This window comes from Dromaius novaehollandiae, chromosome 9 (genome assembly GCF_036370855.1).
Source record: "Dromaius novaehollandiae isolate bDroNov1 chromosome 9, bDroNov1.hap1, whole genome shotgun sequence".
Classification (NCBI taxonomy): domain Eukaryota; kingdom Metazoa; phylum Chordata; class Aves; order Casuariiformes; family Dromaiidae; genus Dromaius; species Dromaius novaehollandiae.
The window spans coordinates 24,918,891-25,051,120 of NC_088106.1; the positions used below are offsets into that span (position 1 = coordinate 24,918,891).

Sequence of the window (132,230 nt, forward strand, 5' to 3'; positions counted from 1 at the left end):
ACTAATAAAATCAGAAGAAATACAAAATAGGCTTTTCTTTCTCATATACTTAGTTTATTTTGTTCCTATATTTAGCTGCTCTGGCAGTTTGTAATTTCAACATTAGGAAAATGTGAGAGTATTTGAGTAAAGTGATACGCTGAAGTCAAGGGGCTCTCCGCCAGCAGAGGAGAACTGAGGACTGCTTGTTCAGAGGAGGCTGCTGAGGTGGTTTGGCCTGGGCTTAACCCCATGCTCACACCTCAGTCAAGTTCTAATTTGATCCAAATACATTTGACCCCTCAGTTTTTTCAGCCTAAGGATTTTACCAGCTGCTGTAGCTCCAACTGCTGATCGATGACCAGTGTGAGCTTGTGGCCATGCCCTTGGAAGGCAGGGGAGCAATGGGCCCATCCGGAGGACATCACAGACACCCTTGCAAAAGCCCTTGACAACATGACAACAACCCATGATAACAACCCAACAATCCAGGACAGCTATTGCCCTTCTTAAATCTCCTCTAAGGGGAGGTAGGTTGTGTCCTTCACTGGGGGAAAGGTCCAACTGGCTTCTTAGGTATCTTGCAACAGTGCAAAACCAGTGGTAGTTTGAGGACGCATGAACTGCTTTTACACTGAGTTTTGGTTTTGTACAAGATGCTGCCATTTGTACACACATTTTCTCCTTTGGACAGCGTTCAACATATCAGCCGCATTGCCTAAGGCCCACAGTAAGATAATGATTGTATCTTCTGTTATGAGAAAATGCTCATGTCACAGTTGACTTCTTTGAGGCCATATCCTTATTACTCAGGCTCACTGGGAAATTTTAACAAAGTGATTCCCTGGCCTTTCACTCCCTGAGGAAATGCAAAGTTATAGGAAGAACTTCATTTTTTTAATTTTGAAGACTTATAGTATGTCAAAATATTGTTTGCCATCCAGGAGGAGAAAAAATCTTGGCTGTGCTGAGTTTTGTGGATAACACAAATGTATAGGAGGAGTATCACCAATTGGCCATTTTTAGCAGCATGAGAAACAATACCAGACACAGGGGATGAGCCTGCATCTCTTTAATTTCTGTGACTGAGCAATATGAATGGTCAAGAACTGATTCTGATCAGGTTGCAAGATCAGATCTTGCAACTGTTGCTGGGTTAGTTCAATCACACCGGCTGCGTCATGCATGGTTTCCCTAGTTATGAAGCAAAGGAAGCAGTGAGACAATAGCTACAGTGGTAGGAAGCTCTCTCGCCTCACCCCTGCTTCCTCTCTGCTCTAGGGGTATTACCTGCTGGTTTGCCTCTCTCCGCTAGGTTCACCTTCCTATAATCCTGGGCTTTGGCAGCCCTGGTTTGGAGAGAAGGAGTCATGTTCCCGGTCCTGCAGAGAAGGGATTGCTCTCAAGGTAGGTTCTTGCCAGTGCACCGCTGCAGGCTCTGCAGGAACTGATGCAGCGTTGCAGCAGCTCTTCTGCTGCCGCGTGAAAGGAGGAGAGCACTCAAATCTAGTAAATCAGCAGAAGCTGAAGCAGTCTCTGCCTTCTCTGTTACAGTGCACATCAACAGGGACTTGGTGAAGCATTTTTTTTTTCACTGCTTAGCAGCTGGCATTTCGGCACAGCCTGTAACACTGCATTAGGAAAGTGGAATGTTGCTAAATCTGTATTGCAGATTTGAGATGAGGATAAAATCTGGAGAGATGCAACGTGCGCATTGAATGTTTTCCAGAGGGGCTGGGGCTGAGGAAGTCCAGCACAATGAAGCTGGAGCTGTCTTGAAACTGCAGGCTGCTGATGGAGGGAGATAGAGCACGTATCAGCTTTGAAATGGAAGGGAAAACTGTAGAAATTCGTAACTGCTTCTCCAAACCCCGCTTGACTGTGGGATCACAGATACCACAGTAAGACACTGAAACAATGTTTTTGATTTTTTTGCAGCTACTCTCCAAATACGTTATTCCTCAATTTTGTCTCCGTCAGTGATGGAGACTGGCCCTCTGTCTATTCACCTCAGCAGGAAGCCTTCGCCATTGCAGATGCTATTTTTAGGGAAGCCTGGCTTCTGCTGCTGAGGTCTGGAGGGGCCATGACACAGTGCTGCCTTGCCACAGTCACATTACTTCATATTAGCAATAATCTCTCCCCGTTCTTCTGTCCCAACTGTTTTCTGTTAGATCCCTTCTCACCTATTAGTGGGGTCTCTGCAGTCACCACCACAGATGGTCTTCTGTTGTAGGTGTCAGGGCCCTGAGGCCCCAACGGCCCTGACCAGCCTCACCTGGGGCCCCCACCCAGCCCCTGCCCATTGGCCTAGGAGCTCATTTAAGCTCAGCCTGGAGCTATCATTCCTCACCTGAGTTGCATCATAGGCATATGGGTCTCTAGCTCAGCCTTCAGCAATGTCTGTGCCTGGCCACAGACCCTGTTAATCTGGACTCTGACCTGCAGGCTGACTTCCTGGGCTGACCTGGGACCTGCCTTGTCACTGCGGACCTGCCTGGTGATTGCTGGGCTGTGTCTGACCCTGGTTAACCTTATCAGACCTGATACTGACCTGTGGATTGACTTCTCAGCTTGACCTCAGATCTGCCTCCACACCACCAACTTGCTGCTGATCCAGGTTCTTGGTTGAACCTAGCTACCATCCCTTGGCCTGCCCGGCTGGTCTCGCTCAGGTACGGTGGGGCTGGGCCCTGGCTGGGTTATCACCCAGCTCCCCATCCCTTAGGGAGCAGCTGGCTCTCGCTGCACCGTGATGGTGGGAAGGAGGCTGTTGTTCTTTTCAAATGAAATGTCCAGCCCTCTGCCTTGTGAATGTGGCCTTGAGTAACAGTGCGACTTGCCAGCTGTGGAGCAGCGCATCTTATCTGAAGCCCTCCAAGGGCAGCGCTTTGCTGGAGTGGCGAGGTGTGAGCTGCTGGCTGCCTTGTGGTGTGGGAGACGAGCCCTGGGAGATGGGCCTGCTGTTTGGCCTCCCCCCATTCCTGTGAAGGAAAAAGTGAATCATGTCTGGGGGCAAAGACAACCGTCTGTGTAAGGTCTGAAGGCTCCTTGCCGGTGGATTTGTGCAGGGTCAGTGTATTCTAGAAGGTAGAGAGGAATTACAGAGACAAAAAGGTTAAAAAAAAAAAAAAAAAGTTCTCCTCCTCCCCCTCTGTTGTCCAACACTTGTCCTAGGTTAGTTTATCTGAATGTTGCCTCCCCTGTCCAGGCTCCTGCCTCGACTCTGCCCTCTCTCTTTGAAGAGCAGCATCAGCTTTCAGGCCTCCCTTGCTGCTTCTTCAGTCACCTGTGCTTTGCTGGGAGTGTTTTCTGCTTCCAGCAGAGGCTGCTAGGCCTGCGTGTACGGTTACAGGCTCCCAGGGAGGTGCACGGGTGTTTCCCTTTCTCTCCTTACAAAAGGTCCTCAGACTTTCTGCTCTGGGAGAAGCTGGCTCAAGCATCTCGGACAAGGCGGCAGCCCCCCACGGCTCCCACTGCCGTTTAGCCTGGCCGTTTCCCGGTGCTCCCCTGCGCCGTGGCCGAGCTGCACGGGATGCGTTGCTCCCCTCTGAAGTCCACTCCCACCCTGTCCACTTTCCCTTCACACAGAGCTTTGGGAAAACGGGCCGTGGGTGCCCAGCGATGCTGGCAGACGGACCGCGGTGAGCCCGGCGCCTTACCTGGCGTCTTAAGGTAAAGGCGGCTGAAGGGAGATTGGGCCAGGAGAGGCCACAGGACCCGTGGGTGCAAACACAGGTGCAGCGAGGCAGGCTTGGGATGTTACTGGAGCCTGACATACTGTAAGGATGAAGCTTAATGTCTGTCTTGGGGTTGGTTTTTTTTATGTAGGGATGGGATAGGTCGTTGTTGACCTTGATTTATGGTAGCAGAAATTTTCTACCCCAGACATGAGGAATTCCCTTTTCTGCTAGGCGCGGCGGTCTGGCACTGAGCGCTGGCACGCAGCGTGCACGTCGGTGCAGGGGCCAGCGAGCCGCAGGACAGAGCCTTGGGCTGCCCGGGGCCGTCATTGCCGTGGGCTGCTGCTAATCCCCGCCGGAGTGGTCACCTGGCTGCTGAATCCCGGCGCGCCTGCGTGGGTGTTGCAGAGAGTCGGGCTCTGCTGCAGGGGCAGTGGCCGGGGGCCCGGCGCAGGGCCGGCTGCAATCAAGGCTGGGCCCTGGTGCTGCCCGGAGCCGCTGGGCAGCAACCCCCCACCCCGGCATCCTTCAACGTGTCGTTGGGTGGTGTCAGCAGGCGCGAGGGAGGCGGGTGCTGGGCTCCTGGGCCTGGCCGTACCCCGCGCTGCAGGTGCACCCTGGGCAGGGGTGCAGGTGCGCCCCGAGGGCTTGCCCACCCGCTGCTGTGGAGCGAAAATTTCTGCTCGGTCTTTTATTGAGGGGAAATCGAGTGCGAACCTGCAGCACTCGCGATTTACTTCCCCCAGGTGGGTAACGCGATGTTTGTCCTCTGCTCAAGTCCTTGCGCCTTCTGCCACGTCCTCCAAGGGGCTTTGAAAGGTCGTTTACAAATCCGTAACTGAGCGTTTTCTGCCCTTGCCCCAAGCAGAATCAGACCAGCTTGTAAAATACACATGCCCTCCTTTCTGGATACGGCAGGAGGCTCGGCTCAGCTCAGCTCAACCCTGTGGCAGTGACTTCTATAGGCCAATCCTACGCTGTGTGGAAAGGGATTTTTACCATTTAAAACATTCCCTTCTAAACTGTAAGAAGTCTCCTTGGTCTTGTATTATTGAAAGAGGGCAACTAGTTAACTACCATCACTGAACTCCTTCCCTTCTAAATATTTTTATCTTGGCCCTTCTTACACACTTGTGATCAGTGCCGTTCTTTCTGACCTCTTTCCACAGGAGAGTTCTCCATTTACTGAAGGCCGTATTTGAGTGTCTGAAGGGAACAAGCAAGAAGGCAGCGGCGAGATGTGCTGCTTTCACCGCCCAGTGCTGACCCCAGTAAGTTAAACCGTGTGTTTTAGTGTCAGCCCCAAAATGCGTTAAGCACAAACATGACTTGTGTGAATATTCCCTCATGTTCATGTCCAGTCTTTCTCTAAACCCTTGTTATGTTTCTGGCTTCAATGACTTTTGATAACGAACTTTGTAGCTTAATTGCACATTGTGTGAAAAAGTATTTCCTTTCCTTAGATTTGAATTTTCCACCCTCTTAATTGCCCTTAATATCTTTGTGCTTTTATAGCAAGACAGGAACTTGGTTCTTTCCTATCTGCTCTATCTGCCCGGTTCATTCGCAGGCATGCTTCTGTCAGGCCTCTTACTCACGTCTTCTCTGCACTGGGAAGTCCCAGTCTCTGGCTCTGTTCGGGTTTTCCCAGGCCCTGTGTCGCCGGTGTCTTTGCCGCGACGCAGTAGCCGACGGCTTGGGGCTGGCGTTTCACCCTGCAGCCGGCAGGGCTGCGGTCGCCCAGCTGCCCCCGTGCCCCTTAGCATGGCTCGTGCCTTTTTTCCCCATTTGATGGAAGAGTAGTTGGACATTTTCAAGTATACCACAGCTATATTCAGCACTGAACGGTGCTCAAATACCTCAGTTCCTACAGAAAAATTGTCATACTTAAGGTTTTTCACTGTCCCATACTTAAGCATCCAGGCATCCTGTTGGCTTTTTTGACCATAGCTGTGCCCCTCCTGTGGAGTCTTTCCTGAGCTGTTTGCAGTAATACCCAGGTGACTTTTGCATTAATAACATGAACTGTGAGCAGCAATATCTGAAAGTAACTATAGTTCATTCGAGTAACCAGACATGGTCATTTTTTTCTTAAAGGGGGGGGGGGGGCAGCTAGCCTTTACTTTATCCCCTGTAATTGTAATTTGGCTTGAAATGTTTGTTAGTACAGTCAGTAAATAAGGACAAAAAACAATTCCTCACCAAGAACTTATTCACCCATTGCCCAGCAATGTCTCAAATGATTTATTTGATGGCTGTTATTTGGCCATGGACAAGATGGGGTGAACAGTGGAAATGATATTTATTAGGATAGACTGGATCACTGATGGAAAAGCAGATACAAGCTGCTCTCATCTTTGGAGAGTGCACAGGAGTCAACTGTATTTCAGAATGAAATGCATGTTTCCTTAAGGATTAGTAGGGTAAAGCAAAATATGCGTCTTCAAGCAAGCTGGCATGTGGATTTTGTTATCCTTATTTAAGGTTATCCCGACAGGCCAACTCAGACTTTACTGAATTTTGCTTATGTAATGGCTGGGATTTTTCTCTCCAGATTTTTTCAGAGGAAGCAGGGAGTGGCTGTCTGTGAATTCCCAGTCACCTACATCTTGCTCTGAGTGTGTGGCCAGGGCATACGAAAATAAGATAGCATTTCTCGTTAGTGGAAGTGGCGAAATCTGGCCCATAGGTATCACCACTGTTTTTCTGCTTATATAGAGTGTCGGTCAGGTGCCAATAGAAAAAGCTGCCAACTAAAGAATTTAAGAAAGAAAACACTGTCTGAAGCCTAGCAACAAATGTTTTTCTTTCTTTGCCCTGAAATATGTGCAGAACATATGTAAAAAAGACATGGAGAAGTGTCTGACAAGGTTTAACGTTCTGTAGTTGTATGGATGGATTTGTTAACATTTTCTACGCTTTGTTCTTTAATAGATGAGGCTTTAAATTCATACTGTACAGTTAAGAAAACAGTAATTGAACACTGAAAGCACTGAATAATGTAATGCAGTTGGACAAAACCATTAAAAGGCAATAGTATAACACTAAAATGAAAACACCGTGAAATCTTTATTAGTTTAAATTTACTTTGCTGTTCTGCCGCTTTTTTTGTTTCTTTATGACGCCGTTTCTTCTTTCAGAGGAAAGTAAGGGGTGAGCACGAGCACTGAACCTGCAGAGGAGCTGTCTCCCACGACGTGTAGCCGTCGCTTCCAAAACCAGCGTTACAGCAGCAGTGGGAGCCCACGTGGCCGATTGTTTTGCAGACATAATGCTGGCGTATTTATGTATCTCTAACTTGTTTTTCAGGATCTGTGGCTGTATCATGAAGCTTGCTGCTTAACAACAGAAATAAAGCACTTGTCAGGCAGAAGCAATGCGTCAGTGCAAAACGCAATTCTCGAGACTAAAGTTTACACGAGGCAACAACACAATCCACTGTGCCATTCTGTGGGGCAACAAAGGTAACTTGTTATGCAGCATAATGAGGACTTGTGTGTGATGGATGGGCCGTGGCTTTCGGTTGCAGGGCATTGGCATCAACAAGCGCATGCAGTGCACAGATAAGAGAATTGCTATACATAGCAGAGAATTCAAAAGCATAGATTGTTATTACTTTTTTTTCAGTTAAAAATAACAGAATAAATATACTGGGATTAGTACTACAGTCCTTCATGGTCTGGGCAGGACCTTCCTTGTTTCCTTTTGGGCTGGTTTCTGTCTTAGACTTGACTGTCAGCCTGGGGAGGCAACAAAAGGTTGTGGCTCACAAGCGTCACACATTTCATGTGGCTCTGACACATTTGGCAAGTCTCCTGCCAGCCCACAGGATGGCAAGTGAAGAGGGAGAGTAGGGAGGGAAAGGAAATACACTCATAACAGTTTCTCCATGGCCTGGGATACACATCAAAGACTGATGTCTAGTCCTGCCTCTTCCACTGGCTCCTGTTAGCATATGCACTCCTAAAAGCGAGTTATCCTTCCTGTAGGGAGCTGATGGTCATTTGTCTATTTGGCAGAAAAACTGCCAGCACCTGGGCCTCGTGCAGAGCTGTGGATGGAAGCTGTGGCTTTTAAAATGATGCAGTTTATCTGCTTCGTGGTGCCTTTTGAAACAAATCTACCTGCCAGTGTGGCTGGCCTCTTGCCCGTGATCACTTAGGCTGCTCTCTGCCCCCAGAGCTGGGGTTAGACCCAAAGATCCCGTTTGCTGGTGTTCCTGGGCTGTCTGAGGCTTGTGTAGCTTGCCGTGGAGTAGGTGTCCTGGCCCACACCACGTGCTGCTCCTGTAGCTCAGCTGGGAGGGGGAGCCTGGGAGCTCTCCTCCCGGGAGCTACGAGGGAGAGGGCCTGGCCGCAAGCTGCACTGTGAATCCAGGTGGGAAAAGTAAGAATTGAAGACTGTCCCACTGCACACTGTTTTTTACACACAGTATTCTGGAATACTTGTAATCACACAAACAGTTTTATCCTGTGACCACTGTGTTAATCTCCAGTTAACATGTTTTGTGGCCCAAACCGCAGTCAGGCCTGGCTGGCCAGACCACAGCGCGGAGAGCAGCTCCTTTGAGCAGGTCCTGCCGGAGAGCTGGGGACTCCCGTTCCCTTTCGGTTTGTGCCTTAAGCGTTGCTCCCGGGGCAGGATGTTGGCGTTGTTTTCATGACTGTGCCAGTGAGTCAGTAAGGGCCCGATCTGTTTACTCTTAGTCAAGTGTGTGCCTAGCACAGTTGTGACAGCAGTGCAGTTAAAGGCGCACCACCGAACCGGCCACTACCTGGGCCAAGCTATTCAGCCTGGTAGTGGCTTGAGTTACATGGGAGCATCATCATGATGAGCTTCCTCTCCAGTGTTTGAAGATTTAACCAGCCAGCAGCTGTAGAGCAGGTTGAAATTGCTGAAGAAAACCTGTGGAACAACTGCTGTGCTGACCGCTGGTGCAAGCTTGGGCATGGCACTCAGGCCAAGGGTTTCAAACTGGTATCTGATCTAGAACAGCTCTGCTCTTGGGTCCCCAGACAGCCCCTGCACTTCGCTTCCAGAGATGCTGAGCACCTGTCAGTCATCAGTGGCTTCCTTGCACTTGGGGTTGTCTGGCCCTCTTTTTCTTGTGTATTTTCTTTACAGCATCTTGAAAAATAGGGATCTAGTCCTAATGGAGGTGCTTTAGGAGCCTTCATGATGATACTGTTTTTTTTTTTAATTTAAGCAAGGCTAATTTAATTACCAGCTTATGTAATTAAATGAAGCATAACCAAATTAATATTACATCATAAGAAGCAATAAGATTCCATGCTGTGAGGATAAGAAGCAAACAAACCCACCATGCTTTTCACACCGAAGATGCTATCTGGCATTTGCATAGATATTGTATATGTAATTAAAGCCATCCTTCATGCGCAATGCTGTTATTACAGCTCTTGCTATTTTATAACAGTTGGTAGACCTTATAATGAAGTAGAAAAATATCCCAGGGACTCTAGAAAGCATTGTGCAGACGATGACTGCCTTAAAATAAACCCACGGGTGTCCCTGCTTTTTCACAGGGGAAAAGCACTTTGTCAGCATCCGTCAGGATGAATGCCGTTTTGCATCCCGAAAATGCTGATGGTGAAACTGTCTCGATGCTGCACGCAGAAGGCTTCCAGGTGAGTAAGCCCACCGGCTCTTTCTGCAGCACGCGTACGGCGCGGCTTCAAGCTCTCAGTGCTGCTCGGCTGAGCCTGGGGGTTGCGGGGCGGTGAGCCGGTGTGCGAGACAGCCGCGCGCGAGCCGCCCTCCCCGCGGGCCACGCTTGGCTGCCCGGCGCGTGGGATTAGCAGCAGCCGGCGATGCCCTGTTGGACTGCTGGGGGTTGTCTTTCCGCTCGAGCGCGGCGACTTGCAGGCGCTGGGCCGCGCAGCTCCTCTGCGGCCCGGCTCGCGGGGCCGTTTCGAGGTCAAGGCTGTTTACGGGGCTGTGAGTGCAGCGCTTCCTCTTCGACTCTGAGGTCTGCGGTTCGGGGGTGTTTACTTACTACGTGCTTGTGCGGTATCTGGTGCACTGAAACGTCGTTCTCCTCAGCACTCGCAACCTGCCTAGGAGCCGTGCGGTCCTCGTGCTTTTCACACACCTGCCAGCCCTGCAGCCTGTCCCGCGGGTCCCTGGCCAGGCAGCTCGGGGACAGGGCAAGCGCGGGAGGCTGGCGGCAGTTCTGCCCGCAGCGCGCCTGGGGACGCTTCCCTGTGGAGCCCTGGCCTGGGGGCTCGTGCCTGGTCCTGTCCCCAGGCAGCAGCTGGAGGGCTTGGTGCTGGGAATGGAGTCCAGCCTCCGGGGCTCCCTGAGCCACCCCTTCCCTGAGCCACCCCTTCCCTTTCACCCGGGCAGCAAGCACGCAAGCACCCGCCTTCCAGCAGCGCCCGCACCCCAAAGCACTGCTTGCAGCCTTAGCCCTCCCCCAGGTCTCCCAGTCAACAGCTCCGTCTCTCACTTCTTGTTCCTCCCTCTGCTCCCTCCGTGACGCGGAGGATGCCTCGCTGCTTTCCCAGCCGCGCTTGCCCCTTCTGCGGAGTTTATTCCCCTCGCAACGCTATTTGAGTGGGGCGCAGTGAGATGAAGAAGCAGCTTGATAATGCTGAGTTTAAGTGTCTCACACAGAGGTGCGCACACAGCTCAAATCATTTCCATCAGCAGCTTACCAGAATATTGGTTAGTACAAGTGTTCAAAAACCAAATTAAGGGATTTTTACATGAGAGCATTTGGACTGTGATGTGGTACAGCTGCAGATGTGGTACATCTGGAGTCCCGTGTTTTAGGCCTGTGCTTTACACTCTTCACGGTAGTGCAGGAGTGTCAAGCTCCTTTGGGGCAAGATGATGGACTTTGCTCCTTGACAGGGAGCTTGCTCTCCACTTGCTCTCTGTGCTGGTATATTTTTTCATGCAAATGATTTTGTATATATATATTGCTGCTGTAGAGTCAGTGTTGTGTCCAGACAGGACCTAGGTAAGCCTTTTCAAAATTCAGGAAATGTGTCCAGAGCAGGATTTAATTTTGATGGTTAGAAGAAGCCTGGATGAATAGATATTCCTTTAAACTGCTTGTAACAGAAGCTGGGAGGCCTGCACCGTGTGAACATCACAGACCGTCCCCGCATGAGTGGGACTGCCAAGCACTTTGTATCTTTAATTGACTAGTGTTGTAGTTTTAATACTATAATATAAACTGATCTTCAAAGCAGGTATGTTAGAGGCATTTACAAAATGCTAGGGCTCGGTAAGTGCTGTTAGTAAGATGAAACTTTGAATTAGGCACTTTGAAAGTAAGAACAGGTTGGGTATCTAATGAAAAACTAAAGAATGAGATTAGTGTGAACTGGATGGTCCCCCTGCCCTGAGCAATAACGCGTTTGCTGGGAGTGAGGGTAGGAGCTCTCGGTGGCATTGCCACGCACTACTGCTTTGTCACCCCTTCTGCGAGACCCTGGGGGGGTTGGGGGGGGGGTCTGTTTTTAAGTTTCCTTAGGCAGTTCCAGACTTTGAAGTTATGTGAATGAAAGAACATGTCAACCTTAAATATTTAAGAAATTATAATCTTTAACTTTAAATTATTTTATAAAAATATTATAAAATATCTTTGCCTTAAAGGTTGCCTGAAAAAACTTAAATGAGATTTGGCTATAATCTAACAGTTCAGGCAGAAATTAACTCGTAATGAATATGAAAGTCATACCTGTAAAGCCATTTGCCTGATTTTAAAATGTTGGTGTTGGCAATATTGTCTCTAAAGTGTCTAAGTTCAAGAGTACAATACTGCTTTTCCCCCAAATAATATTGTAACAATATGTTTAATACTGTTACATGATTAGAATCTGGCAAGTACAGACAAACAAGAGATAGGGAGCAGCACAAAGCCAACTCCTCATGGACTTTACAGGGCTGTCAAGATATTCTCATTTCTTATTGGCAAATACGTAAATAGCTCCTTTACTTGGTCAGATAATGAAGCAAGATCTGCTTTTTCGATGAGCCTTCTTCCAGGAAAATCACCCTCCTGAAGGTATCTATAATGAAGGAGGACACTACAAAGAAGGAAGAGGAACAAAAGGCAGTGCTAGATAGTGACCAGAATACAAAAGACACTTGGAAGCGGTGGGAGAGAGACGTAAGGCTGTCAGGATCTGAGGAATGCTAAATACGCTGATAAAACAGTGACACGCAGGTGAGATGACAACGTGGCCAGGAGTGTAAACGCCAGGCAGGCAGACAGGCTGTCTGCAGGCAGAGGGATCCCGCGGTGTTAGTGCACTGTTGATAAAGGTTCCTTCGCAGCTCTAAGGGCAAGAAACGGAGCAAGCATGACTTGTCTTCACAGTAGCTTAGTATTTAGTTTTACTCTTACAGCAGAAGCTTAGGTGTCCCAACTGTGTTGGATGCATGGGGAGCAATCCATGCTCAGTGTCATCTGCTCCAGGACGGCTGATGGAGGGTGGAAGAGATGAAGCATTAGTCATGGTATAGGGGGAAATCAGAAGTTTGGATAAAGCAGCTTTCTTGGGGACGCTGAGCTGGCAGCTAGAGGCAGCCTCCTGAAGTGCCTCAGCTACTGGTTCTTCCCTGGCTTTTTTAATTTTGCACTTTAGCTGCCTTGGTGTAGGTGGGATTACTCTGATCCATAGCAGGGTGCTGAAGGGAAGCGGAGTCCTTTCAGAGCATGGCTTGACCTACAGATACTGCAACAGCTGCTGGCAAAGTGTTGTCAGAAGACAGGGAGAGCTACCTCGCTCAGAATCTGTGAATTTTGGTATGGCTGTAGACTCAAAAGGCCCTGCGGTCTGTGAGGAGAGTGACTGGTGGAAATTGTTTCATAAGGTCCTGAACCAAATTATGTTTCTTCTTGTTGCTTCTTAGCTCCTATAGTGGCTTCATCATGTCTGCTTTTGACTTATACGGGTGTTAGAGTAGGTGCCTGAGTCAGACTTGGGAAGGACTGCTTCCAGGTACAGAAGCGAGTACTGGCACTTCAGTGCTGGAAGCAACCAACAGCATACCTTCTTCTGCCTTCGAGCAGGTGTTTGTTAAGGGGAGGTCACAAGCACATCTGAAGCAGCAGCAAGAAGCTCAGTTTTAGCCTGGATTAGTTCCTCCATCCCCTTCGTCCTGTGACCGAGCAGCTCGTAAGGGTGGCAAGGAGGGGGCGATGCAGAGAGCAGGACGCCTGGCACGGGGACGGCAATTTTGCCTTACGGCAGTGGTGTGAATTTATGCCGGTTAAAAGTTTTGACTTAACTCTGGCTTTGTGCTTTCTATGACTCCAGATGGCATCTGCGTAGATGGAGTGGGCTGAACCCCTTCTCCTTATGGAGTGGGCTGAACCCCTTCTCCTTATGGAGTGGGCTGAACCCCTTCTCCTTATGGAGTGGTTACAGTGCAGTATAGTAAATTTCACTGGGAGACAGGAGTGTTTGCTCACGGGGAGGGAGACCAGCAGGCTGTGAGAAGTGGCAAGGAAGCTGCTGTGAGTCGAATTTTGCCTGTCTGCGGGGAGGGAGAGGAAGGGGGGAGGGAAGAGCTCTGGCTCTGAGGAGCCTTAAACCCAACCCCGAGCGTCTGCCGTGCCCTGCGGCAGAGCCTGGAAGGGGAGCTCCTGGGGAAGGAAGCTCACAGTCTCTCTCCTGAAAATACCTGCTGGCTTCGCTGCCCCTTTCAGACCCGGCTTTACGACGAGCACGGCTGCTGGAGGTGCTCTGCGGTTGCTGCTGTTCACTGCATGCTATTACCCATACCAAGCACTAAAACCAAGTAATGCAGGGCTTCAAAAATGCAGTGTTGCTGCATTTTAGCACAGTTTCCAGCATTGCATCTTTGAAAATGCTCACTAAACCTTTCCTCTGATTCTGCAAGTACTAAAATAGTACAGGAGTTCCTCACCACCCATGACAGCAGCCCAGGCCAGGAATACAAAGTGTGACTTGCCCCGGGGTGCTTCCCCAAATTTCAGGAGCAGCTGTAATGCTGTGAGCAGAGGCAGACGGATGGTCCGATGCTTTTCCATGCCTGTGGCCAAAAGAGTAGTGTTTCCGGGGCGGGGGGCAGCTCCTATTTGCTTAAACTTCTTACTAGCCTGCTTCTTCCGTGCTGCTGGGCGTGTGTGCTGTGCCCTGGTTCCCTCCCTCTGGCAGCTCTGGTGCCGTCTCACCTCGCGAGGAGCTGCTGTCGCCTTTGGTGGGTGCTGGTGGGGGGGTTCCCCCTCCTTCAGGGAGGTGCCTCCTGGGCCAGGAACATTCCCCTCCTGGGCGAGGAAAATTCCCCTCCCGGGAGGCGCTCCTGGGTCCCCAGACGGCTTTTCTGGGAGGGCGAGGGGGGATGAGAGGGGAAGGTGAGACTAAATAAGATGAGACGTGCTGCATCACAAAGACATCAGAAACCCCCCAGCGCTGGGGGAGCCGCGAGGCTAGCTTGCCAGGCGGTGGTGGGAGCAGGGCCGCCAGCAGGGAAGCTGCTAAAGCTCCTGGCCGCCGCCGGGAGCGGGGACGCGTGGCTGGCGGTGCGGCTGGGGCTGGCGCCTTCCGCCTGCCAGCGTGTGTCAAACCATTTACGGTGTTAATGAGAAGAACTTAGCAATTAAACAGCGTTTCATCTTTTTTTCCTTAGATATTTTCCGCGTGTGCTGTCCTGGACTGTAGCCCTGCGTTCTTTAGCGACGCGGAGCGTTCACGGGTGCCGCCTGCCGCAGCGAGGTGTTTTCCCTGGCCGTGATTAATCACCACGTTTTTCCATCCCGTTCAGCTGCTCCCGTGGAGCACTGAGTCGATCAGCGTCTCGTACAAGCCGGTGCCAGGACTGCCGGTGAGTTTGTCCCCGCAGTGGGATTCCCTGTGGGCCGGGGGTGCTTTCGGCTTGGGGCTGGTGTGTTTTACCGGCAGTTGTAGCGTGCTGGAGGCTACTCGAGCCGGCGACCTGTTGGAGCGTGAGCGGGCTGCGAGGGGTCTGGTGACGGGAGCCCTGAGTGTCCATGGGCGCGCGGGTTTGCTTCTCGCAGACGTTTTTGTCACCGCTTCCAGCAGAAATTTTTGAGTTTTGAGTAATTGTGACTGGCAGTTTTAACTCAGCCGCAGACTGGCCTCCCCGGCGGGACGGTGCCTGCCCCGCTGCTTCAGTCTCCTGCGCCGGTGATCTCGCCGCGGCGGCGCGGGAGATGTGCTCGGGCTGGCGAGTCTGAGCGCGGCGGCACCGCTCCAGGAGGGCAGCCCTTCCAAAAAAGGTGCCTGCTTTTGTTGAAAGACAAGCAAAAGGTAGTAGATCTTGTGTTTTAGTTTTTGTTGATGTTTCAAGAAATAAAATACTCGGCAGAGTGAGTGCTTTCTGTAGAAAGCTTTTTTTTCCCTCTCTCTCCTGGTCAAAGCTGCAGTTTCCAGTAGAAAAACATCCTGAAGGCAGTTTTCCGAGCAGCGCCGGGCCGGAGCCGTTCGGATCCAAGGCTAACAGAGGGATGAGATGAATACAGTTGGTCTTGTTTGCTCGTCGCCTCAACAGCATGCAGGAGTGAAACTCTTACTGCCACGTCACGCTGGTGTGGTGCTTTCTGCCGCGGGAGCAGGAGGCCAGCGTAAATCTGCACGCGTCGCTCCAGAAGACTGCGTGGCGTGTGTAGTAGTGCTGACCCCCTTCATGCCTTCGTCACGTTGTACTGTTTGTGCACTCGCTGCCCAGGTCTTAGGCTGACAGAGCAGTGAGGATCCGGATTTATTTTCCGTGCTTTTGAGGCATATATGAAACTTAAGACCTGGGAGTTCTGCTGAGACATTAAGTGCTGTACCGAGTGCTGTTTTCAGGGACAAATTTCATGAGCAGCTTCTAAACTTTATGACCTTGGCTGCCGCGCTCCTAACAGCAGATCTTTTCTGCTTTATATAATATTTCTCTAATTCGGTGGTGGATTTTAAGAAAACTTTTCAGGTCTGTCCAGCAGGAATTGTATTTAAACTTGTTAAACAGCAGTGTGGCTGGGAACCTTCCTCTGCAACATCTGGGTATGAGCAGTGCTGGAAACAGGATACTTGGCTAAAATCAACCTCGTCTCTGAACTATTGTGTTTTTTCTAATGAGATCAGTTTGACACCTGCCTCTCCCTGGGGTGTGACTTTATTTTAAAGATATTGTAAATGTGTAACCCTCTGACCTTCCTCACTTCCATCTTTTGCTCTGTTCTCCATTTCCTCCTCTTCCTCCCCGTCCTCTCTCACAGCCCCCTGGCCTGGCAGACGTTCCTCATTGCCGTCTTGGGACGCGCTGCCTCCTGGCCATCGTCCACGGGTGCCTCGGCCGGCGGCAGGAGAGCCGGCCTGCTGGCTCTGAGGCCACCCTACGTGTCGCACCCGCTCAGCTCCGCTTTTCCAAAGGCATCGTGGTACCAGAGCGCTCACGGCTCCCTTTGACCCCGAGGATCTGTGGGGGCTCAGCAGAGCTCCGGCTCAGAAAACCCGCGTGCATAAATCGAAATCAGGTTATCCGTTTTGTAAACAGCACGGACTCGAATTCAGGATTGTGAGTGGCGAGACTGTAGCTCCCCAGTGACGCTGTGGCCCGGGAACTCAATTGCCCTTGTCAGGGTAACGCTACGAGAGGGAGGCTTCTTGTTGCTTTTCATGGAAGTGTCTCCAGATATAAGGTGTTTGTGTTCAAGGCCTGAATACTTGGGATTATATTTTTAACTTACTGAAACAGTCAAAACACCGTTGGCATTGAAACTTATGTAGGAAGGTTGTTTGGGAGCTATTAATTATTTTCAGTCTGCTTGGCATAGTGTGAAGGATGATTAACATAACCAGTCTTGCAAGTGGTGATAAACTCAACAAGCATTGCTTCTCCTCCTTAAAGAGGTTGGTTTTTGTTATTATTAATCTTTCGCATGGAAGCTCTTTTCCAGCTGGCACAAAGACCTTTTAGAGCTGACCTAAAGCTTGTATTTTGCCAAGATTCAGGAAGACCGTTTGTTTAAAATCCAATTTTCTCAACTTAGCCACCAAAACCAGGGCTTTCATTCTGTGTTGCAGAAAGCAGGGTATTATGACATTATCTCAGTACTGCAAAGTTGCTTTACATTTAAATCCTGTGTCTTACCAGCCATCTTAAGGGGAAGAACATACCTGTTAAACCACAGGGTAACTTTTGTCTTCTGCTTCAGTTAACACCTTCTCTCGCTTATATGTCCAGGAAGACGTTTTTTTCACGTTGGTCCTACGTATGTGCTTCCAGCACAGCGCGTAGCAGCCTGAGCCTCAGAGGCCTGAGAATGGAAGTAATGTTGGGGCAGAGGTTATGTATGTTTTGGACCATCCTACACTTCTCAGCTACCCGAAACCTCCTGTGTCAGCTTACTCGCAGCTCTGGCATAATACTCTTGGTGTACGTGTGAGCATTAACTTGCGTTTGTAGCTTTGATGGACATCTGTTTTGGAGACTATATTTTAGTTGCTTGCTGGAAGCAGTACCGGGGTGAAATGAGACCAGCTCTGTGACCTTGTTCCTCACGCTGCCTCCAGCGCGAGCGCTCGGGCCAGTGCCAAGCGTGTGCCGGTTACGTGGTACCGCGTTATACTGCCTGCTGGAGTGTCCTATGGCTCCGTGTCTTTTGAAGACAGATCAATAAAGCTTAAATACATGAAAAAATGACATGATCATGTGAATACCCATCTATTGTATCAACTAAAGATATCTGTGAGAAAAGTTCCCCCTCTAATAAATAGTCTAAAGAGAGGGCTGCTAACACATCTGTAGGGAAGAAAAAAGTCACCCCCCAAATGTCCCAGGTTTGTAGCCCTTGACACTTTTTCCTTAAACTCCTCCTCTCCCTTCCATTCTTGTCTCTCAACTACCTTACCAGTAGCCAATGTTATCTTTATTAGTAGTAAATGTCTGTCTTTATCTTTTTCTGAGGTGAGAAGGTGTAGTGGTGGTGTGTCTGTGGTTAAAGCAAATTCATCTGTTCTTGGTTTAGTTTCTCGCTTACTTGTGGGCATCAGATGAGAGGAGGATGCTTCATATGGTTAGAAATACTGGAATTGTTCTATAGTGGGAGCACTACTGCTCTGACGGAAACCTGCCTTTCGGCTTCGCACCCTCACTCACCCTCTTTCAGTGACTTACTGAACTTTCTCTAGCCTAAATACAGCTTTAGGAGGGCCTATTTTGTCAGATGCTCTCGCTGTAGACATGACTTTATTTTAGTTCCACTGAATTCTACTCCCTGTTGCTGTCTTAATACAGAGGCATTTGTATAGCTTGAAATAAGCTGTCATGGAAATGGTATTTTTTCCAAACTGAACTTAAGCGGCGAATCCAGTGCGTGCCCTACAAACAGTGCTGATGCGTCTCAACTCCATGTCCCTCATTCTTTTTCTTTCCAATTAGAAACATAGAAATGTGAACCAATGTAGATGACCACTTATATCTGTTTCTTTTCCATATGTATACCCAATTAAAGTCCTGCAAATGAGCAGATTTTAAATAGGAATATATTTCTTGTCTTGACTTTTAAACGAAGGACATTTCAATTGCAAAGAGATTGCTGTCTTGCCGTTCATTGTATGCCCCTTGGTTGACCTGTGGTCTCAGCGAGTAATGGTTGTGTAAGCTGCATTTAAAAATACCAATTATGCAGAAGAAAGAGATTACAGAGAGAAGCCGGTGTTGTCAGTAGATACTATTGCAGGACTCCTTCAGGAGTCTAGATTATGTCAGAAATCATCAAAGTGTCCTCTCAATTTTGTTTCCTAAAATACCTGTTCAAGTGAATTTCCTTTGCCCTGTAACTGAGCTTTCCAGATGATGGTGGCTTCCTTAGAAGGGCTCAAACCTTAATGCTTTGGTGAACTTTCTTGTGAATGCCCTAAATGACTTCTATAGTCCTTCTTTTAGCTTTTTTACTTGCCTGTTTTTGCATATTTTTCAGCTGCATGTTTGACATACAGTATCTGTGCTCTGTCTTTGCTTAAAGGCATGGGAACACGGAAATCCCATTTTTTCACGTTCCCCAGCTGCGCAGTGTATTATCGTCCCACCTGTGCTGGCAGGGGTTTCCTGTTTTAGAAGATTAATTTTGTTGAGTAACTCTGAGTTCCTCTAAAAGAAACGATTTTCCTTTCCTGTATGGCAAGGCCAATTGCAATCTTCTGAGGCTGTAAACTTGTTTATACTTACCAATAAAGCAGTCGATACCATTTGAGAGCTGCCTAACGCTCTGGGTTGAATTCTGTTGCATGGATGTGAATGCAAGTAGCCGCAGTGACTGCCTTTACCTCTCTTGGAGGTTATTGTCCTGTTTTCCTTGTAGCCAGAAGTTTTTTTTTCCAGCTAGAAGCTTGCCTCTTGCTCTCTTTATCTCTTCTTTCAAAGTCATAAAAGTTGCTCTTGGTATTTTACTGGCTCTCACAAAGCAGCTGCCCAGGATGACTGCAATCCCACAGAAGTGGTTTCCAGCACAGCCGCCGAGTTTCGGTGGCTCTGAGTGTTTGTGTGGAAGCAGTTCTCGCTCCCGTCGGTGCTTTCCCCGCGCAGCTCGCGGAGCAGCTCGCGCTTTTGCCTCGCCCATTAGCTTACTCTGGTCTTGATCCAGCAGGCAGAGGGTGAGGAAATGGCTTTTTTCCGAGGGAATTTTGCCTCTGGCTGTTTTTCTCATTTGTCTGCTGCATTTGACACATTTCTTACCGTGTTATGAAGCGCGTTTGAACACAGCTTGCTTAGGAGAGCTAGATTCATCTTCAGACTCATCTCGGCTTGTGAGTGAGTTATTTGCCCGTCTCCTGCGCCGCGCTGCTTGGTTTGCCCGTGGGCACGCGGGGCACGCTCGCCGTTCGCCCTCGCAGCCCGGAGGTGCTGCCGGTACCGTGACGGCGCTGCCATTGCCGGGACAGCGCGCGGGGACGCAGGGCCTGCGCGAGGCTGGTGGCTTCGGGGCACGGGTCTGCTTTGGATGCACCCCGAGCAGGCAGCCTGGTCTCTCGGGCTCTCTGGCACAGTTGTGCGTGCTAATTGCTATGGTTTGTGGGTGCTTCCTGGAGCTAAAATGTTGAAATTAATCTTAGACTCTTCAAGCTGCACCTGTTACTGGCTTCTGAGAAGAGTCAGGAGAGATAACCCCATAATTTAAAGCAGTCTTGGTATGGTTTTCTTGTGCGTGCTTGCTATTAATGTCTTGTTTGGGGGAGGGGAGAAAGGGAAGGTCTCCTCCCAGCTGCAGGTTGCCCGAATGCACTCGGCACATCGCGCTTCCGAGTCCGAGGCCTGTGTTCTGCCTGCTGTCCTTCAGTACTGTGGTCATAAGTGAACGTGAAATCAAGAAGCAATACGGGAAGAGTGCAGGGGCAAGAGACAAGAAGGGGTAAGAAGAAAAAAATTAAAGAACACGGTCTAAGTATTATCCAAAATGAATAAGATAACACGGTAAGAAAGGAGTTGGTGAGGGACATTGATGTTTTTAATCTAGTTTCTAATTTAAGCACAAACTATAGAAATATATGTATTCATGTATCTCTCATATGACTTGCTTTCAAGGCTATTAAGGTTTTCCATGAATAAAACTGTATTCCTCCTGGACCTGTCATACTCAATCTTTCAAAATAGTTATGGTTTAGCAGCAGCTGTAAGAAGATATTTGAACTGGACTCCTGATTCCACCCTCGCATCCAGGATCAACATACCAATCGGTGATTAATAAAAGCTGTAAGAAGTAAGCATCCGCATGTGCCATGAGCACGTGACTTGCTGGAGATGTCGGGGCAGCAGCAGGAGATACTGTCCCTTAGCAGTTTCAGTGCAGCTCACCAAGCCCAGATCTAGTATTGTAGCTTTGAGACCACTTTGATTAAGGAGGGGAAAAAAAAAACATACCTAACGAAGAGCTGGGAAATACCAGTGAAGAGATCTGATGTTTTCCCCCTGCTGTACGGTGTCTAGGTGGAACGCTGGCCGTGAACCAGAGCCAGGTGTGTTCTCCATGGTGTGCGTGGTTTGTCTCGTGCCCTTTTAAGGGGTTAGGCTAAAGGATGTCACCTCAGCTAGAGGGTATTTTTGATATGATGTAACAAAAATCATTTGATACCAGCTTTAAAACCAACACCAACAAGAATTGAAAAAGTAACTTGACAAATGACAGGCTTCTGCCAAATACCTTTGAAAAGGTCACCCTTGGCCAGCCAGCTTGGAGAAATGCTGTGGAAAGAGACCGAGTTAAGTTAGTTCTTCAATAAAAGTCCCCTTAATATCATTACAATGTACAGCAGATAGGAAAAACTGAAAGGAAAAAGGATGAGTTCGAAACCTTGGAAAATTATAGTCAACTACATGGAAAGGGTATGAACAGATGGAATGAATTGGAAAAGGGCAAAATGTACAGAGGCTGCTGTGCACTGAGCACGTATCGGTTTGGAAAGACCACTGAGCTCGGGAGCACTGCTCCCGGGGAGGGGACCTGGACCTGGTCCTTGCAGACCCAGGGTGAGAGGCAGCTTGTGTTTATTCTGTGCATTAAAAAGGCAGGCTGCTGATTGAGATATTCAGCATCCAAAATATTTATCTGTCAAAGAAATTGAATTAAGTGACCGCTACAGTAATGCAAAATGGCAATAAACTTGTTATATGGGCATTTGTTCTTAGTCACCTGATTTTAGTAGCCTTAGATCTCGTCCTCCTGTGTTTGTGATAGCATCTGCTGACTGCAAAGCACTTTGCTGATAGGCAAATCAGTTGCTTGCTGCTGAGTGAATCAGTCAAGTGTATCGGCTGCCACAGCCTGTTGTTCCCAGCAGCACAAAACACAGGTAGGGAAAGAATTAGAGTTTGTTCTTGGTGTGAAGCCTGGGAGGAGCAGCATTATGGTAGCTGGGGCTCTGCCAGTCTGCAGGTAATGCTGCAGGTGTGCCTAGCATGCAGTCAAACTCGCACACGCGTCCTGACATATGTTATGTCAAGAGTTATGTGACGTGGGTGTGATTTATTCAGAGTATGTCCAGAGGGCTTATTTTGAAATGTTTTATTTCAGGTGAGATGTGCAGAGCAGGACACCAGTTTGTCCTTTTAAACTACACTACAAAAGCACCTTTCAGGTGTACCTTAGCAGGGCATGGCAGAACCGTATTACGCTACTGCGATATTCTGCGTGGTTACAGTGCTGGAAAGGGGTAGGGCCCTAGAGGACTTACTACTGCCTGTGGTGGGAAGCACAGAGCATCTCTTGTTGAGTCTCTCTACATTATTATTCTAATTTAGGGCTTACACAGTGCAACAGCCCCACTTCTTTATTAGATGCTAATTAGGGTCTTTTCATATTTTTTCATCTGCTTTTGAGGGAGGTTATCACCTGATCTTTAACAACTTGAAATAATCAGTTTTTTAATAGAGTTCATGTGGCCAACCCACTCCAGAGCTGCATGTCTATTCCCTGGGCTGTCACTGTGAGCGAAGGAGAGAAAACAACAGAAGAAAACCTAGGTCAGCTTTGCAGGATATGTTCATGGTAAGCGATACTTTGGCAGAGCATCAGTCAATTTTTGGGTTTGTGTAGAATGACTAAGCGACAAAGTATAATATATTATCTGAGAGAAAATCCTATAACAGTGCCTTGCTTTTCATATAAATGCATGTTTCTTTTTCAGTTCAGAAATATCTGTGAAAAATGGTGGTTTGAGATATTAATAGATTATAAGAGATGGCAGTACACACAATGCTGTCTAAAAATTTCAAATGAAATTTTTGAAAATAAATACTGCTTTAACAGCATGTATGGTAACGTTACACCAAAGGTATATGCTTTACTCAAGTATTTTTTCTCAAAGGTATATTTTGCATTAAATTCAAGATTTAAAGCTTAACTTTATGTTAAATTATTAGAGGAAAGCAAGAATGTTAAATCCTAGTAGAGTTTTAAGAGATGATTTGAATTTGTTACATGAGCAAATAGGTATAGGATATTTTTGTTAGTGTACAGGAATTATTTGGCAAATGGAAAGATAGATTTTGCATTACAAAGTGGAAGAGATCTTCTATATTGTGGCTGGTCTAGGTGCTGGATCCATTCACTGTTAAAGGTGCTGGAGGACAAGGGCAGCGTTTTTAAGGTACCTGAGAGCTGATACTTGATACCTTTTGGCCATTTGGAAACTTCTTTCCCATGCACGTTGCAGTTGTTGGGCCCTAACTGGAAGTTGTACTCCTCAGAAGAATTTTTAAATGTAGTTTAATAACAAGGTAAGGGAGTGTTTGAAGCTTCAGTTTAAATGATCCTGTGTTTATACCAGCTGTATGGTGGTATTGGAAATGCTGTTAGATTCCCGTGGAGTAGTTAAAGGCGGTGTGTTCCCTTTTAATGGGATTACGTCACTGCTTTGCTTTAGCAGCTCAGTGTAGTTTAAGATACGGATCACTGCAGCTGAAATAGGCTTGCCAAAGTCCTCTCTGCTCTAAGCTCTGTGCATGAGCGCGCGGTAAGGATCCAGATCTGTGGATAGGCAGGTATGTAAACACTTCCCCACGCCAAACGGGCTGTCGTTGCCGTCTGGGCTTGGCCTCCTCTAGTGTCGTTATCTAGCAGGTAGCGAGTGTGCCCGCAGCTCCCCGGCCGCGCGGCGTGCAGCACTCGCACCAGCAGCGCTGCTGCGTGGCGTCAGCGTCGTCCTGTCTGCCGTAGTCGCTGCTCGGTAACGACCGGTGACGGTGAACGTCAGGCTGGGCTCCGTCATTTCTTGCAGGTCTTGAGGAGGGTGCGAGTGCCTTTCTTTTGCTGTCGTCACCCTCCTCCCTGCCTGGGGAGTTTATAGACTTGACCTCTGGTGCCCTCGATACCCTGACAAAAGCCTGGAAGCCACAGGTCTTTCTGAGAGGCCGTTTGGCCCTGGCAGTTAAAGGTCTTTGAGATCTGGAAGTCAGAAGTTTGATCATTCTTTTGCCAAAAGAGGTCATTTGACAGTGTCAAGACGAATTAAGAATGCAGCGAGTTAGTCATTCTTTGGAAAACAGCGGTGGCTAGTCAGAGCTTTCTCCAAAGGTGTCTGCAGATGCTTTGGCCTTTCTAACAGTTCCTTTTCTAAGGAGGAACTGAAAGCCGTGGGGAAGTAGCAAAGACCTTTCTTCAAAACACCCCTTACGGAGCCCCAGGAGGTGGAAGGAAGGGGAGGTGTGCCATTCCTGTGATAGCAGTAGTGCAGTCATTGATTCATTTCGTTGCTGGAAATGATTTGCTGAGCAGCACAGGCTCATTCTGCCATGGTTTTGCTTGGTGCCTGTCCTGATCGGTTCATATATAAAGATAGGCACATCAGTTACTGGGCTGTGTACGACAGTTGTTGTGATCTGATTTTGCCCTGATAGCAGCGATTTCTCTTTCTCTACGCTTTATTTTCTTTAAACAATTATTGCTACGGTGCTGCAGTTAGTGTACAAAGGTAGGAAGCCTGCTAAGGGCTGTTGGCCTTGGGGTTGGGAGCTGTGATACTGAGTACCACAAACCCGTTGCTTATCGTCCAAATGTGGGAGCACGGGTGAAAAAAGCTGCTGCTGTAAGCACAGAGGGAAGAGAGGGCTTGAAGGGGGTTGTCCTCTGGTATTTCTGCTTTATGTATATCACCCAAACAGGAGTACTTTTTGTATTACTTGCAGTTTATCTCTGCCTCTGGCGACAGTCTTGTTGCAACTCAGTAGTGAAGCCTAGGGAGATTAATTTTACTTTCAGACAGTCTTTCAGAAAGCTGTATCAGAGCCAAATCACCTTTTCAGAAAACAGCAAAATGGATGTTCTCCTGTCCATAATATGCCTTGCTATGCCAGAAGACTCCATGTGCGCTGCTGCTTATGAGCCCCTATGAAGAACACATTAAAACCCAGCATTAGTGTTTGCCATGCTTTTGCTCGGAAGATCAGCTGAGTTTTTTTCTCTCCGAGCATCTTGGTGTATCAAGCAAGGTTCAGCAGGATCAGTGAGACCCTTGGTTCTAGGTAATGCTTAGTGGTGGCAGTGTCGTGTCCTTGGTGCGGTTTGGGCCATAAGATTGATTTCCACGGAAACTGTTCATTTATGCAAAAGAACAGTCCAACTCACCCCGCAGCTGTCAACCCTGTGTGACTAACAGACATTAAAAGAAGTAATCTATACTTGGAAAATGTCATAGAGAATGCATGACTTTGAACAGAGCTGTTGAGTATGAAAGTGAAGTTTTTAGCCAAACACTTCTCAGAGTGGAACGTGGTATCGAGTCCTGGGAGATCCTCCGAGAGCTGACCCTGGGTTGGTCTCTCCTGCAGAAAACCCTTTGGGAAAGTACAAATTCCAGTGGAAAATCCCAGAAATTTCCTTGGGCAGTTCTCCTTTGGGACTAATGGATTTCCGCCTCACGGAGGTGATTCGAGAGCCCATCTTCATCCCGGGGATGTTTTTGCCTTTCTGCGGCCAGCTCCCTTCTGGTTAGTTCTCTGCGAGCTGCGTCTGTCCCTGCTGCACAGTGCTGCAGACGCTCCGCAGCAGACGGAGGAGGAGGCATTACTGGTGGGCACAGTGCAAACAGTTCGTATGCGTGCCTGAAGCGATGCCGAAGTCCAAGGGGATTTCCTCCACCAGTCAGAAGAGGGCTGTGGCTTTCCAACACTATGTTCTCACACCCCAGCTTATAAATATGTGAAAATACATTGACTCAACCTTGAAAAACAAAAAAATTGGACAATTCATGATGGGAAGCCAGAGGTTCCTATAAAACATCTGTGGCAGGACGAGAAGAGTGCTGCATGCTGCAGCCTGGGGTTTGTCATTTGTCCTTGAATGCATTCTCAGAAGCCCAATTTTGCGCAGAATGAACTTAGACTGTAAGGCCAACCAGCAACTTTTAGAAAAGAACATCTCTGAGTAAAGCTTCATTAGGTAAGTTTTCAAGGGTTTTAAAATCTATATTGGGAGATAGGGAAGGAGGAAGATTCCAGCTGGGGATTGGTAAGGAATGCTTCATTAATATTAAGCTTTGGGTGCAGAAGGACTGAGGAAACTATTTCTCCCACTATCGCAGAGGGAAGTAATACCAGTTAAGCCAAGACTGCAGGAGAAACACTTACTGGAAATGTTTACACGTTACTTAATATCTTGACATGCATTATTCAACTTGCGTAATGTCAGCTGGGGTGGAGCAGGGAGGAATGGCTTTGCACAACTTGCTTCCTCCCCATGGAATGTTTTCCTGAACATAGCTACCATTTGGGGCAATCAGATACATTCCAGGAAGAAAGAAAAAAGATGCATTTTTATGAAGTGCTGGAATGTCTTCTCTTGCAAAGGGACATAACCTTACCCTGAAAGGCAGCACTTCTCTGAGCCAGTCTGCCTTCAGCGTAGAGCAGAATTTTAACAAAAGACCTCTGTGAACCCGCTCCAAGCAGGAGAGCTACGCAGTAAATGGTGGAGCCATTTAAATGGATGTGGTTTTCTCATTGGAAATGAAACCCCACTTTCCCTCTCAGAGCCTTACTAAGCTTTCTCTCCTGAGCAAACCACTTAAGCGTGTGCTTCAGCCTTCCTGATGTGAGCATCTAAAGGGCTTCCTGAACTGGAGCCAAATGGGTTGTGTGTTGAGAAAAAGATGGAACAGTTCGTCAGCTCACATTAGCGATGTCACAGCAATACAGAGAAGGGGATGTGGAGGAGAAATAGATTGGGAAGCGTGAAGTTAAGCTGGCGTCTCTCTGCTTGTCTCTGTGTTTATTTAGCATCCAAACAGTCATTTCATGATTCACCTGCTGCATAATGTTTCACGGACAAAGCTGTGATAAATAGAGAGTTGGCATCATTTGCATAGTTGTTTAATCTAAACGGGTATGAATCGCATAAATGAGGTTTGTTGTGATAGATTGCCAGACAGAGTGGGTGAAAGAGACAGGTGCTTTAGTTTGGTTGACCAATACCTGGGAGTATTGTTGTAAAAACAGATTTAACACAAGGCATGGAATTTTTGAAGTCCTAAGGCCGGTGTGATTTGTTAGTTCAAAAAAAAAAAAGTAATAGTACATGTTTCCCCTTAAGCTGCAAAAAGATCTTTTCCTAATGGCATCTAGTCAGATTTAGTAATGTTGGCCATTTAGCTACATATGTAGCTCAGAGACACTGTTCAAAATGTAATTCTTAGAAATAGCATGAGTCTTCCTGATTCAGGATGACTCGATCGTCTAGCAGCAGAAGTTAGTGTGGAGGAGTGTTTGGAAATGTGTGCTGGCATTTGAGGAGTATTCCCAGAATCTCTGCTGTGCTGTTTGTGCAGGGACCGTTAATAACATTGTGGACGCTGCTCTGAAATGTATTAGAATGATGGTTTTTCTGAGGGTAGGATTCATGGCTTCTGATCGCGAGGAGTTAAATTAACAAACCATGAAGGGAAAGGGTATGCGTTTGTTCCGGCAGAGCACTGAACGTTCGTGGGTCTCGCTGAATTTGGAGGGTCTTGGTGACTCTTTGCCCTGACCTTAGTGTGGAAGACCAGTTCTATAGCTGAAGAAACACTGATATGAATAGATACTCCTAAGTTAGTATTAGAGAGTTTTCTAGACCCCTGAAACATCCTTACAAGAAATCTATAAATACCTTGTGAATGTCTAACTGCTAGTTATAGGTATTTCCGATAGTCCTTTTACAAATACAAACTCATCGGTAGCATTAAAATTGTGACACATTCACAAAGGCGAAGTTCAAATCTGAGATTTTAAATGGAAGTTCAAAATAGCAGTCCCTTTGTAGCTAAGAACTGGTATTTTTAGAGAAACAATGTTGCATGTGATATTTGTTATTTTTCTTGTGCTTATTGATGTTAGTTTCATAAACTTTTGGTTTGCCATGATATATAGGTATAGATAGACAGAGATACACCAGCTTTCTAGTAGTATGTCATGATCAGTGAGATTAAAGAGATCATGTTTTCCCATGGGGCTAGAGAAATGTTAATGTGGTACCTGTGTTTCATGGTAACAGTAGTATGTCAAAGTTGCTTTTATCTCTTCCTTGGGTTTGCATATGACATAAAACTTGAGAGAGAAAGATTTGTTTTTGAGAAAGTCTTTGGTGATTCATAAATGATGCATGACTGAATTCAGAAGTGATGTTCACTGCGTACTGCAGGTCAGTAGGTGCCTTTGCTTCTAAGGGAAGCTCTATTTGCATAATTTAAGGGCTAAAGTCTGCATTTTCTCTCTTACTGCACTTCTGCACAAAATGAAGCTTTGTTAACTCTCACTTACAACCCTGACATAAGGGACTGGACACTGAGCTTCTGGAAGCACACTTGATGAAACTTCAGCTGAAAGTTTTATGCAAGCCAAATTCAGAAATAAGCCTATTGTAGCATATTTCATATCTGATTTCCATAGTCACTAAACAGTGTGATACACTCAGTAGTATTAGTGATCGTGACTCCATTCATTTCTACAGTTTTATCCTTTCTGTGATCAGAATGGCCCTAACAAGAAGACCAGCTAGGATATAAGTATCTAAAGAAGATTGGAGAAATATGAGTTTCTTTAAACCATTTAAGTTGTGCTCTAGTTCCCTTAATTAATCTGTTGCCTAGTCTTTGCTTCTGGCTGAGAATAGTAATGTACTGTTAACCTGAGAGATTGAAAACAGGCTGTGTGCTGTGCTTGGGAGGGTGTCAGAAACTCCTCCTGCAAGAACAAGAAACCATTCTGTTACCTTTTCCGTTGTTGGGCAGTCTAATCCTAGGGAGCAAAACATAACTACTAAAGTCATTCTGAAGACTGATGTTTGATTTTCCTAATCAGCATGTTGCAAAGATGATGAGCTTGACACTGGTAATATAACTGTATGAAGGCAGGTATGGCAGCTGTTACTTGGAGCACTAACACATTAAAACCTGCTGGACATTGGAGCCTATTTTTAGTAAAAGAATAAATAAGCTGGTTGTGCCCTACTTTCTGTCAAAATGTGTCATGGGATCTTTATATTTGATTAGAAAAGTCAGCAGAAATAACACAAGAGTAGTCAGTGTCTCATCTAAAAAGTGGCAATTCTAACAATCCCGTGCTGCTGCTTATTGTAAAGAAATGTTAATCTTGGGTATGAGGTCAGACCCATAAAGTAGGCAGGCACAATAACAGCTGGTGGGAAACTTGTGCCTGTGATGTGTCAGGTTATATGTAGACAAAAGCCTTGACTGTATTAGGCACTAGCTATTCAAGATGCTTTTAATGCAAGATGTTATTTTGTATGGATGAATGGAACTATTTTTGCAAAATCTGTGTTAGGAAGCTGGAAAAAAAATAGGTAGAGATATATTTATATATAAATAGACAAGGTAGCAGCAAAGTCAGACTGCCACTTCAGGATGCTGTTACCTGTGTAAAGATCTTACTCTTTGTGATTCGTGAGCAATTTTTTTAATCTCACTGAAATTGAGGCAGGAAGTTGTGCCTGGGCTCCCACACCGTGGGCTAGTTTCCATGGCTCGTACCTCTGACAAAGTGTTAGAACAGCGCAGGGCTAACGTATTAACAGTGATCTTCAAGACCTGAATTTGCTGGCAGGTAGGTGGGATGAGATTAAGCATAAGAGCTCTTCAGAGTTTGAAAGAAGAGTTAACTTTAGGCAAGAAATGATAGTTGTCTCTGGCCACAGGCTCTAAAAGGAACCAGCTGCAGAGCATTTTGATTTTTCTACAGTCTGGGTATTCCAAAGCACCTTGCAACTCCTGCACCTGCTGCCAGGAGATCTTGTTCTCAGCTTATTTTTATTAATTGTTCTAAATATTTAATTACAGTGGTAGCCATGGTCCTCATCTATGTGCCGGGATGTTTTCTCCCACTTATTATGAGTTATATATATTTTTTTTAATCTAACATATGGTCTGGTTTCTGACAGGGGTGTCTGGTCTTCTGTGGTCTTCTGATCTTGATCCTTGGGTGATATATTGAGATGAGAGGTGCAACCAAAATGGCAATATTAAAAGGCACTGTCAATAATCCATGCGTATGAGACCCATCTGAACTACTACTTTGTTAGTGGAATCTATGTCCTCTTCAAGACACCGTCTCCTGATACTGCAGAATCAGTAGCAATATTTTAAGAAGTTACTGCCCTTCCTTTTCATTGTCCCTCCTGTCTTTTCCCACTAGCATTATCTTATCAGTTTTCCACTCTGGGTTCCCACCTTTGATGCTGGGACACAGCAGTGCTTCTGAGGGGCAGGATGAGGAGTATCTAGCGATGAGCGCTGCTGGCTGCTCGGCCTGCTGCATTAGCTGGTTTGCCGCTCTGGCTCCTCTGCGTGTGCCGTGCATCCGCAGAGAACTTTTCCACTGAAGTTTACACATGTGAAATAACTCAGTAGAGCAAAGCACTGTTAAAAGTTGCTTGTTCTTGCAGCGGGCAGGCCGTAGCTTCACTAGCCAAATTCAGCATCTGTTCTGTCCGACATCTGCATTTGCAGCCTGGTACCGCTCCCCGCCTGCCACGTCGCTGCCGTGCCATTTGCAAGCTGCTGCAGCGCCGTGCTGGGCTGCGGTACTTTCTGTAGGTGATATCACGCGTTAGGTCATGCAGTACCCGTCCTCCTCGCACACCGCATTCCTCAGGTGTCTCTTGGTGTTTCCTTTCTGGATTATTAAATATAGATTTTGGCAGTTATTCCTGATTCTTCTGATTTAATTTTTCTAAACACAGTGCCTGAAACTGTCACACCAAAATGCTTTGCTTGCTATTAACAGGTTTTAAATTTCAGTGACTAACAGAAATTCTTTTCCACAAATGGTAACAACTTATCAGCTTAGGCAACAGGCGATTTTTTTTCTAGTATAGATGAAGGAGGGGCTTAAAATGAGGATCCGAAGTTTTGTAAATTCCAGAAAAGCTATTTTTGAAGGTTGCAATCCAAACTGGCTTTCCTCTAGTTACCGGTTAGGAGACTGTCATGTTATTTTTTGTGTGCAAGGTGTTGTGAAGCCCTTTATTTGGATGACAGTGGGCAGTGCGCGGACAAAGGGACGCCTGTGCAGTACAGAGTGGCCATTATACTCTGCCATTGCTCACGCAGTTTTCAATAGAACTGCTTTTTTCAAGAAAAGAAATACTCGGAGAGCATTTCACCGAGATTCTGCTGTTCCTCTGTATTTGCCAGGAAAAGTCCTTGTGCATCAACTACCCAAAGCTGCTTGCGTTTTGTAGGTGTTGCTATTGCATCATGTTATAAGACACTAGGAAGCTGCTGTCAGCATTGAAGTTTTGTAATAAATGCTTTCTAAGCATCTCCCCTATCCACTGTTCAGCTGCCTTTCGGATCATGGTCCTTCAGACTCGCTACGCTGCACTTTTTTTGAGAATTCTTTTCTACTTTAGGCCAAACATCCTTCACGCTGTGTTTCCATTTGCATTTCTTTCTCAGTTTCCAGGGTCTGCTTCTGCGTTTTGTGCTGTCTGCAGATGTGCAGGCGGCTTGCGCGTTACTTCCTTTATTCCGATCGTGGCGGTTACACAAGGCGAAAATAATGTAAAGCCAGAATGCTGAAGCTGACACATTTTCCTAGTGACCAAGAATGTGCCCTAGGTGTACAGCTGTTTCACATGCAAAGACATGACTCAGATACAGACTTTTTAGACAAAAACCTTTTGTTATACTGAGAACATATGTAACAATAGCCTGGGGGGGGGAGAATAATAGGATATTTGTTGTTTTGTGGAGGGATGTGGGAAGAGAATCTGAAGATAAGGAAATTGAAAATTAAAATTTTATTTAAAACCTCTGTTTTTTCACTGCTATGCAGCATATAGAAATATGTATTTAAGATGCTTCACACAAATTTCTTATCCATATTGCACGCGCTGCCCGTAACTTGATGATGAGAACACAAGTATCCTAGCAAGCTGATCAACTGTAATCTGAAATATGGGGCTAACTACTGACTGAGCTCTCATCACTCCCATTACTAAATACTGATGTTACAGTTGGAGGCATTAAAACACAAAGTGAAAAGAAATTTGAAGTTGGAGATTACAACCTGCAGGGAAAAAAAAAATCTCTGCAGTCAGATTTCACTGAAGTCTATTCATAGATATAGCGGAAATTGTCTGTACAAGATAGTTCTTAAGTGCTTAAGGCTTTGTGCGTGACAGGTACTTCAGGGCACCATTATTCGGTTCCAAAGATGGCAGCGCAGTAAACGCGTGCGAGTTCCTGGCTTGTTGCCCTCCGCTCGGTCTAGTAAATCAGTTGACTTGCACTTTACAAAGCCTGCACAGGCGCCTGTGGATCAGCAGCACCAGGTTGCAAAATCCAGAGTAAACAACACTTCTAATTTAGAAAAAGCGCCTTTCCGAGAATAGTCAAAGGCACAAAACCGTTCGTAATCAATGCATGCAACTAACAAGCCAAGGGCTGAATACCTAGGCCAAGACGATCTGGAATATTTACTATCAAAACTGCAAGTAATAGAATAGTTTGCAAAGTTACATATCTGCATCTTTTTATGTGATTGGATTTCATTAATAGCTTATTTTCCAGAAATATATGTTAGTAGCAATATAAACTTTAAACAAAAGAAGGATGCAACTGGCCCGCTCAATGGGATGAGCTAAACTTTTTTTGTCCAAGTTGTGACCCGAAGAGATGATGCTCTCTCTGTATGAGCTGTACTTCTGCCTGATAAGCCAATTATTTTCATTCGAAATCCAGGGGCATGTTTTTTTCCCCAGGAAGCAGGAGGTCGAGCGCAGGTGCCACGTTCGGAGCAGCGGGACCTTGAGACGGTGCTGAGCAGCCCAGAGGAGCTGGCTAAAAGCAGGCGCAGGAGAGACCCACCGGCAGCGGCCGCGGACAGGCCGTGACGGCACCCCAGGTACGGCGGGCAGGGCGTCCCCTGCCTTCTGCCCTGCCCCGGGGATTTGCCTAGGTGGTGTTTCCTCCCCACCTTTCCTGTGAAAACTGGCTTTGCTGGAGTAAGCGGGGCGCGCGCTGCCCTTCCCCAGATTTGCAGGCAGGCCCCGAAACGCTGCCTCGGCACCGCTTGCTTGAAATCAGCCCACCAGCAAACGTCCCCCAGGTGTAATCCCAATGAAATGATTTTTTTAGTGCCTTCAGAAGTGTTCAGTGAAGTTGACGGGGGGAGAATTCACCTATGTTTTTATTTCCGAAGCTGGAGGACAAAGTGAAGGGAGAGGAACAGCAGCAGCTTTATGCGCTGCCTTACCGCCCTGCGTGCTGCTGCGAATAGGGAAAGCGGGCTGAGAGTGCCCAAAACGGGGAAAAACAGACGCTCGCAAGCGACCAGGGCGGCTGCTGCGGTCCCGGGGTGCCCGGCAGCCGGGTTTCTCCCCCGCGGCTCGGGGGGGCCGGGGCCGCCGGTACCGGGCCGGGCGGCTCCCCCTCCGCGGCGTCGCCGCCAGCTCCGGCCCCCAGGGGAAAATGGACCCGGGCGCGCCCAGCGGGGGCGGAGCCGCGCTGCGGGATTGGCCGCCGCCGGCCGTTTGATATTGAAAGCCGCGCGCGGATTGGCCGGCCGCGCCGAGGGGGGCGGGGCGGGACTCGAGGGCGAAGCTATCGCCTAGGTAGCGCCCCCCGTCTCCTTCCCCCGCGCGGTGGAGGCAGCGGCGCGGCCGTTACCGGTCGCGGGCCGGAGCGAGCAGGTCCCCGCTGGCGCCAGCCGCCGCCGCGCTGGCTGGGAGGCGGCGCAGGAAACGGCGGCGGCCGCTGCCCGCGCAGGTGGGTGTACCGGGCGGCGGGGTCCCCCTCCGCGCCGTCCTTTCCCCCCGGCTGGCTGCGGTGCCGGCGCGCTCCGCAGGAAAAGGGCGCTGCTCGGCTGCGGCTCCTTGCGACACGCGGGTTGCTCAACCGAGCGCCGGCACCGGGGCGGCTTGGGCTGGCGGCGGCCGTTGGCCCGCGGGGGGGGCGGTCCCCGCCGGGGCCCCGGGGCTTTGTCCGGCAGCGAGTGGGGGAGCCGCCCGGGAAGCCGGTGCCGCGTTCCCCCCCCCCGCCCGGGCGCGGCCTGGGGCGCCGAGCGGCGTCGCAGGAGGCTCCGCAGCCGCTGGGTGCGCGGCGCCCTCGCCGCTCGGGTCTTTCCGGGTGTCCTGGGCTCCGCTGCACCCCCCCCCCCCCCCCACACACACACCTGAGAACTTTTAGTGGTTGGTTGGTGACTTTTAAATAGCGCTCGGGTTATTCGATTTTCTGGGCTGTTTCCGGCTGGGTTTTCCTCCTGGACCGCAGGAGTTCGCGCGGGAAAGCGGTGCTCGGTGCTCGGTGCCCCGTGTGAGCCGGCCGCGGCAGCTGGGCGCTGGCTGCCGGCGCGGGCGGGCGCCGTCCCCGCCTCAGCGCCCGGGAGCCCCCGAGAGGGCAGGGGAGCCTCGCACGGCGGAGCCCCCCGTCTGCCCAGCGCCAAAGCAGAAGTGCGTGCAGTCTGATGCTGGACACTTCCCAATATCAAGAAAAGACACTTCTTTTGCTTACAGAAATTTCTGCGTTTGCAGAGTTTTTGTCGCCAGATGTTTTGGCGAGTTCTGTTCATCAGGCGTCGCCACGGTGGAGGTTGCATGCGCTCCCCGTGAGCCACTGGTCAGTTGCGCTTCTGATGCTGAGCTTAATTCAGGCTTAGGAAGTTCTCGAGGCGGGGAGTTCCTAGAAACCTGAGTAACACGGTGTGTGTGCTTTCAGGGCTGTTGGATAGGGCTGGAAGCTGCACAAATGTATGAAAATGTCGTAGGGAGAGCTTTGATCTTTCTGTGGTTCCTAGTACTAGTTAGACTCCTGCAACTGTAGGTCTTCAGAGGTTAATTAAAAGGTGAGAAGAACTTTTTAATACATTTACTGCTTTTAAAGAATGCATAGGCATAAATATTGCATATCCGCACTCTGGGCAAAGTCTTCTGAAGTCTAGTAGAGTGCACTAAGGCATTTAGGGAATCAGTCACCAGGTCACCTCGAAATTTTGCTCTCAAATCTTCCGTTCAGACTGGTGATAGCTTTCCAGGCTTTGGGATTTTCGTGCCAGCAAGCAGGGCTTTTCAGAGGGTGAGAGCAACAAAAGTATGCTTGAACAAAAATCCTCTAATAACTGCTTTTTTGGCCTTTCCTAAAGAAAATTAGGAACATGATGAGTATTTTGTTGTTTGACTTGGAAATGTGTTTTTGCAGGCAGGATTTTAGCCTGTAATTATTTTTTTTAATTAAAAAAAAAAAGTTCTTCCACATATGGTCTTAAAGTATTTTTGTTAACATCTATTTAAATATCTGGGGTTTTTTTTGAAGAAGAAGAACAATCACTTCCGTTAAGCCAGGTTTCACTTCCTTGGAATATCTGATGTCATAAATTTGCTAGTTCTCCAATTGTCTACAGAGTTTTGGCAGAGCTTCAAATCCTAGTGTAGGAAAGCCTTCCTTAAAAAAAAAAAAGTGCTTTTTTTCTTCTTTATGATGTAGTAAGGAGGGAATGTATCCTCCCTCTTCTCCCCGATCCCACTACTCCTTTACCTCTCTTGCAAGTTGTACTTAAAGTCAGTAGGCATGTGAAGTGTTGCAACATTTCTTTAAAGTATGCATGTGTCTGCAATATGCTCTAACTAGGCAGATATGAAATTTAAAAACAAATTCCAGTAAAGATACAAGCTGTCAGAACACAGTACGTGCTAGGAGGGTGTAGGAAAAAAGTATCCATTTTTATTTTTGAAGATAGGTGGAAACTTATGCTAGTGTGTGTGTGTTTAGCTAAAAAGCTGGTATCATAACTGGTTAAAAAAGAATATTAATTTAGGCGAAAGTGTTTCAGTGACCAGGGGCACAGAATAAAGTAGTTAAAATGCTTTTTCATGGATCTAGAGATACACATGGAAGCTTTGCTCTAGGTTCTCTAGAAGTTGCCTCTGGTTAACTTATCTGAAGATAGGTACCTGTCTGCATGGGGTTTTGGGCTGTGGAATTTGGCACTATATTTTATGCAAAGTCTATGGGGCTGCCTAGGTTTAAAATGGACTTTCTGACTCTCTGCACTTGGTAGCAGCTGAATGGAAGTTACTAAATTGACTCTTTCTTGCAACTGGCAGTTCCTGCAAAAGCAGTCTAGGAGAGAGAAATCTGAAATAGGCATTATTTGTACTGTTACATAAAGTCTTGAGGTTTTTTTTGATAAACATCTATTTGTTTGTTATTGACACTCAGATTACATGGTGCATCTCAAATCTCAGTTCACCTGCCCCAAAATGTGAGTGCCTGGAATCATTGACAGCTTAAAAAAAAATTGGTGTTAGCATCTGAGTGCATTAAACAGTTTGTTTTGAGGCAGCGCTGTTAGTCCGCACAGACTCACTCACCACGTGAAAGTCTTATGGTTAATGTGTTCTGTTTTAATAATTGAAACGGATCTGGTGGCAAAAATCATTTTACATTAGAAACTCACTAGTTTTTAAATTTGTTTGTTTATTTAGGATATGCTGATAATAACTTGTAAACATGCGGTTTTGCTTTGAATTAGTAAGCTGCATATACTTGTAATTCAGAATAAACAGCAAGTACCAAATAGAGGTTTCTGGCGACTACCACAAATCGGAGATTCTGCAGAATTGATAAGATTAAGGTTACACATATTTGTATAAGGCTTGAAGTGTCAATTGGTTTATGCACAACACTGTAAAACAGATTGATCAATCTAACAAGTTTACATGGGTAAATCTTTTTATCTCAAGCTTCAGTGGAAATACGTTCAAGAATGTGGTTTTATTTATACAAGCTACAGTTGCAGAGTGAGGCCCTGATATGAAAATGCTTGTGAATATGTAGCTAACGAAATAGTTGAATTTGCATAATAGTTTCAGAAGATTAAGGAAATAAATAGTAAAGTTCATATGTCAAAAAAAAAGCTTCTTTTAATAAGCATTAAGATTGGAGCAATGATAGTGTCTCCCATTCATTGAGGGGTGTGTGGGGGGTCAGTTTTAGGTGGCCAAAGTTTAATTGCCAGAGTGCTACATGATGTGGCCTTTCTTAAAACCAGCTGTATGCAAGTGGAGACTCGGGTTGTCCTTAGGTGCTTTACCTGTTCCCCTTCCTGGCTTTGCCTGTTGGCCTTAAGGGGGAAAATATGCCCCAAAGGGTTTTAAGGTGCATTAAAAGGGATGGGGAGGAGGGGGGGAAGGTGCAGCTGTGCTAACTTCAGTCACCCAGTCTTTTATCTTAAATACTCATGACTTACAATTGTGAGTTAACCGGACTCAGGATTAATTTTGTCATTTGGGCCAAATGTGTAGAAACATTTTCTTTCTATTCATTTTAAAAAGAACATAAAAACTGTGAGTACTATAATAATTCTCTTGATACAAAATGAACTAAATGTAAACTTTGCTATTCACAGCTTTCTTCTTATGTTTCTTTCAGAATTGTCAAGCTTGCATACTTTTAATGAGTAAGGTCACATTAAATGTACACTATGTAACTAAATTGTAGAGGGTGCTTTTCTGCTTCCATTCATGGTGTTATTTCCAAAAGTTATTCTGATACGCAAAATAATTTTCTGTATTTTGTGCCAGAAAATATCTTAATAAACTCCATCATAGATGTCAGTGTGTAGTTTTATGCTCGCATAACTTACTCTATGTGTTGCTGTAATGCTGAGCAGTTTAACTCTTGTTGCTAATTTGAAAAATTATCCCCAGATTTTCTTCCTTTTTTTTTTTTTTTTGGCAGAAACTTTTGAACAAGTAGGGTATAGTTCCTTGAGGCAGGGGTGGAGTGAGTTGACGTGATGGGATAGAGCCTTCTCTGAAAATAAAACAACTTCTAAGAGTTCATGCTGAACTGTGACTAGTGCATGTAAAATAGCTGTGTAAATATACTTTTCTGCAGAAACTGTGACGACTGAATGGGAAAGATAGGTCCTGTAATGGAAAAAATATTTATATCTTGGGGGTTAATTTTTTGTGCACATATATGTTAGTATCTTTCTTCCTTGCATGAGTTCACTTGGAAGAGCCTCTTCTTTCTTTTAGTGTCTTTGTGAGAACTAATAAGTGCATTTATGTTGTCACCTTTTAGCAATGCAAAGCTCTGGAGAATAGCACCAGTAAAGGTTCCAAATTTCTTTTCACCACGCTCCCCTGAGGCTTGTTTCTCGTTTCTGGTATCCAGTGCAGACAGCAGAGGGTTCTGTTCATGCATTGATCTGGAACTGATGGAAATAAGTGGTGTGGACCCCGTTAGGAGACTTTCCTCTCACTTTGGGTCATTGCTGCCCTCTCCTTGCCCCCAGACACCATAGATCCACTGGATTTAAAGGACTATGAATAGGTTCAAAAATGAGTTAATACATACTGATAGAAGTTTTGGGTTTGTATCGAATGGCAGCATGTGCAAAATAAGTTGTTGGGATAGTCAAGGTAGATTAATATTGAAGTCAGTGGGAGTGTTTCCACTTATGGAAGTTGTCACTTAAATAAGAATATTAGCATGTTTTTGGTTTTATGATACTGAGTTGTATTTAGTATTTTTATGAAGCATTTGTTATTTTTCAGTGTTTTTTCCATGTCCTTTCTGTGTCTCTTTGAATGTACAGAAGGTATCTTTAAACAAAGGAATGCAATACTTATTTCAAAAATCTGCGTAAGAATTGTCAGATGCTTGTTAGAGCTTCTGTCTGGCCCATGCGGTGGTTGGTGTTCTGCAGGATGGGCCTGAGACTGTAAGAAGCTTGCAGGCCTGCTGTCAAACGTTTGTGACAGATTTAATATAGAAGACATGCCCTCTTTTTTGACGAGTTGTGCTTGTATGAATAGAGTACTAGACGCAGTTGAAAAATCAGAGTAGGTAGAAAGCTTTATAGAATATTGTAAACATCTCTAGAAGTCTCTAGAAAATAGTTGGAAACATTGCTAGTGCACCATACTCTTGGGGTGGCTATTTATTGAACAATGCCTGTTTAACATCTTTTTCTAAATAAAAGCAGTGCTTGCGAGAGGTGGATTTTGATATTGTTGTGCCATCTTATTTCCCAAGAAAAATGCTAGTTCAAAATGTACTATATTATCTTCATTTAACAATTTAGATGTTCAGGGCTACAGGATCCATTATTAACAGCACACCTGATTTTAAAACAAAGTTACTACATTTGCAACCCCGAATGAGACTGCTTTCGGATTTCAACACGATGAGTAGGTTTTCTGTTGTCACAAGACGTTGTGTCACGTATGTGACACAGTGATGTCGGTATCACCGCTCTGTATTGCACCTTGCAAGGGGCTGGAGGGTAGCCTGCCGTTCATTTTCTTTACGTGCACACGCCCACATATGTTTTTGCAGCATCCACCTTTCAATATTTCTTATTTTTTCTTGTAGTCTATTGTTTAACTTACTACTCTTGGCTAATTCTTCCTCCCCAAATCCCCCATTATTTCCCTCCCCTCCCCCAAAAGAAAATAAGGACCTGTGTGTTAACCATGTGCGAGCGTCTTGTTCACTCTGTGTCTTGTCCGCTTGCTACAGTGCCTGTTGCCATGGGGTCCTGTCACAAGGATGATATAAATAATTTACGCTTTGCAAAGTGTAATGTTTTGTAAAATGAAATCTGCAAAAGAAAGGACTGTTTGGTGACTGCTGTGGGAGGGAAGGAAACCAGTAGTCATGGGGTCCAGGCTAGGAAATGAGTAATTGGGCTGCTGTAGTAAGGGCTCAGCAGTCTGGGACTAGAGGTATACTGGAGGGACTTAGAGGTTGGTGGTAGAAATCATGATGCTGGGAGGCCTGCTCTTGGATCCGGTAGTTGTCAATGCTCGAAGATGGCTGGGGATGTTCTTGGCTCTCTCCTGATGATGATTTTTTTCCAGCTCCCTTCTGGACCTACATGGATGGTGGTAAGGGAAGCAAGGCCTTTGGGGGCCCTCTGTTGTGTTCTGCTGAAAACTGTGTGGGCTTGGAGTATTTGTGGAGTACCTGCATTTCTAGCCACACGTGCTGAGCGTCTTCCTTAGGTGCGCCTCTGCATCCGTTGAAACCGTTGTCCCTTCCTCCTCCTCCGCTTCATGGCTGCTCGGTGTGTCTGTGGCTTGTGGCTGTCAGACCAGTACTGGTGCGTTATGGGCTGTCATTTGGCCTTTGAGGATGCTGTTGCAGCATACTAAGAGTAGGGCTGTTATTCCTGGGTGCAAAATAACCTGGGCAGCTTGGGCCGGCCTTTCAGCAGGATGCCCTATAGGTTTTCATGTCTGGCATTGCCCTTTGTATTCTCCCAGATACCTGCTGCAGGGGAGCAATTCCTGCATCCTGGTGTCTAGGTAGCGAGAAGATGTTAGGAATGATATTTGTTCATGTCTGTCTTAAAAGGAAGCCTGGCTGAAGCATTTTGCTCACACAGTATGCTTCAGAGATAAGCTCAGTCGGACTTTGAGAAAGCTCCAGAAAAGGAAGCAAAAATAACTATATGAGTAGAAGTAGTGGACTAGATTAAAATTTTGAGAAAGGTAGAAGTCACACAGTAGAACTTGATACATGTGTTAGAAAAGTAAGCTTACTGCCAGTAATTTTGAATTTTACTGTCCAGGTGTCTACATGCCTTGCTGTAAGCAGCAATTCAAGATATCAGTAAAGTAAGCTATTTAAGAAAGAGTGGCTGAGTTATAACCAAGGGTCCTGTAGGTAAAGAAGAGCCAGTACCTGACATACAGAAAGCAGTAGAGCAACTGCAGGCAGTGCGTATATGTGTTTGCAGTCTGCACAGGCAGGCGAAATAGCCAAGTGTCGATGAGACAAAGTAGAAGGCAAGTCCTGTAATTAATTTATTGAAATCTCTAACAAAAAATAACAAAAGTGAGTCCAAACATAGCAGGAAATAAAACTTTAAATGTAGCTTTTTTCTTTCAGTTTTCCTGTATCAATTTTGAATGGAAGTTTCATGTGTGTTTTATGTGCACCATGACATCAGGATTGAGCCATAACATTGGGAGGTGAAGACTACTTGGCTGCATCTGCTAAAGTGTTATGAATTGTTTATTCTTAGTAATGATTTAAGCGTCAAGGGGTGTATGTGGAGAACAGCTGTCTTATTTTCCTTTTCATGTAAGGAGAATGTTTAGGAATCTGAACTGTTCCTGTTGTGTGATAAATGCTGACTGGAAAGTGAGTAGTAATTTCTGAACACTCTTGACTTGAATGAAGAAAAGCATCATTAGTCTGGCAGATTGTCAGCTGCAAATGACACATTAATCTTTGGCACAATGCTCTTGCTAGCAAAAAAGAGGCTTTCCTTTCTGGTATTAATAATAAAAAGGAGGGCGGAGAGGGGACTCATCAGTCCTCAGCAAGCTGCTTTGAAATAATGATGCAAGAGAGACATTATGCCTGTGATAAGTCCTTTAATCTTTTTATTCAATAAAAAAACCCAAACCTTTTCCTAATATTTCCTAATATGCAGATAATCTGCATTCATCCACATAACTAACTTTTCTTCTAACAATAACTTTTGTGTGATTATAGAGTTTCAAATAAAACTTTGTAACAATTGCAAAATTTTGTAGGTTATTTTAAAGATGAAGAAACAGCATTACTAAGATGTGCATTAAATTGTACAGTATGTGGTAAGTCTTCATCCTAGGCCAGTTTTAATTCCCTAGCACTTTGGAAATAATGTTTTTCCTAGTTTTTTTTCTCCTAATTAATTACAATCTCATATTAGTGGCAGTCATGTACTAGAGTCATATTTTTTATTAAAAATGTTTTTTTACACTTTAGTTGGGTGACAAATAAGTATATGGATAATACTACTAAACTCGAGAGAGAGATCTGACTTTATTTGTTACTTAAATAAGAGCATTTTTTTCTGAATTTGTGGTTCAAGTTTAAGATACCATTTTTTAAGTACTAGATTATTGGAGTTCAGATAATAGTACATAAAAAATAATTTGTTTTCATACAGTAATCTTTGTATTGGTATCTGTCATAATTATCCATTCCTGTGGGGGCTATAAAATAAATCTAGTGTACTAAGAGCTAGAGTGATTAAATAGCTGAAAGATATATCACAAAAGGGAAGGATTGTCTAGTAGGCATGTGAGTTCTTCAGTAAGAACAAGATACAGATTTACAGGAATGTGAAGACATAACTAAAAAAGTTAGAAGAGTTACTAAGGCCATAATCAAGGCTTGTTCTCATCATTTTTCCTCTGAATTCTTCAATAGTTTCATCAAGATTTGCAGCAGCTTTAAGTCTTTTGAAAGCACCCAATAGGTGTATTCAAATTCATTACTTCTGTCACTGCAAATACACTGGATTACAAATCACCTTATATTCAGTTTGTTATTCACCATAATATGATAAAAGTCTTTATCTGTTTCCACTTTTTAAGTAAGGAACTTCTGTCTCTGTAATTTTTCCTTTACTCCATTTTGTTTAACTTGAAAACGTCAATGTTAATTTTCTTGGGTGAGAAATACTGTGGGTAAAGCACTGGCTAGGGAATAAGGATAATTAGGTTCTGTTTCCAACTGTGTCACACAGCTGCTAGATGAGTTTGGAGAAATTCAGTTATTGTTGAGTGTTCTCAGTTGTGCACTGGGGATGAGGGGACTTCTTTTTCTTTTTTGCTTGATTAAAATTTACTTTTATGTCTGTGAACATGCACAGTGTCTACTAAACAGACCTTAAATATTTGAGCTGCTACTTTAAGACACATGCAAACACTTAGCTGAAAAAGCTTCTTTGTAGCAGCTGTGGTAGTTGAAATGAACAGCAAGTGGTTGTGTGTTTTAAATTAGGATGCAGAAACTGTGAATGATTTTTTTTTCAAGTGGCTCCATTTAAAACATAAGATAACACATCCCTGCTGATACACATCTTAACTCTGTGTAGGTGCTGTGAAAGTGCTTTCAGTGAATGAATATCTACTTTCTTGGGGGGGAGGAGAAGGAGAGAAAAGCATAAATTATCCCTAAACTGTAAGCAGACTGTAGTACAGCAGCTAAAGTATTTTTAAAGCATCATATTAAAAAATTAGAATCTTTAGTGTACTATTTCCATGAGAATAGAAATTGGAGTGATTAACCCCCTTCTATTTATAGCAGTTTTCCCTGGGTTAATGTGCCTGTTCCAGTTAATTTCTAGGTAAATTTTATGAGAAGGCAGAGGAATTCTTCCCTTAGTGTCCTAAGTTGCATTCTTAATGTGAGTTTCACAAATTAAGTTGCTGTATTTTCAGTTTTATTTATACTTTGATGACTGATTAACTTGCATTGCAAGCAAGCACAAGATTTGAAAAGTCCTTCAGCATTTGGTGGCTCTTTTTGTTTTCCCATCACTGTTTGCTGATCTTAAAATACTGGTACATCACTGCTTGGGGTTATTGGCTGGCATGAGTGAAAGATGCTGCCTATGTGTGCCAGACTGATGAAGCTCCAAAGACAAGGCTATTAGTCTGTGGGTTAATGAAATGAAAGAAGGTAAAAGTCTCAGAGCCAGGCCTACTATAAACCAATTATTGTTAAAATTTTTCACCTTCTTGATGACAAAAGGTAATTCTTCATTGCTAGTTGGTCATGGCTTTGTTGGTCAGGAAAGTAGCACGCTACTTTTCATGTTTGTGTGTGGGGGGGTTTAAACTGTATTTGTGGAGTAATAAAGAATTCCATAATGACAGTTTTCTTGAAAGATTGGAAGTAGGGTTGTTTAGACTCCTTGTGTAAGGAGGAGTCTTCAGAAATGGCAGCATATCTGAGACTTTCAGCCCAAGCTCCTGTATTTCAGTGTTTAACAGATCTGGATGAAGAAAGATTTCTTTTGGAATGCAGTGGCAAAGGAAATGGCCTGAGCGTTGTCTAATTTTCTGTTCTGCGATGTGCTTTCTTGTGAGAAGTAGAATAGGATATCAAGGGACTTTGTTTTCTTTTTGACTTACGATGGGGGAGAACTTGAAAGGCATTAAGGGAATTACTGTTTGAGTCTTTCCTCAAGGTTTGCACCCTGTGGTAAATAAGCTTTTACTGTCAAGTTTAGTGTGAAATTTTAATCATGGCCAAACAACTTTTGTATGAAAACTGAGAAGCCTTTGCTTTCTTTTGCAAAAGTCATTTTTCTTTGATTACTGAATTTACTGCACATTTTAAGAACTGCTTTCTCTAGCTATGCATGCTGCTGCTCCCGTGCTCTTCTGTGCTCACAGATTGACATCCCTGCGCACCATTATTTTGCTGGTACTTAGAAGCGCAGCAACATGTTGTAGCGGGGAAAGTTGCTCTGAAGGAGGAGGGTGCAAAGATGGAGGATGGGAAACCAGTAGTGGAGTGATGGTTGTCAGAAGAAGGGCTCTCCAGGGGTCTGCTCTGGAAGAAGGAGCTCCTCCTCACTCACGAGAGCTACAGGTGCCTATTGCCAGAAGCCCATCTAAATACCCATCTTGTAATCCAGAGGCAGAAGGAGGCTGCAGATGTTTGCTGGAGTGCATCTGCTGCCTCCTCTCCTCAGTCCTTCTACACTTTGCCTGTCAAAAAGGCTCAGTGCGTGAAGGTGGTTTTCAGTCCAGCTTTCCTTGGGGTCCTCTTTTAGTCTCGTGGTATTTTTAGAGATATTACACAGAAAGTTAAGGTTGTATTTTATTCTTCCTGTGTTATTGTTCATGGCTCATCTCGGTATCAAGAGTTGCATCACAAGTTGACCATATTGTAGCATTCTTTGCTCTGGTTAGAGCTGCTCTAATCAACATCGCATCTGAAACACTAATGGTGAGAAGTCATTCACCTGTGCTAGGGCTCTGCCAAGAAGATTGCTCTTTATGTAAAGGAAGAGTATTCCCACGCGCTCAGTGCTGTACCAGCGTTTCCATCACACAGGGTCTTGGTTGCTGCTACTCTTTTTGCAGACAGTAGGGTTTAACAGAGCAATAAATACGGCAGGGCTCCAAAGAAGGTGTTTGGAGCAAGGTGTAGCTCTACTACAGTTGTTCGTGCTTGGAATGTAGAAGTAAATTTCTCCTCTGGAATGTTCCTGGGACACCACAAAACGTTTTCACTTCTGTCAGAAATGATACTGTAGAAAAACATTGTTCTTTAATTTATTGCAACTTTTTCATTAATAAAGGAAGCTGAAAAGTGCCATACAGTCTAAATTGCTATGCTGATCATTGCAACTGTTAAAGTAAAAAGGAAGAAGGTGTTTCTTTTATCAAGTGTTCTAAAATTCTCAGTGATATATCTAAGAGCAGTGGAAAAGCTATGAACAGCTTTGAAATGTGACTTTCTGATCCAAATCTAGATTTGAACTCTTGATTTGACAAGAGCAGGGTTGGTTTTGTTTTGAAACCAAGCACTCCACCTGCTTCTAGCCTGAGAGTAGTTCGAGTTTTGTGGCTCTTAGGTTGGGTAATGTTATGAGTTGTCATGGCGAAGTGTTTGGCACTTCAGAATTTTTTTTTTTTTCATGAAATAATCTAAAAAAGCCTTTGTATGACCAGGGCCTTTACATATGTACTTGTTGAGCTATTCTTTCTATGTTTGATGCTTAACTTTCAGAAGGAAACCTGCTCAATTATGTTTATTAATTTGGGAGGGGATGGGGGACTAGTTTAAGGAGGGAAAAAAAAAATTCCTAGCATCACCAACAAGGCCTTATCTGTTCTTTTCTAAGAAGACAATCTCTAATAGCCACACACTTTTCTTTTTTTGTTAAATAATGGATGTACTAGTTGATTGAGAGGGTTGTAGATCTTTTATGGAAAGAGACATTAGGGGAAACAGTCTACCAATATATACTGCATTGCAGCTTTTATAGAAGGGAAAAAAATATTTAAGAAAAGGGATAAAAGCATCTTCCTGTAAAACAAAGCCATGGGTAAAAAGGATTATGTTGAGACCTGGGAATGTGATTGCCTTCATTTTTGGTAGGAAACTGAGTCTCAAAATCACTCCCAGATACATATCGTATCATAAATTGTGCACTGATTACCTCCTAGTCAACAGTACTGCCAATCTTTAGTTTGTACATGAAGAATAGAAGGAATAGTGAGATTACAAAGCTGTCATCGTTACCGTGTTTCAGAGAAAGTGGAAGAAGCCCAAAACTGTGTTGAGGCTTGCTATTAGCTTTCTGTTCGGTTTTGCTGATTTTTCTCTGCCCCTTCAAATGCCTAAGAGGTTCTCTGTTGAATGGCGAACGTGATAGGAGCGTGGCTCTCTTTCTTCAAACCCCGCTGATCTCGGTTCCAGGTTCCTCTCAGTGATATCCCTTTCTGCTTCGTAGCACGGTTGAGGTTCTTGAAGGTCTGCACATGCACCCCGTGAATTTGTACGTTCTGGCATGTAAGATGTATAACTCCGTTGAGAGCCTGATTTTTCAGCACCAGAGTGGGAGGCAATAGAAGTCTCACGACATGAAAGAAGGGGGAGATTTGCTTTTGAATGCTGGATATAGCGTTTGTTAAAGGTGAACTGCATTTGTTAAATGCCTGAATTTTTCTTTCCTGATCACAACAAATATTAGTAATTGCTTTTAATTTCAGATAATATTCACTACGTACATATGAATGATTAAATACTATTGATATTTATCCTGTTGTAATATTTGGGATTAAGCAGTAGGTTGGATTGTAGCAACAAGCATCTTTGAAGCAGAAGTTGATCAGACATTACTGTGTTAGTTCAAAATCTGTTTTAATCAGTGTTTTGGAGGTTGTTTTGTTTGTAAAAGAAAAAAAACCCCTTAAAACTGATATCTGGAGCAAAGTTGGAAGTAGTTTCACAAAAAGCTCATAACAGTTTATTACTGAAGTAAATTATTTAGCCTTGCTATTGACTCTACTAATGTGTGCTTAATTATGAAAAAATTAAACATGCACACAACAGAGCATATTTTGGGAACTACACAGAAGTAAATTCACACAGTTTCACCATATTGGTTTTTTAACAGAACATAATTGGCAAAGTGAAACATCAGCATGTGAAAGCACTGAAGAATGTAGACTATGTAGAAGAGATCACAAAAAGCAAGAGTAGTCATTAATGTTTTCAAGTGACTAATTGTGATAAGATCTTTGCAGAGTCATGATGAAAGCTCACTGTTTTGTTTCTGTGCTTAAAATGCAAATATTTGTTGTAAATTTTGGATGGGATCAATGGAAGGTTTTTTTCCCCTTCTCAGCGTTTTTTGCATCTATAACACAGTAGTCAGAAAAAATACATTAACGATTAAGGGCCATACTCTAAAACTCTTAAGGAAACACCTAGCTGATGAGAGTTACACACCCTAAAAGTCTTTCAGGGTGTTTAAGATATTCAGAAGGAAATAATGGAGGAGGACTTTATGAAATTTAGGCTGTCTGAAAATGGCCTGGAGTTTAATAAAGTAATATAAGATTTCTTTGTCAAAAAGAGGGATGGGCAGGTAACTTTGTTCCTTAACAATTCTAACTGACCTTACATTCTTTTCTGCCAAATAATTAACTTGCTTTCAAAAATAGGTTTCAAAACAAAGCCAAAAAACATTATGGGACATAATTGTGGTTTGATATAGGACCGTGAGGTGCAGTGCTTCACTTAAAGCTCACAGATACAGGATTTGCCCCACTGCTGGCACCTGCTGAGATTTCTGTGTCTAAACAGTCTGTGACTTTCTGCATGTTCTCAAATACTGACTTAAATGTAGTGAAAATCCGTGTGGAATCAACTCTTTATCATATTTAATCTGTTTTAGTATTCAGAAAGATGGACTTTGAACTGTGTGACTGCTGAGGGGTCTACAATGATAGCAGAGCAGATAGCAGATTGGCAGTTCATTGACTATTGCAAACATCTGTGTAGATGTTGCAAGGGCTTGTGCAGGGTGGTGATTTTTTGCACCTGCCTAAATTACTCCTCAGTGGTTCAGTTAGCTGAGCCTTGAGCTTCGTGCCCTGTGTGTATGTGCCCGCATGCACACGTGCAGGTATGGGTGTCCTGGAGGAGCGTTATTCCCGGTGTGACTGCAGTGAGCGTGCCTTCTAATTCTTCCCTTTCACATGCTAGATGTAGGGAACTGGAGCGAAGCTGCAGCACTGGCCTGGGGATGCAAGTGATGTGTGGGCTCTGACGGGACATGGGGGAACTTAAGTCTTTGCACAGACGAGTCTGTTCAGTCTGAACTGTTTGGTTTTTTTTTGTTGTTTTGGTTTTTTTTTTTGTGAGCAGCTTTGTTGCTGCTGAGCCAGTCATGTAATCGCTTGTGCCCTAGACTGGGTTAGAGCTGGAAGTGAGCTGGAAAATATTACTAGGTTGACTCGCTACTTATGAATCAATAAAAAGCAAATCTAAGGATTTGTGAGTCATGAGGAGTTGTAAAAGCAGTGCCCTTTTTATAAAACCGTTATGTGTAGCCTAGAACTTTGTGGTGGTTGAACGGTGAACTCCCTGCAGGTCTGGCATGTTCTCTGTCCCAGGATCTCACCCAGGATGTTGTGGTAATCTGGGGGGGGGGGGGGGGGGGGCGTTATTTAAAGTATCAGCCCAGGCAACCCTTTCTTACACTGAACACATCTTCTGCAGGCTCTCCTGCACTTCTCACAGAGACTTTGCTAACCTTGATTTCAGCGCCCTGCTGTCTGGTTCACCGAATGGTTGGTTGGCTGATGGAACAAGAGAGGAAAATTTTGCAGTCTAACAGTCTTATAGCTTTATTATCAGTGATTTGTGCCTCTTCTCTGCCTGGGGCACTTTTCAAGGTGGAACAACAGAAGAAAAACAGTTGGATCATTCTGAAGAAACAATCTTTTTCATTTCTTTGTTTTTGTTTAGAAATCCTAAATCGTGCAGGTGATGCCTTGTCAACTGAAAGTTTCCAGCATTTGCTCCTTGAGGTCCTTTGCTATGCGGTGACAGCAAGAACCGCAAGTGCTTTCTTCTTCGACTTCATTGTAAGGACAAAAGATTGCCATCTGCCCCTCCACTCTGTGGAGTTCTCAGTAGCAGTGGGTAGGAGGATTACAGTGGGACTTAACCCTTATTGCCATCAGGATATATCACTGTGATAGAAAAAACCCCCAGGAAATTAAATAAAAAGTTCACTAACTGACACCTTGGTAGAAATCAGTATTTTCAAAATAAATAGTTAATGAAAACCTGCAAGATCTTTTTAGTATTGCCTTACAGTTCTAAACTGAAAGGAATTCTTCATCAGAGAGTGTGACCCAGTAAAAAACCCGCTTTGCGGTGAAGCACGTTAGTAGGGTACCTGTGTGTGAGTACAAACTTCTCTTAAACAGATGTCAGACACTAAAGGGGTTTTCAAAGACGTGAGCCACAGCTTAGTGAGGTTAGCTCTCTAGGTAGGGTGAGCGTGGCTTCTTTGGAGGGTGATTCATAGTGGGGTGAGTACAGAGCTCCTGCTCTGAATCATGCACCGGAGTACGGTAATTATGCTATGACATTCTTTTTAATGAAGAAATGTAACTGAATTAGCTTCAAATCACATTTCTAGCTGTTATCCATTTAGCTTTAGAATATGTGGGGCAATGTTCTTCAAGACATTCATCAAAATGCTTTGTGGTCTTTGTTTTGTCCATCTTAAGAAGAAAGATCAGGGCTGTAAACTGACTTGTAGTTCTGACTTAGCTCTCCTTTATGCAACTCATTTGGCTTAGAGCTTGGTAATCTGCAGTTTCTGTCTCTACTTGTGTTTTTTTACTTTCTGTGGGTATTTTTATGTGAAGAGAGCTTGTGGCTATATGCCTGTTTTGTTTTGGTTAAAGAGATTTTGTATGAGATAAATGGGTTGCACAGAGCGACTGTGTTCTGGATTTTTAAGTGAGACACTTCAGAAAAGGCTGAGGCTTGTTTGTTTGTTTTTTGGTTTTTTTGCCCCCCCCCCTTCTTCTCTCCAGGATATTATTGTCTTTGAACACCCCTAAACACCTATGAGTGTAGAACACCAGGAATAACATTGCTGTGTATACAACAGTACACTGTTCATTATTGATAAAATATTGTGTCTTGATAGTAGTGCAGAAATAAAGGTGCCCCCTTTAAAAGGTCAAACCTGGCTAGTCCTGTTGAAGTGACCATGGGCACTACATAATTAGGAGGATGATCAGGTGCAGCTCTGTTGTTTTGGTCACCTTGCATGCAATACTGTGCAATATGTAGGAATTCGTTTTTTCAAAGTTCAAGCTTTATTTGGTATTTTCAATGCTCACACTAAAATGTGCGGTATCTGGAAGTGTGAGGTGGCTGTGATTTAACCAGATGTGTACTGTGGGGAGCTCTTCTTTTTCTTACTGTTTTAATTCCTGGACTTTAGTTATAATAGCTTAATTACTTAGAGTAAAAGTTCTGGAAGACCTTTGTGCCTGTTACTGCTGAAACTTAGGACTGAGGAAGCAAAGAAAAAACATACTGCTGTGTTTTCCTCAGCATTTGTATCTTGTTAATTTGGAAGTATTTGGTGTTTTTGTCTGATTAATCCTTTTCTTGTCTCAGACTCGGTAAAATAGTGAGTTTCATCACAGCTGCTTGGATGCTACAGCAGCTAATTCAGCTTGACGTGCACTTGTCCAGTCTTCAGTGCTATTGAGGGCATGAAATGCATGAGACAGCTTTGAGGTAGCTGAAGATGTGAACCAAAAGCTATAAAATACCCTTGCTGTATGCTTCTCTGTGTGTAGCTGTCCAAAATATCTGCTAATGCTCTCAGCCCTGAGCCTGATGCCTCCCTCAGTGGCAGTGAGAGTGGGAAATGGATTTGCAAAGAGAAAGATGGTCAAGAAACTGCTGTATCGTCTGATTCAGCCCACTCACGGTTCCTTAACCTGCTGCAGACCTGAAGCAGTTGCTCTTACAAACAGTTTCTCTGCAGGTTCTGGCAGAATTTGTAGGGGAGCCTGCCTGATAGGTCTAGAAATTGGTATAGTGGAGAAGGCGGCCACAGGGCCAGAAACTGAGCCCGGTAATTGCTCTACAGCATCTTACATATTTCTAAAGGTGTGTGTGTGGCCTGCTTGCCTGGCTTGTGATCGTTTTTGGTTTAGGTTAGATGCCATGCAGGAGTTTTAGGCAATGGTTCATTGCACGTTTTTCTCTTTCCTCCCTTGCATGCCATTTTTTTGTCATACACTTATCGGTGTTTCTGTGGACGTAAAGAAAAGTACAGAGGGGAGATTCAAAGAGCTCAAGCTCTAGAAAATTTTACAGTATTGTTACAAAAATTTTGATTACCATCACATAGTTATCTGATTCTTGAATTATTTCATGAGACTGCAAGGCTTTTTCTAAAACAAAACAAAAAACCAGAACAAACAAAAAACCCACCCGAACCCAACAACAAGAACCTTTTATGGTTAGGATAAAAGCCGCATCTGTGTAATAAAGGCATAATAAAAGGATTCATTAAAAAGATTGTTTTGCAGGCTGTCTTGTGATTCGCAAGTAGCAAGTGGCTACGGAATAGAATTTCTGCTCCGTCTCCGGTGCTGTCTGTAGAAGTGGTGTGGGTGTCGACCGAAGGGCGAGCGCCCGAGCTGGGGTGGTTTTGTGTTTTTGGCTAAGCCCATGATGGAGACCCCCAGTGAAAAAGTCCAAATGGCAGTTTTATTTTTTCCACGTTCCCCAGGGTGATGCGGTGGGGAAGAGGTGTGTGCACCTCAGAGAGCCTAGCTTGTGTTCGCTGCTTGAAGCAGATGCTAAAATCTTATTAATAGTCTTTCTGATCCTTTCTCTGTTCTTGGGAGGTTATGCATGAATGCTTCTTACGTAGCTGGGGTTCTTGCTAGCTGTTTAGGTTAATTAATAGCGCAACAGAGTTTGTACTTCGGTCTGTTAGATAAACATATAGTCGCCACCTTTGAAAAACTTTCCACTTGTGCTTTGAAGATAGAAAGGGTAGTGGTATTTGAAAGGCTGACCATGATGTGATCTGCCGTTACACTGATAACCATCTCTTGTAACTTCTGTTCTACTGGTCTGAAAAATGAGAAAGGATGGTAAGCTAGAAAAAGAAAGCTGCACTGTCATCCCAAGATGAAGGCAGGAGTCTGTCTGTAACACTCGAAAGTAGTAGTGAATGGTTTGTTTGCATACGTCATACATGTTTTGAGGTCCAGAGGGCTAGCCGTTCTCCTGGCCAGCGTCAGCAGGCAGCTGGTTGCAGAGGGTCAGCAGGAAGCATATTGTTGATACCAGGTCTGAAATGTAGCAGAGATGGATGAAATTCCCCAAACTACTATGAGAGTAGAAGGACAGAGGACAGTGAGCAGCTGGCACTGGAGGGAAATGGGCAGAAATCTAGCAAGCTGTAGACTGTGGGGAAGATAAGAATTGATAAACTTTGACAGGCTGGGTTGCTAAATGTGAGCAATTTATGGACCCTGGTTATTTCTCAGACTTTATGCATATGCTAGCCCTCAAGTTGGCTACCAGTGCCTTGACTGCTGTGCAAAAACAGTTAAGTTTTTTATTTCTGTCCGAGTTCTGAATAAGACACGAGAAATACTAGCTCCTCTTGCCTTCCTGGTGTGTTGCAGATAAAGACAGTGCAAAAGGTTGACTTTGGTTGGGAATGATTTGGAACATGATAGGAGCCAAGCAGCGCGCTCTCATTTCAGGTCATGATCTGGACTATGTAGTGTGAAGAGAAAGGAAAGAACAAGACAGGAGAAGGCTGAGAGCAGAAATTACAACGCTAGTACTGCTGCCTGCTTTCTCTTCTGAGTGCATTTTATTTTACTTAGTGCGTTGGTTTTCTTTGTTCTCAGCAAATCTGACAACACATCTGTGTTACACATTGTTCCCATTTACGAACTTAGTATAATGGGAAGGTTGTATAATATAGGGAAGAAATAAGGTCATGGTTTATTCAAGCATATCAAAGCTAATATTAGAAAACTGGTATTGTGCGTTTTGCCAGTGATTCCCACGTTGCGTTTGGGAGCCTTCTCTGTGGTTTGCCAAGCTCTACAGAGACAGGAGTTGTTTTTAGGATAAATAATGTTATATATGCTGGCAGTAGCACATGTGCAATTTTGAAACACTGTGGGTCATGTAGCTTAGTTTTCTTCAATGTCTATGAGGCAAAAATAGTTGCTGTGCACCCACATAAATCTGAGAAAAATTAAGTTGTTTCACAGTTGCTTTCTAGAAAGGTTCTGCTCTGTGTGGCACAGGGGCATGACCACCCACTAGCCCTTTCCACTGCCTCATTCCTGATTTCTGTGCTGTATGTGGGTTCCTACAAGATCAATGTGGGCTATTTAGCGCGTTTTAGGAAGAGGTGTTAATGGGGGGAGGAAGGTAGTTACATGTCTTGTGTTTTGTGGCTTGCCCCAAAAACATGCAGATGATACCAGTGCAAACTAGTAGCACTACTTTGTTCTCAAGGGGGTTTTCATTTGCTTTCATTTTGCTGAGAATTTGGTTTGCAAAGTAGAGCTAAATGGAGAATGTCTTGGCTCAGTGGAGATCCCTTTCCTGTACATCTGCAGGAGGCTGCAAAAAATAGACCTATTGAACCATTCTCCTGCAGTTTTGCAGGTTGAAATGTGAATAGGAACATGGGATCAATGGTGTCATCAGGTCCAGTTTTCCACAGTTCACAAACCTATGTATGACATTACACTCTTCTAACTCGATCAGCTTACAGACAAGAGTAAAAGCACAAAAGCAACTCTGTATTCCTCTTCTGTTGTCTTTAATTGCAATAGATGTTTGTTGATTTAATCCAAATTGATTATACAGAAATTAAAAACTGTTTATAGCAGCTAACAAATGTTTCTGTTCTTAACTTTGACTATTTGGGTGCACTTCTTCATGTCTGCAATAACTACTTTGTTAGAAGAAATGGCATCTTCTCCATATTTTTCCTTTTTTCTTCCTTTCTGATGACCTGTTACAGTTTGAGGCTGTAGGATTTGTTTAATCATTAGATTGTGATGTGAATATGGTACTGTAGTACTCAAAGAGAATGAAAATGTGTGGTTAATCAGATACTTCTGCACAAAAAAGTTCACGGAGTTAGTAAGCCAACTATGAATGGGTTAATTTCTCATTTGGTTAATAACATCACATTGTGTTTGCTTTTTTTAGGTCACATTTGGGTCATCTTGTGGAGCCTTCCAAGAAAACAAGAGTAGTAGTAAGAAAAAGATGTTTAATGCAAGTAACTTCACTAAACAGTCAGACTGACACAGGAGCAGGTTCTCTGGAGTAAGTATTAAAGTTTGTTTATTTATTTATTCCTTATGAAGTAACTAGGCTACTGACTGGATAGTATTTAATTTTGTTACGGTTAAATTAAAAAAATCAAAATTGCATTTCAGTCAGTCAGTTGGTAAAGGATGCTCTTTTGGAGTCTTTACGAGGCATCTGCCACTTTGGTAGTAGCTGTATGTTGGGAAGGGTAGGTAGGCTCTGGGTTCTTCTCTGGGCACCTCTGTATTGTGGGTACACTTTTGAGCTGGGAGTGACCTAGTGTAGACATGATTACATGTAACCCCAGAGTTGCTGGTAAATGTTGAAGCCTTGCTTGCATCTTCCAAGGAATTTGAGACTGAGATTGTTTTTCAGCTGTAACTTTGCACTTCTGACACTTCCTGCGTCGTGTTCACCGATACTATAGTTATTGGTATTCTAAATACAGGGTAATTATTGTGTCCTTTTTGAGAGGTTACATTGTTCAGCAGGAGTAAACAAAAATTCCATATTTTGTGCAACTGGATCTGTTTTTCTGGATGAAAAAATGCACAAGAAAATCTACTAGATTTTGCAATGTTTGAACTAAAAATGTGTGAACTACTAAGCCTCAGAATGGCGATTAAATATCCAAATCTTTTCCTTTTTCCATTAGCTGCCTTGATCACTGGGCTAGGACTATTTTCTCTTGTTGCTTATCAGCCCAAGGAACCTTGTATTCTACTTTGCAAACCGATACAGCTTGAATGGGGAGGAGGCAGGGTCCTTCCACCCTAGAATAGCCTCTAACTTGGCAAGTAGAATGTACTCTTGGAAAAAGGAGGTTAGAAATGGGGAAAAATCTGCATGATTTTCTGTCTGACTCTGATTTTACTTCTGCTATGTGATATGTGAATGTTATTCCACAGCAGTCATTGGGAATATACTTGAACACACAGTTAGGAATGAAAAAATCTGGCTATTAGAACTAAAAGGGGGTGGGGGGAAATGATTGTAGTTTGAGAAGAGTGTTTTGACTTATTGCTTTTATTGCCAGTAGGAACTGACTCTTCTCGGCGGTTCCTTAAAAAAGAGATGTACATGCTGTCATAATTTGGGTAGGAGAATGTCTGTGAAAGCTGGTCCGACCAGCTAAACTTTTCCTACTTGGAAAATTTTGTGAAGTATTTCTAACTGCCAGAATAACACATCTTACTCTGACTGATTACTTTGGTTTTAAAGGCAGGAAATAAATTACATTTAAAATTCAATTAAATATAGATTTAGAGTTTGATATGTGTTAGTTCCCTTTTTCTAAGCAATGCTACTATTTTACATCAGCACATACAAATTTATATCAGTTACTGATCTGTGCCATATGTCAAGTGGTCAGTAAACATAATCTTGAAAGTTTCTCATGTTATCTGGTATTTGAATTCTGACTTCTGAAGTTTTCAATGACTCTTTCGTATGAAACTCTTTGTCTTTCACTAACTTAATAGACAATGTAAGATAAATATAGGTAGCTGTCTCAATGTCTGCATGAAATGATATCTATTTGCCATTTATACACTTATTTGACAAGTTACTTCTTGTCAAAATCGATCCAGTTTGTCTGTTTCGTAAAAACATTTTTGAAAGCTGTTTTTTAAACTTTGTTTAGAGATTTCTATATGCTCGTACAGATTTCAATCAATAGACAAAGTTAGTTTTTTGTAATTGCAAGGTGATGTTCTCATGAAGTCTCAAAGCCAGATGCTGAGTCTCGCACCTGGGGCAGAATAACCCTGTGCAATAGCCAGGGCTGGGGACTGCCTGCTGAGGCAGCAGCTTTTCTGGGAGTCAGGGGATTGAGCAGGAGTCAGCCATGCACTGTTGAGGTAATGAAGGCTGACTACGGCCTGGACCACCTCAGCAGGAGTGTAGCCAGCAGGCGAAGGAAATGATTGTTCCCCTCTGCTTGGCACTTCTGGAGCTGTATCTGGAACACCCTGTCCTGTTCCGGGCCCTAAAGTACAAGAGATGCTCACAAACCGGAGAGACCCCGGCGCAGGGCCACTGCTGAGGTGAGTGGGGTACCTTAGGGGCACGTGGTGGTCAAGGTAGGTGAGCAAGCTTAGCTTGGAGAACGCAGACTGAGAAGGATCTTAACTGTGGTCTTCCATGACTTAAAAGAAGGCTGTAGAGAAGATGTGGGCAGACTTTTCTGAGAGGCAGAGGAGAAGGCAGAAGGCAACTGTAATGAGTTGCAATAAAAAAGCTTCCATCCGGACATGAGGGAAAAAATTTTTCACTGTGAAGGTGGTTAAGTGCTGGAGCAGATTACCCAGAGAGGCTGTGGAATCTCCATCCTTGGAGACTTTCAAAATTAACTGGACAATCCCCTGAGCAACATGCTTTAACTACAGAGTTGAAACCAAGCTTGGGACTAGATGACTTCCAGAGGTCCCTTTTGACCTAAATTATTCTGTGATTCTGAAATGATCTTAATTATTTTTGAACCTTACAGTGGAAGACCGGGACTACTTTCAGCTTTATTACGTTTAACTTCATGACAGAGGTATTCACTGTGAGCAGTTTTTAGGATTATTCTTTTCCCCTCAAATGACATTATACTTCAAGGTGTCTACGTAAGTGAGTGTCATGAAAAAGGTACATAAAATTTATCCTTAATTTTGCATTAGACTTGGATTGTTGGTTTTCTTTCAATGCTTGTTCAGCAATCTTGTTTGTACAACAAAAGGCTGTGAACAAGAACTTCTGAGTGTATTAGACCTCAGAGCTGGTTATGCAGGAAAACTAACACATTTAATGCACATCAAAAATCCAGACCAAATTGTTCTCTATAAGCAATTGACCCAGTGAAGAAGAATGTCTAGTCTGTGTCTAAAATTTTGATTTTTCTTTTCTCCTTGAAGGGCATCTTTCCAACTTTTAGAATCCATGGCGTCTCTGTTAATGAAACTTAAGCATAGTCTGCTTATGTGATAGCTTTGTATTTTGTACTGTGCCCTCTTTCTAGGAGCAAATTTCACCCCTAATTAATTTTTCACTGTTTTTAATTATTATTATTATTTTAACTCCTCTTCCTAGATACATAAAATCTGTCCATGCTGGAGAATAACTGTCTCTCCTAAAGGTTTGGATTGAACTATCGGAAATAATTGAAAAGCGAGTCTCGTACTCCCTGTGCGAAGAGGTATCTATATATAGGAAAACCTCAATTTCCGGTCTTACTTTTTTGTAATAGAAACTCATCTAGCTCCTAATTTAGAGGCATAACATTTTAATAGCTGAATAAAACATTTAATTGGCTGCTGGTGAAATTCAGTGATATAGGTCTATTTTTACAATGTGAAAGGAGATTAACTATTAACCATTTATATCTTTTAAATCTCTTGTAAGTGAAATGTTTACTCCTTCTTTCCTCCTTGTTTATAGTGGAACAAGTAATTACTGGTAGGAAATGCAAGGAAAACACCAGGGAGCAGAATTAGTACTGATTTAATATTTTCTGATTTTTTTGTTGGATGGGGATCAAGCAAATGAAACGTTGGTTTCTCCGCATATTTACTTGAATGATGAGCCAGTGCGTGTGCGTGCCCATGTACACATGTGCAGCTTCTACTTTTTTAAAGAAGCACAGTCAACTTGGAGCCAACTTCCAGACCAAGCTGTTTAAAGTTAATTCCAGACAGTTTCATTGCCATTGAGTTCTGCTGGTCCCTGGCATCGTGTAGACTCCTCGTGTACTTTCCAGAATCAGCTTGAGAATCCCACAGAAGAAAGTGAAATATGCAAGCGCTTGTAAACCAGGGACCTAATATCCTGCCTCGTAGTTCTGGTTTGGTATGTGCCTCGCTGCGCCAAGGGACTGGATTCTGACAGTCGGTGTCTGCACAGTGGGAGAAGTGAGTACAGCTGGATACCAAATCCTGCAAAAGTATATGGTAGTGGAAAGAATTAGGTACCATGCTAGTTAACGTTTATTCTACCGTTAGGTGAAGAATTTCCAGTAATGGTGGTTAACAAAAGCATCTTAGTAAGATTGGATTTAGCCAACTTTTAAAATTCTTGAAGTAGGTAAATATATAGAAATTGTAAATCCTAACCTGTATTTAAAACTGTGCACTCACCCTTGTTTAGTACCGTTTTTACCTGGTTCTGTGTCACAGCTTTGCCTCTTGTAACATAGAAATCAAAGTAAAAGGATTAAGAACAGAATGAGCAGTGACAGAGATCCAGCAACAACAGTTCACTGGTAGTGTCTGAGTGTTTTTTTTGTGTCTTTGCTTTTTTGGGGGGGCGGGGGGAGGAAAAAGTGCTTTTGTAGGGGAGGAGAAAAAAATCTATTTCATTGAAGTATCGGTGAAAGTTATGTTTTTTTCATGTCTAATGAAAACAGACACTACTTGTCTTGACTGTGGTGTTTGGGCCGTTCAAATATCTGTTTGAACAGATCTCGCTTAGCTGCACCAGTTGTGCCCTCTTCTGTGCTCGTTGTTTCTGCTCCCCCCGTGCAGCAGCTCTGCTGCTACCTATTTTTCTCCCTGTGGAGAGCCAGCCCAATGAGCTGAACCAGCAGAAACCTTCATTTTTGTTTTTGCTGGGCTGCTGGCAGGACAGTGGGTGGGATTACAGCACTGATTGTAGATTGGCTTGGGCTATTACAAAGCCAGACTTTTAGGCCTGTAGTTTCACTGACATTTTTTATAATGAGCCTAAGAACTGTAAAGTGTCAAGGCAACCCTGGGGCTGAAGAAACTGGCACCCTGACCTCCATCACTCATCCTGCTTCTTTTTACATCTTCACCTTGCTGGCCCAAGGAGCTACACAGCTTTGCAGAGAACTGTCTCACACTCGCCTATGTTCAATGAGGTCTTTCTCCTGGGTTAGCTTTCTTCTTCCTTTGCCCACCCTACTTACTGCCTGGCCGTCCAGTTCTCCCTCCTTTGTGCCAACTCCATTCGCCTTTTTTTGTTACACTTTGTTTTTCATCATTTAAGCTTCTGGAAGTAGCTCACCCTGAAGTCGGAGCAGGGCTTTCATTGCACAGGCAGCAATGGGACTGTGCAGCTGGGATCAGAAGAAAAGGGCAGGGTTTTCTCAGCAGAAGCTAGCTACCTCCTAATGCCTTGGGTTGTTCCACTTCAGTGATGTTGCTGAAGCAGTGCTGTTAGACTTTGCTGTGAACCTGATATTAGGCACTAAATTCAAGCACTAAATGCAACATCTACAAATGATTCATTAAAAAAAGTTCTTTAGTTTAAAATATATGACCATCTCATCATTTAAATGTTTAGTAGATTCTTTTTATTAAAAAAAATTGGATGGTTCTGAATAGTTTAAGACTTTTAAACAGAATTCAGCATATTCTAATGCTTCTTGCCAACCTTTCCCAAGTATATAAAATATCTGCAGTAATCTAGATTAGCAAATGTGCATCATCTAGTTTGCGAATTAACCAGGTCTAGCCTTTTTCCAGGTCTTTTGCCCCACCTCACTATCCTAGAGTACATGATGCAGAATTGGTCCTCATGCCAGGTCCCCCTCTGCCTGCTGCTATTGAAAACTTACCAAGATCGCTGAAGAAATTTCAAGATACGGCAAAGGATATTCATGATAGCTGTGAGAAGCCATTATGCTAATTTTGTAGTTTGTATCCATTAGAAATGATGCACTTTTTGTGAAGTGTCTGAAGTCTACCAAAAGCCTGAGACTTAAGTTTTACCTGTTTGCTTGGTTCCTTGTGAATAACCTTTAGGGAGAGCAGGAACTCAGTGTACTTCCCTGAGAAGAATGGTGATACCTTCCTACTGCTGTATTTTTTCACTGCCTCCTTTAAACTGTACATTTTAGAAGCATATGTAAGAAGCAAGTTCCTTTTATCCTCATTGTTCAAACCAGTTCTCATAAAACTTCAGATCTGGAATACTGTTTAAAAAGTGCTATTCTCTATCTGTAGACCTGTTTTGCAGGAAAAAGTTTCTAAAGACGATAATCTCATTTACATGCTAATTTCATGAAAAGTTCTTTATGGACTCAGAGGAAGTTACATAGGAAGGGACCTCTGGAGGTCATCTAACCCCTTCTCAAGGCAGGTTGCTTAAATTAAATTTTAATTTGAAGCCAGTCAACATGTTTGCGTTTTTCTCATGTCTCTTAAATCCTGCTGAAGTCAACTGCAAATTTCAGGGCTCCGCATCTTTTGAAAACTGGGCCACTTCTGTGTGGAGGCATTAATATCAAAGTGGAAACTTTATTCACTGTGGTTTAAAAGTCTTGGCTTCAGTTTTTAAAACTTAGAGCATACTGCCGTGAGTACAGCAGAGTAATACACAGAAATAAAGTACAAAAGATAAACAGACAAAATAATCAAGGGCTGTGGAAAATATGCAAACAATTATCTGTGGAAAAATTAGCTGTATTTCATGAGGAGTGAGAGAATCTAGATTTGATAGCTGAGAGATTGCTGTTTTGATACCAGTCTAACCACTGTGAGGGAATGACATGTAAATATGGCATTTCATGTTTTCTGTGGATAGATATTTTTAGAAAACTAAATGGTGATATTTTTATTCTGATTTCTAGAGGAATCCTGACTAAATGGACACTTAATTTTCCATCCATAGAACCAGCTCATGTGACAGTTGAAATAAACTGCTAGGAAATATTTATAGTAGCTCACGATCTTTAAAAATAACCTCTCAAGTTGCACTATAGATGTCTTGAATACTTAAAATCTTTGCTTTGTACAAAAACAACTATAAAATTCCTGTAGTGGAAAAATCTTAGCTTTGCTGATTTAAGCATTAGTATTTACAATCAAGTTGTTTGTATTTCTTTAAATTTGTATGTAGTTTAGACCAAAATCCACCTACACAGTTGTCAAAGGCCAGAACCCTGAGTCGCTCCACTCTTTAGGGAGTATAGGAAGTTCAGTGGCATGGTATGAAATAATTGATAATATGGAATAAAGTTTATGGAATGAACTTTAATTGTCAATCCACCTTTAAAAGAGAGTTGCTAATGTTTATCCTGTGTAGCCTGTGAGTTCTAGTGAACAGCAAATGGGATTCTTACTGTGTAGTACATGCTTCGCCTACCGTAGGTGTTTTTTCATGTCACGCTAAACCTTTAAACAACACTTTCGTAGAGGTTGGGGTTGCAGTTTCACATGACACCTAGTTTCGTCTCTGTGGCTCCTGCCAAACGGGGACAGTAGCGTTCTTACCTCACCCCACCCTTCCTTCGGACGTGCCTGCTCCACCACAGGGTGAGTCAGGCTGTTCCCTAATTTGATGGAAAACTAATAATGTTGTTTTTGTGTGGGTTTTTTGTTGTGAGGCTAGGGAGGTGGGGAGAATAGACAAGGAGGGAGGAAAGTGTGGGCAGGCCCTTTTCTGGCTACAGACCACCCTCAAAGTGAGCTAGGGATAACAAGAACTTGCATGGAGGAAGTGGCGGCTTAGGAGAGTCAAGGCAGTGTCCGAGGTGACTCCGTTACAGTCGGTGCGAATACAGTGGGACGTCAGCAGGCTGGGAGTCCTGCTTAGCTGCAGAGACCACTGCTAGTCTACTGACTGTAGAATAGTAGTTTTGGACCTAGAAACTTGTAGGCTTCGGCAGCAGCTGTGATCTTGCTGTGATTTCAGGAATAGAAGAGGATGTATTTCTACAGAGCCATCAGCTGGCACGCTGCTCTACTGTATATATTTGACTTCATCAGGTTCTTCAGAAGAAATCTCAATTTCTTTCAAATAGGAAGAAGTTTTCCCTTTGTTCTTTTTTTAAAGTTCCATAGGACATAAACCTTCCTGCATATCCTACCTCCTTTTTCATTGCTGCTAGATTCTTTTCCCTTATTTGTTCGCAAATGTTTCCTTCATGGCTTGCTCTTCTTTTTATAGTACTAGATGTTTACGTAGTTAGAAAAATGATTACAAAGATTATATTGTGCAAGTGCTTAGTGTTTCTCCTGCTTAGACTCTGATACGCTGCTGCTGCTGTTTCCTAGAAAATTACTGTGGTCAGATTGTCATCTAGTCTGTTCTGGACAGTAAGATATTGTTTAAAGACTATTCCTGTGTGTCTGGATAGGGTGGCCCTTTTCAACTGCTTTCGCTGCTGCAAGACTTTTTTTTTTTTTTTTTTTTTTTTTTTTTTTTTTTGCCCCTTGACTGCCACATGACTGAGCAAGCAGTAAATAAAAAGCTGTATTGATTGCAGTGGTGGTTATCTTGGAATGTAGTGCTGAACAGTTGTAATAACTTATTATATAAAGCAAAGTAAAAGTCTGCGTAAGTAGAGTGCCCTTTGTTTTTAGTTAAAACAAGCTAGTTCCCAATATGTTTGTCCTTTATGTCAATACTGATGTTTTCAGTGAAAGAAAGAATAAATCAAGTTTCATGTTCAAAAGTTTGAATATTCTAAAGCTTAACAAATGCAATTGACGTTTAACCAGAGGAGTTATAGATATTTATGCAGCCTTAAAATGTGCCTTTGTTTGAAAGAGGTGGCTTAAGTGAAACTTATTTCATATGGAAACTAACCTTTTGATACACGGGGGGGGGGGGGGGGGGGGGGTGTTTGTGTGTTGGTTTCACCCCTCCCCCAGCAAAACACCTTTTGGTATCCATTTGGGGTAATATATTTCATTTGAGAGAAGCATGACCATGTTTCAGGAATAGGTGGTATCACTTCAGATGTACAAAATCTCTTCTAAAGAATTGTCTGAAGTCTAGAGTGTCTTGGTGCTGTGAGGCTTCCAGGGGATTAAATGCTATGGGATATAAATGAGTGTGTCAGAATTTTCCTCTAACATTTATGTTACATGGGTGTTTATATTTCCTAGCTTCCTTGCAGCTTCCTTTACTTGTCTTTTATTAATAATTCTTTTTGGTAGTTCTTCTGGATAGTATATCAATGTTTCATTGGATTTGACACTGATTTCAAATTCAAATAACAGAAAAATGCACATCGAAGGATGAGTGATACAGAACTTGCAGAGAGTTCACATGTAAAGGAGAATTTCTAACTTAATGACACAGTATGAAATTTGAGAATTGGTGCTTGTTCTTCACTATGTTGGTTTTAGAAGAATTTACCTGATACAGATTAATATTGAGTGTTGATAACTTAATGATCCATGTGAATTTGTGAGTGCTTTTTAATGCCTCTAGTCTTTTGTTGATATGACAAACTATTTTAAAGGACATAAAATAGTTTTCATCTAGCTGCTGAAAAGAAGGCTGTACAGAGGGGAAAAAGACAAAAATATCTAATTTGCTTCCTCCTCCTATCATATTAATTTTTTTCTTCTTTCAGTATCTCTAAACCAGCACAGTTTTTTTTCCTGCCCAGAAGATAACTAAATGATGTTGACATTTTAACGCAGTTATGTTGGATGAATGCCAGGAGCTTTCTAAATCAATTAAAACGTACAGTGGTATTTTCTCTGAGGTAAAGGGGGATGTAGAAATTAGAGGTGATGATGGAAAGAGGAGAAACAATATAAAAGGGTGTAAAAACATCCAACTCCTTTTAATTCTGGCCTACCGTTCAGAACTTCAGACAGTTCTAAATTTCTTCCTTTTAAATAAGTTCCTATAATTTTTCAGTATACAATAATACTGTTTTCTGCTATCTTTGTTGGAGTTACACATGTATTACTATTAAATTTATAGATTGAATTTTAACTTGAGAATTCATTCACGTCTCCATAAGCAGAATGTAGTCAGTACCTTGAAATACTAACTCCTTCTGGTATGTCTCACCAGTTATTCTTATGTTTTTAATGACCCTTCCTATTAACATACAGAAAGCCCAGTTGTAGACTCAGACTCGTTTAGGGTGGAAGGGACCTCCACAGGTCATCTAGTCTACCCGCCTGCTCAAAGCAGCTCTCATCAAGTTGTGCAGGCCCTTGTCAAGTTGGGTCTTGACCACCTCTGAGGATGAAGACCCCAGAGCCCCTCTGGGCAGCCTGCTGCAGTATCTGACCCCCATGAGGTACAGAACAGCCCCTGCCCTCCTGTTTTTCAGGACGCCAGTCACAGATGTAGTCACCATGGAATGGAGTTTGCAAACGGGTCTCACCTACCTTCTCAGCCAAATCAGATGAACTGAGTGGATGGTTTAGTATGTGAACATAAACCCAACTCTGAAGTACCGCTTCAGAAATCCTACTGATCCTTTAGTCTGAAAGATGAGTCTTGTAACACTTGGGGATATTCTGACTGCTTGTGTTTTGTTAATTGTGAAATGTTCCAGTGGTTTTGCCTGTGACTTGACACTTGTCAGAAGTTTGGCTACATTGTATGTACAAAGGTGATGGTTTTGTACCTACACTATATAGCCCACACACACATGCTTCTAATCTGGTGTTTTGCTTGGGGAAAAAATAGAGTGGACCGCAGTTCACAGAAAAACACATGCATCTTACTTCAGTCATCTTTCTTGGAAATTTTTAGGCATTGATGAACGCCGTACTGTGGGTTGGATTAACTTTTCTGGAGGAAACTCTTGGTAGCCATTCCCAGCCTCCCTGTGGCCTCTTTGGTTAGGTGATAAAATATCACTTTGTTTTGTGAGGGGAAAAAAAGGCTACAAGACTTCTTGATTTCTGGAGTTAAACTGTTAGTACCGGGGCAATTTGTTCAGTCTGCCTAGACATAGCAATCCCTTTTAAAAACAATGACAACAAAAAAATCTGGAAGCACATGGCTGTTCTGGTAAGCCATACACAGTCCATGGTTTGTTTGCTGGTCTCTCCTCCTTTGAATGTCTGATTATCATGTGATAAAGGTCACAGTGCAGAGAGATGACAAAATTCAATTCTGTGGCTTTCCATTGATTTCACAGAGGAAACTCTTATATACTGTGGAAATCCATGATGAAGGTAAAAAATAGCTTATATTGCTTCTGCGATGAAACAGTTTGGTCTGTTGCTAAACAGTGACAAGACAGGTGAATGCTTACAGAAGAAATCAGTGATGAAAACCTTTAACTTGCTCAATGGTTCAGTTGATTCTCTCCCTCACCTTTTGCCTAGCTGGAATTCTCTTACTGTGAGGTATTCATTTTAGTGTAGGCATTTATTATTTTAATTGTCTTTTAGGTGTTCTTTCTCACAACTGAAAGCACCTGAAAGCATGATTTGAAGTGTGACTTATTTACTCAAACTCCGGGCTGCTCTCAGAAGGGATGGTCCTGCCCTGTTCCCAACTGGGTGTTCCCACCACCACCACCTTTGAGTTCATGCAGCATGCCTGCTTAGAAAGACATTTTGACTGAAAAAGTAACTTAAAGGAATGCCAAAATCTCAGCTGGATGAGCTCTAATAGTCTAATAGGAGTAATCCTACTGACAGTGTGGTTGCTTAAGTGCTTGCATGGTCTGAAGGCCATCTTGAACAGAAAGGGCAGTATGACCTTACATCAGATTTAGCCAGCTGTAAACATGCACCTTGAGGCTTTAGTTGCCTGAAACAGTATGACACAATCTGGAGGCTTGCTGCTAAGGAGAAGATCCTGCTTCCATTCCTTCCCTCTTGCAAGCTCTGGCACTCATTAAATCCCTTTGTGACTTGATTCAACTCAATAACCTGAAAGAAAATTATTGGTTGTTTTCACTTGAATAATAAGCTGGACCTGTGTATGAAGAGGCTTGATGTGTGCTGACATGGGTGCAAGCGAGGGAGACAGAACTGAGTGGTGCAGAGTGGGGTGAGTAGAAGAGGGGATGGGGACGTTCCCTCTAGCAGCTCATGAGACTGGCGTTGTATTGCATAGCTTTGCTTTGAGTGTGTTATGAAAACCCTTTTAAGGCATTGTGTGGAGGTTTACAGTCTAGACGCTGGAAACTTGAAGTGGTAGTTGTTCCACTTCATTCTTAATGCCTGATACACTTACCAGATACATAGTTTTATGGATGGAAAAATTGCAACTAGCTGTCTGGGGTTGATGTAACTGGCTGTAGGGCTCCTTGTTTGGGTGTGTGTTAGACAGGCAAATACAAAGATCGGAGTTAGATTTTCTTTCTCTTTTTCTTTTCCTAGAGATGTTCTACTAATCTGTTGTTCATTTCTTTCTGTGTATCTTAGCAACCCGTTTCAGGACTGGCAGCATATTAAAATACAAATTGAGCAGTTTTGAGCGCGCTCTCTCTCTCGCTCTCTCTCTCTCTCTCGCTCTCTCTCTCTCTCTCTATATATATATATATGTATTTTTTTTGAAAAAACAAATCTGAAGTGTATAGCTCAAAGTTCAGAGCAAATTTACACTTTATAGGAAGTTTCTTGTGCTATCAAAACTACATACCTGTAATTTAGAAAAGCATTTAGGATTGAGCTATGCCACTGTTAAATAATCATTGATCAGTTACTTGAATTGCCGAGATTAAGTACTGTTTTAATTACTTCCTTCTTTTGTATGAGAAGTTGTTTTCACAATGACAGTAGACAAGAATAGCCGTGAGGCTGAGAGCCTGAAATAGCTTTTTATTATTATTTTGATTGTTGTTTTTCTTTCCCTTTAGCTGGAAGTTGTTTAAAATCTTTCTTGTGTTATTGCTCGTGATCCAGATGGCTTTCTGCCTTTGTTTCAGTACTAGACGTGAGCTTGCTGGTTAGTCACTAGTCACTAGTGCCGCTGCACACTTCGCAGCGCAGCCCGTGACTCACCCTCGCAGCCGGCTCCTGTTGGCAGCCAGTGCCGTTCTCGGTGCGAATACTTGCTCTCTCTTGACCCCCGTGACGTCGGCTGCTGGTGGAAACCACGTTCGTGACTGGACGCGCACTGTAAAAGACACTAACCTGTTTCGCTGTGGGAGGGAATATTAAGTACCTCCAAGCAAGAGCTGCTTCGCAGCATGCTCGGACTAGCTAATGATTACTCTTCCCTTTCTTACTGAACATGCAGATGGGATTAAAAAGCTTTCTGATGTCTATTATGAAAGTCAGCAATTGTAAATGAATATCTAATAAGAACTTTATAACTCTATATTTTGTGTTTTCTACGTTATAAGATATGTAGCATTCATAATTCTTTGAATATCTTAAACTTATTGAAGCGCTGAAGTGGTTTCAACAATTGCAAATGTAGAAAAACATCCAAAAGATGATAAAAAAAAAAAAGGAATTATGATGAGTTTAAATAGAAGTTATGAATGGAATAACCACATGGAACCAATTAATTTTATTCTGCGTGCTATTGTACCTGTTAAGCCAGTGCTTTGGAATGGCCGTAGCACGTCTGTTTACCGTGGTGACTAAAGGGGGCAACTCAAAGCAGACTTCGTGTGTGTGCGTGCATGTGTGTGCGTACAAGTATGAAAAAGCTTTTGTTTTAGATCACTCAAGTGACTCTTCTGTAACTACTTTTGTCAGTTACAACAAAATTGCAGCCAAGGTATTATGGGTAGAAGCAGTTGGATGAGCAAAAACAAACGATACCACATTTAAATAATACCGTATTAAAGCTATAATGATTGGTAATGTGTAACTACTTGTTTTCTCAAGATTTTCCAAGCAGATGCCATGTTATACTAATAGCGTAGTCTGTGTTGCATGACAGAGATTAGGTTTTGTTTGTTTGTTTACAACAGAATTTAAGATACCAGTCACTGTGGTAAACTCTCCACACCCATTGATGAGTGAAGAGAAGGATTTGTAAAAGATCTGATAATTAAGATAAAGTATTTTCCTGCCAGACTTGTTCTTGTCACCAGCTCTATTTTTACCCCCCAGGCAAAAAGAAATTCTTCTTGTTTTGGTTCAGCCTGATGCAACTGAGTGGATTTATTGTAAATGAGAACCCAATGATAAGAAACTATTATTCACTAATGATGATAATACAGGAACTCCCTACTTTTTGCTTCTACTGAGTAGAGTTAAAAAATGTTTTTCATGACGTGTTTCTTCTGAAGGCTAGAAGTTTTTTTGTTTTTTAAAGAAAATTCTGTTGCTGCCTTTTAACTAGTACAAGCAAAATAATAATAAAAAGAGAGTCACATCTTTGGTGTGGTAACAGGATGGGTTGTTGTCAGCAGTCCTATTTGGGTCCTTACAACTTCTGTAAGGCTGAATGGAAAGGCTTTGAAATGCTTGGGTCTCATTAGTCAGTGTATTTACATGGCAGTTAAAGATGAGACTTGAGGATGTTGTTTTACACCTAAGCCAGCTTTTAACTGGCAAGCTGATAGCAGCACAGCTGCTGTACCAAAAAGCAGCTCTGAGTATTTAGCAGGGCTCCACGCGGGGTTGGGGCTTGCTGTTCTGCTGGTGACTGAGAAGTGCTAGGAAGTTTCTCTAGCCACTTACTACAGAGCTCTTTCTCTACTGGAGATTTCAATTTCCTGAATTTTTTTTGAATGTCAAATGAACCCTTTTTTTAATATATTTTCAGTGAAGGGATGGAAACTGGTATTTAGGAATGAGTCAGAAATGGACTGTGGATATTTTAAAATGCTGATTTATATGCTACTATTTGTTAAAAAGATCAGTAAAATAGTTACCCCTCAACAGACTTTATTAATGTGTACAAAATATTAGTTTGCTTAACTGTAAGTAAAAAGCTAGTAGTTGGTTTTGTGCTGCAGGCATACATTATCATTCATTGTAGGCATGTTCAGCTTTGCCCTGTGCTTATTGATTTATTTATTTCAGTGCAAGCTCTCAGTATCAAGCAGAAGATTACAAAAGAGACTTCCAAGGGACCACTTTTGTATCCCTGTTGACAGTAAAGATGATGATTCATAAGACAGTGGATCATTTGATTTAAAGGCTTTCCAGTTTTTAATTTAGAGTTTTAAATTGAGTCGAATTTATGTGAAACTGGAATATCAACTAATTTAACTTTTTGTAAATGAAGCATTAACCGCTGCATATCACAGTGTTTGGCTATAATAGCTGGTGTTACGAGTTTTCCTAAACCAAGCTGTTCTAGAAATAAAAAGGACAAGAAGCTGGAGAGGGGGAGGAATGACTCACCTTTGTGAAAAATGTAGTCAGTCTCCTGGACTTTTGTCGTGGGTTCAACTACAGTGCGCTATGAAAAGATTTACGAGCTGCTTGTTTAGGGAGGGGAGAAAAAAAAAAAAGCCCAAACCTAGTAATAAATTGCTTTGAAAACCTTTATTCATAGATGCGTTGCGTATATATTTAACTTCATTGTACAACATAATTATCTATAATTCTACTGCATGACCAAGTTAAGGAATCCTGAGTTATATCTGGGTATACCTATGATGATTATCACTTCTAGAAAGGATTACCTTTTGATGACTTTTGTGTTGTGTCTTAATAACATAGGGAGAAAAGATGCTACATCAAACATTGACTTTTTAGCAGTGTAGTCTTCAGGAGTGACTGAATTTCAGAAAGTGTTTGTGCTCTTTTTTTTTTTTTCTTTTATTTCCTGATGAGCAGCTGCATCAAAGAGCATGTGTAAATCTGTTTTTGGAGGCTACAAAGAACAACAGCTCAGCGAATTGGTTAAATTCTGCTTTTTCAGCTGATGTTGTAGTTGGGGAAATACCTTCTGTTAGAGCTGTTGGTGGCAGGGTTGGTGGCAGAGCGGGGAGGGGAAACGAGAAGGGAAGGACTGATAAATGTAAAAGCAGGGGGGAAGGGAAGTTGTACTAGTTGTGGTGTCGCACAGTTTCATTTATCTTTGGTTTATCCTCCCTTATCTCGTATTGTCTGCCAAGAACTGGAAAGGTGTAGAGGTAAGTTGCTCTGTCTTTATTGGAGAAGTGGTTTACAGTAGTCTCTTACAACACTTCATTGCTTTGTCAGCTGAAAAGCACTGGATGGATGAAGAGGAGGTTAATACTTCAGTGAACAGTGGTTGGAGGGAAAACACGTCCATAGAGAGTGGTAATAGAAGACTTAAAAGGTCAGAAAAGCTAGTAGTAGTATTAACAGTAGTTAAAAGAGGATTTGAAATGTAAAAGACGAGTAATCAAGAGGCCACAGAAAAGTGAATTGAAGCAGATTGCACAGTGGGTTTCCCCCCACCCCGCAGTGGAAGTAGTTTTCACAATGAGTTGAATTCATAGCAGATGATCTGTCTTTTCACAAACCGCTTTGATTGTTTTATGTTCCAGTTCATCTGGAAGTTTTAATGGTTCCTATAGAAGTTTCTGACTATTATTTAAAACAGAAATGGTTAGGCTGATGTATTGGGTTGGCTAGGCTTTTTTTTCTTATAACTTGTTCTTAATCATATAAACACTTGAACAGAAGTATACCCAGGCAAGTACTCTTACTATACTAAATAGAATTAATGACTGAAACTTTGCATATCTGTTTGCAATACTGGCATTTGAGACCCCAGACATGTGAGCTGAGCTGCACAAGCAGGCTTACGTAAACTTTCCAAAGACTTTAAAATGTGTGTCTGATTATAGAAGGTTAAGTATGCTGAATTTTGATTTTCATTTTTTCCCCCTAAGGCCATGTGGTTATGATATCGTTGAGATTCCATAATGCCTCCTGCCGTGACAGACAGCCTTGACATCTGGGCAGTGGATTCGCAGATTGGTGCTGATGGCTCAATATCTGTGGACTTCCTATTGCCCACTGGAATCTACATCAACCTGGATGTCCCTCGAGATGCCACCATATCTCATATTAAACAGGTAAAACCAAACGGACAATTAAATTAGAAGTTAACTTATATTTGGAATGAGTTCTATTACTGATTTTGATGTGTCTTTTGGAAAATCAAGTCATAAATTTGGATAGGCATAAAATAATTTATTAAAGGTGGGTGTATAACATCAATTAACAAATGTGTTTATGTATCCAGGGTTTTGATTGTTTTTTGGGGGGCCTACAGTGAGGTTCAGAGAAGTTGCTTCTTGCTGAGAGTTTCACTTCAGCTGAGATTACCATAATTACTCTATATTTGTAAATACTGTATTGTTACAAATAAACCTTTTTTCTTAATGCATCAATAATACATTCTACATGTTTATTTAATGTTTCTGTGATTAATATGGGAACAGGAGAGACTATGTCCAGGTTGATTTTAAATAAAAAAGTTATATATTTAGCTCCTGCTTCTTCTGATTGGTACCAAAGATGGATGCTTTAAGAACTATCTGTGCCACTTTTTAGTAGGACATCACTTTAAAAAGAGTGTTAAGTGCTTGTTTTTTTGTTTTGTTTTCCATAATGAGTATGAAATATCCTCGTCCATTTATTCTCAAAACAATTTTCTTTAGTGTTCTTGTATTTAGAACAGGGGCTCTTTTTTACTCTTTATTTAAAATGTCTTTAATTTTGAGGGGATGTGATATGGTGGATTTTATATTTTGAAAGATAGCCTTACAAACAGTTTGCCCAGGGAATATCTCGCGTAATTGTAAAAGGATGGAATTAACAAAATCTGATTTCTAAAATTCCAACATTTTTTCTTTAAATTAGAACAATAGGTTTGATCTGTTCTTGTTTTTGGAGTATTTTGACTGCTTAGTTAGAGGATAACGTACAATAACAGTAAACAATATTCTGCATTCTCTAAGCCCACGTTCATAAAACTGGCCAGCGAGAGCTGTTTTTGCGCTGTTCTTTATACCGATGTGCTGTAACACAGGTCTGAAGTTCACATAAAATTCTCTGTGAATTTAAGCTGCTTTGACAGTGAAAATGTTGGAAATAAAATTGATCAGGATAAAAACGGCGTTTATAAAGCTTCCAGTCGAGACTGAAGGATAAATTTGTGTATATTCCTGTTCTAAAAGCCTGTCACAGCAGAGAGGCATAGGCTAAATTAGTGGTTTATAACCTTTTTAATTGACCCTTTGCTTTATTTTGAAGAAAGACTCTTCTCATTTTATCACAGTTGTTGTTCCTAAAATTATTTGTTTCTGTGATCAGAAACGTGGAACAACAGACTACCTAGGCTAGATAGGTTACTTTGCCTCAGATCATGAAGAGAATTCATGGCATTGCTAGGAAGTGAATTGCCCATCTGGAGCACCAACGTGGTACCTCTAACCTTCAGCCCATCTTTCCTTTCTGGACAATATGTGTGACAGCTCTTGGGTTGTAAAAGTACTTAAAAGGGTAAAAGAAGGTCTTCTAAACTAGCCCTTGAAAGACTTTGTATAAATGCAGCTTCTCTGATCCAGAAATCAGTGACCCTAAAATAGGCTCTCTTACAACTATGTAACACCCTTTTGTCAGGAAAATGTTCGTAATATGAAGCTAGTATTAAAATAGTTCACTTAGCTTTTAGTAATTAGATATGCATTGGTGTCTTGCTTTTTCAGTCTGGTTCCATTTTGCTTTCTTCCTGGCAGAAAATTCAGAGTGTCATCCTTGTATTCATCCTTACTTTTTTCCATGAAAGGTATCATTCATGAAAAATAATCTCATCTTCCCCTTTTTCATCAGAATGAGTTGCAGGTTCTTTTGCTATGCCTTTCCTGTCTGCCTTAATTTAGGCATATAAGTTCTTGATACTCCTTCCTTAGTACAAATATCTGTTGAGGGATTTTAGGCCTGTTGTGATACATAGCATGTGTAGGTCCTTGCAGCTGGGAAGTTCAAATTTAGTCCTTAATAAAAGAAATTCTTTTTCTTATACAATTTGATAAATATCTGGCTGCCTGAATATAAGACTTTACAGTAAAACTTCAGCCACTACTTTTGATATTCAGTGAGGGTAAAGCTTGTTATTAGGTAATGTCATCCAGTAATAAAGTGATGAAATCAATTGAAAAAAGCTTATTATTCATGTCTGACATGTGCAAAAAATGTTGCATGAAGTCTCTTAATAATAGGATTTATTTTTGGTTTTTTGTGCCTGACAAATACAAAAAATTCTTACAAACTTATGCTGGTTGGTCAGTTATGTACAGTGTGCACCAAAAACACTGTCATTTTTGTTCTGTAAGAACTTAGTGTTTCCTTAAAAAAAAAAAAAAAAAAAAAGGTCCTTTTTGCAGCTTTTTTTTTTGTGAAGAGTATTAAGTGAGTTTAATCACTTTGATGCGAGATTCTGTATGATAATTCTGCCTCTAGGCTTGATAAACATAATGATGGAAATTCAGCATAGGAAAGTCAAGACTCAATATGATTATAGCTACAAGAATTAAGAGAGATGCTTTTAGGGGAAAATGTTAGTCAAGGTGGTTAATTCATTAGACTTTAGGCTTAAAAACATTAATGGACCAAACACTATAAAGTGTAGTTGAAAACTAGACAGAAGTATCTGTTTTTGGGGGGGTGGTGGTGGTGGAAGTATTATTTGTTTTCTAATAAAAATCAGCCCTAGCAACACTTGGTCATCTTGTCGTACAGCTCAACTTAGGTGTGATCTGAATTGCATTTCTTTAAAACTGAAGCCAGTAGCCAAAATGACAAGCAAACTGCTTGAAGAATTTCCTCCAAATTCATCTTCCCCAAAACTTCTCTTGTGCTGTAGTGTCAAATGCCATCTCTTAAAAACTGAGGGAATACACATTCCCCTTCCTTCGCTTCCCTTAGAGTAAGGAAGTCATGACAGATGTTAAAAAATAATTTTTATTTAACATGTTATTTTTCAATGTGAAAGTTTTTCAGCCTTAATTTTCTTCGTGTTATGAAGGCTGTCTTTCTGAAGGCATGTTTAGAAACACTCTTTATAAGGAAAACAAATTAAGATTAGCACTGGTGTTTTGCAGCTCAAAGATGGTGTCCTTCAGTTGCATCCTGCAGATCTCTAAAGTTGAATTTAATTCCTTCTCTGGGCTAGAAGCCCTAAAAAATGGTACATTAACCCATTAGATCATGTTGCCCCACAGCTAACAATTATTTCAGTAAAGGAAAAGTATTAGTTGCGTGTTAGTGGCTGGACGAGCGTTGCAAGCTGGCAGCAGCACTATGAGAGAGCACAATGCAGTATTTAAAATGGAGGTGGGGCGGAAGGGAGAGAAACCTATTTTGTACAGGATGGGTTGATCTGGAGGAGATCTCATGCAGTAGTATAGCCTTTTTCCTTGTGGACTAAGTAAGTAATAGGTGACAATCTGCTGAACTTTTGTCGGATAATGGCCATTTGAGGGCATTCAAACAGCAGGTTACTGTGGAGCTAACTACTGTGCGAATTACACCACCAGGTAATCTGCTCCTTGAGCACAGGAAACTTCTGAAAGAAGATAAAAAGGGAGGTTTGTCATTCCGTTGCATTGCTTGGTAAACAAAAAAGTGCATCATTTTTCACTGCTATTCATTTATACGGATATTTTTCTTCATATCAGTGGTAGCTTTAAATAATTTCTTGTAAGTTGAAACTTTTGTAGATGCTAAAAAAATTTTGTATGAAGTGAACCACTTATATTTTAGAAGACATGAGAGTGCCACTAATAATTGAAGCGATCCAACAAATAAGTTTCGTGTACTCAATAAGTTGAGTGTACTCAAATACTTCAAATAATTCTGGCTGGAAGCATGTCATTGTTGTGTTAGGAAAAGGTTATCTCCATACAGGGGAATTTTTTTATTCAGGAGTTGGTTCTAATCTTTGCCTAAAGTGAGCTTGTTGCCAGTAGAGCAGTAATGAAGGAAAACATATTTTGCGGATTTGTTTGCATTTATATAACAAAAAAGAAAAAATCATGAACAAATTGGAAGTCATAGTTAGGTCCTAAAAAAACAAAACCATGCGTGTATCTGCAAGAGTTTTTTACCTGGTCTGGAAGTTCTCTTGTTGTTTTTTTTTTATGGTTTTCAGAATAAAGAACTATTCTAGGGCTTTCAAGTTATTTTAAGTATGTGGGTTAAGTGCTAATGTCAGAGCCATTTTAAGTATGTGACTCTAGAATTAGGAAAACTAAAATAATATCCGGAAATTTGTGTCTTATTTTGATTTAGCATATAACTCATTTAAACTAATTGCAGGCAAGTTGGGCATTTGGGGCCTGCAGAACTATAACTTGAACTTTCCAAGGAAAAAATAATGTTAAAATGAGTTTACAAAGGTAAAGAATCTGTTTGATTCATCCCAATAAGAACTCATATTTTTTTAATCACTGATAATAGGTGCACGGGTTTTTTGTTTAACATAGTTTTTAAATACAACTATTCCGTGTATAACTTCTGTAGTATTCTTTACTGATGAGACACACTACTACAAAATATTTAAATAGATTACTTATCTATCTATCCTGTTGCCTCAAATATAAGTCCTCTATATAAAGCCTCTAAATTACTCATTCTGACTGAGATTTAGGTAATACCTAAGAAAAAAATAAGGTGCAGATGTCTTGAGAGAGGAGAATTTTGACAGGAGGCTGTAGGGCTGGATGGAGGAGAGGGGCAGTCCGGTGGCCAGGGCCAGGCCCCGAGCTCCTTCCTGGGAGGTGGGTACCTGCTCTGTCGCTGTAGTGAGTGGCAGCCCGTGGTCCTGCGAGTTCACTGCAAGAGGGACTGTATGGATCAATCCCAGGAGGAGGGTTAGCGCTGCCTTTCTCTCATCATCTTGCAGTACTTGTCCTGTGTGTTTTTTACCTTAGGGATATTCATACACATTAGTTGCTTTTTAAGAATAACCTCAAGACAGAGACTAAAGACAAGATAAAGCAAATGCTTAAAGATATGTAACAATAAAAATGAAGAGTTTAACAAACACTTTATTCTTAAGCCATTTTATTCTTATATTTTGGGGGGAACATAAATGGAAATTGTTACCTTCAGTGCTGTAAAATGTGTGTGCTTTTGTTTTTTGGCAGCTGTTATGGAAGCAGGCGCATACCTATCCACTCTTCCATCTCCTTATGGAGATTGACTCTTACATGTTCTCATGTGTGAATCAGACTGCTGTACATGAAGAATTAGAGGATGAAACTCGGAGACTTTGTGATGTTAGACCCTTTCTTCCTGTTCTTAAACTAGTGACAAGGAATTGTGATCCAGGAGAAAAGTTGGATTCCAAAATAGGTGTCCTTATAGGCAAAGGTAATTATGTTTACTTTCCATTTTTTGAAAAAGGAGAGGAAACTTTATATTGCTTCATTGGGCAGGTAACAGTGGAAAGACATTAAAGGAAATGTTTCTGATCCTGTCTTTCAGAACTTCCCTTTCTAAACTAATACTGACATAATTTGAAAGAATTTAATTACTATTTATCACATCAAGGTGAAGCATTTGAAAGTTGATGAAAGATAATTTCAAGAAGAAAAAAACCTAAATAATCGAACAAAGGAACATATCTGGTAGAGCCATTACAAATAAAAACAAATCATGTGACTGGAGGTGAAATCCCAGTTCAGAGCTTGTGCATGACATTTTGACTTGTCTAAAATACAAGGCTGAAAAGTTGCATGGCAAATATGTTTCTATAACAGTGACCTGATTTTAAGATTGTTATAACTACTTAATCCTCTTTTTCCCCTCTGCAATGAATTGGGATGGCCAAATAAAGCTCTTTTGGGGATTACTGCATAATCGAAACAGGAATGCCTTTAAAAGGAATTCTTGCTTCATCTTATCTTATGGCACTCTATTGCGTTGCTACTACAGTTTGCGAGCAGATTTTATCTTATTAGATGGCGGGAAAAATCTATTATTGCTAAGTGAAGGAACGCATAATAACTTGAAAAGTTTTATCTTAAGCTTAACAGCAAACTTGATAAAATGGGAAATTATTCTGGTTTTGGTATACATGGTTTCTGAGTTGGTTAACAGTATCACTCTTGTTTTTGCTTGTAATTGTGGCAGTGATTTTCAGCAAACAATGAAAAGCTATTTTTAAAGGTTTCACAGTAACTTGCTCTTGATGTTATTTCAGAATTTGCAGCTTTAAAATCTACTCCACTTCGTTATACAATAAAGATTGACAGGGTCTTGTGAGGTCATACCTCTTGTTTTAAAACAATGAACCATTGTTAGCTCTTTTATAAAGACTGCAGGTTTTGTTTAGATTTCAGCAGTACACTGTCTGCCTATTTGTTAAAGCTGACAATGGAAGCTGTTCACCAGTTTAACCATTCAGACATAGGATTCTGACAGATTCCAAGAGATTCACATACTTTGATAAATATTTTGCTAATTATGGCTGTACAAGATGCTTCTTTATTTAGCCCCTATTATGTATCTCCACAGTGGGAAAAATGCATTCCAGGCTAAGCTTTTAAAATTGATGTGCTTTGTTCTTAAAAGGTGTTTAGTGCTTTGTTTAATTTGGACAATATCCTTCAAAGTTCAGGAGAAATGTAATGCTTGCAGGTACCTATACTTTATGCAGTACTGAAGAAGCACAGCTATGTAGACTATCCAGTGTATATTTGGGTTTTTACATCTTTTAGAAAGGGAACTCTACTGGGTTTGGGTTGGTGTAACTTTCAGTCCTTTCATTTTGACTTGACTAGAAGATTTAATTGCAAAGAAAAATCATGAGTAATTTGTAAATTTACAGTCCCACTTTCCTTCTTTTTTTGCCTTTTAAAAACTGTTCTTTCTGGGGGGGAAAATGGATAACTTGCAAACACTTCCTCCCATATATGGTCTTCACAATGCATTTGCCTTGCTTTACTTGCATTTGCTGTTGTAAGGGAGGACTTAACCTTTCTCAGTCTCTTGAAATCAGGATAAGGTTGGCTTTTCCATTTAATGTTTCCTAACAGAGACATTGGTTTTTGCTATTTAAGCTAAACTCTCATCCCATGTTGTATGGAAATTGTGCAAATAAATTTGAAAGTCCACTGATGTACAAGGCAAAGTAGAACCCAACTCACTTTTGACCGCTCATTTTAGATAGGATGATTCATGAAGAAAATCACTTGAGCAACTTCAAGATGATAAAGGTTTGAGTGGAATGGGAATAGAAAAGAGTGTTTGTCCAGTTAGGTGGTATTCTTTTTGGTTGAATTTTTGTAGGTCTTCACGAGTTTGACGCCTTACAAGACCCTGAAGTGAATGACTTCCGAGCTAAAATGCGAAGAATCAGTGAGGAGAAGATTCAGTCGCTTGTTGGTCTCTCTTGGATGGACTGGTTAAAGCACACTTACCCACCAGAACAGGAGCCTGTTATCCAAGAGAGCTTCCAAGATAAGCTCTATAGTGGAAATCTTGTTGTTGCCATTCATTTTGATAACTGCCAGGTAGGAATGATTGTTTGTCATGTTTAACCAATTGTACTGTTCTTGATTCTGGTGTGAATTATCATGTGATGGATCAAAAATGTGAATGAAACGGTGCATTAATGTTACGATACTTGTTTTTAAAATGCAAGTTCTTTTACCAGGGTCCTTGACTTTTGAAAGGAAGTGAGGAAGAGTAGTTCACAGCAGTGAACTGAACTTCCAAAGTCAAATTACATTAACTGATGAAGGGCAATACTAATTCACTATATGATGCAGAATATAATATGACAATAACCATGTAGCTAGTTTATATATGTCATTCTGTACTAATGGGAATGTAGCAAGAGCAGTGTAACTGGAGTAGAACAACTTTATTGTTATATTTTACATGTTTTATTTTAACTGTACAACTTATTTTCCGTATTATTTCTTGTTCACTTAAGTGTAAAATGTAATTCAAAGTTGGCAAGACTTTTTTGGGCCAATTTCTATTGCATTACTTCACTATGGATTGGGAGGCAGTGTATTCAACACTTCTTGTGTGTGGTTCGTTGCTGAATGTCCCTGGGGTTAATCTGGTAATACTTAAGTTGGGAAATATGTTTAAAAAAGAGGAGTTACTATTCCCTAAACTGGATGTGCATATAGACAAACAAAATACTGGCTGAGACTTAGAATTACCCTTTTGAATCTAGTAGTTCAGCAAACAGACCCCATAGCTTATTTTTAAAGGAAAAAGGAAACGTCAATTTCCACCTAGAATAACAGTTCTATTTTATTTTTCTGACCATGAAGTTGCTATGATTCTGTTTGAGTCCAGCATTCCTCATGCCCCTGTTCACACTGTAGACTTATTTTTAATAACAGCGAGGGATCAGAATGGGAAAACTTAGAATCTCAGAAGCATGTAATGTTATCTGACTATATTTGGTATGCATTTTGACCTGGTTGTTAAGATATTGATGATTCAAGTGATTTTATTTACAAAGCTGTATTATTACTGATAACATCTTTATTAACTGAGGGGAAAAAACCCAAAGTAGTAAAAACATGTCTGACTCCAGAAACACTAACTGAAGGGATGAATATTAAACTTGGTAGCCAGCAGCACTAGCTGAAGTTGGATGCATGGATGATTGGTTGGAAACACCTTATTCCATCTCCAGCTTAGTCAGGACTTGCAGTTGTCCGGGGGGAATGAGAGATGAGCTCAAACATACGAGTTTTGATCAGCTCTTAATTTTAAAATACTACAGTCACGTGCATCTGGAAACAACACACAAGGAGTGTAAAAGTTCTCGCTAGTGCAGAATGTATTTGCCTGCCACCTTAACAGCTTAGACTGCTGACACTTGAAATGCTTCAGATGCTTCTGCTGCCTGTTTTGACCTTCAAAGCTATGAACAGTTCAAATCTGAGCTGCTTTAATGCAAGAACTCTGCTCCAGACTTTACTGCTTGCACTTAGTACTAAATATCGTAATAGGAGAACTAAATAAAAAAAGCATGGGGACTGCTGTGTCCTTTCAATAGGAACACTGTGCAAGACAGAGAGGGGAAGATTACAATACTTGTTGCCTAGAATACATGGGTGAGCTGTCAGAGCTCCCTAATGGGCCCCGTGAGCAAGACGATGGAACCGATCCCGCTGCTGTGCCGTACATCTGAAGGTCTGCAATGGGGGGGGGGGGAAAGCGTCTGTCATAGCACCAGCTTTCTGGGAAGAAAGAGTGTCATTCCCCGACTTCCTCACTATCAGTTATGATAGGAAAAGAAAGCCTTCAGGGTTTGGCAGCATTTTGAAGGAAGCTGTTGTGAGCCATGCAGTTTTGAAGCTGAGGAAAATACTGAATTAATTTTGCCTGAATTTATGATTATGCTTTTCCATTTGGGCAGCTTGGCTTCTTACCAATAAGCTTTTATATAAGTAAAGCATAAGACAAAAGAATGCAAGCAGGACCACATTTTGTGTTTCTGAATAATTGCTTTTAGAATTGTTACATGTTCAGCTGTGTGTGAATGTTTAAATTAAAAAAACAAAAAAAACCCAGAGCCTCTGAATGAACCTTTGCAAATAAATGTGTGTAGAACATAATGTGGTAGATTAGGGGAGAGAAAAGATTTAACAGAAGACTGTCTTTTTACTTTTGGAATTTTAAATGAATTTAAACCTTTATTTGCTAATTAAAAGAAAAAACAGTAGCTTCTTATCTTTGCCTTTTTAGAACAGAATCAAAACGAGAGCAACTATGAAATATGTAAATAGCTTCTAAAAGATCTGAATAAAAATTTTCTTTGAAAAATGTTTTATTCAGAATGTTACCAGTACTGGCTGCTACCCTTCTCTCCAGTTCCCCAAGTAAGATGGTGTAACTGAGTATAAATCACAGTAGCAGTTTCTACTGCTTTATTACCTGATTCTTTCTCTTTTTCCTCTGAGTAGTGTGATATGTAGAAAGAGGACAATTTAGTAGTGGCCAGAAAAAAAGAATTAACACATGTAATACTGCTAAACACCATGAAATACATGCATGTTTTGTTGTCTCCCCCATTCACCTTGTAAAATGTAAAGTTCTAGTTCAGTATCCTGAAGCTCTGAGTTCAGGGAGACACTTTTAATAGCTGTGGAATCAATTGCCTTTTTAACTAATTGCGCCCAATCCTGTAAATATGGATTTATGTGCTTAAATCCGTGCTTTCTGAGGACTTCATTAAGCACATACATGAGCACATGCAGATTGGACCTTGAATTATTCCTTGATACATTCAATACTTTGGACACTGGTTTATGGTAAGATGATAACAAACTAATCTTTGATTTTATACACATGAAACAAGTCTTTGTGGCTTAATTTAAAGCTGACAAAATCACAAATCAAAAACCAGACTGGTTCAATTATGGAAAAATTTTAAAAAATCAACTTCATTTTATTAGAAACTCCTCAAATATGCTACTCTGTATTCTGTTTCAGTAAAGTTCTGAAAATAATATAAAAATATTCAAATATATTCAAAAGCCATCTGGACAGGGTCCTGGGCAACCTGCTGTAGGTGACCCTGGCTGAGCAGGGGGGTTGGACTACATGATCTCCAGGGGTCCCTTCCAACCTCAACTGTTCTCTGATTCTGTGGAAAATCTGAAATGAAGTTTGCTTAGATTTGCTTTACTTGAATTTGGATAAAGTTCTGTGTTCTTACAAGTATAAGCAATAAAAAAGCTTAGGGGTTGACCATTTTGCAGCTTTTGGATGACTACTGCTCCATTTGCATTGACAATGTACAGATTAACTGTAAGTGTCAGAACAAGACTTTTTAATACAGTAACGTATTTCTACCTGGCAAAACTGAATGCTTACATTTGAACGGAGATACGTATAACAACATTTAGTTGAAGATAGCTTCAGGTTGCATAATTGTGTGGTAGTTAAGTATTTCCTAGAAACTCTTTTGTTTTCAAGATTTATCCAAATATATTAGAAACAGTTTTCAAAAGAATGTGAATTATTTAACTTCTAATTTATGTAGATGTTTTGGGAAAAAAAAGATTTTATTCATTGTGCATGCTATAATTAAAGCCTTGGATATTCAATATTCCTATTTGTGTTTTGTTAGGATGTGTTTAGTTTTCAGGTGTCTCCTAACATGAATCCCATCAAGCTGAATGAACTGGCAATCCGAAAACGTTTGACTATCCATGGAAAAGAAGATGAGGAAGTTGATCCTACTGACTATGTGTTGCAAGTTAGTGGGAGGCTAGAATACGTTTTTGGTGACCACCCATTAATTCAATTTCAGGTACCTAAAACTCATTCAGATGTACTGTAACAGCTGCTCTGAGGCCTTGGCCACAGATTCTTCTTGCTCCATGTGCTGTTGGGTGGTGGGTCTGCTGAGTAGTAATATGCTTCCTCGTGTCTGCAAACTGCTTCCCTATGTGTTCAATTATAAAATATAACACGTATGCCACTTCCTTTGTATATTTGTAGTATATTATTGGTTCTTTGCTGTAGTAATTCAGTTAGGCTGTTCAGTTGGCTTATAACAACTATTTTCCATGTGTTTTTAGTACATCCGCAATTGTGTGATGAACAGGACTCTTCCTCAACTGACTCTCATCGAGTGTTGTACCATAAAGAAAATGTGTGAGCAGGAGATGATTGCCATAGAAGCTGCCATAAATCGAAAATCATCCAACCTTCCTCTTCCTCTGCCACCAAAAAAAACAAGAGCAACTACTGTAAGTTGATCTGGAGACTATTTAATGCTGAAAGGGAACAGTGGCTTTTTGAACATAAACCACCAATGCCTGGACTTCTGCTACTACTTCTGTTTTCCAGTATAGGCCTCCTGGGTCTGCTCAGAGCTTGTTGTTTCTTGCTTGAAGGATTACATGAGAAATAGGATGATGGCAACTCTTGCCATTGTATCCACCTAACTTTTTTAATATGATGGTGCTTCCTTTATTGTTAAACTTATGTCCTTATAACACTGTTATAATTTGCATAGCTTCATTCTTAGAAACGTGGACAGACTTTGGTCTATGAAACAGGTTTTGTTTTAAACAGCAGGTATATGTTCAGAATGAGTAATATATTTGAGGGGTTATATTTAATTGTCAGCAGGTACTACTCAATGTATTTTTTTTTATTTTGTCTCAATATTTTCAGATGTCTTTTTCCTAATCCCTTTCCATTTAGGGCAGCTAGTGTGCTCTAGTAGTTATGAATACCAATTTTTTCAAGATCTCTTATTTTTTTAAATAATCATGCTTTTTTTAGTTTGTATTGATGACTTTTGCTAAGATGTTTAGCTTGTAAAATAGATCTCGGTATGCTACATTGATTGAGAGAACTTGTATTTTTTTGTTTCACTTCTCAGAGTGTATGGGATATTTGCAACCCTTTCAAGATTATTCTGTTAAAAGGCTATAAACTAAATACAGAAGAAAACGCCAAAGTAAGTAATAGTGCCTAGTATCAGAAGACATTCTGTTCTTTATCCAGTGATTTTCAGTGTTTATTGGACTCAAAATCCTACAGGTTTTAATTCAGCAGAAGAGTGTAGGCATTTTCAACTAGTCCCAGTTACATCGGTGTATTGCTTATATGTCTGAAGTTGGGTATTATGTGTTATTAATAATCAGAGTGTAATATATTTTATATATTTTATATATAATTAGATACTTATGTTCATATTTACTGATATGGTACATGATCTTTTTAAGAAGGTATCTGTAAGCACTGACAGTGGTGTGAAATAAGCCTGTTTGAACTGTCATGCTGTAAACATCTAACAAACAAATGTGGATTAAATACAGAACAATTTTTGATGGAACATAAGGTAAAATATGGCATTTATGTATAGTCCAGAATATATTCTGTGTGTGTCTAAGCATGGATTGCATGCTTCTATAGTCTGTCTTCTATTTTCTAAACATGCTGAACACAAAAAAAGTACTATCACTTCCTGTAAAATGTATATGACTGGGCTTCTGTCTGTATTACAGACCACAAGTTGTTAACACATGGGAATTTATTGCACAATTACTTTTAAGACCTTACAAGGCCCTTGAAATAGACCAACATTCATTTCCTTTATTTTGTTTGGCAGACTTAAGTAAATAGTCAGTCATGTAGTTTAGAAAGAAATTCAAGATTAGCCATTGAAGTTCGCTGTTGTCATGCTTTATTCAGCCTTTTTCTTTTTTTTTCCTTTGAGAATTATTGGTACAACCTTCTTATAGATTAGGGATACTACATTATTATAGCTAAATGAATCATAGTTACAATTTTACTATGTGAGACAATGACTGTGGAAATGGATGTATGCCTTTCCTATGTCTAAACTGTTGTTTAGCTAGTTTTATCATTTTAGTTTGACATTGTGTAGAGTCCTAGGGCTTTTAAAGAAAGGAGAGTAGAGAAAGAGGGTGGATAGCATAGCTGTCAAGGGTTTTTTTTGTTTTTTGTAGTACAAAAATTGAGCTGTGATTAATTTCAGTATTTATATTCAGTATTTATATTCAATTTTTGCCTTTAGAGGAAAAAGAAAATCTGTTCATCTTACACTGGAAGAGGAATGGCAAAATTTGGCTGTCCTTTAGTATTGGTCTTTGTGGAGACTATCTAAAGGGTATTTAGTATTTTAAATGTATTTCAGTCTTGAAAACTGGAAGTCCTATAGTTACCTGAAAATAAGAGTGCATGAAGTGACCTTGCAAGCTTGTGCATGTTTTCCTGTGTTGTCTCTCTGCACTGTCACAGAATTGTCACCACTGAGAACATAGTTGTTTTCCCAGTCCTGACTCTGTTTAATTCACTGCCATTGTTCTTTCAGTTTCATTGTGCTTTGGCTCAAGCCAATATTCATCCGTTTTTGCTGAAACCACCAACAGATTCGTAAATGCAGTGTTTGTAGTAGTACACAAAACGTTTGCCAGATGAATAGCACTCTACTATTGTGTCGCTCTTCTTGTTGATGCTATTCAAGAATGTAGAAACTTAGAAACATGCAGTTTTCTCTGCACATCTGTTACTAAGTGGGAATGCAGAAGTGAGCCGCTGCTTAGCATTGACCTATAATGTGTTTAATTTCAGAGCCAATAGCTGTGGCTTCTCTTCTCACCCGTTTCCTTTCCTGTTCCTTGTTTTTGTAGTTCAGGCTAGATGGTCTCATCAGTTTCTGGGTGCTTAAGACAAAACAGAATTCCTGGGAATTTTGTACACCATTATTATTACAGGTGATTTCTGATGTCAAGATCAACAGCTTGCTGTCCATGCATTTCTATATATAGTTTAAATCAAAAGTGTTAATTTTCCTGTTAAGCTGTAGAAACCAAAAAGTTTTCTCTACTAGATGAGCTCAAATCTGTTCTGCCTGGAGATTTGGCTTTACCTTCAGAAAAATAATCTCAATTTCTGCTTAGTTGTCTGTTTCCTACAGTCTCCTTTGCTGTTACGTATATTGAGTTAGAAGTATTTGTATATCAATATTTTGTATTTGTTCCTTCAGTTAGGAGATTATTATTAGTCATATGGTAATATAAGGAATTCAGTACTGAAACTGGTAGGTAGCATCATTTAAACAAACATTTTTGATTTGGCTGTCAAAATGCCATTTTCTCATGTATGTACATTTTCAGATGTGATGTATTCATAGTCACTTCTGCTATTGAATTACATTTGATCTATGAGGTAGTATTGCCTTTTACAAGTAACTTCCTCTTCAGAGTAGGAAAAAAACAAACCATTCTTCTATTCCTCTTTTCCCTGCAGCTCCCCCAAATTAACAGCATGGTGACAGAAAATGCATGACTTTTTCCCCTTCCTGACTTCATAGAGAAATTGAATGTTATTTGAGAGAAAATGTCAGGATTCTTTGCACAGGTCTCTAGAGAACTTCTTTTATCTTACGCTCAGCCATACTTCGTGAGATCATATTAATATGCATCTTAAATGAGTCGGAGGCATTTTGGGTCTGACTTTATCAGCATTTTCCTGGTTTTGCTGCTCAGGAAAAATTAAGAAATGATCCAAAATCTCAGTGGAGAGCTTTTAAATCTTATTTTCTAGTGCTGTAGACTTAATGGTTTAAACGATTAAGCTATATCAGACAAAAAAAAGAAAAAAAACCTGAAATCTTACCAAAATTCAGAACAAATTGAATTTCAAGTTGAAATAAGTGTGACTGACCTTTGTTTTTAAAAACGAGTAAAAGATATTTCTCCTCGTATGCAACTGGTATAAAAGGGAGTGGCATAATATTGTGAGATAGATTCTTTCATGCTCATGTGTCTGACCAGAAGAAAAGAAATGATTGGAAACTTTACTAGGGAATCTTCAGAATTATAGAAGAATTTGTATGTTAGCAACATAATTAGCATTTGGACCTTCTTATGTTTACTGAAGTTGTCACTATTACTATCATGCTTTTAATTCTCTGCGGCCAAAGGGCAGTTAAATATAAGTTAAAGTAGGTGCTAGTATTTCTGTGTGTTTCTGAAATATTTTGTTGAGAATCTGTAAGCTTTATTTATTTATTTATTTAATGGGGGAGAGGAGTGGAAGGAGAAGGGAGCAAGAGGATGAATAGGTGATTCAACCATGAAACAAGAAAGACTTACTGGTTTGACGTGTAAACCATCACTTCTGTTTTCTAGACAGACTTCAGATAAAGTTAGCACAGACTTAGATAGGAATTATTTTCAGGAAGCACTCTGGAGGGAATAGGTCAAAAAGTCAGTTTTTTTCACTGATGCTGAATAAGGTGAATAACTCAGTACACCTGTTTTGCTATGTTTTTCAGCACAGATAATTTCTACAGAAAGAATTTTCTATAGTATAGAAGAATTTCTATAGAAAGATATTTCTTTTAGTTTATAGTTGTATTTTAATTTTTATAATTTGTTTAAATTATTGTTTATTGTTTAAAATCTGTTTTATAATATTTAGACAGTTCTTATTTTTCGCATTACCTCATACTCATCATTATGTCAAAAAAGAAGCAGCTGTTAAATAGTGTTAGCTCTTTTCCATATTCATGCAGTAGATATAATATGCCATTTCATTTTAATATGTAAAAGTAATTTATTTTTCCATAACATGCTGGTCAGGAACATGAAGAGCAAAACAACCAAGGACTTGTTTTCAAAAATGATTTGGTTTGTTTATTTTAAAAACTCAAACTTAGTGTTTGTTTTTTAAGTTAAAAGTATTGCTTAAAGATATATACATATATGTTCTGTAGAATTTTCTGTACAGAATTCTCTCGGTTCTGTGGGGAGGTTTTGTGGCAATCTTTAAATTTTTTTTCCCCTCTCATTTCTTTATTGCAGGTTCATGTCAGGGCTGGTCTTTTCCATGGCACAGAGCTCCTTTGTAAAACTATTGTAAGCACAGAAATATCTGGGAGGAGTGACCATGTTTGGAATGAAGTACTAGAGTTTGAAATAAATGTCTGCGATCTACCGAGAATGGCAAGGCTCTGCTTTGCAGTTTATGCTGTGATGGATAAGGTGAAAACTAAAAAGTCAACCAAGGCAATGAATCCTTCCAAATACCAGACCATTAGGAAAGCAGGAAAAGTGGTAATTATTTCATTTGTTTTTCTTGAGTGTGCCTCTGAATTATATTGAGCTGAGTATTCAGAAGTCTTTCATGTCCTCATTTTAGTGTTCAAGAGTGAAAATTGAAAAAAGTGATATTTAAAAAGAATGCATGTGTGAAGTGTCACATGTTTCAGTACAAAAAAACCCTTCCCGTACTTCTCAGATGCTGAAAAAGGCTTGAAATTTTGCTAGTAAGCCAGCTGGCAAATGGCTGTTTAAAGAACTGTATTTTAAAAGGTTCATTTTCTTCTGAACTGTAGATATGGTAGGGTTTTTTAAAGATTAAAAAATGAGCATCTAGGCTTTTTATTCAGGGAAATATTTTTAGTGTGCCACTGGCAGTGTGACACCCTTAAAAATAAGTTCTCTTGTCCTCCAGTGGGACTTGAGCATGTACTGAAAGCTATGCATGTGCTTTTCTGAAAGATAGCACTAGTTTTTTTTGTTTTGTTTTGTTTTAAAAAAACACTCTTAATTTTACTGATCTTTTAGTAGTTGCTGCATTATAATGTTCACTGGAATTTTCGTTTCCATTTTAAAAATTCTTTCCTTTAACAGCACTATCCTGTAGCCTGGGTAAATACCATGGTATTTGATTATAAAGGACAGTTGAAGAACGGAGAACTCATACTGCACAGCTGGTCATCATTTCCTGGTAAAGTTTAACTTTTAAGACTCAGACTTGAATTACTCATGAGGCCAAAGAAGAGTAATATAAGATAATGGAATATTTAATTTCAGCACATCCAAATTGTCTGTCATCTCTTTACTTGTGTTATGTGGGTAAATATACACAGTCTTAATCTTTTTCATAAAAGTCAAAAAGTGCCGTAAGAAAGTCGGTTTGGAAATAGTCTTCTAAAAGTTTCATCTGTTATGGAAGGAAAATTGCATGAAAACAGAGTATTGTCACCTGTTTTTTAAGATGCAGTTTGGGTTTTATTGCTTCTTTTTGGGTTCCCTATGCTATGACAAATAGATAAGCTGTATTATATTTAACAGTATCTGAGTCAGAAAAAAACATGGATTAGAATTTTTCTAAGGCTTCATTCCCTTCAGATGCAGACTGCTTACTAAGACGGCCTGAAATCTAGATGTTGTGTTTTGTCCATCCACAAGAAATACCATGTCAGCCTGGCTATATGCTGGAAGAAATCTGGCTTAAAACTCCTTTTGTTTCATACTATTTGATATAGGGGTAATGTATGCCAATTCACAAAAGCTGCACATCTCATTGGGATTGAAGCTACATTAAGGGCTTGGTTCAGTATAGGGATATCTTGGCTTCCCTTTGTTTTATATTTTTTTTGGAAAGAGAAAATCACTATCTCATTGGGTGGTAATCCAACATTTCTGAGCATGTGAGGGAAGGATGGTTTATGCCAGAAATTCAGTGCATTGGAGGAAGTGCTCTGTGTAGCAAAATATGCTTCTGTACATTGTGTACAGGAAGCAATTTCTTATTGCATCATTGCCTTTCAGATTTTTTTTTACTTTTTGTAGATTCCTGTCCTATAATATTAATTGTTCTAATATTTTAGATGAACTTGAAGAAATGTTAAATCCAATGGGAACAGTCCAGACTAACCCTTACACTGAAAATGCAACAGCTTTGCACATTAGATTTCAAGAATATTCAAAACAACCTATTAATTACCCTCCCTTTGATAAGGTAAGGTATTACATAAAGAGCAGTCATGAATGCTACTATATAAATAGCTGTTCATTTTTTCCTTGCAATGTTGCCTTTTCCATTGAATTCTCCACTTCCTGCCTTCTAGCTAACATACTGCAGTTCTTTCAACTTGGGCTAAGTAACATTCAGTGCTCTGACTTCAGGCACTTCTGAGAATATTTTGAAGATGTATGTATTTTAAATATTCTGTACATAGTCTCTTGACGGTCTGTATATATCAATATAATCAATTTTCAATATGAGCGATCTCACAGAAAACTAAGTTTAGCTGCAGTTCTGGAAATCTTCAGACTGTGCTTGCCTGGGTTTTATACAGATTTGTTATTTCTTTGTGCAAATATATTTTACTCAGTCTTTAGACCACTTCTTTCTTCTATGAGCTAAAAACCTTTTCAGGATAAATGGACTCTTAATGATGTACAAAAACGGATTCTCAAAGTCTGCTTTTGAATTAAATCACCTCGAGTTGCCCTGCATGCTCCTACAGACACAAATAGGAATGTCTGTCTAGAGAGAAAGTGTATATTCAGAATACATGTCATAAAGTGTCTGTGTTGTAAATGCTAATTGGCAATTCTGGTCACAGATTGACAAATAAAGCTAAACCCAGGAAACAAATAATAAAATGAGTGTTAAAACAGCCAGTTACTGATGTGTTAAAGATAAGATTTAACTCATACGTTGCAGCTACTTGGCTTATATCAGCTAAAAATCTGGGTTTTGGGTTTGTTTAGATGAGATCTACTTTAGTGTATGTATGGCTGGTTCTGCCTTTAAGAGTTTTTGCTCGTTTCTGGCAAGATGATGGCAAATCAGATGCCAAGTCTTTATTTTAAAAAACATAATGTGTAAAATAGATGAATCTTTAGATCATTGCATGGATCCACTTGCAGTGATCAGATGTTTGAGGCTGACTTAGTAAAAAATTCTGTGACAACTGATAAAGATGTTACCTAATGCGGGAGCATTAATGATCGATGCTGCTGGCAGACCAACAAGGGTCTTGAAGTTCAGTTGAACAAAGTTGGACTTGCAGAAACTTCCGAAGTTTATTTGCAAACAGAATAACTCTAGAAAGCACAGAGGCAAGTGTCAAACTTAGAATTAGGCTGTTGTGGTTTTGGTTGTGCCTGTTTTCATGCCCAGTATGTAAACAGACTTTGTTGCAAAGCAGCAGATGTTATGCAACACATTATTTTCATACAAAGAAAAAATAAAGCAGATTAGTACCTTTTTAGAGTTTTAACTGCTGGATATTTAGGCTCCAATTATTGCAGTCTTTTGTTGTTTCTCATATTGCTTGAGTAAAGATGAAGCGACTGTGTAGGTGAATCTGGCTGGGGCTGGTGGTGTATTCCTGGGTGGTGGGAGAGACAGACCTCTGAGGAAAAGGAAATGCTATAGTTATTTAGACTTTTTTGGTTGGTATTTCATTTTATAAATTCTTCTTCAAAGCAGCAACATCTAACAGCTGTGAATGTCTAGCTGGCCAGTTCAGCTGGCCTGGTTGGCTTAGGCAGTGTGCCATTGTAACACATCTTTGTTGCTTGCAGTAGTATGCAAAAGTATAGTTTGAGGAACTGTATTTACATCTGTACTTAACTAACCATTTTAATTTACTGCATGAACTGCTAAATATAAATAAAATCTTCAGAAGGCCAAAAGGAGCAAGGGGATCCCAGAAAACTCAATACTGAGATTTTAGGGAAATGTTGCTTTGCTCTTAATGAAAGGAACAGTCTTTTTTTTTTTTTCCTGAGGGTAACTATATTTTAACTGGTGCTATGAGTTTGTTGGTGGGAGATTCACATTAAATGAGTTCTCACTGGAAGCTGATCATTCATGCTGTTAAACAAGAGAAGACTGTAGATACAGAAGAGTAACTGCATGCAGTGACTAAACTCTCAGGAGATGTGAGAGCATGGTGTGAGGAAGGAGTAAGTTTTGTGGATTCATACTGAACAAGGGGGCTGGAAGTGTGGGTCTCTGGATAGCTGATATGACTCACAGAAGCAACACTCCTGCAAACAGAGCAGTGGTAGAGATGAGCAAACAAAGGATAATTGAGAATTGAGGAATTGATTTACAGTACTGGAAAATAATGCAATCAGAAAATGGGACTGTAGGGAAGAGTGGTTGGTCCACAAATGAAGAAGAAGAAAATGGAGGTAATTGTGAACACTGGTATTCCTGAACTTGGAAGACCTATAGGTTAGAAAAAGGACTGTGCTTGGCTACACAGCAGGATGTAGTGAGAGGAATTGAAATGTGTTTTACATAAACGCAGGGAGACTCCAGTAACCAAACAGAGGAACATGAGCTATTGATGCAATATATAGGTATGTATGATGGTAGTTGTGACTGAAATGTGTGGTTGAAAGTATAAAATGGAAATACTGGTGGTGAGATGGCACTGAATGTCAATGAAGCAGGTGACTGAAAAGAAATAACAAGTTAAAACTAAAGGAGGAAAAAAAACTGCCTGGGTTAAAGTCATTTTGTGAAAGAAGGGAAAGGATTAGTTTTCTAATGCTAGAGATGGAGACCCTTCTTCCTTCTCTTCACATCCCTTGTTTTAGGTCAAGTGGCTGCAGCTTATTGCTCTGGTCCTCAGATTGGTTGAGTGGATAGCTCTTATGTGATGCTTATTTGTGAATATCAGATTGTTTAACGGTTCTCTATAACACAGCAGAAAGTCCATGTTGTATCACTGTACGCACAATATAGTAGTGTTGCAGTTCTCTAAAAGATAGCAAGAATTCCTTAACTGCCTCATTTCTATGATATTTGTCTTCAGTGTAGTCAGATTTGAATTTAAATCTAATATATTTTAAAACATCTTTTGCAGATACTTGAAAAGGCAGCTGAGATTGCAAGAAGCAGTGACAATGCTGCAATGGCGGTAAGCAGCTGCTAAAAGCAGTATCTTCAACATTAGCTACTTTTTTTTTTTTTTTACCTTCTACATCAGTCTAAGAAGAAATAAGTGTAATACTTGAGTAACTGAAATTCTACTTGCTTTATTTTCTTTAATCCACCTTCAGGGACTACTTTAAAATTCAGATACATATCCACTTTCTGCATTATTTTTGGGCTTCCGAAAGGACTATGGCTGTACCTTTGTCAGAAGGCATAATTGTTTTATGTATTCTGCATTACCTGCATTCAAACCTTGATGCTAGTGGCTGCATATGCACTTACAGTGGATGGGATGGTGTGCCTGGACGTTTGGCTGGGGTGTACCAGGGCTGCTATGTGGTCTGTGTGTGCGAGTTTACTTCTATGTGTCACAGGAAGAGAGAGGGGCTGCCAGGGTGTAGGATTGGAACACTGCTCGGATTTCCATTAGCACTGGAATTGGAAAGCATTCCCAGGTTGCATAAAATATTTGCAGGGACAGCGCTCAATTTTATCAATTTTACGGTGGTTTGCCTGATTGTCAGATGTTTCCAAATAAGCACTTTCGAAAGTGGTCATTGGTCTCTAACAAGAAGTTTCTTAAATGTGCTGATTATATGATCATTTTGAGGTGGATGGTTCTAACTTGAAGACAAATTTTGAAATGATCTACAAAATCTGAATTTTTTTTATATTATACAGTTAATGTTGAGGAAAATATTGTAAAAATATACAGAAGATCGCAAATATGGCTTAAGATGAAAGCACAATAGGAGCAACGGTAGTAACTGCATTATATATAAGAATAAAGCAGTTACTTGAAAAATATGTCAGTTATAAATAATAGTGAGTGCTTGAAGTGCGCAGGAAGAGTGAAGACTTGCTACTACTTTTGTTATAAAGAACTGAATATACAAATAATTGGAATTCTTACATAGCAGAATGTCAACTTAGTATTGTGACTTCTAATTTGAAAGCTTAACACTTCTCAGATACAAGGATCACATTATTTTTGTGACTTTGTTTACTGTTTCTTTTGATATAAAAATAGAGTATGTACTTAGTTTACTAAACAACCATTTCAGTTCAACTAGCTGTTGTAAGTCTCTTCTGCCTTAAATAATTTTTACATGAGATATTTTTACATGATAATTTTTGCTTAAAAGATTTCTGCTATCAGTCCTAACTGACTTGGGCTGCCATTTCTCCTGAACTTTACACCCCCTCTCAAAAAAAACCAAAAAAACCAAAAAAAATAAGGATCTTTAGTCTACCTCTTAAAAATTATTCAGAAACTTTCTTGGCCTTTGTGAAGATAAAGGGGGCTTTGATATTTAAAGATTGCCATATTGTTTCCAAAATATATATTGAAACTAATTTATTTGGTGCAACTAGGACATGGTTGTTCAGAAGCAGCAGTTTCTGTTATGTTTCAATGCTTTCTAGAATTCCAGTGTTGATGATATCTTTACTTATATTTCTGTCCTGGTAGCTTGCGTAAGTGTATGGCTGGAGGCAAAAGGTAGCACCTAAGCCAGTGTGGTTCTTAAAATGAAGATTCATTTATGTAATCTGATTTATAGAATCAGTACTAGTGCTAATGTTTCAGAGAGGAAACAAACCAAAGCAATGTCTGGAAAAGACAAGTCTGGATTAGAAGACAAAAAAATTGTGTTTGTACATGTAGTAAATATAATTCCATTTGGTTATTGCTGGAAAAGCATCTTTTGGCATTTTTTTTTTTTTAACTTAATGTATATGTATATCTATAAAGTTTGCTCATTTGAAAACCAGAAGGAAAAAGTATATACATCCTAAATAAGCTCTCCATGTTAGAGTTGGAAAATAGAAATATTGCCATCTAGTGTCATAAACTGTGAAGTTTAGTTACTTTTTCAGAAACTTCTGTGCACTGAATTTTGAATCTGACGGTATTAGTTGCATTTGTTAGAAATAGCTCCAAAAATCTGAGATATGACCGAGAGGTGTAATAGGCATTCCCCTGTGTTCCAGGAGTTTTATCTGATGTTTTTCCTGGTTTAGAATTTATAGTATTTGAGGTAAAATATTTGAATCTTACCAAATGTATCAAAACGTTACACATTTCTCATTTTCTAGGGTCGAGGTGGCAAGAAGTTTTATGTTGTGCTGAAAGAAATAATGGAAAGAGATCCCTTATCTCAACTCTGTGAAAATGAAATGGATCTTATTTGGACTTTGCGATATGACTGTCGTGAAAATTTTCCACAATCATTGCCAAAACTGCTGCTCTCTTTAAAGTGGAACAAACTTGAAGATGTTGCTCAGGTAAGGGAAATGATCAAGGGAGTGGGAGAAAAATGCTGCAGGCAAAGCATGAGTAAATTGGGAGGAGGGGTGTGTGGTTTTGTTTTGTTTTTTGTTTCCCACCCAAGCATAGAAATTGCAATGAGTTTTGGTTTATAAAAATAAGATTGTACAACTTCTCTAGTTTGGACACATAAGCAAGAGCTTACTGTCTAAAAAACAAACAAACAAAAACAAAATACATTTCAGACATCCTCTGAATGATGAGAAAAGCATGCAAATTACTCGTGCGGGCTGATTTGAAAACCCTCAGGACTGGGAAGACAAGTACAGTTGCCAGTCTGCGGCTGCAGCAAGGTTGTAGCACTGTCGCAATGGTCTGATAAACTACCCTCGACAGCTGTGGTTCCTCTGCCCAGGTTGTAGCTTAGGCTTTTCCTGTACCAAAACTTAATCTTGTGCTCAACTTCGATCTTACATGCAAGGAATTTATAGTTTCTGATCAGTATCTGAAATAAAGCTTTTTATTCAAAATGTTAAACTGCTTGACGGTCATGAAAATCCCAGTCTTGGACAGGGTAATTAAACCTCATTGAAGCAGCTGATTTTGCAAAAAGCTACAATGCACACTAGCGGGACCAAGTACCGCGTTCTCCTCAGGGAGGCACTCTGACCACATAGGTTCCCTTTGAAGTGCCTGTGTAAGGACTTAAAGATTTGTGTTAGTTGTGATGCAAGGTTACATTTACAGTTAGGCTATCTCTGGTTTGCTGTATAGCTGTGCAGGGTTATTTCATTATACTGTACAGAAGCTAGTGTGTCTGTGTTTTTATGCATTGACCCAAATAGAATCCAAATCTTGTAATGCTTTTGGGGAATAGGTGGAGACTTGATATATGAAAAATATATGAAGTTTATGTGAGTTTGCGCCTGCTTGATAGACTGACTTAAAACTCACAAATTAACAGATCCCTGTATTTGTATTGGAACTTTCTAGTCTGACTGTGTACACAGCAAGTTGAGCAAAGCTATAAAAATCTGGATGGTGTTAACAAACACAGTACTGACTGTGATGGTGAATCCAGACATTGTAGTTCGTCTGCTTACTCTGACACAACTGCGTATTTGAATGACACACAAGTTTGTGCAGGTTGTTACGCCGAGATAGTATTTGTTTTCTTGTGTGAAAGTAATTTGGACACTTTTGTAATAACTTCTTACACTTACTATTTGAAAGGAAAGCTATTTTTTAAAGTTTGAACTAAAAAGCAATGACTGTGAAAGATTAAGGTTCATAGTAAAAATCTATGTTCTCGATTAGTATTCTGACCTTTGCCTCTTACAAGCTAGCCATTTTTGGAAGAAAAGGAAACCACTCCATGAAAACTCCAACTTCCATCTGTTCATCATGTGGTCTTTGATTGTCCAGTAAGACAGAACCATAGTATGCCTCCAGGAGAGAGACTGTTTTCTACTACATCCTTCCCACCAGTTAGATACTCTGAGAACTTAAAAAATAATGGGAATTTCATCCTAGCTCAGTGTCTGTGCAGTGAGCACTACACTAGCAAAATGTAGCACCCACATGTTTCTCGCTCTTGTGTTTTTCATATGCAAGAATTCTCTCATTCTTTATTAATTCCAATATGTGCTTCTGAATTTATTGTTTATTATTAAAAGTTAGCCAGAAATATGAACTGTAAAAATATAAGCAGGTATTTGCTTACTCATTAAAAAAAGTTAAGGGTATACTGATCAGTTACTGGGGCCTTTGAATTATGGCCTTTGGTAGTAATGTTTTGGAAGGTGATTTGAAGTATAGATATTAGTTTATAGCTCAAAAGGTGCTTTAAATTTGGGAATATAGAAATATAGATAAAATAGCATAAAGGTTTTTATTTAAATTGATGGCTGGAAATAGATAGTCATCTTGCTTATTACTGTGTACTCTCTGGAAGGCATGTTGTATTTCTGTTTGCTTATGTCAAGACAGTAGTGTGGTGTATTTGAATGTGATTTTGGGCGGTAATGATAGTATGCCTGAATTCTGAAACATTCCAGATAGTCCTTAGCACTTAGACATTTAAGTACTTCCACTAACTTTTTCTGGTGAGGGAAGAGAGCAATTTTTTTAATGGATTCCAAAATTAGTGGGACTCGTACTTTATGCTTTGTTAACGTTAAATATATTGAGAACTAGCTATATATTGTAATACTTGCACTACTGTAACAACATATGTGCCTTGGTACGAGACGTGTTGGAAAAGCCTATTGTTTACAACAAGTATTCCAGTGAAAGTCTGATACTTAGGGCAAAAAGTTTTAAAAGAGTTATCAAGAAAAATGAAGAAAAATTAACTACATTTGTTTCTGTTATTACAGCTCAGAAGTAATATATTTTTGGAAAAAGGAAGTATTTGGTAAAACATCTTTAATCTATTAGTTCAGTGGTCCACAAAGTTATGTACAGTGGATCAAAGCAGCTTTCTTGTATTAATTACCACATATATTTCATACAATCTCTTACTGCATTGCAATGTTATAATGGAAAAGTTGTGCTGGATTAATTCCCTATGTGTTTACCCTTATTCTTTTCACTCAGCCCAGTGGTAGGATGGCAGAACCTGTTGGCAGAGTACATAGACAATATTTATTCTCAAAATGGAAACTAAACCCTAAAAAAAAATACCCTTTTGGTGAAGTGGCACCATCATTAATTAGATCTAGAGAAAGGACAGCTGATCAGAGAGTTGACTTTTGAAATGTTCAAAATAACTGGAATAAAAATCCTTATCTATGCTTAATGGTATTGTATTCTATCTTATAGTGAACTTGTCATGTTAGGGAAGAAATCATGGCTTTTGGTTGTGTGCCTTTTTTTTTTTAACAGAAAATAAATTGATATACTAAGGCCAGTTAGACTTCAGCTTTCTTTAAATCTCTAGCTCATTGCTGAGAGTTGCGTTTGTCAGGAGCTGCAGACTGTAAGGAGAACGATGCAGTAATTCGTGTGTATACAGTTTGAACATGTCTGATACGGCAGATAACTTTTAAAACTTGAAATGCATGTTAGCGGGTATTTTGAAATGTAAAATTCCTTTATAAACTAGATGTATCTGGGAGCTCTTCAGAGCTGTCCCTCCATTGTCTAAGCAGCTGAGGGCATTTTATGATGTAGGTTTCTTTAGTCCAAAAGACTAAAGGAGTGTATCTAATATCCTTTAACTTGCACATTTGAGCAGTTTGCTGCCCACCTGGGATGTGAAGCTAGTTGGACTGCACTTCTCTCTTAATAAAAGCTCCAAGGAAGAATGTAAACAGAGCAGTTCGCGTTTGGGGAGTTTTCTTGGCAGTTTCACAGGTCATATCACTTAACGTTTTCTCATTTTGATAACCTCTGAAATAATTTTAACAATTGAGAGCTGGCACAGTCAGAATGAGGTTTGTACCTTCAAATATGCTTCACAATGAATGTGCATACTGTAGACTCTGACTTTCAAAATTCATTGCCTGATTTGGGGCATGTCATGCTGCTTTAACTGAGAACTGATGCAGTCTGAGAAGATGAGCTAATTTTTATCATCCATCATTAACAGAATAGTTCTGTATTTTTTTTTTTCTGCACCTGATTTCAAGTAGGTTGTCTAGGAGTCCTGATACATTTGTTTTGAAGTTTCTTATTCTATCTCTGACAGGCATGGTTGCTGTTTGAATTTTTAGCATCTGTTTTGTGGTATTGACTGTCAAGGGTTTTTTTTATTTTTAGATTTTTAGTACTAGTATTCGTGATATGTAAGTGCTGATGGCTGTCGTGTTCCTTGACATAAGGACTGGTGTCACAGATCCTTCCAGACTATGGATTGAATAGATTTTGAGTGCATGTTTTTGTGGAAAAGGACATCTATATTCAGAAACGTCTTTAATTTTATCTTATGGCTTTATGAATCTTGCGTGTTGCTGCAATAAGTATTTGCTCATGAAAACAGTTGCGCTGATTCTTTTCTCCCCTTCTGGAATTGTAGCATGGCTGCTGGATTTGCATTTTGATTGATTTGTACCTTTTTCTTGTCTTCTGAAGTTCACAAAACTGCACAAATTAACCATATCAGAATTTGGTCCCTTTAGTGTTTAAATGGTCTTATGAACCTGCATATTAAATGCAGTTTAATATTATGAACTCATACATGTTTCTCATACTTGAACTGGAAATGTTGATTGTACTATGACATATAGCAAAAAATGGAGATTTTCACTGTGGGTGTAAAAGGGCTACTAACTTCAGGGAAAACTAATAAGGTCATCTTAATCATTCAGATTTTATAATTTGTCATTTAACTATGAAATATCTATATTACTGAAGTTGTAGGAAAGGAGATTTTTATCATAAATTATGACCAGTTGCTAAAGAGAGGAAAGATCTTATGCTGTTGATATTACATTTATGCATTCAGACTTGTTTATTTCTGCTATTAGTGTACTGCTTTCAGTCATACAACTATATACATATTAAATATGCATGTATATTTATATGTGTATATGTGTATGTATATGTACACGCACATACGTGTGCATGTATATATGCATCTCCTTAATGGGTAGCTTCATTAATAATTCAGTAAAAAAAAAAAATTTCCTGTGGGACTTCTGCATATTTTTATTCTTAGTAGTCTGAAACAAATACACTAGTGTTTCTTGTAACTTTTTCCAGCACATCACTGTCTTGAGCATTAGGAATTTTTTTTTTTGTATCTAACTTGAATCATCCTTTCTGCAATTTAACCCCGTAACTATTCACAGTGCATGTGGGAAAAGGCTATGCCAGTTAAGGTGGCTAAATATTTTTGGTAAAGACTTCTCTGAACAAAAACCTTTTAAAAATTTTTTTATGAAAAACTTTCAGCATTACCAAAATATTTGTGTGTTAATATTATTCATATATATGTATTACATATAATTTGTATTAATGTATCACATATAGTATGTATTAATATTATTCATGTATTCATGTATATTCATGAAAGCTTTAACAAAACATTCTTTAAATTTTATTGAAACTGTTTATAAAACATACGCATCTGGGGTTACCTAATTTTTGTTTACTGTGCATCATGTCTATGTATGAAGAAACAGATTTTTCTGACTAAATCTAAACAAGACTCATTGCCAAAAAATAATCTGGATAACTTTAAAGAGCAAGAAACTTGATCAGAAATGGGGCTGTTTTCCCACAATTATTTTTCTTTTCATAATCAAGTCAGTCTATAATCTCTTTCTGTTAGTATGAATACTTTATCCAAAGGCAGCTATGGTTTCTACTTGCTAAATAGTTACTTTATGTGTAACCTAATAGTCGTCTTTTTAAAACAGCTTCAGGCCCTCCTTCAGATATGGCCCAAGCTGCTGCCTAGAGAAGCATTAGAATTGCTGGATTTCAATTACCCAGACCAGTACGTGAGAGAATACGCAGTGGGTTGTTTAAAGCAAATGAGGTGAGTATGTTGTATTAGTTCAAGAATTACTGGGGGGGAAAACTTAGTTCTGTTGGTCAACAGGAAAAAAAAGGACCCAAAGAAGAAAGAGTTCAACAGGCTGCCTGCCACATACGGGTGCCCAAGTAAAGCATCCTTTCTAGATAAGCAAAATAGCAGCCAAATAAAACCGTATTATTCTGCCATTCCATACTGTTAAGAGGACACAACCAATGTACTTTTTCCCAGAGGGGAGATATGTGTTCTTGCCCTTTTTGGACAAAGGGAAAGCAAGACAGTGTGTGAACTTTTTCATAATGAAGGGACAAAATATTGCAAGAATCAAACCCTATAAGAACTGCCATCCAGCCACCTCTCACTCACTGTCGGGTATTATCTGCATCATTTAATAGAAATGTAAGCTGTAACTCATGATAAAAAAAAAAAAAGAGAGAACTATGGATTTGTTTGTTCTTCAGGGTAGCCTTTGCTATCTGCAGTTCTTACTTTATCATATATAATTTTGCTGTTCACTGTAACCTAAGACAAGATTTGTTTAACCTCATCATTTGCAACATTACTGCTTATTTCCTGTCCTTGAATTCTAAATTCTCTGTGATGAATAGTTTAATGATTAATTTTTTAATGGTCAAGGCTAGATTTTTTGGAAAAAAAAATATTTTGACTTCTTTCAAATGTAAACAAGTAATTTAGCTGTTGGGCTAGCCTAATAATGTTGAATTGTTACATCTGGAATTAGTATTCTTAGTTCTTTCTCTGAAGCAAAATTGTGTTCAACGGAGCATCAAAAATCAATTTCCAAATTCTTTAAAAAATCTGCTGAAGACAGCTGGTAAAAACTGCAACCTAAAGGTGATACTTTTAGCATCCTTTCCTCTTAGGTTTGATGATCTTAAGATTCTGTGAGAGGTGTAACTGACTGATTAATCAATCCACCTGGCAATTTTGCATCAAATGTGCATTATTTTTCTTTTCCATGTCACTAAAAGATCGAAACTAGGTCTGTTATAGTTGGATTTGTCATGTGCCTGTGGATTTCTAGAATATCATTAATCGAAGTCCTCTGTTATTAACTGGTTTTATGTGCCTCATTCTAGTGATGAAGAGCTCTCTCAGTATCTTCTTCAACTTGTGCAAGTCCTGAAATATGAACCTTTTCTTGATTGTGCTCTCTCCAGATTTCTATTAGAGAGAGCACTTGCTAATAGGAGAATAGGGCAGATGTTGTTTTGGCATCTAAGGTAAGAATTTCTCCCTTCCCTCTTTCTAAACTTATCATGCCTTGTTGGAGCTGCAGTAGGCAGATCAAGAGATTTCTTTCAAATATGCTTTCTTGAGGATTTTTCTAAATGAGCTTTTTTGCCTATAAGAAATGATTGTAGTCCTCTTCCTTGTGTTTCTTTACCTTCGGCATTTATACATCAAAGGGAACCTATAATTAAAAATATATTATTGTATTTTGTCGTTCATTGTCTGAAGGAAGCATTCAAAAGTGCATTCAGCCCTACCTAACTGATGAGTTAGGTTAGTATATAAATTTAATCTTTATGTTTTGGCTGTGCTTGCAGTAAAAATACAATATTTATACCTCATGACTGGGGGAAAAGATTATATTGAGAGACTAACAGAAAATCAAAGCAGTTCAGTGTGGAGTTGCTTCTTTTTGAGGACCAGTTCCATGAATGGCAGATATCTTGTGGCATGGGCTATAGCTTGATTCTGTATTCAAAATGCAGCTTGTTTATTTTAATGTTTCTAAATTAAAAGAGCAAGTACCATACAAAAATGTGTTGGAGGATAACTAGCTTTGCTCTGATGTGTCCGGGGGGTTGTTTCAGGTTGTCCCTCCTCAGGGAACTCTTGTTTTTTCCCTTATGAATGTCTGAGATTACCCAGTTTAACACAGCCCTGCCTTCTAATATCATCATTTATAGCTTATCAGTACTAATTTTTGCAGTAAAAGGGGTTCCTGAAAACAAATATCGAATCACTACATCGTATGCTATTGCCTCGAGAACAGTCCTGGACCTTGAAACAAGTGGTGTGCATTCAAACTAGCCCTTTCTCATGAGAATTCAGTCTATAAGTGTTACGTTGTTTCTTATTAAATCTGCCTTTAATTTTATTTTACCTAACTGACAATGAGGTGTTTTGTTTTTAGTTACATTTTTTCTGTGTTAATGGCTTATAGAATACTAATTTGTAAAACGTAAAATGATGTGGTCTGTCCTGATAAATGAGAAGCTTTTCTCCTGTTATGTTCCGTTATAGGTCAGAGGTTCATATACCTGCCGTTTCAGTACAGTTTGGTTTGATACTTGAAGCTTACTGCCGAGGAAGTGTTGCACACATGAAAGTGCTTGCTAAACAGGTATAGACTCCCCCTCGCCTTTCAATCTTGACTTATTCTAGTTTATAACTCAAATAGTTATTCCATTGATCCTATGGGGCATATTGGTTACCTTGACAAAGTGCATCTGTTGAGGGGGAATAAAAACAAAAAAGAGAAAGAAATGGATGCAGTAATGGAGCAGCCCTCTGGCACAGAAAGCAGCCAGCTCTGCTGGGCCTCAGAGCAGGAGCCATGGTGTTCTGGAGCATGCAAGATGCTTTCAACAGCACGCGTATACTCTGGGCAGGGCAGTAGGCTGTCCGGATTATTAACTGAAGAAGTGCCCTTAAAACTCTTCCTTTTCTTTTCAGGAAGAGCAGCTTGTTTAATAGAAGCTATTACTTTTTTAGTAAACTTTATATAGGTGACTCCAGGATTACTTCCTACTGCTCTAGTTTTTGTTAAAAAGTAGTGATGCAAACAAACTTGTTTGTTCCGGAAGTTGTGCTGTAATATAGTATTCCCTGGAAATAAAGGTGTTGAAGTAAACCAAATACTCATTTTAGTGCTAATACAGATGTGCCAGTAAAAAAAAAGAGAGTGGTTTGCTTTTTAAATACACTTAAGTACATAAGTGTATTAGCAGGTTGTTAATAGAGACACTCACAAATCTTACTCTGAAGGCTCTAATATAAATTTAACAAGTTAATTTAGATGCTACCATAAAATCTGTGAAAAAAATCTCTCTCAAATTAATATATTTGCCATATCAGCTAAAATAAAGCCACAGAAAACCAACCCAGTAGATGCTGTCTGACAATTGTTTATTACAGTCCTGATGCTGTCTGCATTGAAACTATGCCTCAAGGGGCAAATGAGACAGGAATGTACCACACTACTCTTTACTACTGCAGTTCACAGAGCATTGAAAAGATGTCTTTTACAAAAGTGCGCTTGTTAGCATTGTCAAAATCATAAAAAGATGAGGTGATGAAATGCTTTAAGTAATAGACCTGAGGTCAGTAAAGTTTTTGTGCACTTCACAGGAAACAAATGTCACTAGAATCAAAGAAGGGGCAAAAAAATTCCCAACTGTGCAAACACGGAAGAAATTCAAAGTAGAAATACTTCAAAAAGTTCCTGTTTGTACAGCACAGGTTCCATTTTGTTCCCTTGTGAGTGATGTTTGTACAGCTCCTAGAATAGTGGAAAAGCAGAGCGCATTTGGTTTTGACAGATGGCTGACCTGGCAGGTCTCCACTGCCTCAGTTTTATAATCAAACTGCATACAATTTCCACAGCATCCTGCCTGACAGGGTTCAGTCTATCTGTAAAAGCGGTAAGTTTTGACTCAGCACCTTACAAGTTAGACTGAAGCTTCCTTTTATAGAAATCAATTTTTGCAAGTATTAAATTGATACTGTTTGATAGAGAATATGCATATTACCAGGCAAGTTAACTATGGCTCCTGTAAACATGGCTTATGGTTACACTTATTTTATAATCAGCTAACAACTGGCTTGGATAGAGGTGCAGTGTAGAAATGATATGTTTGTTATATGTGCCATAGGTTTGTTGCCAAGGGGCTTTGCTGTGTTAATATTATGTATGTTTATGTCTCTGCAGCTAGTTTACTTGCTTTCTTACATGGTATGTACCAATAAAAAGCTTGCCAAAACAGGAGGTGGGGGGGAGGTTAAACCCACCTGTATTGCTGTAAATAATTACCTTGTTACACATTGTGAAGGTATTGCCTAGGTGATGTTATGATTATGAATGGCCTAATTGATTAGAGTATTTAAGCTTATGCCTAACTTCAGGATTTTAATAAGCTAACATTTAAGATTCTGCTTTGCAAAGCTTAAGCATGTGGAGTTATGTATATGAAAATTGTGTCTGCACGTACAGCTGTATCATATTGCGTGCAATTAGTCCGTGTGTTTAGAACTGAGCACAGACTATGAAATACCTGCATCCCTACCTCGCCTCAAATAGTGTTTGGTCTTGTAAAGATGTGAAGCACTCAATATTTCTGTTGACTTCAGTATGGATAGTAACACCTCTGTTATATACTCTTTTGAATTTGTATATGGCCAAAAAAGGGCTCATCTCGTACATTTTTGGAAAATATTTAGTCTCTCTTTCAAAAGTGACACCAAGTTTATTGAATTTTTATTTATCTTTATTATTTATAAATATAGGACTTCTGGGATGTAGGTGCTTTAGAAAAGGCTATTTTCATATGTTTTTTGAAATGCAATCTTCATTGCCATCTATTGTTACTGTTTTAAAATAGGCTGTAAAATTATTTAATGCTGTGGTTAACTACTTTAAGATTTGTGTTGAAATGGGATTGTATATATTGTATTATGTGGGATAACTTATAAAAATAAAGTATCTCTTTCAGGTGGAAGCCCTTAATAAGATGAAGACTTTAAATAGTCTAATTAAGCTGAATGCCATGAAACAAAGCAAAGCAAAAGGAAAAGATGCAATGCACACGTGTTTGAAACAAAATGCTTACAGGGAAGCACTTTCTGACCTCCAGTCTCCTCTGAATCCTTCTGTTATACTTTCAGAACTACAGTAAGTTAAGAATGAGTGAATGAATACAGTTCACTGTGGCTTTTTTAGGGAAATAGTGAAGCAGAAGGTACATGTGCTTTAACTTCTTTTGACTATATTGTTCAGCAGATATGCTAACAAGATGCATTTTCTAGGGTGAGAGAATGTCTATTGGGAATCTTCCTAGCTGTCTGAGCAAATCTTCACCTTCTTAAAGTTAAGATATCAGTTAAGTTTGAAGATTTTTGCAATTTTCCTTAAAACTTAATACCCTGAGTATCATCTGACCTCATAGATAATCATATTTAAATATAAGCCTAAAGTGAATTAGACTGTGTTCTTGGCTTCTGTTTACAACAATAAGGACAAAAACCATTAAAAGATTTAACAGCACTTGAACATAAAACTTTTAAATAGGTGAGAGAGGATATAAGGAAGGTTATGTATTTTCTCTGAAAATATGGGTGCTTAATTTAGATATAAGATGTATATATGCCAATCATGGTATCTAATTCATTTGATATATAACAAATATGTTCATTATTTGGTAAGCGCTGATAGCATAGTAGCACAATGAAAGCAGAGATAACGCTTAAGTACTTCCAAACTGGAAGCCTGTGTTTTCTATTCTGCTTTGAACAATGTCTAATCCTGCTCAGTTGAATTATTTTTATTTGACTAGAATGTTTGTTGTATTTTTTTCTAGTGTCGAGAAGTGTAAATATATGGATTCTAAAATGAAACCTCTGTGGATAGTATACAACAATAAAATGTTTGGGGGAGATCTCGTAGGGATCATCTTTAAAAACGGTGATGGTAAGAAACATCGACAGTTAAAAATTTTCCTTCTCCTCCTTCATTCCCACACTGGCACTTAAGCTATGTTGCTCTGTATTGCCGTAATTTAAACATGCATTACTCTAGCACTGATAAGCAGATTAAGCATTTTCTACTGATTGCATTCCAAAGCATAAATTCTATCAGTCGGGATGATGTAATTATTGTTAACAGCACTTTATCCTTTGGGATTGACAAGGGTTTTTAGATAGCTGTTTCTCAAAGCCTTAGAGACTGTAGACACTTTGTCTACAATACAGTCAGAAATTGATGTAGTGTTTTCAACTTTCCATTGCAGATCTCCGGCAGGACATGTTGACACTCCAAATACTGCGTTTGATGGACGTACTTTGGAAAGAAGCTGGTTTAGATCTCCGGTAAGGATGTGTTCAGGGCTGGTTTATTTGGATGGAGAGTCCACTTCTACCAGTAAAGGTTTTCTGTTATTAAATCTCTTCCCAACTCTCCCCTTTCTAAACTTCTATAATGATGCACAAAGTTTTCAGTTGTCATTTTCAGCCAAGGTGAACAGGCTATAGAAAACAGTCATCTTAACCAATCAGATGGCTTCTCTTTGCAGTGCGTTCTCCAAATGGCCCACATTACAAAAGAATTTAGCTTTGGAAAGAAATAGTAGAAAATGTGAAGTGAAATATTGGGGTTTTTATTTATTGTACAAACAGGAAGTTTGTCCTGGTGCACCATATCTCTTACGGTGTGTGTAAGCTGCCATGCTGATGATAACCTGCACTGTTCTTTTTACTATACCATTTTCTTCTTTTGAAAGTCATCCAGATAAAATTCCTGACCTGAGGGTCCAGCAGACAGGCTTTGTGACTTTTGGTGTTGTTGTGAGTGACCTTTCCAAAAGGAGGTGTTTTATAAACTCCTTATTTAACAAACTTATCTATTAACTGTCATTGATTTTTTTCTGCCATAAACATAAATAGGGATTCACTTAGTGATCAAAGGAATTACAACCCTTCTTTAGGTTCTAATACGCATATGCAGGTGAGGTACAAACATGGAACACAAATCTGCCAGCCAGTGAAGAGACCTTTGTGCATAGACATTTTGTAGTCTGTCTGGTGTTTGAGCACTACTGCTCAAAAGTTAGCTGTTGAATTCACAATCTAGATTCTCTAATAGGTAGCTCTAAGAGGCAAAAACCTTTCAAGAAATCAGGTAGTTTTAAATATTGGTATATTTGGGGACTGGAGGGGGGAGGGAGATGCTGGGGCTGGAACTAGGGCTGGGAGGTTTGAGATTCTTTTTAATGGAATTTTACTGTCAGGCTGAGAATTACCAGATTTGTGGAAGACCCAGACAATCAGACTCTTTCTCCCCCTGGTCTTTTTTTCAAAAGAGATTATGGTTTTTGCAGCCACAGCCACAAATGAATGTGTTCCAGTCCAAATAAATTTTATACTTGCTATCTATTTCTAACAAAATTTGATAGAGGAATGTCTCTCTTCTACATATTAAATACATAAAGGCTTTATGAAAGTAAGAGGCTTGGAAGAGGAGAAGAGAGATGCTTATGCTCCTCTTCTAGGTGGGCTGCAGCAAGAGGCTGCATGGTGGAGATTATGATGGTTGGGAATAGTCAGCATGGTAAATCATGCCTGACTAGCCCGATTGCCTTCTAGGATAAAATGACTGGATTTGAGCAAGGGGAAGAGTAGCAGATGTCCTTACCTTGACTTCAGCAAGGTTTTTAATCTCCATCTCCCAAAATATGCCTGCCACCTGATAATCTAATTAATTACTTCAGGTTTTTATGTTCCATATTTCTGTATTGGTGTAACTATGTTTTCTTTTCCTTTTCTAATAATTCTTAACTTTTCATCTTTTGCATCACTGCTGAGATTTGGCTTGGTCAAATAGGTGTATGTTTATGACAGACTTCAAATTGTACTTTCAGATGCCAGTTAAATGAATGTATTTCTAAACCAGCTGTTATAAAATCAGTGGAGAATAAGTATGATTTCCTAGTGTATTTAGTACTAAGGAAACTTTTATAGTATTAAAGTGATCTGTGATTTTTTTTGTTGTTGGTGGTGGTTTTTGTTTTTTTTACCAAAGCTTCCATTTCTGCTTCCTCAGAGCAGGTTGTGCGAGGATGTAAACTCATAGTAGAAATGGAAACTCATCATTTAAGTATTCTCTTAGGGAAAAAGTACTCAGTTCAGTAAGAATCTTCTCATTTGCACTGCTTCTTCTGCAAAACCAGTTCTTTCAAAATGAAGTGGCTAACTTTTCCAAAGTATTGCAAGCATAGTAATTTCTAGCATTTGTGAACTTGTTAGATAATGATGAGGAGGGTTGTGGGATTTTCATTTATTAGTTCCTTCATTAAGCCTCTAGGGCTATGTGTTCTCCCACGGAAGCTAATCACTTTTTAATCAGTTGTACAAGTAGAAGTGAACTCAACTACTTTTTATAATAGCCACTTTTTTTCTTTCTCCTGTGAGTAGTCCTCGTATTTCTCTTTACAGCTCAAGACCTACAGTCAATGTGAGCATCTTCAGCATATATCTTGGAGTCCCACTTAGTATTCTTTCCTTCATAAAACACTACATGGATATCAGAAAACAATTTTCAGGCAGAAATAGCTTTCGATCTTCCAAAGTCTCTTGCAAAACAGCTTTCTTAACTCTATATACTAACATAAGCATGATTCCTTGGTAGGAATACTAAAGTATTCAAAAAGGTAATAGCATCAGGCATTGTTCAGCATTATAATACAGACCTCTATTAAGGAGGGAGCTTTTCCAGCCAAGTCTATGTACAATTTTTAGCTAATACAATTCTCAAATCTAATTTCTCTTTAGAAATATAGTTCTAAAGAAGATACTGGAATTCACATTTTTTTAATCAACCATTTGTAGGCTATGAAGGCAGTCTTGTATGCCTGTGAAACATGGAGCTCTAATCCTTTGTGCGTTGTGATTTTAAAATATTGCTTATAAGGCTAGCAGTACTCATCTAATTTTTGTTTTTGAGATGTTTCAGTTGGATTCTTGGAGTTTATCTTTTCAAATTTTGTTGTTGAAGCATAATAATATTAGTTTCACAAGGCACATAACATCAGCCCACGCAAATAAGTAAAACTATAAACCAGTTATCCATCAGGAAAAAATGCTACTTGCAGAAAGATTCCTTGTGGAATATAATAAGAATGTGAATAATAAATTGCTTCTGGAAGTGTACGTTTGCTAGGAGGTAGTTCAATGTATGTTTAGTTGCAGTGAAGTCGAACACTGATTTGCGGGAACTTAGATAATTTATGTCATTATAAATAGACTCTGAGGAGACTGATCCAGCATTTAGGGGCAAGGACAACCTCTGGCAGCCATGGAATCCCAGATGAGGCATTCTTTTGGTTGCTGCCTTCCCAAAAGTGGAGTTTGTGGTTCCAGCCAGGCCCACACACTGTGCCTGGCAAACAGGAATGATGTTTGGGAGTTACTAAATAGCTTTCCCTGACTAATGCATTTTTGTAACTCAACAAAGGGAAACTAGAAAGTCGCTATTGTGTCCAAGGATTTTCCTTAAACTCTGTCAAGAACAAAAAAGGAGAAAGGGGCAGTTCCTAGTGAGACTTGAACTTCTATAGTTGGCCTCTTTTATTTCCTTGCTTAACTGGGAGCATCTTCCTTCCATTCATCTTTTGTTAGTTATGACTGTAAAATAAAACTCTGGGATTGAAGCAGGACTACAGTTCTGCAGCTATCAAAGAGATATCCACTAGGCAGTTGCCAAGGAAGGGCTCTGAAATAGCCCTAACTGGCAACCGAGTTGGGCAAAAAGTACTCCCAGCACCTGAAGCATAAGGATGCAGCTAGGAGGGGTAAGACTGTGATCTCTAATCCGTATTTGTGGTCTATGTGCATCTAAGGAAGAGTTTACTCCAAAAATCAGTGAATTACTGCAGTTGAGTTACACTGTTCATGAGTCGGAGCTTGTTGGCTTGCTTCTCTTTGCTTGGGAAGGAGACATCAGTGTCAGGAGGAAGAGTAGTGTCAAATAGTTCTGTTTTCCTGAAAAATACAACTTTACCCATCCGTTCCAAAGAGCAGAGTCTTTCCTTCTTGCCATATACCATCCTTCGAGGCTTAGATTTCACTGAAGCTGTTGTTTGCCTTTTTTCCTTTTGTGGTTGCGTAATGGGTTCTCTGCCTTTCAACTTTTTTCCACTAGAGACTGTTTGATAATCTCGTTGCAGTAAAAACAGGACTTTTAACTTGTTTCACCACTGTGAGAAGAGAAACGCTATTTGCCTCAGCCTCTTCTCTGAGAAGCTACTCCAATCAGGAATATCTTGCTGCAGTAGGTTTTGTAGCTTCTCTGAAGCTTGGATCAAATGGGAGCGAATTATGCTGCCATCAGGGAGCCTGAGATAGGATCAGTTTCCTTCTGACTGCACTACAGTACACAGTTGGTTTTTTGGTAATAATTTTAAATGAAACAGCCCAGTTTGTGTCTCCTGCTAGGATGCGAAAGCAAGCACAGTATTCCCGGTGAGATTTCTCTGCTCTGGAGGGAGACACCAACTGTGTATTGTTCTTGAGCTCTGCAAAGCCGAAGAGGGAGGGAGGAATTTTTTTTTTTTTAATGGTCAACTAATTTGTCTCATGGATAAGCTGCCTCTTTCACGCGTGATGTGTTCTGTTGTGTAGATTCCCGCGTGTGCGTTCTGGCTGGATATTGGAACAAGACAGAGAAGGAAATGCATGTGTAGAGGAGGCAGCAAGAGCATGTTCCAGTAGGTTCTTCATCCTGGCCTCTGACCATCAGGACAGAGTGCATAACTGAAAAAAATTTCAGACGCGGATTGCGTCTGCTTCTCAGTACAGACCCACTCATCAGAGGACAACAAACCCCCAACACTAAGCTGACATTAGAAAAAGTTTGAGAAGAATTCAGGTCACCTTAGACATTAGTCAGTCAATTACCGGAGAGCAATTATAAAACCAGAAAACCCCTGTTGCTTCATTAATCCCAGTGCTAAAAAAAAATAAAAAATAAAAATCTACCTAACAAACTGTTACTCTAAAATTCAGCAGGAAATAGTTGCCCTAAGAAGTTAGTAACAATGTGGAATTGAACTTCCTCAGATTCTTTGTATACTTTAGTTGGGTTTTTTACTTTAAATATGGGCAATTATGGAACAAAATTTTTCAGTTAAACAGTATTTATATTGAGATTGCGTCTGCAGAGTGACAAAATGAGACTTTCAGAGAATCAAATCCCCTGAAGTCGCAACTTCACCAGCTATTTTTGCTTGAAAAAATTCAAAGCCTGAAATCGTGTGTGTGTGTAATCATAGTAGATGACATAACTTTTCATTATTTTTATGAGGAATGTTTAAATATTAAGAATTTATCACAGCAGAGCAGCATAATACCGGTTTTCCCAAGCATGCTGTTTTGTGGGGTCTGCGGTGTTGTGGCTCTTATGAGAGTAATCCTTGCACCAAGAGGTACTTCCATTGCTTTAGCTTTATTGCAGTTGTGCTAAAGGAGAAATTAATACTGTAACAGAGCAACAGAAAAAAGTAAGTTTGAGCAATTTAATCTATATCAAGTGATATTTACTGTGGTAAACTGTTGTAAAAGTATTCAGCGCTCAGTTACTTTTAGGACAGGTAGAGGGAGTTCTCCAGACTACTTTTTAATTTCATTGGCAGTCCGAGGTGAATTTTCATTTTCAGCTGCCTTAATATGTGTGAAGTCTGCTCTAAGGGCTGTATGAATGAAATGAGTTTACAAAAACATTTAAAAATACCTTTGTTACAAGTCTAAAAAATCTCTTTTATTTTGAAATTACTGAACTGGAAATTACAGAGAATGTGTTGATAACACACCAGACCTTGGTGTTGTATTTGGGAAGGATTCTGCTTTAGAGAACTAAATTATTGAAATAAGGGTCAATATTAAAGGGAAAAAAAGATTCCTTATGATATTTGAGAAGAACACAGTGAAGAAAGAAAACTTTATATCCTGCCCAGGATTGGTGTATTGATCTGTTAGTGGTCTTTCAATGGCATTAAAAAGCAGGGAACGTATCCCAGTGACAGATGTTGAAGTCAGAAAGACCAGGATGAGATGGAGAGGGCCCTGAGGATTTGTCCCTAACTTGACTCCTGTCAAACTGTCTCTCTGACAAGGATGTTTTTTCCTCCAGTTGTAAGCACACAGTCCTCAAGGGGCTGAAGGCTTTCATCATTGCTTGCTTTTGAAGGGGAAGTTGTTGGACACGTGCCCAGTTAAGCTGCAAGTAGGGTGGGTTGAAATGCCGTGGAAGAGGGCCAGCGTGCACTTTAACCTGGCAAAACTTGGCTTACATTTGTCATGTCGTGATAAGGATGGGCAGTGCTTCCTTGTATCGTGAGTGCTGGCGGGCTGTTGCAGATACTGTTCTGTCCGTGGTGAGAACCTTTGGCCTAGCGGGTTGGGATTTTTAATTGGGAAATAGATTAGGATAGAAACAGAAAGAAGGATCCCAATCTGCGTTTTTTTAAAGTTGGGTGTTCTCTAAATAACCTGCTGAATCCAATTTTCAGTTCGCTTTGTTGTATTTGTTAGTACTTAAACCACTCCAGCTGTGTGTTAAAAGAAATAAGTTTCATCACTGTTGAGAAAATGTTCAGTTATCTAATAGCTGTTATGTCAAAAAGTTCTCATTCTTGTTATCTAGATTTTTTTTCCATAGGGCTTGGGATAATAGACTGTCAGTGAAGGGGTAGCAAACAAAAGTCATCTGTTAAATACAGAAATGCTGGTGCAGGTGTTGTCAGTTGTGCTTTCTTTTTTATCTATCTATATACACAAATTCACTATGCCCTACAAATTTTTATGCAGCCTTGTAAGTTAGTTCATGCTGGCCTATAGCTCATACCCACAGTCAGATTTGCATGGGCATTCATCACTTTATACATGGATCCATAAATGGAACTGGGAGAATATTCTTCCCCTGATCTGCCTAGTACAGTGCAGAGACCTCGCCTTCGGATGCAGTGCCTTTGAAGAGTTTGCTTTAAGTTTCCGTTGTCTATATTGACATTAAATCTAAGTTTCTATTCCATTTTGCATTTTAGGCATCTGGACTGAGATGCGGCGTGAAGGCTCAGTACTGATTTTTTTTTTTTTTTCTTTCAGGAAATGTGATGGTTTTTGCTCCTCAAAAAGTGAAAGAACTGCTTTAGAAAAATAATATCTATATAGACATATCTCTCCTTGATGTTTGTCTGTCTTTCCTTGTTTTTCTTTCCTTATTTTAATGCAATTATATTGTTCTAAATATTTTTACTAGGCATAGCATATAAATGCACAGGAAAATTCATACAAATCACTCAGGATACATTCCTGTTTTTCATTAGGTTTCTATGTTCAAACTTACTAGGTGTTGGAAAATATTATTTTTTAGGTATATACTTAAAACGCATTTTATAGCATTTTTCACTGAAATAGGAGAAAACATAAGAGCCTGCTTTCCCATTTACACACATAACCTACTATCTAGAATGAACACAAATTAAGCTTTATTGTCCATTTAGCTGGTAAATTAACAAATGAAAAGAAATAGCTCCCTCTGTAGTTTCTCCTACTACATTACAGGTAAAAGGGAAAAATAATTGTTGCCCAGAATTTATTTTTTAATATATTTATGGAATTGGGAAACAACTACCAGCAATCAGTTGAAACCATTTAACCTTTGCAAGCAGCATCTGTGTGCTAACTTTCGAGAGTTTAGTGTTCAAATTAACATGAATATCCAGCCCTCTCACAATATTGATATATGAAAGAAGTATTCTACTTACTATTTTTTTTTTAACATTAATCTTTGTTTTGTTTCAGGATATTGCCATATGGTTGTTTAGCAACTGGAGATCACTCTGGCCTTATTGAGGCTGTTTCTAGTTCAGAAACCATTGCTGACATTCAGTTAAATAGTAGCAATGTTGCTGCTGCTGCTGCCTTCAACAAGGATGCTCTCTTAAACTGGCTGAAGGAATACAATTTAGGGTAATTTCTACAATACTTATCTATACAAAATTCCTTGGTGACTGAGGCATGCAAAGTCTTGCTCAGATGCGGATTGCCCTTGGAATTCAAACAAGGACACAATCCTAAATGCTGGAGGACTCTAGAAAACTAAGCGGGGTCTCATGTCCTCATGCTATTGTCCGTAATATTTGCATTTTTTCCATCCTCCATAGCTGCTTTTTATATTATTTTCTTTCAAATAAGTTTAATTTCACAACATCCCAATGGGCTTCTGGTTTAAGCAAGCAACAGTCTTTTTTCATGTCAAGGCATGAGATGGATAACTAATAATATAATCCAATTATTTATCTTTGTATTTTTAGAGATGACTTGGATCGAGCCATTGAAGAATTTACTCTGTCTTGCGCTGGCTACTGTGTAGCTACTTACGTACTGGGGATTGGTGACAGACACAGTGACAATATCATGGTCAGAAAAAATGGTCAGGTAAAAATCCTGTTAGTAGGTAAAATAACTATAGTATCTTAATTTCTTTAGTGTCTCAGTGAAATTAAATCTAAATTAGTTTGAACAGACTTCCCTTAAAATTGTCTTCATTTCTCAATAAATAGAAGGTTGAAATTCAAGAGACCAGTGGAAAGAACAACAAATGCATGTTTCGTAAGCAGTTATAGCTTAGACTATTAGACTGTTATTATTTATATTAGACTTTTTTTGCAGTTTGGAATTGTGTAGTTCTCCTAAAGTTAGGCTCTACAGCCCAGCACTGCAAAAATTTTAAATAGGCAACTAACTCAGTAACAACATAACTTTGTGACTCTAAGTCTCAAAACCCAGAACTGAGATAATAGATTTCCTGTTTAATTGTTTCTTTCTACTTTATTTTGTCAGATGTTAGTGAAATTATTCTGCCTATAAAATGCTGCCTGACAAGATTATAAAAGTGAGAATTTTATAAGATTTATTTGCAGTATTCTTGTCCATGATACTGTTCTTTTTTTGTCAGTTAATATTTTTGTTTAGTAGGTAAAAACTTGATATATCTTTCTCTGATTCTGAAATGAGAGAACTGTCACAGGTTCCTTGAGATTAACATAAATTTCTACCAGCTTTGCTCCTGATTTTATAGGAAGCCTTTAAATACTATAATATTGAGCCTTGTGAGCTCAGCAGTGGGCTCATTTTTTCTATCTGATGTTACCAATGTGATGTCTACTGGTAGACATCAGAATTTTGAAACTGAGATCATCTTTTCCACGTTGCTTTGTAGCAAGAGTTGCTCATAAAAGCCTGGATGTTGTCACTGACTTTTTAAAAATAAATCTTGAAACCTTGTAAAACTAAATACTCCCAAAGAGTTGCATCTTGTGCAAGCACCTGCTGAAACCATGGGCTGGAGATTAGAGAGGGTAGCATTATGAATTAAGTGTTCTTGATAACAGAAACCTTTACAAATATTAGAAAAGGGAAATATTTCACTGGAGAAATTAATTTTTACTTTTACTTTTTAGCTCTTTCATATAGATTTTGGGCATATTCTTGGAAACTTCAAGTCCAAGTTTGGAATTAAAAGGGAACGGGTACCTTTCATTCTCACCTATGATTTCATTCATGTAATTCAACAAGGAAAAACAGGCAACACCGAAAAATTTGGTCGGTGAGTACTATTTTGATTTCTTCCTTTTGTAGCTGAGATCATCTTTGATTGTTTACAGCATACCCAGTGACCTGTCTGGTTTGGTTGCTTGCTTCTGCATGTGTCAAGCATGCTAACATGTATTTACAATACTGTCTACTTCTCTGCCTGAAATAGAACAGACATACAAATACCTTCATACCTCAGAAACTGCAGTTCTGCAGTGGAAAGATACAGTTCCTTTTTAACATCTCCAGCAGGAAATAGCAGATCCTCCTCTGCGCTTTGTTTTTTTTTTGTTGTTGTTGTTGTTGTTTTGTTGTGGTTGTTGGTTGTGGTGGTTGTTGGTTGTGGTTGTTGTTTTTTTAGTGTGTGTGTGTGTATATATATATATATACACACACATACACACACACACACACACACCCCTTAAGCAGCACTGAGGACTGGGGAGGGACTCCACAGAATATCGTTAAAGTAAGATGAAGCACTGGACTTAAACAACGGGTTCCCTGTTGTCCTTTCTGTCCATCAGTGCATGTTCAATATGCTAATCAATCATGGCCTTAATTGGATGCTTAGGAATATACAACCATGTGCTCATAATCCAGTGCTTCTGCATGTCCCTTCACCTCTTGGGTTAGATAGCTACAATGGAAGACAAAGCTATGTAACAAGGGAAAACTACCCTCTGTGATCCTACTTGTCAGTTTGGCTCCTTCCCTTCTATATCATTCTTGCCAATTGATGAGAGTCATTCTGAATGTTTTGCCTTCACTTTGGTATCAGTTTTCTCAGGAAGAATTTATTGACAAAGATGTGAGATTAAGTGTTTAGGTACAGTTTGGCAAATCTTACGGCTGTTTCAGGTAGAAGAAACTACAAATATGTTTGTAATGTGTGTCTAGGTAGACTGGAAGACAACTGCCAGAGACCCATTCCTTTCCTGGAGAGTAAACAAATCAACCTCTCGTTCCATTTAAACACATGAAGTAGAGGCTATTAAATGACTGTGCAAGAACTGTAGAACAGGGAACATTTTAAATGCCAGTGGGATTCTGCCTTCATTTGAAGAGTGCCTCAGAAAAGAAATTATTTGTCTTTGAAGTATAACTTGACTTCTTGGTCTGAAGGGATCTGCAGTTTTCTGTGGAAATGTACGGATTACACATTGGGAGAATATGGTGATGCATTCAGGGACATTGAGCAAGTTCTCAAGTGTCTGCATGGTTTCATGGTTCAATTTTGAGCATGTCAGTAGGAAAGAATAAGTTGGATTAGCAAAGACTATTAAAGAGTTTTTGTTTTCCATTGTATGTCCAGTGTGTCGGATCATCAGGGCATTTTACCTAACAAATTAGGGGAAACAGGCATATTACCTTTGTCTTATTTTGCTCTTCCTGGAGAACAGTGTAGTTCTTAAAGCTTTCAGTCTTTTCTACGTTCTGCATTTTAAGGGCTTGTTAGAGAAGTATGGGACATCTTGTGGTAATGCAGTGGAGGTTCTTTGGACACCTCTGGGCTACTTTTTCCTACAATTAAAAGTTGTCCTTCCTATTACTAAGTTTTTAGGATGTGTGTTTTAGGCCAAATAACAATATTTGGAAATGGTTGGATATATTTATGTCAATCATGTACATTCTCATGCCTTGTGCTCATTGTATGCGTTTTGTGATTGCCTATAAAGGTTCCGCCAGTGTTGTGAAGATGCCTACTTGATTCTGCGAAAACATGGGAACCTATTTATTACACTCTTTGCACTGATGTTAACTGCAGGGCTTCCAGAGCTAACCTCTGTCAAGGACATCCAGTATCTCAAGGTAAAAATAAGATTTACAGCTCAGCAGGACATACTGTTTTTCCAGAATGTGAATTCTGATTCAAAGAGAAATACCTTTTAATTGTTTTCCTAGGCCGGTTTTCCCAGGATGTCCCTATAGTTCTCAAAGCTTTCTTTTTCAGCAATATAGAACCAAGTCTGTACTCTGTCCTAGGTATCAAAGGAAGCTCTGAATGTGTGTTCCTCTTGACTGTTCTGTAATGAGTGCAGTGTCCCTGCATCTTATATGTAGTCAGTTTAGGGGTGTTTCACCTCACAGCTTAATGCAGGAGCACCGAACTATAAAGAGGAAAATGAATTGCTTAATTCGGGTCCAAAAATAGGTCATGAAAAGCAATCTGTGGATTGACAGCTTAGTGCCATGCAAAAGATCTAGTGAGATTTTTAGACAGAAAGAACAGGATAGAATGTTGCAACTTGATCAACTCATGCAAAATTTTGCCAGGGGCCATCTTCAGATTGCCTTAATCAGATGAGTTGTCATCTGTATGTGTGATGTTGCTCATCATTACTGGCTGCCAAACTGCAGACAGCTGGCATGTTCATCAGGAATTCTGTCAATGTTTTCAGTAAATGTTAGCTAGAGACTAGACAACATTTTCAAAATGACTTTTGATTCGTCTGTTTTCTTCTTTAGTTTTATCTTTAAACCCAGAAAATATCACTAATGTATTGATAAGTGAATAATAGGGAAAAGCCCCAAAATAGAAAAATGTGGAATGTGATCTGTGTTAAAATGTGAAGGGGGACAATAACTATGGTTGTAAAATTCCTAACAGTACTTGTTTTCTTACTGTCTTAGGACTCTCTCGCCTTAGGGAAAAGTGAGGAAGAAGCACTAAAACAATTTAAGCAAAAGTTTGATGAAGCACTCCGGGAAAGTTGGACTACTAAAGTGAATTGGATGGCTCACACTGTTCGAAAAGATTACAGATCCTAGAAGATTTTTGGATTTGCACTAATCTGAATGTTACCTTGATAAGTGGTTTTTTTTTTTTTTTTTTTTTTTTTTTTTTGGAAAGGGATCTGTAGTCTGGACCAACAAAACTTATTTTAAATAAGAAAGAAAACAAAACAGCAGCAAAAAGAAATGGCCTGAAATAATTCCTGATTCTTTTGTACTCTGCTTCTGAATGCTTGATCCCAAGACTTTCCATACAGCTAGTAAACATCCTGGATAATCAGTTCCTGCTGACTTTGCACGCTGAGCGCTACTAGGCATTTTTAAAAATTCTTTGGTACTTTAAGGAGGTGTAAATATTTGTTTTTATATGTTAGGGTAATATACTCTAACACACTCAGGAGGTTTGAAGACCTCTGAAAGAACTGTTTTTTGTTTCAAAATCGGGACTTGAAAGAAGAGTAAAAAAAATTTTTGATATCCTAATCTAGCTAAAAATGACCATATTGCGTGTATTTTTCATATGAATTCTGCCATACTGGCACAGATGCATTAATTCTACTGTAAATAGCAACCACAGTATCGTTGTACTACAGGGAGCTGCTTAATGTCTTATACTGCTGCCGAAAGAAGAGTAGACAAGTATTTGTAAGATTTGGGGGGTGGGGGGAGAGGTCTTTGAAAATAATACAGTGTCCAAGTGTTCAGGGTTGCACAGTTTTGTTCTCCTGACATCAAACACATGCAAAAAAAGTCCTTTAGTAAGAGACAAGTTAGGCCAATTCCAAACATGTCTGAAAATCCCTCCTAGAAAATGGTTTTCCATTCAAACTCTGAGGCTTTGTTGTCAACTCCTGCAGGAGACAGATCTATTCCATGTTCAGCAAGGAGTTCCTTAAAGCCTGACATTAAAATTCATATCTCAGATTAGTTGTGCCATGCAGATCTACTGAGTTATAAATATATATGGAAAATATATTACACATAGTGATTATTAGAGCATATGTACCAAAAACAAAAGCGTTTGGAAAAGTGAGTGTTTATGATAAAAGATCAATCCGTAAGACACCAATGAGAAGTCATTAAACTTTTTCTTTCTGTATTTATTAAAATTTGCAGTAATACTACTTTACAAAGATGTCTGTTTAAGATGGTTGCTGAAGAAACTGGATTTGTTTTAATTTATTTAGTGAGGTACCAGGCCTTTAGGTGCTTAAATGGAGAGCAAATTTGTTACGTGCAATAGGAACTGCTGGTTAAAAGATGTAACATACTGTTTTTGAACATCAGCAAGATAGACTTTAACTACTGCTTGTTCTCCAAAGAACACTGGTAGCTCTCAATTCTTGTCAACATTTGAAAGAGAATTAAACATATATATTTACCTTTGGACTAAACAGTTGTTTTACATAGAAATTTTGTTTTATGTAGGAATTTAATTAAAGGTGGTTCTACTTTGTTCAGAGTGAATTTTTTGGTCTCTTTTAAAGGTCGAAGACCTATCTGGAGCCAAGATAGCATTTTACATACTGTCTTGATTCTCTTGCCCTCACTCTTGGGGTTTATCTGTCTGAAAAGACCTCTGCTTCTAGAATATTGTAAAAGTAACAAGTACTTAAATTCTTTTATTTTTAATGATGTAATAACATTTAAAGTGTGCCACGTCCCCATTTTTTTAGAAGCAGATGGGAGGAAGGATAAAAAGAAGCTACCTCACAGTTCACAATTCTGAAAGAAGTCAGGTCATATCATCAGCTAATTCACAGCATATAAATTTGCATTAGAAACTTTTCCTGGACACGTTACGTTTGAGTACTCCATTTCACAGACAAACATCTCTGGTATGTCTTGCTGTTCAGGGGGACACAACCTTGCCTAGAGCTCTTGATAGAGTTGCCCAGCTCATCCTGTCTGCTTTGGGTAGGTGCGCAGGTGTATGGTAGGAGGAAGCACAGTGCCTCCCATGCTTCCACCTATAGCTACAGAGACAGTTCAGTTCCATCCTTCACCACAGACTTCTTGGGAGACTTTGAACAAATCACTCAAGTTTCTGTGCCTTGGATCCCCATCTATAAAAATGGAGGAAGCAGCGTGACCTCCAGATGCAGGAACCCCCTCCCCACCACACCCCTGGGATATTGCGAGGAGTAAGGATGTTTTGTGTTACAGGACTTCTGGATGTTGCTTTAATGCAGGTTGTATAAGTACTTCCAATAGACAATGTGATTTGTTCCCCAACATCTTTGAGGTAGCTAGTATTTAGAGATGATCGGAAAATACTACCTCTGCTTAGTATCTGTAATGATTAATAGCCTTTGAATGGGAATTTAGAAATACCCTGTATTTGGTTGTCTTTGCCTTCACTACATTTATTGTTGGCAGTGTATTAGCAGGGGAGGGAGAAATTAGATACTAGTCCCATGTTATATATTGATGTTTGGCAGTGAAAGTAATGCATTTTCTTCATGTAAACTGAACTCACATGGTCTTCAGATTGCTGAGGGGATAACACCCAACAAGATTACTCTTCCAGGTTGACTTCTCAGGGAAGGACCTTACTCTGAGTAGGTAACTGAAGTGAACTTTGCGACAGCTTCACTTAAAATTTAAAATGGAGTAGAGATTTGCTGAATTATGTTAGTAAGTAGATGACCACTTTCCCCAGGCTTCCATGATTTATGCTACCTCTTGTAGCTTGCTGATGTTTGTCTAAAAGAAGCAAAACTGCTTTGGGAAAAGTAACAGGAAAGACAGTCTGTCCCCCACCATTTTGTCATCCAAGAAGAGAGAGCTGGAAATTTAATGGCAGCAGTCCATTAATTATTTCTGTACTTACCTGCCAGTATCCAGCTATAGTGTTGAAAGGGTAAGTTAAGTTGTGTTGAGTGAGATCATGTTTTTTCTTCTTCAGAGCTGTTATTTCAGATGGTTTGCAGAATCCAGAAGGTATCACAGGATGAGATAGTAGCGAGAGTTTCAAGATTTTGTTGATGATAACAGTGAGTAAAAAAACCTATTTTTAAATAATGTGAAAACTTCAGGAAAGATAGTTTTATGCAACTGTAGAAAAGCTAACCACAAGCTGGCAGTTTTGATATAAAACACCTTCAGTTCAGATGGTTTTTTATGTTAATTATTATCCTCGAAGTCTACTTGTAACCTGTTTGCGTGTTTACACGGGGCATATGACTTTCCTTCAACCAAGCCTGCATGTGCAGATCTTCATTGTATCTGACAGGGGAAAAGATACCTAGACACTGCTTTTGAAAGCAACAACTGGAAATTGGGTGTATGCAGCATATATTGTATATAACTGTGCGTTCCACTCTTGGAGTGCGTGATTACTTAGTGGGTTTGCTTTTCTTGCCTTTTACTATTTGATTTGTGACAAATCTTGACAACTGCTGGCCTTAGACCCCTTGTTCTATACTTGCTTTCGAAGGAAAGAGGTCTTACTGATTTGTGCCACACCAGTGCAGTTGATTCCCTTCCCTTTTTATTGCTTTTATCATAGTTTTAGATGACAGTGATATGTTGATTGTTAAATCATTCATGTTCTAAGGAAAGCCTATGACTGAGCTGATTCATAAATTTTATATAATAGAGCCCAATGTTCCTCTTTAATCTCTCAGAGTTATTGAAAACAGATAATTAACTAGTACAAGCTCCTAATGATTGACACATCAGGCTATGATCTCAGCTTTCCACAGTCATTCCTTAAGAATGACTTCAAGCCTAAATCTTCAGGTATGTAGTCAGTATTTCTATTTTTACTCTGTTACAGTATATTGTATTAATGTAATTGTGCCTGAGCTGGCTTTAACATGAAAAGCGGAAGTCTTGTGCTAACACACTGCATCCCAGCTTTTGGCACATTTTAGAAAAATCATTTAATAGTTTGGGATAATGCTGCTGAAAATGAGGGAGTAGAACTATTCTGATGGAAAGCAAGCATTAATAGATGCTGCCATATAAGATGGCAGCATTGTACTGTTTTTGGACTTCACAGTTGACGTATGCCTGTGTTTCTGTAGCAGATGTGCCTTATTCTAGCTGGGCTGACCAGATACAAGCCAGCCTAAACTCAAAGTAGAGGTTTAATTGCCTGACCACAACACCACACTGATTACTTTCTCAATGTGGTACTGGTCTGTTTAGGGCATGTCTGTCTGCCAAAGACTATTGGTGGATATACTCTGGGGATAAGGTTATTAGTGAAATTATTTCTGTAACTGGAATATCTTTGCAAATCAGGCACAGTAAAATTATAATAAATAAGATCTCAAGAGATTTAAATGGATGTAGGAACTGCAGATCTTTCATCTCTTGGCTTTTTGGTTCAGAAAGCTAGCTTTGCCTTTTCTTAGAAAACTTGTTTTGATTGTGTAAATGTGAAAGCTTTCTCCAGCATGTCCTATGGGAACAGCATGAATAAGCTGTTGCCCACGTGGATCACCTCAGGAGCACAGGTAAATATCAGTTAGTTCAGGCATTGCAGGGTCAGCAGAGCATTCTGGATTCCTTAATACATGGGAGGTTGGGGAATTTTCATCTAAAGCTGCATGGATGGAAGGAACAAATGTGGCCTTAGGAAGATGCAATGGCAAGCAGATCTTTGAAGCAGATTTTAATAGCTAAAACAGGAAATACATGATAATTTTAAAATCCAGTGCTATGGAACAAACTTGAGTACCATGCTGATTATGCTGCCTCAGTGCATAATAAAAATCTTGTAGTTATTTATAATTATTCTATGTGTGACTTCTTGACTGTCAAGAAGAAGGTATGTGTTTTCCAATGCTGACTAGGGAATTTATTTACACTGCTCCTCTTACTATCTGTTCTTCAAACAGTGTGGCAAAATACCATTAACTGTTGGTGTTTTCTTTGAATGAGTTGGGTTTGCATACTACTATTATTAGATGCTTTTCCAACCTAATAGGCTACTTGAGGAACTTAGCATCATTTACTTACCATCTGTCCTCTAATGCAAAGAAAATTCTACTAGTCAGTTGTTGTCATAAATTGTCTTATGTCACCTCTAGAACATCTGGCTAAAGCCACCTCAACTCTTTAACAGATTTTACTGTATTGAACTATAAGATTTAAAATGATGCTGTTGTGATGACTCAGCCCTTCATTCCTCCAGCCTGTCACTCGGCTTTTCCTCAGGCAATTATTTGGAGAAAAATTTCCCCTGGGATTGCTTGATGAAGTGGGATTGGGATGAGTATATTATTCCTTAAGTAATTACATGGTTACTCTTGGGAAGCCTGTGAAGGATCACACTTATGGAATAGCAGTCTCAGAGAAACATAAAAGGTTAAGTCTAATTTGCTAGGCATCATTTGGCTTTTATGAAGCAAATGAGCGGAAATGATAATTGGGCACCATGGAAACATGGTTTCTGAGGGATTATAATCCTTGTATTGCAAGGATGTTTATAAGGTCTATGTTTTGGTCTTAGAAGCCTATGTTTCTCTTGCTGGGGGTGCTCAGAACCACTGAAACCCAGGCAGAGGTGAGGAACTAGGTAGCGGTTCATTCCTATTTGTGAATCCCGGCCAAGATTTTCTCTTGCATATCCTGCCTGCTGGGCTTTGCCTTGTGAGCATTGTCTGAATGCACATACCTGATCTAGCTGCCTGTACAACACAGGCAAAGCAGCTCATTCCTGCTTTCTGAAATCATCTCTTTGCCCCCCTCTGCTTAGGGGCTGTGGAGTGTTCATCGAGCATATCACAGCGAGGGAGATGAGTGCTATGGCTTGGGATATTCTGGAGTGTGGGAAAGATGGGTACATGGTGCTGAATCCCTCCTATTGAAGCTGTTTTCCATAGGAAAAAAATTAGAATGGATGATATACCACAGTTAAAGTACTCCCTAGGGATAGAAAAAAATCCCAATTCCGGTCTCCTTACCAAACATTTGTCAGAATAAAAATGGAACAGCTCCAAAATAGGAGAGGGAAGGGAGGGACAGAGAGACTGCAAGAGAGAGAACCTTTCCCCTATGGACTGGTGGCTTGGGAACTGAGGAAGAGGGGTGATGAAACCGAGGTCCCAACTTTCCAGCCCGTGTTACCTTTACTAGGCCAGAGGAAAGAATCCTTAATGGCTGCAGGACAGGAAGCACGTGTAGTCCATTCGCCACAAAATGGTGAGTTATTCATCCTGTGTATAGGGTTGTGCCAATTGGCATGGGAGGAAATGCTGCATGCTGCTAGGCTCAGGGGTGGTCTGCTCCAGGGGCTTCCTCCACCCGTGGCCTTTAGTCACAAATTCAGTGAAGGCAGATAGTTTTGAGCATGCCTGGACCTCAAGTGCTACCCACCACGTAGCATTGCATATTGGCTAGGCACCTTGCTGCCCTCCTCATCACTGCTGGGTCTGTCCCTCCATGCGCTGTGAAGGGAACAGAGGCAGACATCTCAAGATGCGCATTTTACTAGCGTGCTTAAACTGTGAATATTGTTTATTCAGTGCTGCAATACACAGATCTTAAACCTGAAGAAGGCTTGAATAGCTACTTTGTGAGTTGCTATCATTATTGCTCCTCTTAGGGAGAGGTGCTGAGTAATAAGTTAGACATCAAATGTCTATAAAAGTTAAGAAATTTCAGAAGAGAATTTGAGTGCGTTGTGCAATTTTTGTGGCTAGGGCAGCATTTAGAAACCCATCCCCCCCAGTCAAATTGCACGTAACTGTTTAAAAAATAAATAAAAACTTTAATATTCTGGACCACAAACAACATTAAAACATAACTACACAAATAAGTGTAATACACCCAGTGGTTCTGCATTGAAGATTCACTTTTTCTTTTGCAGTACAGAATGATAATCTAGTTCCCTAGAGGAAAAAGAAAACTCCCTCAAGCTGTTGCTGAAACCATTCCTGTTCTTAGTAGCTGAAAAACTTTTAGCTCCTACTTAAAAATCTTTGTTTGCAGAGTTTATATTAGTTAAATTAGTGAATACATATCTGCTACATATAGTAAGCATGAACTGCAGTACGGTTATAGTTGTTGGCGCTGCATACCGGTGGTGCAGACTGACTGGATCCAAACTTCAGCATTTTGGATGCAGTCAGGTACCAACAAGGCACCCACAAAAAGTCTTTAATCACTTCTATGTACTTGGTGGCTTTTTGTGATCCAGGTGCTAGAGCTGGCACGTCCTCCTCTGTCGTAGTGATCAAGCAGGCTGTGGGCAATGAAGCTGCTTTCCGAATGCAGTGTCTCACATTTTCGGCAGACAAGGATTTCACATTTTGGACACATTTTCCCAGAGTGTGGCTGCCTTAAAGAACATATTTCTTCCCGTGCTGGCTTCAGCTTTTTGGAACCTTTCCTGTGTAAACATCTTCTCTTGTCTTCAAAAATGTGACTCCTTCCCTGAGGGCTAGAACCATCAGAGGAAAGAAGGGTGACAAGTTTAACCTATAAATTTCCTAGTTGAATGAGATCAGCAGAAGCAATTAGTGTCTCATTTATGAACCCTCCCTGAGACTTTTCCTGTGACACACTAGGAGCAAGTGCAATGTATGGTCACCTGCAGGGAACAGGAGTGGACAGAAAAAGGAGAGTGAGTCTGGTTCTGGTGCTGTGTTGACAGTAACCAGCCCTCAGTTTGGGAACCCAAAATTAATACAAAGACCGTGTGTCACTTTTTAAACAAAACTGTAAAAACTCTGTCAGCTAGATAGGAGCTTTCTACTCATTTCTTTCCTGTGCAGGCTTTCTGAGGATGATCATGACATAAGCCCCAGGTATTTGCATGAAGACAATTTTGTACATCTAAATTACAGGCTTCAGACCTTAGCAGAGTTCACCTACGCTATCATAAACGTTCTTTTTCCACTTGAGTGCACTGTTATGCCGGCTAGTAGATAAGCACTATTTGCTCTGATTTGGAACAGAGATAGAAAGGCTGGGAAAAAAGCACTGTTCAAATTGTACCTTTTTAAAAATTTTATGTAGAATAGTTCTTAAAAATCAAGGTTCTAACCTGGATGTTTGCCTACAAGAGCTCCCAAATCACTGCTGAATTGCATGACTATACCACTGCTGAGATTGTATAGACCCTGACGATCTGAATGTTTTTAAAAACGGTACTATTCAATGTCTCTGTAGAAATACATCTGGTAAAATCTAAAGACTTTCTCTCTCTCTCTCTTTCCATCAGTGTGAGAGTCCCATGGGAGAAGGCTGCTGTGTTACTGTTTTTCTAGATCAAACTGGGAAAAATCCTTATCTATCACTTCCAAATAAAGACCAAAGCCTGGAAAGCATAATTTTATTGCTTCACTTGAACTCGTCCGCATTCAGAATGTGTGCTCCGGTGAAATTATGGAGAAGGAAGAAACTTCAGAAATAGCTATAACTCACTAACTTTGTGGATGTTCTTTGCCCATGTTTCCAACCCAGTTTTCTCCAGTGCAGCAACATAAATTCCAAAGCGAAGCCCCTGGTATCAGTTATTCTGCAACTGGATCAGTGTAACTGAGAGAAGAAATCTGTCTCTCGGTATCATTCCTGGCTAGTGTACTTCAATCTGTGTCAAGCCTGTGACCAGCTGCTGTGGCTATCAAGCTTAATGTAGTTAGCTGAGTAATTGCTGAGACTTGCATGCACTTCCTGATAAGACGGTAATTTTGTGCTATTTACCAAAGACAGACTCTTTTTAGGAGATCTGCATAGAAAACAGCTTTTGTAGTGGCTAAGGGAAGATGCTTTTTTCAAAATCGCCCCTAATTTTTGCATGATGCATGTACTAATAAGATCAAATAGGTAGATCCAAGAAGAGAATTGCAAACCCTGTACGAATGGTGAAGATGCCTCAAAGCTAACACACGCACAAAGCAGTAATCTTAAGCTCAGTTTTGCCTCTTTACTCACTTCAGTGAAAAAAGGAAGAGTTTTTCATTGCTTGTTTTTCTGAAAAGTATTAAGTGTAAAGGTACTGTTATAGGAAATAAGCAATAATTATCCCATGACTTGAGAAATGGGCTAGCACTGTGTTGGACACGGATTTCAGGTGCTGCCTGTATGTTGCCACCATGTTGTCAGGTATACCTTGGAGCTAGGGATACTGGTACAACTGAAAATGTAGGAGTGTTAATCCTAGAAACACCGTCCTGGGTTGTCCCGGCTGGCAGAGTCAGTAAGTACACAGAAGTATAGGGATGCTGCTGCTCCGTCTCCCCCCGATTGGTGGAAGGAAGCATAGGGAAACAGCTAAAAGAAAAAAATGCAGGCATGCAAGGTCTGGAGATCTTAATTTCATACATACTTCTACGAGCAGCTTGCTAATTTTTAGGTCAAGTTGTTTAACAATCCCATAATGGTTTCCTTGTTTGTGAAATAGATAGTGCCGCAGAGGTAGAAAAGGTGTTTGTGGCTCTCTGAGAGGTGCTCTGGAAATATGTATAAATAAATTTCTTGGTTAAAAATGTATACAAAATATAATTTCAGGCATACTTACAGTTTATTCTTAGGAGACCCAGAGAAGAGACTCAGTCCAGAAAATCTTTTTTTAAATAGCCGCTCTCTCTTTTTCCAGCTGTGCTTCCCGTCTCCTTTGCTTTCTTCTTTAAGGTCTTTCTTTCCTTTGTGCCAGCTCATCTTATCTGTCATAACAACAGCACCTGCTTAGATGAAAGCAGAATTCTGAGGAACTTTTCAAAACGGTGTCTCCTTTACTGCACTGCACCTGGTGAAGTCTGGATCTGTTTCCCTGCAAACCTGGAAGTCCTGGTTACACAGGTGGTTTAGAAGAGATCAGGGAGCAGCCGCTTTCCATCAGATGAAGCAAATACCTGCTTTGAAAAATCCTGCAGACACAAGGCGACTCTGGATGTTCTTACTCAATCACTATTCCACATAATTATGGAAAGTAGGCTTGGACACTAAATATAATAAATACTTTCCTCTACGTGCTCTCTTTCATGATTAGGCTGATTGCTGAAAAAACAGAAAGGAGGAGACTCATTTGATAAAAGAAAAGAACCAGGAGCCGATGAAACTGTTTTGTGCAGAGAACAGAAACAGTCAAGCGAATGTTGAGAGATGGAACAAACACCACAAAGCAAAAGCCAGAAACCCCAGAAGATGAAGAACCTACTGGGGGATTTTAGTTAAGGCTTGGAAATTGTTTCCTCTTTTTTTTTTTTTTTTTTTTGATAAAGCATTTGATTAGTCTGCATTTCCGTGTTGCGTTGCTCTGTCTCCAAGCATTATCCCTTTGGCCTCTCTGATTGAATTAGTCTCTCTGCTCTACGTTTGATAGTTAGTAATTGCATTAACTTTTGGTGGATTGACTTGGAGGGTAGTGTTCACCCCCTCCTGATCACTGGAAGCACTTGGTCTCTTTCTACCTATTTCTTGTTCAAAATATTTTCCACTAATCATATTCTAGAACAAATCACACAAATACATTTTGTAGGATTAAAAAAAATGTGGCAACCATTCTGAACTGTGCACTCTTCTGATTTTACCCTCATCTCACCTCCCCTTGCCTTTAAACCGGTCTTGTGAGTACAGTTCTCCATAACTGGTTCTTACAGAAGGATATACACAGGCAGTAGGATCTTGCTATGCAAATTCTTTATGGGATTGGACCCTAAAACAGTCTTTCACTGTGTTACAATTTTTTTTACCAAAAACGTATGTTGACAGATCTTAACAAGAAGATGAAAATACCTAGAAGGAACAAAGTATGACCCACTCTCACTGCTTGTGCGTGGTAACGAGAGACCCAGCTTTCTAGCAGAACCTAAGCAAGTTCCAGCTACTTCTCCCACAAAGGTAAAAGAAAAGACTTTTAAATGAAAGATTACAAATAGTTCACTGACCCATATGAGGAAGCAGTCGCTGAAGAATTACTTCACTATTGAAGAATGAACAAAGGTTTTGAAGAAACGAAATGACACATCAAAATTAAAAGACTTGCCTGTAGTTCTTAATTTGTGACAAAATGATCTGCAAGTTCAAGGCCTATTTTGGGCATACAGTAGTGTTGAGGTGAAGCTTTGCAGAACAGATCAATCTTTGTCTAATAAAAAGCAGCAGCTGAAGAGGCAGGAATCTACCTCACCTTTCAGAAGTGACCTTCAAAGGCTTCTCACTGCAGGATCTTTCAGTACTAATTCTTCCTGTCTTGAGCGATCAAGAAAGGAAAAGGTAACACTGAAAATACAGATGTAAGTATATGGAAACTGGTGATCAGGAATAGAAGATGTACAGAAGGTGTCTTTTCTAAAATCTGTTAGTCAATAAGGAAGACTGCTTTGGTCATATGTTGTATACTATTTAATTTGTTTACTTTTTATAGATGTAGTTGTGTGGCTATGTTTGGTGTCCAGTGCAATTAATTCTAATGATGTCAAAGGAATTCCTTCTATACTTTAAACTGAGTATGTGCTTAAATGTGTTGCCAGATCGGAAGATTTGAATACCTGGTAATATGAATAATTGATTTATTCGTCTTGCTTTTCTTTTTTTCCTGCTTAAATCTTGTGAAATTTGACTACCATCACTTTCAATATACTGATTTATTGCCCTTTTTCCCACACTTAGCAGTAGCAATAATGGTGCTTGTTTTTGTGAGCTGAAGTAACCAAGAGCAGAGCTAGCCCCGAAATTTACCTTATTACATTGTCAGTCCATAAGCCTACACATTTCATAGTGACTCTTTAATACAGGGATCCTACTTGAAGATCTGGGAGAAGATGATTTGCCTTCAGAAGAAACACCTGAAAATCCCGTAACAGCGGTGGACAGCATTTTCAAGAACCTCAGTGCTGTATCTGTAGGTTGTCTCTAGTCAATCAGAAGGGAGGCACACTAAATGCAGGACTTCACATGTCAAAAGTGATTTGCGCTGGTGCTTGCCAACGATTCTTTTCTCCCTGGACTACGGGAGCAGCCTATTGGCCCCTCTGTAACTGCTGCTGTATTTGTAAATATGATCTCAGCACCAAAAATGAGTTATGGATGGGGTTAAAAAGCAAGTTAGAGATGAGACTGACCATTTCTGCTACCCGGGCAGGCTTAAAACACAAGAAACTGTTTTCCAGAAGCAGAGCAACTCTGCAGCCATCCCTCCAATTGCAGCAGCACGCAGAAACTCTGACCCAGCCAAGATTCCCTGGGGTAAAAGAAGAGCACGTACAGAACAAGGAGCAAAACTTGTGCCAGGGACTGTCATGCAAAGGCACAGGGCAAAGGATGCGTGATGGAAAAGGTGGTCTGGAGAGAGGAAATAACATGACTAGCAAGCTGGGAAAGTCTGTGTCAGACTTCTCTGGATCCGCAGGACCCAGCTTTTCTGAGCCTGTTCTGTATCTTAAATTCTTTTTTTTTTTAAGCTGTTTGGACTAATTCTGATCATATTCTTTTTGTCACCACAGGGTGTCTCTGCATCTCTTCATACACCAAAAGGCTTTGGTAGCCTTGAAAGACAAGCTGCAGTCCCTTTCAAGGGAATGTAGGGCTTAAGGAAAAGGTCCCCCAGCTCAGCTGTGGATTTCGTCTAGGATCACGAGCCTGCTTGGATTGGAGTGATGATGCCTCCATTAGCTGGTGTGGTGGGAATTTCTTCTCTAGCAAGTAAGGCCACAGTCCAGTGATGGGTTCAGTTGGGTTTTAAGCGCTCCCCCTACCAGGTGCAGGAGAGCTGTGGCCACATGATGTGGAGCAGTGGTCTCCCACGAGCTGCCGCGAGCGTTGTGTTCCCCCTGTGCTGACACTCCCCGCCCACGTGGGCTATTTCCCTGTCCCCCTTTAGCTTCATGCTTGTACAGTATCTTCTGTCTTCCTTCGGTCAGGATAAAGCTGGCATAAAGTCAGCATAAATGCTGTATCATGTGCTCTGGATCATTTGATGGAAATACAGCTGTGTGCTTCTACCAAATGTGGATCGAGCTAGTTCTGCTATTAGTAAGGCCAGACCAGTACAAGAATTCAAATACACTTGAAATACATGAACTTGGCTGCTAAGAGTTCATGACACAGGGCTGCGTTAAATTTTGTTTACCGGATTACGTGTGCTTTCCTATTGCCGAATTCTCTCCTCCTGATGAAAAACCTCAGAAATCTGAGTGCAATGGTCTCCGTTTGCATAGGTGTTAAGTTGTTGATCGTGTATGACTGTTCCCCACAACTGCATGAGCATCACAACTCTGCTGTTGTAGCGGATGAAAGCGTTGCTCATTACACTTTAGTTTACCTCTCTAACTGTCCCTAATATATTAATCCAATAGTGTTTAACTTAGTAGTTACTTACACAGTTACCTCTGTCTGCAGTACAGCCCTGGTGCTGTGACCTTTTCCATGTGAAACTACTTGAGGAATGGAAAAAAGAATAGATAGGTGAGAGTTTTCTTTGTTAATAGTATTAGAAAATGAATTCAAGGGTTGAAATGAAACATAGACCTACCGACCAGCCCTACAGCCAACCCTCAATAAATTGTTTGTATATTAAAACTGTTTTATGTTGGGTTTAGTGTTTCGCAGGGAATTGTTTTGGATTTTTTTTCCCTCTTTCTAGCTTTGTGGTGTAGCCTCAGTAGTTGCTTGCTCCACTCTCCATGTGGTAGCAGTCTGAAGGGATGCAACAGAAGGGACAAGGAGATGTAGACAGCAGGTCCTTGTGTACCAGGAGCGCCTGGCCACACTGGCTGTGCACGGCCTTTCAGCTCCGCAGCCTCCAAACAGGTTTGGGGTTTAGGAGCCAGAAGACAATGTGGCTGGTGGTCCTAATATTGGGCTTAATCCTATGAGCATATGTTGGTGTGCCTATATGCTATAGGGGTATCACATAACTGTTTCTTTATCTAAGGTATCCAAGAAGTAAACTCTCCTCAGGAGGAAAGAGCAGTGGAGGAGTTACAGTTGAGAAGTGCTGAGCTGACAGGTCTGAGGATGGATAAAGCTGGTCAGGAATCCTGCCAAAATGGCTTTTCATTAGGGTATGTCAATTTGTTGAAAACAAACTCCAGCTTTTCATAGACACGGTCTAGTTTGAACTGGTTTTTACATCGGGGAAAGTTTCTCAGGACCAGGTTGTTACAGGTGCAAACACCGTATGTGATGAAACCCACAATTTCCAGGGACTGGGGCATGAGGCCAGGTGTAGAAAACAAAGGCTCAAAGCCCTGTCCTAAGTGGTATTTATTTATTCATGCAAATAAGTAGCTCCAGTTGAAGAAACGGGCAGAACCAGCCTTCAGTAATGGTAGATGAGCGTGTTTAACGCAATGAACAAACTAACGGAGGGGAGGGAGAAGAGCGGTGCCTGGGACCGGCCCGGCGGGCTGTCGGCATGGACTTGCTCCAAGACATGTCCCACGGATCCCAAGGGACCGGTTCCCCTCAAGAGCTCCTGGTCGGGTGCTTACCTCTGAATCAGGCTGTGTTCCCACCTGCACCTGGCCTAAGGAAATAGCTGTGTCCCCTGCTATCTGGGCTGTGTACCACTCAGCTCCCTACTTGCTTTTTATCTCCATGAAAACCCTCAACTGATACCAAGTTCCGCAGCTGAGATTGATGCTTTGCTCACCCTTCTCCTGGAGACCTCTACCTCTGCCTGTTGCTTTGAGGAGCAAATTGTCATTTCTTTGTTTTCCGACAACCAGGAAACACAAAGAGAATTTGATTTGATGATGCTGATGTATTTTTCCCCAAGACACCCAAGATTTGGGGTCTGGATACCCATAACAGCTACATGTTCTGGGTAAACCCTTACCTTGGTAGATACCTGTTCTTTAAAGGCTTATCTTAGCTCTCATTGGAGCTGATGGCAAGTTATCGAAGGCT

General features: G+C 40.5%; 1 protein-coding gene across 2 annotated transcripts; it reads left to right on the top strand.

Moving 5' to 3' along the window:
* Nucleotides 1–13,755: 13,755 nt before the first annotated feature.
* On the top strand, nucleotides 13,756–118,875 carry PIK3CB (phosphatidylinositol-4,5-bisphosphate 3-kinase catalytic subunit beta). 2 transcript variants are annotated; one of them, XM_026109718.2, is made up of 25 exons: nucleotides 13,756–13,862; nucleotides 14,292–14,486; nucleotides 53,663–53,782; nucleotides 70,203–70,388; nucleotides 75,468–75,693; nucleotides 77,614–77,837; nucleotides 81,431–81,613; nucleotides 81,885–82,055; nucleotides 82,697–82,774; nucleotides 86,652–86,903; nucleotides 87,483–87,579; nucleotides 88,466–88,596; nucleotides 91,469–91,522; nucleotides 93,637–93,825; nucleotides 99,172–99,293; nucleotides 100,391–100,534; nucleotides 101,565–101,664; nucleotides 104,033–104,211; nucleotides 104,897–105,006; nucleotides 105,326–105,404; nucleotides 112,890–113,057; nucleotides 113,402–113,525; nucleotides 114,551–114,696; nucleotides 116,363–116,495; nucleotides 117,318–118,875. In XM_026109718.2, the coding sequence occupies exons 4-25, from the start codon at nucleotides 70,236–70,238 to the stop codon at nucleotides 117,453–117,455; spliced, it is 3,201 nt and encodes a 1,066-aa protein (XP_025965503.2). In that variant the 5' UTR covers nucleotides 13,756–13,862; nucleotides 14,292–14,486; nucleotides 53,663–53,782; nucleotides 70,203–70,235; the 3' UTR covers nucleotides 117,456–118,875. The 2 variants fall into 2 exon arrangements, with proteins under 2 accessions (XP_025965503.2, XP_025965502.2); XM_026109717.2 differs by lacking the exons at nucleotides 13,756–13,862; nucleotides 14,292–14,486 and adding an exon at nucleotides 33,181–33,364.
* The last annotated feature ends 13,355 nt before the right edge of the window (nucleotides 118,876–132,230 follow it).

Bases quoted from the DNA above. Each gene is read 5' to 3' on its own strand.
- PIK3CB (XM_026109718.2), top strand. From the start codon at position 70,236: ATGCCTCCTGCCGTGACAGACAGCCTTGACATCTGGGCAGTGGATTCG. The intron at 93,826-99,171 runs GTAAGGGAAATG...TTTTTAAAACAG, and splicing joins AACTTGAAGATGTTGCTCAG to CTTCAGGCCCTCCTTCAGAT. The intron at 99,294-100,390 runs GTGAGTATGTTG...GCCTCATTCTAG, and splicing joins GGTTGTTTAAAGCAAATGAG to TGATGAAGAGCTCTCTCAGT.